This window comes from Rhea americana, unplaced genomic scaffold (assembly GCF_003343005.1).
Source record: "Rhea americana isolate MKP2758 unplaced genomic scaffold, rheAme1 scaffold_229, whole genome shotgun sequence".
Classification (NCBI taxonomy): Eukaryota; Metazoa; Chordata; class Aves; order Rheiformes; family Rheidae; genus Rhea; species Rhea americana.
Genome location: NW_028186345.1, coordinates 68,650 through 212,828, shown reverse-complemented (window position 1 = coordinate 212,828; position 144,179 = coordinate 68,650). Strand labels below are relative to the sequence as shown.

The 144,179-nt window shown below is 37.0% G+C and overlaps 3 protein-coding genes and 1 long non-coding RNA gene across 5 annotated transcripts; 1 reads left to right on the top strand and 3 right to left on the bottom strand.

The window, feature by feature from the left end:
• Window positions 1-407: 407 nt before the first annotated feature.
• KERA (keratocan) lies at window positions 408-10,285 on the bottom strand. Of its 2 annotated transcripts, none has more exons than XM_085305929.1 (3): window positions 10,139-10,285; window positions 7,705-8,597; window positions 408-2,228 (listed from the first exon to the last, which is right to left on the bottom strand). In XM_085305929.1, the coding sequence occupies exons 2-3, from the start codon at window positions 8,591-8,593 to the stop codon at window positions 2,056-2,058; spliced, it is 1,062 nt and encodes a 353-aa protein (XP_085162055.1). In that variant the 5' UTR covers window positions 8,594-8,597; window positions 10,139-10,285; the 3' UTR covers window positions 408-2,055. The 2 variants fall into 2 exon arrangements, with proteins under 2 accessions (XP_085162055.1, XP_085162056.1); XM_085305930.1 differs by lacking the exon at window positions 10,139-10,285 and adding an exon at window positions 9,916-10,126.
• A 12,672-nt stretch (window positions 10,286-22,957) lies between these two features.
• Window positions 22,958-34,104, bottom strand: LUM (lumican). Its single transcript, XM_085305931.1, has 3 exons — window positions 33,785-34,104; window positions 29,789-30,685; window positions 22,958-24,004 (listed from the first exon to the last, which is right to left on the bottom strand). Exons 2-3 carry the CDS (start codon window positions 30,663-30,665, stop codon window positions 23,850-23,852), a joined length of 1,032 nt encoding a protein of 343 aa, XP_085162057.1. The 5' UTR covers window positions 30,666-30,685; window positions 33,785-34,104; the 3' UTR covers window positions 22,958-23,849.
• Window positions 34,105-53,474: 19,370 nt separating this feature from the next.
• DCN (decorin) lies at window positions 53,475-93,275 on the bottom strand. The gene is made up of 8 exons (XM_085305928.1): window positions 93,084-93,275; window positions 88,835-89,067; window positions 71,852-71,964; window positions 61,995-62,208; window positions 61,667-61,780; window positions 60,336-60,429; window positions 56,103-56,241; window positions 53,475-54,988 (listed from the first exon to the last, which is right to left on the bottom strand). Exons 2-8 carry the CDS (start codon window positions 89,037-89,039, stop codon window positions 54,794-54,796), a joined length of 1,074 nt encoding a protein of 357 aa, XP_085162054.1. The 5' UTR covers window positions 89,040-89,067; window positions 93,084-93,275; the 3' UTR covers window positions 53,475-54,793.
• Window positions 91,555-126,367, top strand: LOC146595320 (uncharacterized). The gene is made up of 4 exons (XR_014895958.1): window positions 91,555-91,899; window positions 121,876-122,030; window positions 122,901-123,696; window positions 124,863-126,367. It is a non-coding gene; the product is annotated as an uncharacterized LOC146595320 (long non-coding RNA).
• The last annotated feature ends 17,812 nt before the right edge of the window (window positions 126,368-144,179 follow it).

The window sequence follows — 144,179 nt, the reverse complement described above, 5'->3', positions numbered from 1 at the left end:
TCGATAAGTGTATAGTGCCTATAGAGTCAAAATCTTTGGTTGACACTTCAAGATCCCTTTGCAATATCATAATTTAGAACTATTAATAATTTGTATAGAAGCCTGTGAACATTCACACTGGTATATCGTTCCTTGTGATAAGTAGAATTTGTTTCCAAGTACAAGCAAATAATGATTGTAATAATTTAATTGTTAGTATTGTCAAATAAAATTGATCAAAAAATAAATTACTAATGTTAAAATAAATAACATAGGTAAACATGTATAGATACTTTAGTTTTTTTTTTTTTTAATCTTCTGTATTTGTTCATATAGGGTGACCGCAGAGGTACAGAATACATTTTGCTAGGAGGGCATGTTTCTCAGCAATTACATAAAATGAACTGCATAAATAAATGCTTTAGTAGTAGGATTTCTGAATGTTTTATTTCTGTATTGGGTTTCTATAATAAGTTATTTCCACAAGTGCAGTGGAACAGAATAAGGTCGATTTTTTTTTCTCATAAACAGAGACTCTGAATGTTAGAAATTGCAGTTCTCAGCACTTTTAAAAACCTACTTTTAAAAGAATGCTTCATTTTCAAAGAAAAAAATATACCACATGCAAACACTTGTTACTGAGGCCAGTCTTAAAATGTCGGAAATAGATACAAGCCATTAAAGAGCAGTTATTTGCTTCTATCTACAAATACAAGGAGACTAAAATAATGACTGATGAATAGTCTGTTGACTGTCAGAGATATCAAAAATATCACACTTTCCCAATGAACAGTTAATTCAAATATTCAAGTTGTATAACTTTGTCTCGTTTAAAAAAAAAAAAAGAAGACGAAGAAAACAGATTTTGTAAAAACGATAACTGCTGCTATCTCTGTTATTTCTGAATTATGAATATGGTACATTCTAAATAACTAGACTTCTCTAAAATCCAATTTTACATGCTTGTATATGAGTTAGAAGGTAACTAAATAGTGCACTGAGTAGATACTATGTCAATTCAACTAAATACATCCTATGCACATATTTGGCTATTTTGGTAAATAATTTCTATTTAATGTGGGGAAGGGAGGTGTATTTTTTTAATCTGTCAATTTTTTATTTATGAACGTTATATTAATTAGCCATTCTACTTTCTGAGAAGCGTCTAGTCTGTGAAATAGTTAATCAGTATTATTCTCATTTTTATCTCTATGGTAACCAAAACGTGTTCGTTCAGTGACTCTCCCAAAGCTACAGAAAGAAATGATGTCAAAATTAGAGGTGAAATACTGAAGAACAAATCAGGAGAAAATTGGCAATGACTTTGACAGAACAAAATTTCATCTGATATTCTCTTGTCAATGCATTTGAATTGGATCAGTGTATTTCAATTTTAAAATAATACATTGAATTAATCCATTCAGCAATATATATCCAGTACATTGCTTCAGATCCTGAGTCTCACATACTTCATATCTTAAAAGCATCAATATAAATCTTCCTATTCTCAAAGGGTAACAATGATTCATGAGTTATTTACTTATTAAGTGGCTATTCACTGTTAGGCAATGACCATCTTAAAAAAAATAAAAAAAAAGAAAGTGGCAGTTTTGTTATTTCATGGTCATGTAATACATGATTTTTCTAGCATGTATGTTTAGCCAAGTGCACCTAAATTCCTTATATTAGTTACTGTGTAACAAATATAAAGAAATTTAGTTTGTCCAGAACAATGCTGTTAATGGGGATAGACACTGTAGGATTTGACAAGAAAGRCAGAGCAGGTATGTGCTTGCTTTGGAATATTTGGGATTTTATATCAGATGATTTTCAATATTTGTGTTAGGAATCCTTAAGCAAAGGATTAAGTGTGTTTCAAGTTGGGAGGCCTTTCGCGTCAGAAATCTATTCTAGAAGAAGAACAATCTTTGTAACTGTAAAAAAAAAGATGTAAGGAAAGGAAGAATTAGTCAAAGGAAACCTGTTACTTCTTGATTTATGAGTTAGAACAAGCTTCATTCCAGCAAAACTTGTATCTTAGCACTCTTACAGCACAACAGTGACACAGTGACATCTTTATATGACAACAGCTTGAAGTAGTTGGAAACATATCATGATGTCCAGTGGGATTGGAGGCTGAATTTCATTTCCATCCAGGCGAAGATAGCGGAGGCGGGGGATGTTACCATAAAAACCATAATCTTCTGCTATGGCAATTGAGACAGGGCATATCTGAGTACCATTAACACCTGCAAATATTGATCAAACATATTAGTTAATTTTCAGGGGAAAGGTACATGAAAATAAAATGCATTTTCAAAAGATAACACAGCCTCACACTGATATTTATATGGGAGATATTTGTTGTTTTTAAAGTTGAGAAATGCTGAATTAACAATTAACTACTTTTTTTTCCAAAAAGTATATTAAGATAATGTAATMTTTATCAGTTAATCACATATTTAATGTGCTGAAACTATGACTAAAGAGTCACTAGATGCACATTTTTACTTTGGTCAAAGAGAACACTGGCTTAGATAACTACAAGGGTAAGTTTTCATTGAGACATAGTCCTGACCTCGGAGAGAAGAGAAAAAGTTTAATGCTGAGTGATTTTGAATATCTTACTTCAATGATAATATATTAATTTTAGCCGATAATGTTCTCCAGTGAGGATCTCACGTTCAAAATGAAATAGCTGAATTAGAAGAACTGTTTGTATAATGTAGACTGTCTGCAACTTTTAATAGATATGATTTCCTGTTCTCTCAATTCCTACAGTACAGTTGGTTTTAATTGCATGAATATAACCTRTGGAATATTTTTCCTCTTAATCTGAAAGTCAATAAATATTTAAAACTGTGTATAAATCATTCATATTTTGGTTTAGTTTAGATAAAATTTGAAACTATGGCTTAAATCATTACCGATTTTCTAAGGGTTGAAGATGTTGTCCCTTATAAACTATCTCTGCAGTTTTACTTGGCTAAAATACTTTTCACTTCTTATCTTCAGCTGTTGAATAATAAGCCTGCCCTATTTTAGGCTTAAAATGGCCTTATTCCAGAAATCATTACAGTGGTGTTTATTTATCAAAGATGTCAAATCCTTTGGACTAATTTATAGTATTTAATGATTGCTTGGACTGTTTGAGGATCTTGTTGTCCCTAGACCACCTATAAAAACTGCTTGAAGGGAGAATTGAATAAATGTTCTTTGAGCAGCCCAGACTATCAAAAGAAGAGAGAATTCTGTTCAAAGCTTTCTCACTACAATTTTACCCCCTTTTATTTAGCCATAGAAGTATGTAACATGTCTTTGGATTACAGTCCAAAAATATGATTCAAAGTTATGATGGAAACAAAAAAAAAAATTTATCTTTTTCTTTTCTTTTTCCTCCAAAGAGAAAAATTATTTCTGAATAGCACTGTCTAAAATTTTGTAGCATCTTGGAAGTGGACTTTGTCTTTGCCATGGAAACTAGATAAATACATTTAGTGAGCCAAGGCCTAAACCATCTGTCACAGCCATCATCTTCAAAACCTCTTTGCCTATGTTGTGTAATTTGATGAATGTTTATAAAGCAGTTGATAATTTCAGAAGAAACAAGCTACAACCTATTTTTATGTATGAAGATGTGAGAGGTTTCCTTATGAAAGCAGTTTCATTATGAAAGCAGTTATTAAAAGATGTGATAGTGAATTTACGCTGTCTAGCAGAAAATATTTGTCTTTTCAGGTCACGGTGAATTTCAAAGAGCACTGCTGTCCTTAAAAGATGGTGGTTCCTGTGTTCTCTGGTCTAGAGACTATCCACCGTACTTGTCTTTTCAGAGTTAATTGTTCCAACYTTAATGTGAGGAAACAATTAATTTAACCACGGGCCACCTATGAAGAAATGATTTCCTCATGATATAAATGGTAAGAAGTGGTTTGACTTTTACCACTCTCTTCCCATGAATAGTAAATCCCACTCAAACTATCATAGGAGTAAAAGCATCTCTCTTTCCACTTGCCCTCCTGTTCACGCGTATAATGCCGTTGATTTTTGCCAAGAGATGAGGGAGGTAGAAAGGCATGCCAAAGTGATCCATCTGCCATCTCCCCTTTTGRCAGAGCTCTGAGCTAGAGCTTTCAGCCCCCTCAAAAAACACTACTATGAGAACTGATTTCTTTGGATTACTTGGCCTCCTCAAGCATTAAGAATTCTCAAAGGCAACTAAGAATAGTCCTTCCCTAGTGACAGGAATCACTTTCCCCTAAACCCTCTAAGGGGCAGGCCACCCRCATGGGTACAATTCCTCTCATCCAAACTGATCCATGTAAAGGGTCACTCAAAGTCAGCCTTTTAGACGGTGTTTGTAAACACTGGAGACAGACATCTCCAAAAGGTTTTTCATGGCCCCTGTCTGAGATACCTGTTTTAAGGTGGAATGAATTTCTCTCTGAKGTTGTGTATCTCTTTCTACTGACTTTGTAGGGACTCTATATGACAAACTCAAACTCARTGCTAAAATGGGTTAGTTAAATAAGATGAATCTCACCTACGGTCAACAATATTGGTAAGTGGGGTAATATTTAAATGTGAGGCTCAGGAGCTGTTGTACGGGGAAACTATGGAAGAGGTCCTAAGTAATGACTAATGCTCTGTGTCTGCTGAGCAGCCACAGAAGATCTTGTTTTCTTTCCAGTAAAACTCCCAAGTGATTTCTTAATGCTTAGCAAGTCAGTTGATCTAGAAGATAAATGTATTCTGACAGGATCAGGGAAGACGATGGAGAGAGTATTTTGGCTCTATGCTTGTAACCTCTAGCTGCACCCACCACTAACTATTCTAGTTAGACTCCTTTTCAGGTATTAGTTAACTGCAGCAGCCACAGATCAGCCTGGAAGGACACACCTTTCAGGGCCTTTTCAACAAAGAAARCAGTAGCAGTAATAGCCCAGGCTTCTGGCAATAAGTAGGGATCTACTTGTCACTACTATTCAACCATCTTCTTATTCAGACATTCTACTTATTCAAGCATCTTCTTCCAAATGTCCTATAATGGACTCTGGCAGACCAGCGTTGCTACCAGGCTTCAGGACTGGTTTCACTGAGGCCAATGATGAGGCTCTCACTGACTTTACTGGGCTTCAGGATATTGCTTTATATCTTCCCAAATGGCAGAAAAAGGCCATGGACTTACATGGGGGACTGATGTTATACAGTAACAAACRATAAAAAAGTAGGCAATGTTATTTACAACTAAATATTGATATCTGAGCACTTGCAATGTTAACCCTGTAACTTTGAAGCATAAAGAGAAAATAAAATAGCAACTGATAAGTGTGCAGGGATAGTTGAGGATTAGTGCCATAAAAGTGCATACTGCACATATGTATGCACTTTTATATAAAAGTAAACTTTCAGGCGAACTCTTTTGTGGAGAAACTGGATTCAGGCTTTTTGCAGTCTTTTTTGTTTAAAATTCTTTTACAGTGGTTACCATAAAGTAATGATTAATCATCATCTTCCTAGGTTAAAGAACAAAATAAAATCTGCAAATCAGTACCACATATTATTACTCTTGCCTGACAGAATTACATTATTTGTCTTTGATCTTGAGATATTATCTGTTAAGGTAGTGTCTAGTGAGAATATGTCATTATCTCTTATCTCTTGAACAACAACAAAAAAATGCTCCTGTGATAAAATTTGGTTTACAAAATATCTACATTTGACAGCTTTATATGTAGTTACTAAATATAGCCATTATTTTTAATATTGAATATATTTTTTTAGATTAATTGCAACATTTTGAAGTGCTTAAGTGAGTGAGGCTTGTTCCATTTTGAAAAGTAGTGAAATATTTAAGAACATAATTCTTACAGAAAACTATTATGACAGGCTAATAAGCACTGGTGTGACAGTGGAAAATTGGACTTGAATTTACAGGTACTACACAGGTTGCTTTTCACAGTATTKTAACCTGTTAAACTCATTTAGAAAAGGAGGATAATTTGGCAGCTGCTTAAATACTTGTTTGCTGCTTAGATGAAAAGCACATCTTAACTGGACAGGTTACATTCCACTGATTTCAATTTAGTGTCCATTTAAGGTGACAGCAGATAAAGAGTGCACCTGAGGCCCTTAAGTGAAGAGATTAAAATAAATCCTTTTGTAATCAGTGGACAATAAAATTTGTTTAGTAGAGATGTTTTGAGTCCTAACAGTAATTAACAGTTAGACATCTGGCAGGCCATTTAAATAGCAGCCTGTTGTACATAACTGATTTTTTTATTAGGTGTTATACATTTGATTTGCTAAGTGCAGACTGAATTAACTTGAATTATTAATAGATACTTTCCTTCCATGTGTCTCTTTTCGTGCGGAAGCCAAACTTACTTTTACTGTATTTTACTGTTTTTACTGAACTACAATTGCACTACACAGAAATAGGGAATAAGAAATAAGGTGTATTCAGTTAATTTACTATGACAGGAAGACAAATGTGCTGCACTATTCATTCTAGGTCATGGCATTAAGAATTAATTTGTGGAGACTTGAGTATCTTTTGTGCAGTGGTAATGAGAAAGTGATCACTTTTTGATTTTGACTTTTGACATGAAACCGCTGGCTAGCAAAAGTAAATTGAAAATTGGTAAACTGCAATATCTGAGGTCTGCAGGGCTTGCTGAGCAAGCAGTTGTACTCAGCATCGCTAACCACCACATCCTAGCCATGCCTGAATGAATGCTGGAGGCCATGCTAYGAGCAGAATCATGACATGACAACATGCTTCTGTTGCCTGGGGAACAAAATTTCTTCTCACTTACACAAAGTGGAAAATCATAAAAGACATTTGAGGAGAAAAACCTTAGTAGCATGAAACTTCTGTAACATCAGCAAAAGGATTTTTCATTAAGAAGGACCAAATGCAAATGGCATCATTCTGTGCACAGAAGATAAAAGATGTGGAGGATATTGAAGCCTGAGATAGTCATATTCAAAATAGATTGTGTTGACTACAGTCAATATTTTATATTAAGGGTGTCTCACATTAGTTTCCTACTAGATAATTTACATGGATAGACAGATACTCAGAAAAACTGAGCATAATGCAATTCTGTTAGTTTGGTGAAAACTCCAAGGTGCTCAGCAATTTTGGATATCTAAGACATACAGATGAGGATTGAATATCCTAACTTACTACACTCAATTTTTTTATTGTTGTTTCCACAGAATGGTTACTGGCATGTGTATATGGGAATATGAATTGACAAATTCTTCTAAATCCACTCATATTTCTGATCTGCTTGCTAAGTGTCTTTCCTATATACAAATGCACATTTTTCACGTCTGGTATCACTTCCATGCATATATTTCATAGTCATATTTTATATCTTGCCTTGAAAACTGGCCTGTCAGATGTCCTTTTGCTTATCTCTCTATCATCTCTAGCACATTTTTAACCTTTTTACATTCAAAAAGTATTTTTCTCTCAATTCATTTGACTTTCATTCTAATATATAAGTATATACGGCTTATCCAAAAAATATTCGGGTTTCCTTAGGAAAATAAACGAATGAGTTGACTCAGAGAATTTTCAGCTTTGTTTTGATTTGTTTTTACCATTAGATGTTCTTCTGCATAACCAGCAATGTCTTGTCTTTTCAGTAGTTAAATAAACATTTTAAAAGAATTACGTCTTGGTGGGATCCCACACTGGCAGTACACACTTACTTTTGATTCTGTTGTGGTCAAGGTGAAGGTGCTCAAGTTGAGCATTGATAGGTGGAATTTTAGTGAGCTGGTTGTGAGACAGCTGTAGGTCTAGAATAGATGAAACATTAAACCCATTTGGAGGAATACCATCATCAGATAATTTATTGTAGTTAAGCCTAAGGAAAGTCACTTTGGGTATTGTACTGAAATAGTTCTCTGGTATCACTTCAATGGAGTTGTTGTCCAGAAACAGCTGGAGTGTATTAGCTGGAATGCTTAAAGGCATTTTTTTGAGTGAATTTTTTGCTATGTTGAGTTGCATAAGATTGTTGAGTCCTTGGAAGGTGTCACTTTGAAGAGCGCTGTCCAACAAACTGTTCTGGTGCAGATCTAGCATAGTAAGATTTTCCAAGTTGCTGAAGACTCCTTCTGGGATTCTGGAGATCTTGTTTCTAGCCAGTCTTAGCTGCTCCAAGCTCCCTGGTAATGGGGCAGGCACCTCTTCCAACTCATTATCCTCAAGGAATAAGTAAAGCAACCTTTTCAGCTTGCTCAGCACACCACTTTCAATTCCATTGTTGGTGATCTTATTCTTGTTCAGATTTATCCATCTCAGGTGAGTGGCATTCACAAAAGGCTTCTCTGAAATTGTTTCAATGAGGTTGTTTTGAAGATAGAGGTACCAAATTCTTGCTGGGATTGCAGGTATTTCTTTAAGTCCTTTGTTATCACAGTATAATGCATTTGGGAAACTGGGAGGACAAAAGCACTCTTTTGGACACTCAAAAGTGTAGTGAGACCAGTGCTCTGGATCCAGCTCATCATAAACTTGTCTCACAGTTCGAGTCCACACAGAATTGAACAAGAATAAGAGCAAAAGCTTTGGATAGACTTTTAGAGTCATCATTTTCCTTGGAAAGGGAGAAAAACAATTAGCTGTCTCTCAAAAGAACCCTGTAAAAGCATATTAGAGTAACAAAGCAGTACTACATGCAATATAGTATTTCCTAAAAAAACAACCAAATTCTGTACTCTATGTCATTCCCTATAGCATGTTAAGGAAAAATTGAACAATAATATGAGGCATAAACAATGCAATGCTCGATTTTGAATGACATTTTCACATTTCAATTTAGATTTCACATTGGCTAGCAATTAAACTGGTATTCATGCAGGTGTCATTTCAAAGAACCTAAAAACACTGATAATTTTCTGACTGAAAGTAAATGCTCCTTATAAATCTGTGTTTTCATTAAGTTTTCCTATAACTAGTTTATGCAAAATAGTTTCTTAATGTAATGCATCGTCTTCAATAAGGCTATCAATAWCGTAATAATATTAATTCCATTGTAGTTGATATTCTCCCTTTAAATTAATCGTATGTTATTTTCTGTTTTTCCTATCTCCTAAATTTTTATGGCATCTGGATTGGATTTTCCAGGGTCTTTTCTCATCACAGAAAAGATCAAAGAGTGTTTTAACAGCTGTTTGTTGGGCATGTTCTTATAAAGCTTGGAGGGAAACTGTTTGAGTAATCCTTTCCCCTCCCTCATTCACTCTCTCATATCCAAAGTTATGAATTTTCTTCTCTAAAGCAGAGAGCTAAAAAAAATGCTTAATGTAAATTACATAACGAATAAGTCCTATATCAAGTTATAGCACATACACTCATGTAACTTGTATCTATTTTACATATCTGTTCATTTTATTTAGCCTCTTCCATCATTAAACAGTGAACAACGTCGTCATTTATAATATGTTCCAATAGCCAACATTTGGGTTGCACAGTAACAGCACTTCACAAACTGTTATCTTAGCTGCTTTTTGATAAAGATTAGCAAGCATTTTGCAATGCAGAGACAAGAGACTGACAGCAGAGATTTCTGGTGAAAATTAGCATGTTAGCTTTGGCAAAAATAGAGTTGAAATAAAAAGGTTCTGTCATAGGGTTAATGCACCCGTAAGGTTAACAGCTCAGTTAGTTACTGTTTATGATACAGAATCATTTGATATTTTTCATAATTGTTATTAGCAGCAGCAAATGTAGTATCCCACAGATCTCCCCACCCCAGAAACTGCTAACTATCTGGAAGGATTCCAAAAAAAGGACAAATAAAATATTTATAAAGAATAACACAACTAATTTACACAGTGAAATTACACCTTCTCACTATGTAAATATTCATAATCTTAATAATATTTTTTAAAAAGTAATATAAAGTAATTTACCTTGTTAGTCAGGCTCCTGGAGCTATCTGAAGCCTGTTAGAAATCACTTTAAATAGCAGTTTAAATAGCTTTTGGCTGCTAACCACTGTGTTTGCTTCCTGTCTTCCAAAGAATTAATAGCATATAAAACTTGAAATATAGGCTGGTATTCCCAGATGTATTCCTGTACACACCTTATTAGCTATTGTTTCTAATTTGACATTGCTTCAGAGTTTGGGCTTACCTCAGCTTTCTTGGATCTTCTTCTCTTTCTATTGGTCACTGTTGTTAGACTGTAATAGTTTGAGTCAGGCTACAAGCCGTGTTCTATGAATACAGCCTAATATATACGCATCAGTGGCTACAACTTTTAACCCCTAAAATAACTAAGGCACCTCGGCACCTAGACAAGAAAAGACAGGAAATCCTGACTTTAATATCAAGCAGCCACAGAAGCCATTTGACTATTAGACTTTAACAGATGAGAAGAACTGGTCTAGACGAAACAGGTCAAAGAAAATGTACCTTTATTCAAAATTTTTTATGAAATGACACTTTAAACACAAAGCTTGCATGCCTCATAATTCAGTCTCATAATACCTGTATTGGCCACAAAAAAATTAAAAACAGTGCCATCTGTTCCTGCGGAAATCTCTTATTTGATTTTGATCAAGTGCAGATGCTGCCGTGCCATTTAAAGACATAATTCTTGATTAGGAGAAGAAGATAGCAAAAGTATTTGTTAAGGATTTTTTGAAAACATCTTCCTTTCTTCAAGGATTAAAACATGCCTTTTCTATTCAGAGAGAAATTAGCATATTCTTCTACAAAAATATCATATTCTGCAGTGCCTCCTGCAGTGAGCTCTGTTTTTAATTATTAAAGCACCAATTAATTATCTTATTTTACCATTGTTTTAAAATAAGCTCTTTCCATCCAGATTGCARTCCAAGGCATAGGCACATATTTCCCACATTATGTATTTTCTGGAATTTTATTTTTGTTTTTAGTCCAAACTTAAACTAGTAATTTAATATCAGGAAAACTAGCCAGGTTCAAAGCCAGAGCAATACCATGAGTATTTTGAGGAAAAAGCTAATGTGAAATACTCCAAACATGGAATATATCCTGATATCTTTTATGGCTCGTTATCGTACTTATAGAATATTATTTTAATTCAATCTAATTTGATTTATTTTCATAGTAAAACCTCTAATTACCTATTTCATAATGTTTAACACTTTTCTGCCTAAAATAAGAGTATCCCAAAAAAATTTAGAAATAGAGTAGACAAAAAGATGAGTAACCTAGTCTTCATTTTAATCTTCACTCTTTCATGTTATCCTATAAAAAGGGGAAAGCAACCCTTAATACTTCTGTAGCTTCCACTGACTTCAGCAAGGTTAATGTTAAATATGAAAAAAGTCATTTATAGGTAATGCTTGCATATCTTATTTTCTGTTCAGCAAAAAAAATACATGCTTATTACTTGCTATTTTTACATACCTTAAGTATGTGCTTAAAAATGAAACAAATGCATGAGCGTTTTGCTTCATTTAGGCCTCTAGACTCTTCAACATCACTTAAGTTTATTAGCACTTTTTTATATACTTATAAAAGTCATGTATAAAACTGATCCCTTCATACATACTATGCTGCATATTTTAAAATTTTAACGTCATTCAGAGTAATTTACTTCTAGATCTAAAAATAAAAGTTTTACCTTTAAGCAGATGGACTAATTATAAGCACAGTAATTAAATATACTACTTTAAAATTTTCATTATGAGTATCTCATTAAACACCTAGGCCTTAAAAAGTTTCCTTTGACCTCCAGAAGCAGCCATAGTACTGTGTATTAATGAAGAGAAAGCTTGTCAGCTGAGTCCGCAGAAGAGTGGCAGGGCAAAGCTGAAAACACCATTGTATGAACTTTAAAATACAATTGTGTGTGCAGTTACAGATGATTTAAGAGGCTTCACCGGGAAAAGGGTGTCCATAATTCTTGAAAAAGCCACCCAATACAACATAAATCTGGTCTGCATTTGTGCTAAGTCTTCACAGAGTGCGTGGAGAGGATATGGAGTTATTGATATCTGTTCACCATTAAAGAATGAGCTGGGACATCCACGATCACTCTACTGAAAGGCTTAAAATAGTGAGTACTAGTTGCAGATGTCTGTTGTGATACACTTAACTGCCAGTTGCCAGATGTTGCATATTCAACAAGAAAAGAAAGGTTGACTTGTGTTATGCTTCATGGGGGTCTGAATTTACCCTTTAACCTGGTAAACATTTACAGATGTTCATTATGTTGTTTTCACAAAAGTCACTATTAGAGGGACTTACAAGCTAGCTTGTGACTGKCAGAGGGACTATTTGTATGAATTTCTATTTGCCAGGGGGAGAAGCAGGCCATAATCCATCCTTTGTGGATTTGAGGGGCAGGTATTTGACTGTGATCAAACACAGATGCTGCCATCCTCTTTAAAGACACAGTTCTTCATTAGAAGAAAATAACAAATGCATTTTCTCACATTTTGGCAGTAGTGTATACTTTCACTTCTTTTGATGGAAACAGAGTAGAAAAATGGCAAGAAACATTCCCAAAATCAGGAAGAAAAGGATGTGATGGCTAGAATATGTATTTTCACATGTATCCAAAAATTTTGGAAAGAGCTCTGCAGGAGCAGGTGATCGTTTGGGTGCCCAAGCAGACTTTTTTGCAGAAAGACCTTCTTTCCATGCAACCATAAAGACTGTCTACAAATTCTTCTTCATGTATATGTTTTGTGCACTTCTCCATCATCTGGTGTTACTGTTTATTATTTAAAGGGTGAAATATATGGTGATAAAATTTTACAGACTAATAAAAGCCCATGTCCAAGGTTTTAAAAAATGACTAATAGTTTGGGAGGCTTTTCTTGCTGAGTATCCAACATGAGGCACTTCCAGAATTTTATTTTCAGTAAGCGAGTGCTAAGAATTTTGTGCAAAMTCAGGCTATTTTTAAGTTGCAAAAGCTGAGCAATCAAAGACAAACAATTAGCAAACAGACTGCTCCTGAGTTCATGAATAATCTCTCAAAAGGTAACAATATTCAACATACCTGCATGACTCTAAAAGGATAGGCAAAAACTATTACAGTACAAATCCTGTGGATGCCCATTTCATAGATTTTGAAGATCTTTCAAAAAGCTATTATTGTGAGTATCCTAATTTAAAGACAATGTCTCAAGCTGATACAAGATTTTTGCTCCACGTTTCTCCTGGAGATCCACATTGTTAATCAGTGTAAAATGAGAATCACTAATAATAAAATCAAAAAGTGAGGAAAACTAACGACTGTGGAGGGTAGTAAYCAATCCTTGAGCAAATTGGTGTACACTCAGACTGGAGTGGCCAACATACTTGAGAAAGGCCAGAAGGGCTAAAAAGAGAAAGCCTAGAAAGAACCATTTCCATATGGTATGGACAACTGAGAGTGCTGTAAGAACTGTTGCTCTGTTTTAGTGTTGCAAATTGCTGACAGGGAAAAAATGCATTGCTTGCTTTCAATAATGGCTGCCATATGTCTCAGATTTAGTACAAGGCAAGGTCTGTTAAACATCAAGCATGTGTATAGTTCATTATCAGCAAGCCCAGGAGCATAGTGCAAGCAGACSTAATTCATCAGCCCTGTGAATTGCTCCATTAAATGAAGGCTGAAATCCAGTGTGCCCAATTTGGGCACTGCTTTACTAAAATGTTGCTATCTTGTTCCATAGATCAATCAGTTTGCCTAAAATATGCTTTTAACTTTTCTTCATTAATGGGAAACAAAGACAGTCCTTCAAAATCTGCAGAGAGACTAGGTCCATGCAATTTGGACACCCTTTGTGTCTCTCCATTTGCTCTGTCTGTAGCTCCAGAAAGCTGTACAGCCTGCTTAGGTCAAACGTTTACATTTGCTCATGGTTCAGTATGCCTCTTCCACTTCTGAAGGTGGCATGTACAGTGGTGACAGGCCTCTCTTGTGGGCATCATCATTTGTTGCTTGAAATATAGAGAATAGGAGGCTCTGAATTTCAGGCCCTGCGTGGAAAGACAAAACTTCAGCCTTACTCAATAGATAGCTCAAATAGCTCAAGTAGGCAGCAGAAATGCTCCAGACCCAGCTTCTATTAACTTGTTTTGCTCTACAACATTCTTGGAGAAAAAACAAAACAGACTTAGGAGCAGGGACTGTGACCCTTTCCTTCTCTTTCAGAAAAATTAAGGTCCTGCTTTCCTTGTCTGTAACAGTTGCTTTCCTGGTTGGACAGATGTTCAGCATCACGAGGAGAGATTCTCCATCAGGCTCAACCAACAATGTCTACAGAGAAGGGGTAAGATCRAAGCTCCACAGGCTCAAATAAGGTAGTATAGAGTAGGCTGCCATTGCCTACTCTCAGTGGGGGGAATGGCCTCTCTTATTTAATTAGGCATTTCAGTGCATATGTAGGCAGCTAAAGTACCCAGGGAGCTTTCAGGTTAGATTAGGAGGCATCTGTTAAAGGAGCTCTGGAACAGTTCAACTGCYTTATTTTGTGGAATGTGAATGTCACCTGAGTCCTAATTTATATGGGATTTAGAAAGATCAGATCCGACCCTAAAAGTCCTCACACAAAATTCTGACAGCTTACTTTCTGCCTACCCTCACCACAATGTTAAACCTGAAATGAGAACTAAGTAATTCAGCTTAAAGATATTCTTGCAGAGGAGCAAATTTCAGAACAGAATAACTATGGAAAGAGGGCTCAGCTTTTATAGGAAATATAGACCTTTCCTGAATATGGTTCATTAAAGAATTATTTGGCTGTCTGTTCTCTTACTCTATTTTGAGCTCTTTACTACAGTGACACCAAAAAGATTCCACGACATAATGCCAAGATCTGATATTTATCTTGGCTAGCTAGGCTTAGCTTACCTATTATGTAAATGTGACTGTTAATCTCCTACCTTAATTTGTTCTCATGCTTTTGACAATTTCAATGTTGAAACAAATCTATCCCATAAAAATACCAGGGACCTGATTCTTAAAATGCTGGATACATACATATATATAAATGTATCTTGAATCAAATATCTAACCTCTGCTTTAGTTTTACATACATATTGAGTTCTTGGGCCTGCATGTGGCTATTGATATGATTAATAGACAACTAATGGGTGGTAAATGAAATCATGAATCAAAATGCATAGAACATTGAATGAATATTCTTTATATCTGTAGATTGAAATGCAGGCCATCATGGACTAAGTATTCCAGAGACTATATAGCAAAAAGGCAGAGAAAACAGCCTGCACAGTGTTGGTGTTTGTTTTGTCTGAATTCTTTTTTTCATATTATCTTCTCGAAATAGGGTGATGAATTTCAAAAAGCTTAGACTTATAAGCAGATCTGTCCCCTAAAATGAATGGCAAGGATTATAGAAAAGAATGATCACACAAGTTAATAAAAAACCCCACCTTATAATATAGCTCTTTTATAGTGATTCTGCAAGATAAGAAATTTAAGAAACAGGTCATTTTTGAATATTAACAAAAAATATCCAAATGGCATAAGCTATATGAAAATCCAGTCCTTATTTTCCGTCTAAGTTTTACTACAGATGCTTTGGGGGAAATATAGAAATTACACATTGTAATATGTGAATTTTTTTTCATGTTGATCATAACTTACAAGGTTTGTCGTTTGCCAAAGCACTCAGGTTTTCTTCCAGAGTCCTGACTTGAAGTTCTGAATCTCATTCACTGTGAATACTCCAGCCACTAAGTGTCCTTTCAGAAAGAACATTTTGACACTAAGTCTTTAAGACATCCTCATCACCAAGTACCTTGGTGCCCACTGACACCACCTTTTTCTCTGAAGAAAGAGTTGTAGAGTCCAACTCCAGGAGCAAATCCTTGCTTTCATATTGAGGCCTTCCACAGCAGTCCAGCTTCCCTTGTGGAGGTGGCTTGTGCTCCAGCATTGTCTACAATTTTCCTAGATGATTCCCTACTCATCACTTCAGCTGCTGTGACTCTCGGAGCTAAATGCCTAGATCTGCTTGTGCATTATATAGATAATGCACATCTCATCTCAGGACTCCAAATTTAATAAATGACAACATACCTGTCATCCTTCTGAACGTAGAATAAGATTGAAAATCCTACAGGCGATGACTTTTCTTACCCAAACTTAGAAAATGAATAAAAACATCCTATTCTTATACACGTAATCACAAATTCTTCTTGAAATCARTGTGGCACTGTGCATAATTTTTAGCATTCTTTGGAGAAATTATTAGTCTTTGTGTTTATCTTTTCAACAGTAAAAGAATCCTAGTGTTGAAATTTAAATACAAAGTTCAGGAAACAATTGTTTATCTAGTTTGGAAACCAGTCTGTAGAGTGAGATGGACAGGATGAGATATTAGAAAGTTCAAGAAAACCAGAGGATCTGAAAGATTGCACTTGGCCTTGTTTATCCTTAGGGCAGTTTAATATTAAATTGGTTTATAAAGTGTGAAACTTCTAAAGACTTCTAGAACTTCTGTCTGCAATCTTATGCTTGTTCAATAAAACCGTTATCTTCAATAGAAATATACTTTTATAGATATTATTCAATATATTCCCAAGTCCCTTTCTCATTTTGGGAATATATGTTCTAATCAAGCTGATGAGAAAAAACTGCTGTCTTGCATACTTTACTCCATGCTAGGAGTCATCAGAAATGTTCTTCTGCCCAGTTTAGCTGTCCATTTAGTTAAATATAACAGTACATTATTTGTGCACATCCAAAAGCTATATGTTAACTCAGTCACCTCTGCAACTACACTATAAGCTAACTGAGTAGTACAGGAACAGATTTAATTGCGTTAAGAAAGGTAATAGGGGCGGCAACCTCCATTTTAGTGTCTCCCGGTCTGGAAGTCCTCTGAGTCAGTGATACAGTAGTAGTTTTTTCAGCAATGCTCCTGCATCAACCCCTACAAGGAGACTCTGGGAAACATCCATTGATCTGCTAAGTAAATACATACTCCTGCCTTATAAGAGGTACAACTATGCCCAAATGTGGAGCTAGCAAGTAGTCAGGAATATCAACAAATGAGTGAGTCTTTGCATGTCTGACGAGGGGTCAAAGCCTAATGCTAGCAAATTTTATCTTATTAAGCAGCTGGTTATGTTTTCTGACAGAGAAATATGCTGCAATTCTTATACTGATACCTTTGGTAATCATGAATTGTTTTAAATGCTCTATTTTCTGATCTACAAATAAAAATTTCAAGAGTTCTGAAAAGAAAGATTAAGAAAAAAGGTGTAGATAGGATTACACCCACAAAGAATCAGGCTTCATAGCACAAAAGAGTAGCAGCACATAATTCTTTAGATACACTGATGCCTACAGAAATCCATAGACATCCTTATGTAACTATATCTTCCTATACATTGCATGGAGGAGGCAAACATTGAAAAAAAATAGAATTTTAAGAACAGCGAACTTAAAATTTTCAAACTGAAATCTTCAGAGAAAAAATGTCTTGTGTGTTCCATAACCAGAGCCTTTCAATGATTCAGTCTCACTTCTGAACTTGTTTCACTCAGGCACTTTATGCAGGTCATTTTTGCTCAAAAAAAGAATTGGTTGCATCTTTTCATGGTTAGAGCATGGGGGCATATGGGCACAATTATTTCCTGTCTATGCTATAACTCCTACTTGGAGTATACTTTATCTCTGAAGTTGTGGCATATAGTGTGATTGAAAGTGCTCAGCCTCTTCCTTTAAGGGTATTTTGCTTTGCATAATGAAATGGTAATTCACTCAGGCACTTGAACCTGACATTTGAGGTGAGTGCCCTGAAGTGGAGTACAGATTTAGCATTCCTTTTCTTTCGCTATGCCAACTAATGTTGAATTATTCATACTAAGTAGAAAAGCTTTGAGAGATTCATCCATGAATATAGCCCACTGATTAAGTTATGTTCTTACAAAATGACAGTCTTTTCTTCAGTATCTAAATCTGAAAAAAAGATTTGAACCAAAATGTCCTCCGTGAGCACTCTGCTTATTGAGACGCTAGCTGATAAGACTGCTTCTCTTATTTTGTGAAGGCATTTTACCACATTTGCTGGTGCCATCCCACATGGGAGAGTTAGATGGGATGGATGTTTGATTCCACCCTGGTGTCCTGGCGCTCAGTAATTCAACACTGTCAGAATGGAAGCAGATCTGCACAAACCTGCTGTAGAAATCTAGGCATCAAAGGAAAGTTTGCACAGATTTTGCCTATGTAATCTATGTCCATGTACGATTAAATATTAGCTGAACTATGATTTTCATAAATATCAAGGAAATCTGAATTATGGGCTGGGACCTGAAACATTAGATTTTGCATGTGAATTTAAGGCAAAATTCTTCTTTAATGCAAAAACAGATGTTGAGCTGGTTGTTAAGATTGATTTTTTTTTTTTTGCCCATTGTTTACCGTTATTCATAGAATAGGAAATTGATAGAAAAAAGTAAGTTGGAAAGAATCTCTGGAGGTTGTTTAGTTTAAACCCCTGCTCAAAGTAAGGCTAACTTCAAAGCTAGATCAGGTTCTTCAGAGCATCATCCAGTGAAGTTCTGAAAATCTCCGAGAATGGACAGTCCAGAGCCTTGCTGGGCAGCCTGTGCCAGTGTTTAATGCTCTCGTTGTGAAGAATACTTTTCTTAAGTCCAGCCTGAATTCCTCTTTTGAAACTTGTCCTTTTCCTTCTTGTCCTTTTGTTGTATATGTCTGAGAAGTGTCTGGCTTGTTTTTTCTACAAAGCTCTTTCGGACAGTGGAAGGCTGCAATCATGAGGCCGAAGCTGAGACTGAGGGATGTTCTGACTGTAGCCGTCCACCTTAGTTCAGCTCTCTGCTGAAGTTTGTTTTGCTTTACAGCCTCACAGTATGTACTCTCCTCAGTCTGTCTGTTGTAACTGGAGGAATAACAGTTCTGACTGCCTTTCTTAAAGATTTCTTGCTTCTGTAGAAAGAATTTCCTGTTCCTGGTTTTCAGAAGGATTTGTGTTATGCTAAGCAACAACCTAATTATTCCCTTTCAGAACTGGAGATATGCTAGTAGACCATGTAAAAATGTACACAAAGTTAGATTGACTTGAGAGAATTTGAAGTAGTCCCAGTATTGACAGCTAGCTCGAAAGATTTAATTCCTTCTTACAAATGTACTGGAAGAGGCAGGAATATTTCCTACAAAAATCACTTGTACTGTCAAGCTACAATGCTATTTAGACTAAAGATCTCTAACTGAGAGACTTCTGCTAACATTTGCTTTCTCAACCTGAAAATTGTGCTTTCACTCTACCTCCTTGTGACAAAGACAACTCTCACCTGTGCAGTATTCAGCATGTGAGACAAAATTGTCACCCAGACGTGAAAAAACTTTTGCAGTAGGATGTTTGATTTGTTTGACATGTAACTCTTCCTTTTAGGCTGGCCCTTGGAAAAAAAAAGAAGAAAATTTTAGTGTACTTTTTATGATTTTCTCTCAGTCACTAAACTTGAAAACTTCTTTATAAAATGTTATGTCATAACTATACAATGGTGAAAGTACAAATTTGTAATGGAAACGTTTTCTCGGTCTCATTCACTGTCATTATTGCTTTGTAAATAATGTTACTTTTTTTTTTTTAACATAGCTGTTATCAGTTCTTTCAAATGTAGAAGTTTAGATTGCAGAAGAAGTTCATGCACACTGAGACTGTTAAGCCAATTGTTTTCAGGAGGCATAATAGGCTCTTTTGGGGAATCTTCATATAGAAATGTATGATAACTTGCTCTCTCAGCTTCTTCCTACCAAGAGAGCTAGGGTCTGCACTGGTTTTGATTATATCATTTAAAATCAAATATTTAATTAACAATATTCAGACAGAATTTAGTTTTATGCAGAGATGAATTGCATAGTGCTTGTTTTGTCTTATAAATCTGTTAAAGATGGGAAAGGAAAGGAAACAACTTACTGGTTAACTGTAAACTATTTGCAAAGATGTAAGACAATGCATGTGCTTTAGAAACATATCTCACGTCATACCCCTCCTATGCGGTTGTATGCTAACACTAATTGCCAGGATTCACAAGTCAGTATTAAACCCCTGTTTCTTATTGGAGATCAATTAAGGGCCGGATTGAGCACGTGTAAAATGCAAGTTTATATATATATATATATTTAAATTTCCACATTTTTGTGAAGACTGTTTTAAATTATTCTGCTGTGTTTCCAACTTCATTTTGTCTATGAGATGCAAAACTTGAACATAGCTCAATTCTCACTCTTAGTTCTAGTTTTTCTATCTGTGCAGAAGACTCCAAGTAAATCAATCTCTCTGTGAACAACGTAGGCTCTGTGAACAACACAAAGCTCTGGCCATAATGGTTTCACTTGTCACTTTGAACTGTTCTGCCAAGTTTTTTTTTGTTCAGCCTTTTCATTCATTTCATGTTCAGTGGGTGATTTCTTTGGAGCAGGGGCAACGGCATTGCTCCTGGGCGTGCAAGTGCTGCAGCTGCATTAGCTGCCCTCCACCACAGCGGCTGAGACTCCAGGTTACAAAGGAGGCAGAAAGTGCTGGCAAACGCTGCTGGTAAGGTAGGGAGGGGACCCTGCCGCAGATCTTTGTTACACCCTTAACAAACCATTGCTCACAGACTAACTGTTTTGATCTATGTGACTATGCTGATTGYTCAGGGGAATATTAAATGTTCTCTAAAGCAGTAGAAGCTATGAAGGTTTTGTGCTTCCAGAATATTTCCAGGAATTGATGTGACTCTGCTTGTTTTTTTCTGGGGAGTTTCTATAATTTAGTCTAATAAAAAAAAAAAAAAAAATAAAAAAAAAAAAAAAAGACCCTTAAATCAGACAATGCACTTATATGAAAGGTGAGTCAATCTTTGTGAAAGATTGCATGGAATACATATAGACCAGTTTCAGAATTTTCATCGGTGAACTTTTTGTCTGTTGATTTGGTACATTGTCTCTATAATACTGCTTTTCATGAAATTAGTAGCACATATCCTTCCTTTTTTGTCTACTTTCAAATTCATGTTTTTCTAAACCATCTTGATTTATGTCAGTTCTTGCATGTTTTCACATGAAAATGTCAGGGTAAATATTACCCATTTCAACCTGTGGAAGGAAGGAGGGGCATATATAGTAAGTAAATGATATAACTATTCTGTAGTTAGCATATTATGTAGCCCTAAGCAGAGTTTAGTTCAGAATAATTTACCTACCCCTTTCTTTCCTTACTGTTGAGATTGTGTTATTATCAATGCACGTCTGCCTACTTTGAAGTCACGCATTTGTACCAGTACACAAAAATATTTTATAGAATATATATATATAGATATATAATCAGGTTAAGTGGGAACAGGGACATACATACTGTGCATTGCTGCGTCCAGAATACTGAAGCTTGTATAATCAAGCTCCATCAGCATAGAAAATGAGAACTAGGTTCACAAAGCCAAGGAGGAATAAGTGGTTGCTTTTTTTACCCAGTCCTGGCATAAGTTTCCATGAGATGTTGAGGTCCAAGTTCAACTTGCTGCTCTGTTTAAATAGAATTTGAAACGTCATTTTCCATCGGAAGGACAGTATCCTCACCAACAAGTTTTAAGCTATCCTAAGGGGACTCTTCTCAGTCTCACTGTTCACACTGCTATGTTGCATAAAGACAGCAAAGTCCTTACTGAAGCCAAATGAAAGCATATAAAACTTTCTGTTCTGGTTGCTAGATCATAGCTAGATGATGATGCATTTCAGTATTGGTTTGTGCTCCAAAGGTTAGGGGTTAGTGTATTTGCTTGTGAAGGAAATGACTGTGTTAAAATCTCTTTGGAAAGTRTTGAATACTCTTTCCAATTTCTTTTTCGGTTACAAGATTTTTCTGCACATATTCCTTACTTCTTCTCCTGTGTTACAGTGGCCTAGGCTCTATTTGAAATTAAATTAAATATTTTGAGATGAGATTTCTTAAGTTTTTACTTTAGTGAATAAGAAAGTGAAAACATTATCTTTACCTGAGTTCAAATTAGTTAATATTTACAAACTTTTTTGATGAAAAAAAAATAAACCAAGAAAGTGCATTAAATTCTCAGTTTTCTCATTAATGATCTATCCTTATGCTAGACAGTCACAGTATTAAAACAATACTAGAAAGAAATAAAGAATAAGTATAATCTATTATTAAAATGCTGAGGGCTACCTCAGTAATCAGACATGAATCTTGATGTAAAACTTGTATGAAGAAACTGCTTCACTAATACTAGCCATTCCATAGTGGTTCCCACTTTACTTGATGTTTTCAGAAAGCCCTAGCTTTTAGACTCTATAAGTCCAAAAAGAGAGTCTATAGACTCTAGAAGTTATTTTCTAATCTACTGTATATGCAAAAAATAATGATATTGATGAATTCTAAAAGTAAAAAAATATAAAACAAAAATGAGCAGGGAAATATTTCCATTGTGTCTTTCCTTTTGTTAGAATCTCAAATTTTTTCTGAATTGCATATTAATTCTGAGCATCTGGAGCTGTCGATGTGCYGACTATAGGATTGGGATTTTCTTTTTTTTCCTAGAGGTGATAGTTTCTGGTTTTACTATGAAAACTRGAAGAGTTTCTGTTTGAGTATTTAACAGTCTAGTAGTTGAAGAGAAAACAGTACCCATGGGATGGTCTGTGTCTGCAAGCAAGCCATTTATGGCTCTCATTTACTGGCACATTTATTTTAGTGTGAGTTCCAAGACACAGACAACATTTGGACAACTCATTCCCAGATAGTATGTACTAGTATTTTTCTGTTATGAGTGGTTAGGGCTGCATTCTACTCATTGCCTGTGGCTTCTGAGCAATCGTATCGCTCTTCTGACAATGCTAGCAAATTAATTTGGACAATTKCACAATGTTGTGACTCCCATAATGCAAACTTCATGAGGCACGGACTCAATGGCAAACACAAATGCAATGGAGAACATAAAATCATATGTTTACAAACTTACTGAAACAAGAAAGTAGAGAAAACAGTTTATTTAACCTTACAATAACTCTGCAAAATATAATAGCTTAGATTATTTAACCTGAACTTTTTTTTTTCAATTTATGAAAGACTGAAACATAGTTGACAATGATATGGATACAACAATACTACTCGCTATGTTTTATTTCCTACAGTCTGGTTAAAAGTAGCATGCAAGTAATTGAATAAAAATACTTGTATACATGATTTATTTTGAAATAACAATTCTACCAGTAATGGATAAAAATCTTGCCATGAAAGTTTAAATGAAAGTATGACAAAAAGAAGAGTAAACATTTTTTTTAACCTGAAAAATGTTCTTGTTTCCCTATTATGTTTCACTTGTTCCACTAATTCCTTATTCTCACAGGTTCTTAACATTTCTTTTCATAGATTTTAAATTGCTTTTATGTTGTTAAATCATTTTATTTCCATTTTAAATGATAAAAATGTGAGAAAGGCATGAATAATTAAACATATTTGCTTGCTTGCAGGAGAATCTTGTATTTACATAGGCTAGCCCATCCTGCTCAGCACTCTACTGAAACCCATCTGACTTACATGCAAGTCTGTTCCTGGCTGGCAAGCACTGCATGCACGGACATAGATTTCTACRAGATTGAATGTTTTTCTTCAACTTACTGGCCAGACCAGGGCTTATCTTGTGCTGAATCAAGCCATTCTTGTACTTCCTAAATACAATCATTTGTAAAAATATACACAAAGATATTTCCTTAAGGTTGCCAAGTGCATGCTAAATATTAACAAACAGAATGGATAATATGCAGATTGACACTTTTTTAAGGCATCTCCTAATTTTAAAGAGCTATTGTGTTGCACTTCGTGTAGTTACGACCCCTAGGAGGCGAATGGAAGCTCCGAGGTGCCTCACTCCAGTGAGATCTCAGCTGCTACCCGAAGGCAGTTGTACATCTCCTGAGGCAGGTCAGCGCGAGTGAGATTGTTTCCATCCAGGCGCAAATGTGTGATTTTTGAATAGGTCAATGGTCCAACAACCTTACAGAAGCTTCTCAGTGGAAACTCTGAAACACAAATGGAACAAAAATAAGAGAAAGCAGGAATAATTTGAAGAAATCAGGACAAAATTATTATTTTTCTCTCTTTCTTGTTTTGAAACTGTAGCTGTGATCTTGAATTTATTCTATTATTTTTCAATATTTTGGATGTCTTCTGATGCAACTTCATGAGCTTTCTGGAATTTGAGGGGTTTATGTGGGGAGATGTTCCTWTCATTAATTATGGGATGTTCAGAATTTCAAGACTGGATTTTTCAAGTGCTCCATGCTCCCAGTACCCATCTGATTTCTAAGACTTCAGCTCTTATTCAGAGGTCTAATTTGTCATTTAGAAAAAAAGAAAATAGGAGGAAGCAGTGAAACTGATGCTTCAGAGGGAGGAGGAGACCATGCTGGGTATATTATGGTRTAAGAGGAAAAACAGTGCTACGTAAGAAATTGATGGAGGTGAAATGTCGCTGGAAAATTTGAAAACAGGATAGGGCCTTACCCTTACTAAAAGTCAGTCTGGTGGGTGTCTGTGCCATTTTCTGAATATATAATTTTGATTTTTTAGTTTCCAAATGAAATTTGGTGCTGAGGACAGGGAGGGAGTTGTGCATTTAAAATTGTGTAAGTAAACTTTTCCAGACAGTAGGGTTAGAAGGTAAGTGCAAATGTAAAGAATATTTTTAGAAATATTTATTGTATTTTATATATCATGCTGTATATCCCCTCTATTCAGTTGAAGTACATTTTGCTTTCCATAACATCAGGCAGATCTGGAATGGAAAACTATRTATGTCTTGCATCTTATGAGCTGAAACATTGACTGTCAGCAAGAAATTAAATGGAGAAGCTCTGTGTTTAGTATCTATGAGCAGACATACATATATATCATACACTTCTGGCATCAGAGAAGGCCTGTCTTTGAGAGATAAAGTATGCCAATAAATCTAATATCCCCTGCATACCACATTGTGGGATTCTACAAAGATGGTCTTTCATTCTTACCTCTGTTTCCTTTAATTAAGGCAGTTAGTCTTTTGAAAAGCACCATCAGTGCTAGAGAAGTAGAGCAAGAGTCTCTTCTTCCTAGGCCCATTGATATTGATCAAATTCAAAATATTTCAGAGGGACTCCTGCCAGGGAACCCCTTCACCAGCAGGCTGACAAATTTCTCATCCTCAGTTGCTTTTATGTTGCAGAAGATTGACTGTCTTCTGAGAAATCAAGGCAGTGTTCTCAAAATCGGAAGCACATGCCCTAGTGAATCTCAGAGGTAGCCCCTCCTAAATCCTAATTTATGGGCTTTTGCAAATACCATGCTATATATATTTTCTGTGTGATTGATTAACTCATCTAAGAAAACTTGTCATGAACTACTTTCTGCTGTAATACTAAAGGAAGTAGAGGAATTATCCTTCATATTTGCATTTTAACTTCAGTGGGTTTCTTCCAACATTGAACTAGAATCATCTGATGTCATTGATAAAATATGGCCTGTGTGAACTAAGTACAAATGTACACTCATCTCTATAGGCAGCTCTTTAAAGCATGAAAACTTAGCTAATTTGGTGGAGACAGGGTTATTACGATGAAGAATGGGTAAAGATTTGACTTTCACAAAAAAAGATATTTTGAATGCCAATTAGGGAAAGGTATTCAAATATATTTCAAATGTATTCTCTTCTAACCACTGAAAACAAATTCCCAAGATTTTGAACTCATTTGCTTGGCCTACAGATTATACAATTGATTCTTTAGATCTACTTTTCTGCAAATAGTTTGGGTGTAATTCATCAGCACTCAAACAAACATGAATTCAAATATAGATTTTTCCCCCTTTTTTGTCATTCAGGGAAAAGAATGATCACATTTGCTAAAGGTCATAGTTTCAAAAAAACTCTRTTTCTAGATTTACCTACTTATTTCTCCATATTGTTACCAGTTTGTTATTGTTACTGTTGTTCTATTTGTTACCAACTAGCATTTAGTGGCAAAATAAGATATGCATATACAAATTGGGTAGATGCTTAAGTTTTTAAAGTATGTAAACTTCATGCATATAAATGATACTGTTTATCTATGTTACTAAAATAACAGGTTGTGCAGACTGTTTATGAGATTGGAAACATCACTTTGGAAGCAGAACCTGATCTAGTCTTTTAAAAAATCAAATGAAATCAGCCAAGGACTTCAGTGCCCAAGCTCCAATACTTGGTCCATAGTGTTTGCGTTTGRGTATTAACTTATTATACAGTGCACATAATTGTTAGTTGTTAGAAACATACSAAAAATATTTGTTTTCTAATTGCAATCTCTGCTAGCAGAACATAAGGTAAGTAGGTTTTGTGAACATACTTAGTATACAGCAGAACTTGTATTTTCTGTACAGGAATTGCAATAAATGGGGCTATTGGAGTACTGTTGCATAATATACATCTCTATCTACTTCCTCCTTTATTACAGAGATTAATGTTACGGACGTTTCTCCTAAAATGTCACCATGAAGATTGAGGTTCAGAGATGATTAACCTGGAATTTTGCCACTAATGTGACATTCATATTGTGCCAGTACAGAACTCCTGCAGAATCCARAAACATGGATAGTAACACAGATTGGATAAACATTAGATTTTCATCTTAAACAGTTATATTATCACTAAAAGTGTCTGTCATTATAAGAAATTCTGATATCCTAGCAAAAYGCCAAATATCTGAAAATCTACTGTAATCTGCAAAAAGACAAYCCATGTGGATTTAAAATGATGGCCTAATACTCCATTGAAATTGTAGTCCACACCCCATATTTTCCCAATCTTTCATATGCCCCATGACAGACCATGAACAGGAACACACATCTCTCACAGGGCCATAGAACAGAATGGGAGCACAAAACCCCTTATTTTCTGGACAGAATTAATTTTTGACTATATGTTAGGCAAGACCGTTCCTTGTRCATTAAGAGAGTAAACATCCTTAATCTGAGTGGAAAATTAACCATGCCAAGATTCCTGGTATAGGTATGCCATATACTGGATAATCTGTATGGAATCTACAGTTCCATAGTCATCCTTAGTCTGTGCTCACATCTACCATAGTGATTATAGCTGTGTCAATTCTATATAGATCATGGTAAAAATTCACTTTGGGATTACTGGAGTGAGTCAGATAAAAGGCCATAATACACCCCTACAACTTGCTCCATTTAGTTATTATGCTACAGTTATTGATCCAGCCAGTGGGCTGTAACAGAATATGTGACCCTTAACTGTCCTCTGGAATGTTTTCACCTTCCTTCTTGCTATTTTCCATTCATGTAGTATCTTATTGCTAGGGTTTCATATGAAAACAATAAATCTTTCATTAATCCTTTGAAAGCACAAATGAAATATGAAAAAGTCGGGCTGTGGAGCCTGTTTTCGTATCACTGACCCTCCTGGATTTCTAGACTTTTTTTCCATTATGCGAAGTGTCYTTTGGACTTGGCAAATCTATAATAATATAGATATAGATATAATATAGGTATATAGACATAGATATCTTGGAGAGAGCAAAGATATTTATAAACCTTCCATGGTCCTGTGTTAGCTTGGATATCCAGCTGCTTTTTAGTACAGTTGATAGACTATGCTTTTGAAACCCAGCCACATGTGCGACAATGATTGTGCTTTGATTTATCARCTAGAGATCAGAGGAGTTCTTCTGAACCATCTTCATCTTACATTGCTATCCTCCTTGCCCACTACTCCTCACATCACAATGAAATGAGAGCAGAACACACTGAAATCAAGCTGACCGTATTATGAAAACTCTTGCTGCATATATGCATCATTCCTTGTTCAACAAGCTCAAGGTCACTCAAATAAGAATCTTTCTCAGACAAGTGGTTTTTGAGGTATGGTAATGCATAATGACTGTAGCAAGCCTAGGATGAAATCCATGGACAATAATTTAGAGAAATATTTCCTTTTCTTTCCAGTAATATTGAAAGGGTTGGACTCAGGTGGCTCCTCCTCAGTGAACAGATGGGCTTTGAGATGAATAAAAAGATTCATTGGTAGTCCTAAAGGTATCTGAGAAAAGTGCAAACAACAAAAAATAAAGAACTCTGCAGAAGTATATTTATGTTGGATTTCAGTATAACTGAAAACTTCAAGCTATGTAAGTGTAATCTGAAGGATCAGTATCTTTTTTAGCTGTTGAGTAAGCTATTATTAGCCCTAATACAAATGTTTCTCTCTCGCAGTATATACATAACATGGGTGAAGAAGGCATAGAAGGAAAGCTGGTGTTGTTTATGATCATCCTTAGCCAAATTTCTGAAAACTGAGAATATTTTATTAGGAAAAAAGGTTATTTTTTGAGACTGAAAGGTTAGTGCAGTCAACTCATTTTTTATAAAGATTAAACACTCAGAAGTCAACTACAAACGCTTTGCTCTCCTTGTATCTGGTACCTCCTTGAACTGAAATGCTTATTGTTAACAAAATCCTGTCAATCACTGTTGATTAGCATACTAGAGAACACAAAGAGTTAAGAAAACTTAATATGAAAATCTGCCACATTTTCTGGGTAACCAAAAACAGTAAATCAGAATTCTCTGACATCAGTATAGAAGCAATGATAGTGCAGAAGTAACCAGTGGGCACCTATTCCCCACACCATCACCTACTGCAGCTGACCAGTATTCTGGAATTACAGGTGTAATTGAAAAAATTATTTATTGTCACAGGTGCTCAGATGTCCTCAGAAATATGAATGAAAAGCAAACTTGGTGCCTAGATAGCTTGCAGAAGGCTCAAAACAACCACTGGAAGCACTAATAAAGTGGTAATTCTGATATCAAGCATTCATCTCATAATGTTTGATGTATACTGCCTCTCTCTTCAGGGCCCCAGCTGACTAAGGTATAGCCAGAGTGGCTCAGAAGTGAGGGCAACATCTGTCCAGCTAAATAGCTGGACAGATGCTCCCACATCAGGATTAAAACAGCCTAGAAAAAGCCTTGTCTCACTGGAAACTTTGGTTTCTCACTAGAAACTTCTCTGCCTTGTGGACTTCCATGATCTGATGATATTAACTGACTTCAGAAGCAACTTTTTTCAAATCACGATTGAATGGAGACAAACTTGTCATCTGGTCATGTGATGTGGGAAATGGGAATGAAAAGAGGAAACAGTAGGGGCAGCTATTCAAGATCTCCAGATGGGTTTGGAGGAATTCTGYATGTGAGGAGGAAGGAAAGGAAAGAGAGCAAAGAGAAAAGTGCAGCTACTTTGYGGTGTCTTTTTCACTCTGTCATGTGCCTGGTCCCTTCTGATTTTTTCTCCATTCTCTCTCCTCCTCTCCAGCACTTTCACTACCATCTTTTTGAATGGCTATAGATACTGTAGTTTGATCTGCAGTGGATATCAGTCTCTTTTAGCTGGCTTAAAAATTCTGAACATCTTCAGCATTGATTAAACATTTTTTTTTCCTCAACTGCATAAAACAGCTCATTTGGGTCCTATAGAGTTATTCTAATATACGAGATGAAAATCTGACCAATAGTACCCACAAGTCATCCTGATTATGTATTATAAAAACTAGAATGTTTTTATATCTGTAACGTTAATTTGGGTAACTATCAGAGAAATGCCTGTCTTTAACAATAATTTGAATAATAATCAGAGAAATGCCAATGTGCTAACAGCCTGGCCAGTACCATTTCTTCAAACTGGTTGTACTGCCCTTTTAGATATGTACATCCACCATTAGTGTCATGACTATGATAACTGATAATGAAAATATGCGAATTTAACTCACTGTTTATTTTGTTGACTTGGAGGTAGAAGTTTTCAAGGTTCTCACTGACAGTTGGAATGCTCTTCAGCTGATTAAAGGAAAGATCCAGCTCAACTAATGACGTGATATTGAAGACATTTCCTGGTATTCCAGAATCTGTTAATTTATTGTGGGATAAACGTAAATATTGCAGGGTTTTAAAACCTTGGAAGTACTCRTCAGGAACATTGGAGATCTGGTTATTGTCAAAATACAGCATGAGCAAGGAGTGAGGCAGTCCTGTTGGTAGCTTTGTAAGTTGGTTGAAGCTTAAGTCAAGATACAGAAGTGAATTCAGGCCTTTAAAAGCCCCAGCAATAGATTCTGCTTTCAGCTGGTTGTTCTGGAGGTGAATGACAGTCAGATTCACCAGCCCCTCAAGTGCACTGGGACTGATTTTTGTGATCTTGTTGTGACTTAATTGCAGGTCATCCAGCATTTTGGGGAGTGGTCCAACAGCTTCAGTCAAATTGTTATAGTTAATATGAAGTTTCTTCAGATGTTTTAGTTTAGAGAAAACTTTTCCCTTAATTTTTGAATTTTCCAAATGGTTGTGATCTAGGATAAGCCACTGCAGGTCTGTTACATTATCAAACGTATTCTCTTCAATGCCTTCAATCATGTTGTTTCGGAGATAAAGGTATTTTATTCCACTTGGTACAATTGGAATGGTTTTCAGTTTAAGATTGTCACAATACATTGCTGAAGGATAGCTTAAAGGACAATTACATTCCGGGGCACAGACTGCTGAAGATGGCCCAAAAGGATCATAACCATAATCATCTCCAGGACCATAGTCATACTGGCAAAAAATGCCACTAATCAATACCAGAAAGACAGGTAGAGAGCTTAGAGTCATCTTTGCAATGTGTCTTGTCCCTGTATGGTGGAGGGGAATAAAAAAGTTATAATTTTGAATCTTTCTATTTTTTTGTAATATTTACCATATAAAAATTATGTTTCAATGCTAATTAATTCAGGCTTCCCATTTAAAGTTACTAATTAAGAAACAAGTATTAGTTTGTTAGTACTACATTGTTACTAATGTAAACTTACAGTCCTTATCTTATTTTAATCTGCYTTTGTAATGTGAAATTTTAGATCATTCTGATGTAGTAAGTAACACATTTTTAACATCATTATGCAGCCATTCATCAAGTTACAGGAAGGAAAACAGTCCAAGTTTTTTAAACTTGGCACAGAGGAGTTTTCATTTCTGCTGAAGGTCATGTTCAGAGACAATTTTGCCATTTAAATTCTATCAACTGTTCATTGCTATTTCTAATATACTGAAATGCCTCACATTTAAATAACGTGGTGATTTGGTGTAAGTTCAGAAAAGCCAGGGAAGTTACAAGACACCAGTAGCCTGAAGTGTCTTCTCCTACATCGTGCTTTGGTCATCCACTAAGTTTCTTATCCAGCTAAAGAAGTAACTAATATACAGTGTATTCTCCYGGACTTGTCAAACACCCAGCACTGCGTATGTGTGCATGAGTATACTCTATCTCATATGGATCTACTGTGGATCTGACATGACTGGACTTCAGGTAGTGTGACTGGCCTCACAGATTCTCTTTTTTTCATATCCATATAACAATAAATGTGCTGGTGGCATCATGTGACAATTCTAAATCAAAAGATCCATAAAGCACTTGGTTCACATATTTGGCCTTCTAATTCACATATGGCAAAAAGATGTTCAGTGCCCTTGTGCTGTAGTCAATATATGGGGTCTCTCCTTTTTAAGGGAACTTATTTCATTTATCTGTGAAGATTAGTATCTTGCTGTTATTTCTTACAATGTAGATGGATGCTGTGTTGGACAATATAGCTCTCTCTAGTGTCACTGAACTCAGTGAGCTTACTCTAATTTACACCAGTGAAAGGCAAAGCTCAGTATACTGTAGCTCAGTTCAAAGAGTAAGATAGCTAGGAAAATCCTTATAATTCCCTTGATCTTGAATAATTTCTGAAAGTATCCATGCACAGCTTGTAAACAGACCACCAGATGTTGATCTTAGATCCAGGCAATCCTCCTGCAGAATAAGTTAGTCTTGTTATTGGTTATTATTTGGTRTTATGCAGAGGATATAGCGTTAAAAGGCAGAGCAACAGCTAAAAAGTTTCCCCCACTCTAAATGCCCTTGCTTTTATTGACTTAGTAAAAGACATATCACATTATGGTCAGCGAATAATCTTCCTCTGAAGTGCCTCTAAGCAAGGCCTATTGATCTCGTGTAGTGCAGCACACCGATTTTTAAAAAATGTTCTGCTATCTCCAGCCAGTCATCCACAAAATCCCCCTGCTGCATATTAAACTGCTGACCTTGGACTAAAGAGGACGATTGCATATCTTCCCCATGGTGTTGTTCTGTCATATTTGCCTAATTAGAAGTTATAGGATAGAGGAATCATTGGGAAGTTTTGAAATGTGAATAATCAGTGTGTTTTTCTTTGTCTGATGTTCATTACTGTATGCGAACATACCAAATCAGCCTTCAGTCCCCTGCTGGTATAAGTAAGTACAACTTATTTACTGTGCTTTGAAGTCAAAGAAGCTTCACTGATACAATTCAGTTCAAAATCTGACCCTATTTAGGCACTAAACATTAAGGATGGAGGACGTACTGTTTCTGTACTCCCAGATATAAGACAGAGTGAAGCCAGCCTCTTGGACTTCACTCCCTGGCCTGACAGTGATAATTTTTCACATCTGCATCATTTTACAGTMCTATGGATACAGTAGCTTAAATGTCCCATTTTAGAGTCAAATTACATTGCTTTTACGGTCTCAAATTATATTTGTAGTGCTTGATTTTATTACTGATTTCATAGACTGACAGTTCTTTTAAATTTGCAACATTTAAATACTCTGCAAAACCCTGGAAGTAATTTAATGAGTTAGAATACATTTTTCTGAATAATTTTATYAACACTTTAAAATTTGGATGACTATTCTGTAATGCGTGTGCACATGAGCATGTGTGTGATATAAAAGTACAGTAAAGCGAATGCACAGTGCAGCTGCTTTATTGCTGGGTTTTTTGTGCATGAATCTAACTGTTTCTCTGTCAAAAGTGTAAAGRTAAGTAGCAGACTATGTACTCATGCTTGGATGTGTATCCAAAAGATAACATCAACAACATTCTCACATGCTTGTCTAAACTAATTGCCTATGTTTGTTCTTTTCAGATTTTTTTGTGAAATACGTGTGAAAAGACTTGTGAAGTTACTCAGGCGACATGCCAGAACATACTAAATGGCAAATCCACAAATTTGGGAAAATGCTTGCTGCAATAGAATAGACAAATTATTCAAGCTGTTTTGGAACTAGTCTGTTCTACTCTGATTCTAAAGTTGTCATGAAATATACATATATACACACACACACATATATAAACATATATATACATATATATATAATATATAATTAAAMTAACCTTAAACTAAATATATCCTAATTCTGCAGTGTACAGTGCTCATAAGAGTTATTATTAAAAAGTTTCAATAGTGTATTTAAAACGTGGCTTCAAATGATTAACTAAAAATGTCAAACTACTACTAATTTTCTTTTCACTGTTTGCTGGATCAATTATTTAAATATCTCTACACCTCATCTTTTTGCAAAATGAAGCCCAAGTGATTTAACAAATTAAGAGGATTGGTATGGAGCTGTTACTAATAGATTTGTGAATGGGTAAGTAAAGAATAAGTAGCCTTTTAAAAATTTCTTTGTACAGTACATCCATTTCTTCCTTTGAGGCAGAACAACACAGACTCTAAAAAAGTGCAATGCTGGTGCAMAAAACATGTGAGGGTTGTTTCAAGGAAACCGAGAAGGCAAATGCACTAAACAACTGTTGATTTGTGTTCAATTTTCAAATTGGCAAACTTGTCCTGACATGTTTTCATGTTCTCATTACAGCTACATTCAAATAGCTGAACATTACAGTTAAAACATGCAGCAGCACTTACCTTACCGCGTTGAAGCTGCTTTCCTTAATTCCCAGAGCAGATGCAATAAGGGACTGTATCAACCAATATATGCTGTAAACAGTGTCAGGAGGTAAACGTCTGCCAGATCCTCTGTGTTACAAGAGGGAAAAAAAAAAAAAAAAAAAAGCCCTAGTCACGCTGTGCTCTGAAGCTGCTATGTCATCATGGTGATCTTGTGGTGTGGCATGGACAAAAATGCAGCTCTGTAATGAAGTGCAGGTGGATACCATATTTTGTACAAGGACAACCCATCTCCTATTCCTGTGGGATGAGAAAAATGATCAGTTTTTCACAGACCTGAGAAAGTTCAGACCACTAGCCATAGCCTTACACAAGGAATTTTTGTATTTCGTAGGGAAAATATGTTATATTATAAAGCAAATTACAAACAGACTTTTGTTTCCCAACTTATTTTACACTGCTAGACATGAGCTAACAAATAGCACTCAGACCTCAACGCTGCTGTGCTTTTTAAGCCAAGTGACTCATTCATTCTTTTTCTTTTTTTTTAACTACCTTATGTCCACAATGAAATATCYTTAATAAAAATGTTAGCTTAACAATCATAACCAATGATGCAGGATTATCTCTGAATTATAACCTTTTGCCCAACATAAAATACTGAGTTCAAAGTTTCTTCCACAATGCATAGGAATTTRCTTGGTCTGGAGATTTTCTTTGGTGATTGAATGCATGTATGTTTAATAAAAACACAGTTTTTCAGCGGTTACTATAAGCTCACTTTAAACATTTGTTCATTTTTGCTCTTACAGCTTTCTCTTACTTTTCAGAATCTGGAACTACTCAACTTTACGTTGTGTGTTTCTTTTTCCATGGATGTTGTTCAAGAATGCATCTTACAGCTTGGATGAGAATGCTATTTTAGCTGAGCAAAAACTAATGCACTGAAAGAGTAGCTATTTAAAATGAGTCTTTATGTTTCTCTGAAAACCTTTCCTTATCTCTGGTGGTCGATGCCCTCCTTTTTTTACGGAACACAAGTTCTCTCTTCTAACTTTGGGTGGAGACAAGTGTGAAATATGCATATGGGAAGCATACACAAGACGTTTTAAAGTGTGTATTTAACTTTAATTGTTGTTGGTACAAGGGTGTAAACACTCTTGTATTTTAACTCAGATTGTTTTTGTCTGATATCACTTTATTGGAGYAAATGACTTTATTCATGACTTTTCATTTCCCACTGCTTTGCTAATTCTARTCTTGGCTTAACTTGCATGTCCATGCAGGGAAACTAAATTGTCTGCTTGTATGAAAAGTCGTAGTACAGGAGTGGGCTGGCTGGAGGTAGGAGTGGAGTTGAGCAAGCACCTGCARAAGAGAAGCCTGGATGTAGGCTTCACCCAAAATCTACCAGCCGATGCTTCCAAGCCTACGGGCCAGTGGGGGTCCCTGGGAACAGGGTCATGGCATGGCATGGCATGATTCTGTGAGTCCCTGCCCTTCACCAAGAACAGGAAAGAGGCGGCAGGATTACAGATCTCTATGCCACARTTCCTACATTTCTGCAGTAACACAATCACGCAAACAAATTTGCTGAAGATAGAGCGCCAAGTGCCASGGCAGCCCTAAGGGAGTGATTTTTATTCTTTTGATGTTCTGATATCATGTCGATCACCTTGGTGTGGTAGAACCAGTTACGTATTGGGAAACAGCTGATGACAGRCCATAATTATCGTCTGAATGACGCAAATCAGCTAAATGTTTARGTGAATGTGAAAAAATTTCCTATTTAAAGCAATGAGTTTACCATGGTGAATAAAGATAAGGCAATGCAGAAGTGTGCATGGGATAAGGGTCTACAAATGTGAAAGTGGACAAAGCTGTTGGTGTCCATCATATGGACAAATGGAAACCAGATGGAGTTTCTCATGCTCAATATGATACTAAACTGAAAATTGCATCATCAGTTTCAGCTGAACAAGGAAAACCTAAACTGTAGCCTTAACTGCAAATGGGATAGTGGGCAGGAATATTCAGCAAATGATCCAGCTGCAAAAAAGAAAAGATTTTGAATACTAAAAAGGATCCACCTGAGTGCCCTTTACGAAGTTTGCTGTGGGGAGGAAGGGTGAACAATGGAGTATAATGTTTGTAAAAAGAATTTGAAATTTCACAGGAAAGGCACTAGTTTTATTTTCTCTGAATGAAAGTTGGTCTTGAAGGACAAGATCAATATCCACAATAAATAAACACAGAGTTTGATCTTTCAGTCATAGATATGGGTTTATATCTGCAGTGCAAATAGAACTGCACATTGACTGCAATATAGGATAGTCCAGGCCCAATACATTTTTTTGGCAAAGTTACATTTTTGTATTAACTGTTTATTACACTTATTTCTGTAAGTCCAGCTGACATCCTTTTTCTCATTCCATTTACAGAAATACAGAAATGCATATCTTTCATACCTGGTAGAAAAATCTTATTAAACAAATATGATGATATTTTGCAGTTAACATATGGTAAAAAAAATGGTAATGTAAAGTTCATCTGAGACTTTTTCATTCATATCGTTTCCTTCTTGCCAGCTGTTTTAGATTTGCTAAATAAACTGTACAGTCAAGATGAAGAATTACCTGCCTTCTGTGGGTCAGATATAGCATAGTAGATTTTCTCTTTTTCTTAATAATCTTTTTGTCTTCTCTCTGCTCTTTGTTTTTAAATACTGTCCTTTCAGCACAATTTTGTATGCCTCCCTTATCCTTCTGTTCTGACTCATGAAATATTTGCATTATAAACCTATGTTTGGAGGAGCAGGCAATATAGGAACAGTTTCATCTGCAGAAAAGTCTTCTCTGGCCCTATTTTCCCTGACAATCCTTAAAAGCCATGAAAGGACATGAGAATTGAGTCTAGCTAATTTCACAGAATATATAAAATATTGTGTAAATTCCCCTAGGACATCCAAATTCAGAATCAATTATGAATGTATTTCATACATGATAAAGTCAKGACATCTTTACTTAATATGTTATTATAGAAATTTCACCATTACAGCAACTGTGCTCCTATTTAAGACATCTCGTTTGTTCTTTCTATATAGTTTCATATTTATTATTTTTTCATTAAGGGGAAATTTGATCAAAGGACTATTTCTCTTCTAGTTCTCTTTAGCTTGCGATGTGTGAAATGTTCCTATTTTATTCTTTCAAGGCTCTTTTCCTGTTACATTACATTTTCATTACTGGAGATGGCCAACTGGTTGGACGGGTCTTAGTGAAAGAGTCTGAAAGCAGAGGTCACTACAAGTATATATCACTTCACTCTAAGTGAGAACTAACTTTCAAATATTATGAGTTACAATGCCACTATTGTCTCTGCCCATTCTTCAGTAATACCTCTTCTGCCCYTTTTCTCCTGCAAAAGTATCTTCTATATAACTTCTACAAACTTCCGCATGAGKAGAAACCCCTCCCAATCTGCTTTTAATCCTTTATTTCTCAAAAAATTCAAGTTTCTAAAATTTAACAATCATTACCTAAACCAATTGCTTCCTTTTARCCTTAAATCTGTGAACACATCTGGTACAAAGCAAAGTATACTGTCAATACTTAATTATGACTTTATTTTATAAGCAGTTATTTAGAAGCTAATGTCATTTGCCTAAAAGAGATTTGAGTGCCCCAAATTAACAGTAGGATATCTGGGTCATAGAAGCATACAGCTCTAGAAAAAGGCCGTGTGAAACCTTTCACATTGTCACATAATATGAATTGTGAGTTTTTCCACTGTTCACACATAATTTAAATTAAATAGAACAGGCCAGTTTCTCCTCTCTGTTAGGTGTGTTTAGCTTTTACTACTCTCAAGATGAAACAAAAGCTAGTGATTTTTAACTGGTCTGTTACTTTTACTGCAACAGAAGGTGAAGAAATCTCCACTGAAGGCAAAAGCTATGCCATTGGCACCCTACCAAAGACCTTTTACCTATAAATCRGTAGTGCAGTGTTTATTGTAAATTATTGCAAATGTATGGTGTTTTCCATATCTAAAGTGGATATATATATAGCCTATTAGCGTACATATAGTGAATAAACAAAAACATGATTTTGGCTCGAAACTCCACTAATAATTAGTTAAATGTTTTCATGAAGTCCTGCAGCATTCTGAAAATATTACTTAAGGCTGACTCATACCAAATTAGTTCCACTAAAAACAAGCCAGTTCCAGATTCTGAGTGCTGTAGGTGCTTATTATTTCAACTGAAAACTTCCATGCATCTAAATTGAAATTTTATTTGTTCAGCCTCTACACTGCACTTACATGTTAAATGGAAATTGTTAGAGCACATACTATAAGCATTACAAAATTTGTGGTGATCCAAATCTTTTTTCCTTTCTCCTGAAAAGGAAATAACAGCTTTGGAAATTTACAAAAATGGTAACAGTGGTACGACGTATTAGCAAACCGCAAGGGATATTTTAGTTGAGGATGGATCTTTGTTTTTGAGGTTCTGAAAAATTACTCACTGTTTTGATTCAAACTTGACAGTACTCTTCTTCATTACTTGTCAGATTGTTTTTGTAGTAGATGGCGTTTAAATTGATTCAAATTGCTTAAGAGTCAATGGCAAAATCCCTTTGGAGTTCAGAGCTTGATCAGACCCCTGGTATGTTAAGAACTACCCAGATGAAGGCAAGCTGCTGTTTTTAAACTGTTTCTTTTATGCTTATACTATACTATGTATTGTAATATTTATGTTATGCAGGTCTGTGCATAAAAGAAAGTTAGGCAGCCTTGGATATGAACCTATTTGGAAGATACCTAATGCCCAGAATGGAAGAGGAAGAGGACCTCAAGGTATTGTTGAATTTATGGGAAAGCCATGGTTACAAGTAAAAGTTGTAACAGCAGCTATGTATCTTAAACCACACAGATAATGTGTAGGGAAAGAGATGGACTAGGTAAGCTTACTCGCTGCCAGTGGTTGTATAACCTAGCGCTGCGTATAACAGCAGAGACCTTCCTCKTAAATCATTGGCTACTGAACATCGTCCCATAATCTAAGCATTAGCAATGTATTTTCTTTCAGGTCACTATAGTTTAAGGCCAAAAAAACGTTGTGTCATCTACTCTGATGTGCTGTATATCAAAAACCATTAAACTTCACACTGTTACTGCTCTATTGAGTCCAGCAAAAAGTCTTTGCTTCCGGAAGACATGCAGTTTTGACCTCAGACATTACAAGCTTGGGAATGTGCTTGCAAAGGTCTATCACTTGCAGAAAACTCTGAATGTAAGTGGCAAMTTTTTCCTAATAGATGAAAGAAGCCATTAGGGGTGCCTCCATTAAAATATACTTACACTCTTTGGCTTAGTTACCTCTCAGTCTTCATCATTCATTCATCAAGTAAAATGAAGATAAAATAAAACAGAAGAAAAAAATCAGACTACGCTCTCTAAATCTCCTGCTATCCGCTTAGCCGTCTGATCCATGAAAATTTTTCCTTTTGCTATGGCTATCTGCATCATTTTTTGTATATATAAAATGAAAACACYTTCCATTCCTCATGGTTCTTTGCTACCTAGCCAACATTTGCGCAAGTGTTTTTTGTGACAAGATTGTCTTAGTACCTCATTTCTGAGTCTCTTTCAATTAAGATTTCCTTACTTATTTCAAATCTATTTAATAGGAGTAATCTGCATTTTTTTCCAAATACAAACTTTACATTTAGCTGTATTAAAAATGTGTTTAATCTGAAAAGGTTGCCAAAGAATCCAAGTGTGTCTACTCTGTCCTCAGAATTATCTGCCCGGGGTGGTCTAGGACCATCATTTGCAAGGCTGAGATCCAGGTTCTGGGAACTGTGCAGCTCTTACTCCTTTTTCTCCTTGGGCAAACTTCTGAACTCTATTCTTCCACTCTTCCTTGAAGGCACAAGCTGCTGAGCTGCTTTTGCTTTTGCCTGCCCCAGGGAATCAAGGTGCTGCTCTGTCTCACCCACAGATCCATGCCACTGTCATGGGAGGTGGGAAAGGGGGGCTTCATAGCTGCTGCCACAGTGCTTTTCCCTTGCCTCCCTTCACCTCCCTACCTCCCTTCCCCAGTAGCTGTCCCACCTGCCATCCATGCTGCCACCTTTGCAGGAGCAGCAGCAACAGCCCAAACTGGTTTTATGGGTTGGTAGGTTATGACGAGGCACTCAACACCTTGTCTATAGTCAGTGAGTTGCGTCATGTGATAGCAGCTGACTTTAAAAGCGGCCAGATCAGTGAGGCTTACTTTGCATTGTTTTAATCTTCATATCTTCATGTGTGCGCTTGCAGACAGCCCCCAGACATAGGGGGATGGTTGCACATCTCTTGGGAAGAAGGGCCTGCTTGCTTCATGCAGGCCCAAGGAACTCCCACTCAATGTACTAGTGTTATCCTCTTTCTCCTTGAAGCACAATCCAGGCATCTTTTGGTCAAGCAGCTCAATGGAGTTCCTACTTTGTACAGCTCCTAGTAAGTACTRGGAGGTACTGGGGAACTATCTGCTTCTCTTACTGCAAGCAGCTGGCCCATTGTGGCAGGAAGCAGCTCCTGGGAGAGTTTGTCCTACAAGACCTCAGCAGAAGTGAGACCTGTTCACCCTCTGCAAAGCAGTTGATAGTTTGTTGTACCATGCTTCTCCACGAGATGCTGTCTCCCAGTGAGTTCCTACAATCTGCAACCATTTGCCTAAAATATTATAGCTATAGAGTGCTATACATAGAAAGTAGCTGTCTAGTGTGCTGACACATGTCCCTTGCCGTTGAGCATAGTTTCTAGATGACCAGTGCATAGCATTTGACCTTGTGTCTGTTGATGAGAATTTCAGCTGGAACATGTCCACTTGGTGATATATTATCTTTGCCATGAAATTTTGACGGTTTGGGAGCCACATAACATGAACGTATAACAGTAATTCACAGTATTATTTTTAAAATCTAACACCTTGYAAAAATCTACTTCTATCACAATACACATGATTATACATCAGGTCTACAGTTTCATTAACAAGTAAAGGTTTGCTGGATAATATCTCCTTTCTAAAAAGCTGACTACCCCTATCCTTAGTTGTCACTTAATTCGTTACTAACTGAATGCTGTGTCAGATTTTTATATTATTTTTCCTAGAACTGATGACAAATTACCAGGCTTGTAGCTATAGCATCTAACTACTTCTGGTGCTTGAATACTAACAGTGTGCTGATGTTCTGGTATTCCCAAATTCATGAGAAGGGACTGTAAATAAACCAAAGACTTCTTTGGTGGTTTCTTGAGGACATTTAGGTCCAAATTATTTAACAGCTCAATTGAAAAGTATTTACCGCAATGAATGTTATTTTATTCTTTTCGCTTATAAACAGAAAGAACATCACTATCCTCATCTGATAAAAGCACATCAATCTACTGCTCTCCAAATGCAGATAATGATTGATTTTCTAAAAACATTTTTAATTCTACTCATTGTGTTTTGTCTACTTAGATATGGTCCTATAAAATTTCTAAGATTTATTTTGTTCATAATAAACTTCAGCTTCCTCAGACTATATTCAGCTGCACTGTCTATGGATCTACKTCTTTGATATCTTCAGTGCAATCCAGTCTTATTCTGGTCTCATTGCTAATATGTGTAGAGACACCATTTTCTATGCTGTATATTCTCCCATTCTCCATTTGTCTCATATGTTTTGATATTCTTTTTTATTTCTAATTGTATTTCACATTTCTACTGGAATAAATAAAGTTATGGCTAAAACTGGCCTTTTTCGGTAGCAAAATAAGGGGAGGAAAGGTATTTGAGGGCAATCTAATAAATTCTTTTTAAATATAGGTATTCTTATTTTTCCTCTAATTTTTTCCTCCCAGACAAATTTGCTCATCGTTTTCCTGTTTGGGGATATTCAGTTCTTCTGAAATGCTGGCTGGAAATATGCTTTTGCCGATACTAAATGGTCAGCTTTGGCAACCACTAGATTCCAGTCCAGTGATTAACTTGTCTTTACTCATCATAATGAGGTCCAGAACGGATTTACCTCATGCAGAATGCAATACCTTTTGTGTTAGGAATTGTGTAGTATTGAGAAACTCTACTAGTGCTTTATTATAGGCAGCAAAGCACAGCTAGTAATRTTTCACAGTATAACATTCCCCAAAAGGGTATTTTTTATGATGTTACTATATYTTGCCTCTTTTTAAAACCACTTTCACCTTCCTGTGAGCTGCAGACCATCTTTTTCACATATGGTCTCAAATGCTGCATCTTATTTTCTTGCTTCTGAGGGACAGTAAACACAGATGTCTACATTTATGCTAGGAGTCCAGGTATTCTTTATGGACAATGGAGATCTAATAAACAGAGTTGTGGAACCTAGGGAGTGATTCAACTCACTCCAACCAGGACAGGATTTGTTTACCTTGGGGGTTCATTCAGTTGATCATACAAWGTCATCTACTGCTGTCTGATGTGTCTTAGACTGTCCACATGCGGTACAGTCACATGGGGCTGGGCAGCATGACATAGGACCTCGAGGAGACTTGTCCTGTCCTGAAGCAGGAGCATGATACATCTAAGCAGCCTAGACTGACACTCAACATCTACATTTGGACACCTGAATTGATGTCTTGGATCTCCAGTCTACATGGCAGCCAGTCTCTTAGATTGACTTTTGTGGAAAGTCAGACACCCTAGATCACACTTAGGTACCTAAAAATCTGTGTCCTAATCTGGACTGTATTTCTACCCTACCATTCTTTTTTATGTCCTTTCCTGAACTCTTCAGATCCTATTCTCAATCTGGAGCTACTGAGGATTATTAAATTACAAAAAAAGCAAATAATACTTCTTCCCAAATTCCTTTAAGCTGCTAATGTTTTCCCAGAAGCTGCAGGTAAGTACAGCTGAAGATCTAAGTACTGCGATACTAAGGTATACAAAATCTATTTTTCTGAAGGGTTTCTGAGGACCTGTCATTCATGATGTTTAGACTTTTGATTATTCCTACTCAGATTTTGTAGAGAACAAAGATTTCACATTTGAGTGAGCATATAATGGTGATACTAAAGACTAGTTTAAGTTTCCTTACGGCAYATGGCTGTTAGCAGTGCCCTAGTATGGCCAGTATGTTAGAAGTGTATGTATATAGTCCAGCATGGTCCCCAGCTGTCTCTGTAGAAGCAACTGGATCTCTTTTAATCCTCTGTTACTTGTGCCAGGTCCTTGAGGAGGTCTTAGATACCCAAGGACCTCTCTAATGATGCTAAATGCCTGTGTGTGTGAGCAGCTGAGTTGAATCTTAAGACATTAAAAATAYGTAGCTTGGTTGCCCAGCGCAACTGTCTCTGTTGCGTGCTGATGCGAGATACTATCTGGAACTTCCTAAATTATTTCTTAACATTTCTTTGTTTGAGGTAAGACATATATTAGCCATATTTTGAAAAAAAATTTGATTTTTTTTGGTCATGGATGCTTCAACAAAAATACCAATGGTCTATCATTGTATAGATGTCAAATATCATTATATAGCTATTGAACCTAGCAGTATTGAATCACCTCTTGCCCTGCTCCTGCTGTCATGTATGCATGATCTTTCAGTTATGCATGATAGGCTGCATTTTTCCCAAGCTATTCCACTGAAGTTTTATCTATTGGATATTTACTGGTCAATCATTTGTACCACATTAGCATACTGTGCCAAGTATGTTATATATGTGATTATATATGTATATGTACATATATWTTTACTATTACCCTGTGAAACATTCCATCCCTGACTAGCCAGGTTTTCTAAATGTTTATCTGAGAAATTTGAAAGATAGTACAGATGAGCTTAGATATAGCTGTCGATCAATATGTTACCATTTAGTAGGTCCTGGACTAGTGTACATTCTCATATATTATTTTATTAGTAATAGCAGCTAAAAGAAAATATCTATGATMTATCTTAAATTCTTTAAATGTAAATGAACAAAATGTCACCAAAATACCAGATTTTTACTTTAATACTYGTGAGAAGAATTGGAGAAGAGAGGAAAGGATAAAGTATTATTTTCAAGAAGATTAGAAAATTCACATTAGAATTGAAAAGATTAGTAAGCCCTTCAGTGGACAACATTGTAAATTTAATGAAAATAATAGAAAATGGTCCTAGCTATATGTGATTATATATAATGTTGGTTACAAGAGATTACTCACAATTTGTGGTAGAACAAGAGATGAACCTTTCAAATGCTTTCTTAAAGTCATAACCTGAGACAATAAATGCATAGAGTAATATCCTCACTCTGTGTAAACTCTCTGAGCTGTATTTGTTCCAGCAAATCTCTGCAGACTTATTTTAGCAAAGTATTCAGCCCTATGTCTGCAAAGAAATGTCACAGAGATAGTGCCAAGCAAAATGACATGTACAAGCCTGGAGACAAACAGTCATGATCATACCTCTGAAAGTATTTTCCATTTACTTCTTGTGTCTGAAAAAATATAATAAAAAAGCCAAACCAGGCAATTAAAATTTAGAAGACAGTTTTCTGCTTCCATTATTTSATCACCTGAGTCCTCGTTGGGTAGTTCCCTTTGGTTTTAGTCATGCAAGAATTTTAAATAGATTTCATATATATTTACATAAGTTACAGACATTAGAAAGGATAAAACAACTTAAGAGAGACTCTCARGGTTGGCATCTCAGGCTTTCATGGACTTATTTTTTATTTATACAAGAGTGCTTGAGATCTATTTTGCTCTCCATCCAACCCAAGAAGGGACAGGGACAAACTGCACCAACAGTTCCCTCACCCTGGTGACAGAAGAGAACACATCACTTTCTACGTATTCTTCTTCATCTCCAATAGATTTTAGAGCTCTGTCTTCTGAGTGGGACTCTTTTCTTTACCTCTGTATTTTTTTTGAATCAACAGCTATCCCTTTTACCACCCAATAATCTCTTTCAAGCCTTCGAATTTTCTAATGTTGCTTTTGTACATTACAGAATATATTATAATGTTGCTTTTGTACATTACAGAATATATTATAGGAAAAAAAAATGACATTTTCAAAGACACTGCATCTTTTTGGGATAGCAGCATGCCTGCTGTAGTTAACCCACAGAGAATTTCTTTCCTCTGTTCTTCAAAAGCTGGGTTACAATTTCCCGTGCAATCTATGCATGGAAAGTAATACATGACAACAAATATTGCAGCTTCCCAAACTCTCTGTCAGATCAGAACTCCATATTGTCAGCTGTTGTTCAAACAGAAAAAGATAGACATCAACTTTGCCATGAAGTGCTCAGTCTATAATAACACATTACAACTGTCTGAAGAAAAAAGAAATATTAAAAAATAGGAAAGCATTCAGATTAGCAGGAACTTAGCAACATTGTCAGTATTTTGAAAGATTCACAGTACCAAGTTTAAAATGATTGTATATAAGCAAATGGATGACATGCCTCCCCTTTGGCTCTATTTACACCAGTAAATCATATAGTGACCCAGGCAATGGAACTTGATTGCTGATACCTTTAATTTGCTAGAATGGGTTCTTGCATGACTCTAGCTTAAAATGAACAATTCCTAGATGTAGTTTGGGATTTACCATTTTCACAGACAGTTTAAATGAAGGTTTGGGGGGAGGGAGTGGAATGAGGATGGATAGTTTTATAGTAGAGTTGTGTMCAGGCAATACTAGTTGGTTCAGAGCTGGAAAATGGCACTATTTCWTTTAGTAGTACAGATGCAGCTTTAGAATCTGGAAATTATTTTTAATTTACAGAAGAGAAAAAAATATTCGAAGAATAAGATATGATTCCATGTTTTAGCATAATAATAATTTTTAAATGGAAAAGTTGGTTTCTAATAGAAATGCTGACACAAATTTAGCTACAGCAGCACTAATCAGTAACAGTGTAATTTAGGTTATTTTGATATCCCATAGATAACCATAATAATATCACTAAACCAAAATGGCTCACCAATTGCTGTATAGCAAAATTCACTACTCCTGTACGTATCTCATGAAAGCAGACTGAGACCTTCTTTATTGAACTGAGTCTCATATATTTATAATAGCTTTGCTGGTGAATGAAAGGGTGTTTAAACTGTGTTAGCCGTTAAATCTTTGCATTTAYCATGAAACTTTCAGTGCAAAGAGTAATTGAATTATGAGTTTTTTCTGAGACACACAAATGGTGAAGAATGAACAAAGCTAGTACTGGGCACGTGTAGGCCTGAATCTTCATGTCCCTTACATCCAGACATGTCGGAGAAGATGTACGCTGCCTCAGACTGCTGACTTTTCTAGATTCTTTACTGACCACTGGGGAATAGGTGATGGCCAGTGACATTTTGATTCAGAGCATGCTGGAAGGAAGAAGATGCTTGCCTTACCAATGAGTGCAATACCCTTCTCCTCCTGAAAATCCCCAGTAACAACTTGTCCCACATTCACATCCCAAAATGTTTTCAGAAAAGTATGTTTTCAGAGTCTCAGAAAACAGGATTTAGATTCCTAATTCACTGAGGTGATGCTGGAAATTTTACTGCATGCCTCTAAGCGAAGTGAAGATCATCTTAGCTACGTCTGAACTGCCTATTAAGGTAGGAGCTAAGCTTGTCCTCAGGAAAGCACCTCTTATCCGGGGCGTCCACACATGCAACCTCTCCTCCCCCCTCCTTGGCCCAGCAGCTATATTTAAGCGAGGGATATACCGAGACATGCCTTGATTTGTACATTGCTAGTTCTGGCATTATCTTGTTGATGTGACTTTTGAGCTTGTCCTTGAATCTACCTCTTCCGTGTGGACCTCTCACCAAACTATTGGCCAGCTCTGGCTGCAGTCACCAAAGCTGCCCTGCTTTTCTTGATCAGGTGTTGCAGGATTGTTCACCTTGCTGATGAGGTTGCTGCCCTGCCTTGCATGACTGTCGGCTGCTGGCTCACCTGTGCTTGAACAGCAGCCGAGACTTGCTGCTCCCTGACAACAGCTTGGCAAAGGGCAAAGGTCTGAGCTAGCAGATGGAAGATGTCTAGGTACATGGAGGCCCTGGATGAGGCTGATCAGGGCAGTTAGAGTCTTCTGGTGTACTCAGGGCCCTGATATGAGTATGTTTGTATCCTACCATGTGTGCTTCCTAGGGGACTCCCATACCAGCCCGGGAGCTGTTTGTGAGAGAGTAGAGTGACTAGGGAGCAGGCAAGATGCAGTGTGCTGTGGTTACAGCTACCAAAAGCACTCAGTGTGGTACACAAAGCCCCCTTGTCACACCTTCTTCCCACTTAATCTTTATGTTTCACTTTCAGTAGAAAGGGGTGTGGCTCTTTTAGCCAATAAAGTTCTAGTTATTTTTCTTTCTCTCATCTGAACTGGGAGGGAGAAGAGAAAGCTAAGTAGACATCCTCAACTTCCTCCACTACACTGCAGGTCTTTGGTAAGATGGGACATGTCTTCTCTCTTTTCTATTCATACTCTCTTTTTCTTGTTTTAGCTCTTCAGAGTAATCTAAAGTCATTGTGTAATTGTATTTTTCCATAATGCAATCATAATCCCACTAGTTAAAATATGGGGAACACAACCACTCTGAGTCAGAGTTCTGACAATGAAATTCAAAGGAAATGTTACCATTTAGCTGTATTTTTTTTCCTTTTACAGCAGCAAGCTACCGACTTCTTCCATAACTTAATCCAATTGACTATCACTGTTCGACAGGAATTCACAGAGTCTTGAGTATCTTTCTGTAACCTGTACATGCAGTTACTCCTGCTAGATATTAAAAAAGATTGGCATAACTTTAAAGAGCTTGGTGCTGGAAATGAGCAGTAAGGGAGAGAAGAGGAAAAAATACCAAAAGGTTAATATTTTTTGTTTAATTCTGGTGACGGCATTATGAAATATTAAAATGCCTACGGATTGGGATCTTTAAAATGCTCTCCATTAGTCAAAACTTCAAAGGCCTGCTTTATTTCAAGACTTAGTTGGAACATATTCACTTTCTCCTTACACGTTAGGAAGATGTGCATGGACAGACCTCTGAAGGATTATTCTCAGAARTGAATAATTTAGGTGTCTCTATAGTTCTTAACAGAGCCAAGAAATATGTAGAATGATTCTGTCTTTCATGTCAAGATAGGCTTATTTTATGAATTTTTAAATTACATTTTCTGCACTCTAGAATTTAACTTATAATCTTTTGATTCCTATAAAGATTCAGTACCTTGAAATTAAAAGATTAAAGGATTCATCAGCAGAATACTATATTACTAGCTTAATTGGTTCTGAGTTTTGCAGTTGAAAGGGCTCTTTCTAACATGCATTTAATAGCAGACACATGGCCCCTATTTTCCATGCTTTTATTGATGGAATTTGGACATTTTCAAAATATTGGTATATGGAGAGGCACTAGTCTATTTCGTCTCAATTATTCATTTGGAAGCAATAATCCAACTTGCCCAAACTTGAATTTTGTAAAAACAGTCACAAAATCCTTAATTTCCCTCAAATATAATAAATATTTGATTATATTGATTGAAAATGAATGAAAGGTTAAATATGGCATATAGTAAATGACATACCTTAATGCTGTTGCATCAATAACTCAAAAATATGGAAAAGAGTACTGAAGTTTTCCTTGATTTCATGTTATATATGAAAATGGGAAGTTTACTAAATTTTAAGCATTTATACAGAAAAGAGAAGTACCTTCTACCATCCGTTCTGCCAAATGGTAGGAACAATGCAAATTACCATTTCCAAAGTGTATTTTTGGAACTAAGCAAAATACCATACCTTTTATCACCAGAAATAATAATTTGCCTTTATGCAGGCTTCTCTTCTTCAGGACTTGAGCCAAAGACAGTAACTGAGTCCATGCTTTGGATCAGACTTTTCTGGATGGAGATTTCTTTGTTTGCTTGTTTAAAAGCTGCTTTTCATATTTAAACAGTGGATGGCATCCACTGTTTGTTTTCCCTTCAAATTTAAATGCATATCTGTAGCTTTCAGCTCATCTAACTCAAGTCATTGGAATTATTCATGTGTCTTAATAGCAACAGATTCAAGGCCTACAATGTTTGTTATTTTGATAAAATTTCACCCCTTGCAGTTCTGTGTTGCTTGCTGCAGCCCTGAGTGTGGGGTCAGAGGTCTGAATGTGTTTGCTTTTCATTCACTCACCAGATTCTCAGAGTCTGGGATGAGTTCATTTCTTAAATTTATTCACTTATAATGTATTAAACTCTGAGAAGATGTGTACATAAACATAAAAAGTGGTAAAAGAATGCTACATTTCATCATTTGGACCCATTCTGCTCTTTCTTCAACACAGAGATGTTAATTTAATCCCAGTTTAAGCAGTTGCTGACAAAGCATTAAAATTTGTCTTCTAGATATGCTGAGTTAACACACCAAGATAAAGGTGTTCTCCCAAGCCTTCAAGGACCATGATGCACACAGTGAGGAAGAAGACGGCCTGACAAAAGACAGTTTTAAAGAAACTCATACCACATCTTTACTGTCTCTACATGGAGCTACTGGAGAGAGTCCAGCATAGGGCTACAGGGATGATCAGAGAGGGCTGGAGCACCTGCCCTATGAGGAAGGGCTGCGAGAGCTGGACCTCTTCAGCATGGGGAAGGGAAGACTGAGGGGGGATCTTATCAATGTGTACAAGTACCTGAAGAGAGGGTGTCAAGGGGACGGGGACAAACTCTTTTCCATTGTCCCGTGCCACAGGACAAGAGGCAATGGGCAGAAATTGAAGCACAGGAAGTTCCTGAACGTGAGGGGGAATTTCTTCCCTGTGAGAGTGACGGAGCACTGGACCAGGTTGCCCAGAGAGGATCTCCTTCTCTGGAGATCTTCAAGGCCCGCCTGGATGCAACCCTGTCTAACATGCTCTAGGTGACCCTGCTGAGCAGGGAGGTTGGACTAGATGATCTCCAGAGGTCCCTTCCAACCTCAACCATTCTACGATTCTGTGATCTCACAGAGAGGAAAGTGTGGAATTGAATAGGAGGGGAAGCAGCCCTTGAGGCACTTGCACCCAGCCCAATCCTCCGATCCTCCAGCACTTATGGTAAGCGAAGAGCCCTGAACTACTGGAATCATGGCAGGACAGGCTGGTTTGTGTCACTTTAAATGCATCCATTGATGAGTTGGAGTATGTTTGTGTTGAGTTTAATTCAAATACTAACTCAGTTTTTGCCACTTTTCTGGGGATGCACAAATCTTATTCTGATACAGTTGGAACTGCTGGAGTGAGATTGCTTCAGCGCTATTAGCGTGATACTTTRTGCTCAAATTTATCAGCTATTTTTTGTCTTCACAACTTAATTTTGAAGAGTTGCTATTGGCCATCTCACAGTCCAGGTTTGCTCTTGTGCAAGCTCATCATTAACATGCTCCTTATTTTCTCTTTCTCATTGTTGAATTCCTTCTAAATAGATTAGAGCCAGCAAAAACACTTTGTTCTCATTAAAAAATTGGGAGAAAAAAATCCCTCCTAGGAATAACTTGGTGATGACTGTGGAAAATATGGCCAGAATTTAAGTAAAATGACAGAGATCTCAATAAACTCAGAGAAAATGAGCAAAAAAAATCCATGTGCAATGCAAGAATCTTTGACTATGGATATTCGAAAACATGACTGAGTTCACTCTGATTTAAAAAATCACTCAAATGAAAAAAAGCAAAACATCAACATATCTATTTGAATTTATGTAGCCTTTTTTTTATAAAGCCTCATGAACTTCTATTTTTCTGGCTTCACAATTAATGAACAGTAACTTTGTTACTATGCCTCAGTGACACTAGATGGCACTTCAGTGTAGTGGTGGGATCAGAAAGTCTTTTGTAGTCTTTTCCAGTTTTGTGTGGGATGTTTTAGATGCATGAATTAATGCTATTCTCAAACAGAAACTTGGTTCTTCAGCTTTTTGCTAATTTCTATATACTAATCTGAATTACATAATACTATATATTAAAAAAAAGTAACAAGCATAGATGGAAAGAGATTGTAACATCATGGTTCACCAGTAGGTCAGAAAAGTCAGATTATGGGCCAGAGAGCTTTTGCCAGACGGCATATGGCAGATTTTAGCAGCAGCTTAAGGAGGGAACTGAGGAGGATCTATCGGCTCTCTGGAAATGAGAGTAAAATAGCCTGTGTAGTCTCTGAATTTGACTCTAGTGAACTAAGAGGTGATCTTTTCCTGAGAATCAAACCAGAAGTGATGTTGTTTATGCAATAGCAATCATGTTTTTGATCTCTGTACGTGACCTGGTGCACTGTAAAACCAGCCACCTCCCTTCTGGCCTTAGAAGTCAAGAATATATGAAGGGTCTAATTTATCTGGAGCGTTTGTAGAGAAGTTTTGAAAAATAGCATTCTTCAGGAATATCTGGGTTTGCTAAAAAAAATTCTGTACATACTTTTGGAAAAAACTAAATATGAGAGATGTTATTAATGAAAAAAAAAGTGAGGACACTGCAAAGGCAAAAGAATAAACTTACAGTGTTGTATTCAAACTAAACTAGACATTATAAAGATTAAAAAGCTAATTCAAAACATCTTTTTCCTTTCCAAACTTATTTAGTCATTTCAATGAGAAAATAGAAAGGGACTATTTTCTTTAGTTAAAAACCTCTTACAGAGATTTTAATTGACAATATAACAAAGTTTATGAATGGAGGAATAACAACACATTTAGATATCACAAAATAGCAGAAAATGTTAGCCTTAATTCTGAAAAGCTCTTTATATGGGAGAAAATGAAGTCCAAATTTTTACTTAGGCATATTCCTAAGGAGGGTGATGAATCATAGACATTATTAACTAAAGATGGCAGAAAAGATATTTTTGCCTCTAATTTTATTACTCTGACTTCTTTATCACAAAAAAAGATGTAATTAAAATAATTATTATGAGCAAATCTGTCTTCAAAAGCAAAGGCAAGCAATGATTATTATTTTAGTGAGGATTTTTATGGTAACTTTGTACTCAGTGGAAGAAATAAGAAGCTTCCGTAAGTCAATTAAATTCTTCTGATGTTCTAGCAGCTGAGGATCTGTTGCTATGCCTTTTTCTTCTCATGTCTTTTGTTTCAACCACTTTAAATTTGCAGATTATGTGGATATGCCTCATCGTAGGCTCCCTAAGAATACCAGTTCCCACATTCAGAGTTTTGTAGCTCTCCTTGCCCATAGTGACTCCTCAGCAGCCCAAGGTTGCAAGAAGAGCAGAGATGCCTTAGGCTGCATCAAGGAGACAAGGATTTTATTCTTTTATGAGTTTGATTCAAATCCTACAGGTTATTTTATGGTTGTTTATGCTTTTCATAACTTATGGAGGGATTGGGGATGCACCATTGGGCCTAAAGGCTTCCTACTTTAGCCCTCTTTCTTATCCTTTTCTGCTCAGCTGTTTATAGTTTTTTAGCCTTTGTTCTTTCATTTTTTTTTATTATTATTATTTTTTCAGTGGAAGCACCATCTGTTCAGTATTTATATGAAAAGCAGTTTTAAAAGTACTGGGCTTCCCACTGCTTTGAAGTCTTTGCAGATGCTGTGTCTGAAATACTCTACGTGTGGGTTGAACTCACTTAGGAGACGGTCCAGTCAGTTAGACATTGTGGATACGGCTTCACAATTTATAGAAAACCAAGAGTGTTTTTTCACTTTTGTTATGAGTTTGCTCTGGTCTCATGTTATAGAATTTCTTTATACAATTTTATTGCTCAGGCCTGGGAATCAGGAAAACCCYGTTATGTTTACAGCCCTTATTTGTAACCAGGAATGTATTTTATGAGGAATAGATTGTGTTTTAACACAATGGTCAGACATGTTTAGTATGGGCCATACTGTGGGTATGACATGGACAGAGGAGGACCAGGCTAGGATATTTTCTTCTGGACTTCATATTGATTCTGATTTGAAAGAAAAGCCTTATTCTGCAGAGATTCTAAAGCCATGGAGARTGTGTACATATGTTTATATGGAGTGTTTTGTAATAAGTGATTTGTATTATTTGTTACATAAATCTCTTCTTATATAAATTCTAGTTGTTAATTTGAGCTATGTACATATAAACTGTGGAGTCTTTCTGGCTAAGAAAATGCCTCTGTCCTCTACTGAGTACAGTGCACAGCTTTCTGCACGACCTCTCCCTGTGAATAATATCACGTATCCAACCAAGAATGAAAGAAAAAAAAAGTTCTAACTGCTGATTTTGGTTTGGGGTTTTTTTCTTCCCTCCAGTGACAAATGGATGTTATGTGCTGTTAGTTTTATTTAAAAATAACACCCCCAACATGAGAAAACCAGAAGAAAAATTGGATGTAAATAGGAGGAACTCATTGATGACATATATAAAAAAGATATTAAACAAGGGTACAATAACACTCTTTCTATATGTTATGGCTATAGTGATTTACTATTATTTACAACTATTTACTATCTAAAAAATGACAACTATAAAGAAAATATGTTTCTTTTATTAAAAAATATACCTATGACCATTAAGCATGAAGATACTGTTTTTCTGTTTTGCAAATGAGGAAAACTTTCATACAGGTTGTTCTTATTTTAACCTTTGCTATGCCAAAGATTTTCATTTTTCTGGACTTAATCATAATTAAGTTCTGACACACTATATTATGCTATCAAAACAGGAAATAAAGACAAACACTTTGAAGTTTGCCTGTATTACAGTATTCTTTAATATAAATGACATACAAGTTTTACAAATTAGAGAGATTGACTTTGGAGATTTAAGAGGCTGAAGACTATTTTAGTGTGACATTTGGACTGAGCATACATTTAACTTTGTAGGTTGACAGTAGAAATGTGCAGCCTACCTTTGATGTGCTTACTACCCACTGGTGTGGGTTGAAGAATCCCAATTTGCAGAGGACTTTCAATCATTCTCAGAAGATACTTCTATGAATGATGCCCCAGCAACTTTCAGCCAGGCCTTGTAGTTATTTCACCTCCTATTTCACTATGGCTATGGTTTTGCTTATAATCTAAATCCCAGAAATTCTTCACAGGGGGAACCTGCATAACTCTACTTGGCAATCAGAAACATAGTTTAAATACTGAGAAAGGTAAGGAATGCAGACCAATGTACATCGCAGAGCAAGGAAATGCTGCACTGCTGTTATTTTTGGATTAGATATATACACGGTTTGGTACTGATGGCTAAACCCTAACACCTTACTCTGCAATGTAGTCTCACTGAAATCAGTGAAGCTGCTCTTGTGACTAAGGTGAGACAGATTTGTCCTAGAGAAATTTACTTAGTGAGATCCAGACATAGATTAAATGTTTTGTACTGCAAACTATTCTTTATCTTGTTCATTAGGATTATATTAGCCTAATTCTGAATAGCATTGCTCAAGAAAAATTGCAAACTTAAAAGAAGTATGTGTATGATATGTCTTTATTTTATTTTTCTCAAAATAATGACATTAGCAACAACTTTATTTGCCTCTGCTAAATAGATATATTCAGAATTAGCTTAGTATTATAATGGATATTTTTAAACCTCCAGGGCTTTAAGTAAGTTTAAAGGGGCTAACTCTCTCCAAGAATAAAAAATAGGTTGAGAGTCATCTTTTTTCCTCTGCCATTTTTCTTGTGTGGCTATAAAAATACCCTCAATCGTTATCTTTTTTTTAATATATATATCATAGATTGACAAATATTTACCCCGAATCTCATATACAGTGGAATCTGAGAACCTGTAGCATTCAGCAAACTGATAAATACCACAGAAAGCATGCTGGAAAAGAAGGCTGAAATAAGTCAGATTAAAGCACAGTCGGCAATTCTTTTTGGTGGTACGCTTGATCTTGTACATCTGTAATGATTCATTTCTTTTACATCAATGGATTATCTCCACTTTACAGTGAAGTTTCTGGTATTTGGCTTTACTTGTTAGCAACAATTTTTAAACAGGCCTATTACAWCAGGTACTTTAGCTGAAATGCAACCGAACCCCATCTTTAGAAATCTATTTGTAATTTCCAATCTGTATCGCAGAGCGTTCATGGATACATCGGAAAGCAGAGGGCTGGATTTCCCAGTATTGCACAGGGTTGCTAAAGAGACTCACACCGGAGTAGGTAGCCTTTTTGGTGTTGTAGCCAAGAGGGCAAAAGTCGTTGATACCAACCGAAGCAATTTTGTTGTTATGAAGATAGACGACCTGAAACGTGTAGAAGTACGTAAGTGAGTAATAGTGCTAAAGGGCGTAAAGGACATAAATCATTGGACATCAAATAATTGGTAAGTATTCTACAATACTATGTAGAGTAACAACATGTCAGTTTTCTCAAATGTATGCTTTATTCTGCATATTTTTTGAACTACAGAGATTATATCCAATTTATCCAAATATCCAGTGAAATAATCTATAGAGAAAATTTTATAGAGAAAAGTAGAAATTGTGCAAGGGAATTCAGTAATATTATTGATCATACTATAACTGAAACAAGAGCCATAGATGTGTAAATATTAATATAATGCTGTGATTCAGAAGCATGTGCAATGTGTAATGGATCTATTTGGTGCTAATTGGTTTCTCTCAAACTAATGCTTTCATTTCCATGAGTGCAACTGTATAGGACTCAGAGCCAAAACAATCATACTGATGATTTAAATTAGCTGACGGATATTACTTTGCTCCAGAGTTACCATTTCTGATGAATTTTCCCAAGCTACATGCAAGTGGTGATTTATATTAGGGAGTCTTCATTCTTTGGGAGCTTTCTTTCCAATAAAATCATAGTTCCAGTGAAGTCAGACTGCGATAGATTCTAAGAGGACCATATTTCCAGCTATTCAGTCACATAGACTTTAAAAACACTGCTGGTGTGAAACACGTATTGCCTCTCTTTGCCCCTCTGAATGCATAATTTTGTGGAATACCAAGGGGAAGATTTTTGAAAAAGTTTGAAAAATGACACTGAGTAGAGCTAAAACTATTACAAGTGAAGAAATGTTCACAGAAAGATTTCCTGAGCAGAGAGGGGATAAAAATGCAGAAATAATTTCACATTTGTTGTACACCCACAGGTACACAGAGATACAAATGAACCCCTACAGATCTATACATCTCCACATGCCCTGCCACAAATCAGCACAGAAGAGGAGTCGTCCTCTTACTTTCAACTTTTCAATGTATATTCAGTGCTTTATAAAACTTGCATCAAAGTTGCCTTTTGCACAAATACCTTGTTTTGATCAAAATCGAGTAGCCACAGAAATATCATCCAGAATCTTTCAGCTACCGCCCTGTGAGGCAGTTTGGCAGGCCTTACCTGGATGTATTTGTGCTCACCCAGCCCACCCGGCACTCTGGGAAGTTCATTATTATTCAGATGAAGCTCTCTCAGATGAGGCACGTTGTTAAGAGAGCCATTTTCCACTGAAGAAATACTGTTGAAACTAAGACCCAGTCTGAAAAAAACAGAAAAACAAACAAACAAACAAAAAAAAGTTAAATCAGATAATAATCATTTATAGGGCAATTGCTTCTATACGCTACTGTAGACTTGGCCAATTTGTAGAATTTTTTGTGAGATTCAGAGTTACTGTGGAGAACTAGGTTAGGTCAGTATATTTAGATCAGTTTGACATCTGATGTGAACTATCATAATTACCATGACAACGTTCAGTTTGCGTTCACGGCACTTCTACTTTTCTATTCCAGGGACTAACATCACTGTAAGGCGCTCGGTGTACCTCAGTAGGTACTAGTCTTTCTTTAAAAGCTGAATAAAAGCTTCATGCTGTAACTTTCCTTGTCGAACTACTTGACCCAGGCTCGCCAGAATTGTTCATTTTAAATCTTCCCCGCAGCTTTCTAAAGTATCGATATAGGTATAGCTGTTTCCCAGGCTGGAAGCTAGAACCGAGCCACACACAACGATCTGCGGAACAGCACCCCGGAGCGGGAGCTACGCACACTTCTCCTGGGTTCCAGAGCTTTAACCAGCAAATCTTTCTTCCTGTTTTATGCATGCACATTCTGGGCTTRTTGGAACAATTTATGTGCAACTTGGAAAAATCTGTGCTGATACTACCTAGATTTGCAGTCACCAAACTATTGAATCTTTTCAAGACTAACTCATAATGTAAGTTATAATATGTTGTGGTAAGGAATTCAGTAGTTATACTGCAGGATTTGTCAGCAGAGGTGTTGTCCTTTGAGRAAATATTTCTACAAAGGCCAAACCTACTTCGTCTGTTTTGCTTTATCTTTTTTCCTTAAACGGTCATTTTAATTTCCAGGAAAAAAGAACTGCTCGGAGAGTTATTAATTACTGAATCAAATAAATTCAATCAAATAATCAAAGAATTTAATAAAGATAATCAGAAGCTTGATGATAAGACAACTTGCTATGGATTAATACTTTTAGAGAAAGTGTAATTCACAATGATTTACCACCTGTAATTTTTTTGTGGCTTGTACCAGTTTCAAAAACCATAATCTAGATCCAATAAAAAATCATAGAGCTAAAAACTCCTATTTGGACTTTATGACATAAATGTTTCCATAAAGAATGTCATCCAAGAATGGAAGCATGTTTTATGTATTTTGTTTAAAAAATAAACAATCAAAGAAATACTCTTGATAACTAGTATTATGTAACACAAAGTCATAATCATAATTATTTAAACATTGAAATGTTGTTAAGCTAGTAAAGGACAAGTGAGAGCTTAATGACCTCTCCCACGGACATCAGTAGGTATTTGCTCCGAAATGCAGTTTGCATTATCTCATAACCTTGCTAGAAATTTGGTCATGGAACAATTTTCTTGACTTTCATTTAAAAGTTATTAGAAAAAAATCCTTTTGAGTACAATYCATCAGGATTTAGTAAAGCTTGGGGGATTTGATCCTACATGCACAATTTGGTCTGGAGGAGTATAGAATTTCTACAAAGGACTCGTGTGCTCATAGTGGGTGTTTTTAGAAGAATCGGGAATAAACATTTTGGCAGATGATTGTATAAATTCTTGGTGGACATATATGAGAATGTATTTTCACTAGCTATTCAGGTCTATAAGCATATGAGTCACACCTAAGGAGAGGAGCATGAGAAAAGCAGGTTTGGCTTTGATATTGGTCTGTTGAGACAAAAGTAACCACCTTGCACCTCATAAGGGTGGACAAGATCCAACTCCTGAATCGCTCATACAAGGAAAAAGTCCTGTACRTATATATACATATATATTATATGCCCTTCATAATATGCACCTTAAACAAACTTAATGCAGCTGAATTATTCAGGACTTGATGCAACTTCCACTGTATGTAGCTAGATMTTTTAAGTAAACTTTAATAAACTTTAGTCAATTCTAGACTTCAGTAACATCAGCTGTGTAATATGTATATGCTCCTGGGGAGCTCCTTCCTGCATTAAACCAGAAGAGTCTTTGTTCAGTTTACATTCATGAGATTTTTTTTCTTTTCACTGCAGCACTATGCAAAGACTTTTGAAGGACTTAAGGATAATTTTATGAGGAAAATATACAAACAAAAAAAGAACAAATATTGCTGGTCTACTAGAAGTCAATAATTTGAAAGTGAATAAATAAACTGCAGATCTAGGCTGAGTTCTCACGTGGCGCAGTTTACAGTTCAAAACATCCTAGCACAGACAGTCATTAAGCTGACCCATTCCTCAAAGGCTAACTATGCTTCAGGGCAGCTACTGCACTGTTGGGCAGTGCTGGCACAATCCAGGAGGAGAGTGCTCTGATCCTCTACCAGTGGTCCTGAAGTCTTAGACGAACAAATAAAAACTATTTTCTGGATAATTTGTTTCTGTGGGACTGATGAAGCAGTAAGGAAAAGCATACCGACCCATAAATTTATCCCATGTGTAGTTTTGGAGCGTGACTCTTGTTACTCCTTCCTTTCTTCATTTATCTATTCTGTTACTTCTAATATCCTCTTTTTCTTTTCTTTTCTTTTTTTTTTTTTCAGCAAAGCTGTACTCTGCCTTATTTTTCAGCTTTGCAAAAGAGGATTTCCATCTGTATTTAGGCTGCCTGACTGAGCATGGGCTGTTTACAAGTTGGTGCCCTCTCTGAGCAGCTTTGCACATCCACACCACGATCAACTCTATCTTCCTCAGTTCGGTACCACCACAATGGGAACAGCCCAAGTTTAAATATTTTTTAATAACCCATCAGCACTTGGTRCATGCAACTTTAAGGTTTAAGAAGGAATTCCAATAATGTTGTCCATGTGGTGGTGCCTGTATTTTTTTCCAAGAATTAATGTGAAACAGCAGCAAAATTGGGTTATCCACAGCACAACTGACCTATCCATAGCCCAAGAAATGGTATTCTCTCTCTAAGTAATTAAGATCTCATTTCAGTTTTAGAAGTTTTTTTTTTATCATTTCTGTGAATAATGTTACATTTTATACTAAGCTGCTATTGCTAACAATTACTGCTTCATAGTCTCCTAATCTGTAACTAAAGGTTTTCCTTTTTTTTTTCATGAAAATCCGAGAACAGATTCTTTTTTTGAACATGGATGAATCCATGATCAAATTTGAACATGAAGCATGCATTGAAATGTGAAATGCTTTACTTTATAAGCTGTAGAAAGCTTTTCTAAAGATTATCACTTGGAACTGCCACTTTCCAAATATTAAAACTTTTATAAATTATACATATATCATATGCTTCGTTAAACTAAATTTTAGTACATCCTACTACAAACAGTAGTAAACTTAATTCCTGGTGGCTGATATTCTTTCACTGATTTCTCTTCTCTGCCTTCATTATGACAGTAAGAATGATTAAGATGAAGATCCAGGAATMTGAATAGGAAAGACTTTCAAATCAGTTAAGAGTCCATTTTCATAGAAATATTGTAAAGCATCATAGTATTAAAACACTGTTTATTACAGGTCCATAGTACTGCTTAGCATGTTATTTAATGTGAACTAATTCATGAGTGATGCTATATGTCTATGGCTTCTTTTCAGTAACTCTCACATTTTCCTACAATTAGAGAAGCTTATTCAGCAAAATATTTACAGATTACCAAGGCAAAGTCATCCCCAAGGTGCAGTCACATCTTTGCACATATATTGTGTTTTTTGTTACATTATTGGACTCACTGTACACTTGCCTTCYCTGAGAAATGAAGGAAATACTGTTAAAGGTATTTCTTGTCCCTTAGTGTTTTTTCCCCCATAAGGAATGAAATGTCCCATAAAAACTGCATAAACAACCATGGAAATAAATGAAAAAATATGACACATTTGATCAAATTATATTTTCTCTCTTGAGAGAATATTTGAGAGTAAGTGAGAATATCTTGAAGATAGTTGTAAAGTGTGGTTAGATTAAAAAGATGTGCTTCATTTTGCCAAGTCAGTATGTAAGTCCTCAGAAACTTTTCCTAATAACTTCTACTACTTTAAAGATGATCATTATCATGAAGCCTAGAATATTTTCTAATTGTATATGTAGTAGTTATGATTTCAACTAATATTTGTATGTGATAAGAGGAAACAAATTCTTACTTAGCCAAGTTGGTGAGTCCAGACAGACTGTCAGCATCAATTTTGTTGATTTTGTTGCCATCAAGGTGAAGTTCAGTAAGGGATGGAGGAAGCCCTGAAGTAGAGAACATCATCAAATTACTTTTGGTTAAACTGTATTTTTATTATTTTTTTAGTGGTCTTGACTTGTGTTATACTGAGACTCCTTTACAGTAACAGAAAGATTACCAAGTACAACCAAAATCAATTCCATGAATTACTAAATCACAAATTATCATCAATAAAGAGATAGAAATTTTTTTAATTTGTATGTTGAAAATTATTTAAAAAAAGAATTGTCACAATCAAGGAAATCTGAAAACAACAATTTTTCAAGTAACGGTTTATTTGGAATGAAATACAACCTAGTTTCTAAGTCATCATACAACACTTAATTCTTAAAAAGTAGCTAAATGAAATTCTTCACAGATATTAATTTTAGTCTTCATAAGTACATAAATGGGACATATATGATAGTGTAAGAAAAAGAGCCTTCATTTTATCCAGGTTATCCACATGCATAAATCTACAACATTAAGGTCCTATATAAAAAATAACACTAGAAATTATTGAGGTTATAAAGATGAGGGAAAATAATTTTAACCTTATCTTAGGTAGAGCACCCACTAGTCTGAAAAGTTAGCAGGAAAAAAAATGGAACAAAGTATTTTCATTGTCTGAGGTCCCCCCAAAAAACAGCCAAAACAGGAAATGTAAGGAGAAAGAAATAACAACTAATATTAACTTTCAAAAAGGTAGTGCTATTTCAAAACAATCTGTTGGCTGAAGTATGAATAAATTGACTATAATTTCCTCTAGGTTGGAAACGTTTTGYATTTCTTTCCTTTTGAATATGTTACATTGGAGATGTTTTTATYTTGTAGTAATTTAAAATGAAGTACTTTTAAAAAAGCAAATGTTTTTGTTTTGTGCAGGAATGGTCTTTTGGCTTAAATCCACTATATAGATTTATCTGTATAATATTGTTCAGGTTAGCGAAGGAGGGCTGGAGGGCAAAAAGATTCTTTCACTTTATATTTCAGCTGTGAGACAAAAAAGGTAAAATGACATAAAAAGACTTACCTTTGAAAATGCACCTTTTGTGAAGCTTCTAATAATGGAAAAATTAAAATTTACCAAGCCAATAAAAGCCAACAAAAAAATCTCTCTTTTACTAGCAGTCAAATTATGAATATTTTAGRGTTGGAAGCAAAAGGCTTCAATTACTTCTTTATTTTTAAGTAATTCTAGCTGACTAGAAGTTACTATATTTTACCTGCATAAATCTCTCAAATACTTATTGAAGTTCTTACCTTTGGGGATGCTCGTAATGTTGGTATCTGCGATACGGATATAGGAGAGCCTCTTCATCCCCTGAAAAGCTCCATTTTCAATGCCTGAACTCTTGAGTGGATTGGTGCCTAGTTCTGCCAACAAAACATGTTTGTGAGCTGGGCTGCAGTGTATGCATCTATATCTGTTAAACTTCAGGTGTCTACCAGGTCAAAGCTATTTTGGAGGTATAATTTATTGGAGCAATTCTTGGCTTTTCACATAAAATCACTTTATATGAAGTAAAAAAAAAATCTAGAAAACTCTGAAGTACTTTAGATTGATTTTAATAATTTCTCGTGTGCGTACCTAGAACAATCACTTGATTCAGTCCATTAAAGACCACTTTCCTCAGTTTGGAGATCTCGTTCTCATGAGCACGTATCTCCTGAAGAGACTTTGGCATGTTTTCTGGAAGTTCCTTCAGGTTGTTCTTGGACAGATAAAGTCTTTCCAGCTTTTTCAGAGGAGCAAAAGCTGCTGGGTTTATTTTGCTGATTTTGTTGTTAACAAGGATCAATGCCTGCGGAGTGAAGAAGAAGAAGATCTAAGATGACCACTAGGGAAATTATTATAAAAATGTAGCATTGAAAGAAATAGTGTATCCAGTATATAAAATCTTTTTGATGTCCTGCTGACTGAGCTGAATAAAATGCAACACAATACTAAAATAAATACATTGAGGGCTTCTGAAACAGTGAAAGATAAACAAGATCTGCAAAACATCCGCAGGTGCCATCTTGTTACTGAGGTACATGCAACTTCTGTTAACACCCATGAGAATCCTAATCTGTATCCAAAACGAAGCCTTTCACTTGAAAGCTGTGAAGAACAAGTCATTCACATAAAATTAATGACATTATCACTTTTATTTGCATGTTTGCTTTTTCTTTTTTCTGGGAGGAGGGAGAAGAGGGAAAGTAGTTTTTTCTTTTATTCTGAGGATATTTTTATACATTACCCACCGTCATACAAACATACTATTTGTTTTTTCCTGAGCAGAAAATTCTATGAGTAAAGGTACCACTTATCTTAATAAACATGTATGTATATTATCATCACTATCCTGTTAGTCTTACAAACTGCACTTGTTAGATTTCTGTTTGTTGATATCTTCTTTTGCAGAGGTAAAACCTCTTATTTCTTTTCTTTTTTTTTTTTATAGAAAAGCAAGAAAGTTGCTTACTGTAGCAGCAATTTGAAAATTTAAGCCTCGTACTGTAAGTCCTGCAGTTAGGGATCATGGACCATATTCATTCCGCTTAATATGTAGGAGCCTAATTTAGTTCTGTCAGCTATTATGATACTCAAGGCAGCTCTCCACACCGGCAGGGAAGAAAGGCTTCCATGGCAGCTCCCTTAGATACCTGAAATAAGTGGTCTGCATATGCCTCTAATAGCACTCTGATTTAGMAAATCTGCAGTACTGCTACCTCTCTTATTGTTTAGCCAACTATGACATAAAAAGAGAGAAGAAAATACTGTTAATGTTGAAATAGAAACGTGTCTAATGGAAAAGTTTTCGTATATGGCAAGTATGAATCTTTTCATTGCAGCTGCTTTTTATCAACTTATCTATCAGATTTACAGTGCTGCATGTTTGTGCAATGAATGAAATAGAAGGGGCTGTATAGGTAGCATTACTTATTTATTTTTATTACTAAAGAGATTAATAAATAGTAATAAACAGCTTTGGTGACTAACTTCATCATACTGCTAACAGAAACACAAGAAAGTAGTTGCTGCTATACCACAGGTTTTGATTTTACATGTATTACAGTTAATATTCATTTTATTTTAATAYACTCTTAATATTTTTGTAATTAAACTTTTGTCTGTTTTCTGGAGGAAAAACTGGGCATTTAACACTTTCAGTAACCAGTTAAGCATTAAAAAAGTGTCAAGAAGTTTGTCAGTGTCACTGAAAGCACCTCTCTGTCATGAAAATTGAAAGTGAGGTGGGAAGATAGTTTAAAATTGTATTTGAAGGGTTTTTTTTACCCCCTAAGGGACTCCTTTTGCAGCTCATCCTGAGCAAAGTAACATCATTTTGACTGTAGGTCATTTCACAAGAGTGCACATAAAACTGTGCATATCTGGTTTTAATTTTGCATGCTAGCTAGCAACACCACACTTGTGAGAGGAGGTAGTAAAGGTCACTCACAGTTCAGCAAAATATTTCACCCACATTAAGCCTCTCCCAAAATAAGTGTATTGGCTAGTGGAAGCTATGGCAACAATTCTCTTTTATTTGAATCAGAATTATAAGATGTGCCACGAGGACACATCAGCTGCGGTTTCCTAAGAGTGACTATTGCCAGAATTTGGAAGCTATTTTCCAGCCCTAGTATAATATAGCTACCTCCATAATACTGGGACTGTTATGATAAATGATACAGCTTAAATCATGCAAGTTAGTGTTTTTAATTACTTTTTTGTAAATAAGATAACTGCATGTATTATTGTTAATTACTTTTTTTTAATTTTATTTTATCTTGGATTTTTTTTTCATAGATATCCAAGTCAACATTCCTTCAGGACCTATGGTGTAAATATTCTGTGACTAGCTGACGTTAACAGAATTGCTAAGGCTCCTGTACAGCAGAAGTGCTAGTCTTGACCAGAACCAGAAATTATCTAGGATTAATCTGTTCTGCTTTGCTATGTTTTCTCTTGAGTATGTCTGTGTTATCTCAGGGAAATACATAAAAATGCTGCTTCATTAAAACTTTCAGAAAATCGTTCTCACTTACAAATGATGGTATCTACCAAAGGTATGTTTAAAAATAATGATTTCAGGGTGGCAACGTATATATGGTGGTATAAGGTGGGAATGTACTACAAACCTCTAGTTTTCAACATTTTTTGTACTGGGACATCATTTCCCTGCTGTGTAAGTCCCTACTCTTTCTGCTTTATAAGCTTGCATTATTTTTCACCCTATTGTGCAGCTGTAAAGAAAGAATAAATATATATATATATAAGAAATTTTACTGTATCCCAGAGCAACAGCAAATGATGAGCATAACATAGCAGCATAGCACCTGGCAAGCCATACCCATGTGTTCCTTTTCCACTTCACAATAACTCCATTATATGCAAGACTTTTAGAGAAAGAAATTATTAGGCTTGCAGTACTCTTGTTTACTTTTCTCTTAATGTGTCCCTTATGGTTTGCTTGTAACAAAAGTTAAAATCAAAATAAAATAGACTATAATAAAAAACTCAGGGGAATTTAGAGGTCAGTGAAAACAGGAACTAGAGGAGAAAACCTAGGGAAAACATCTGCCGGCAGTGCTATTGAGGAAGGGAAGTTAGGCAGAAACATGCTACATGGACTAAGTAGCCTGAATAAAGTACCGATAGCATGATACCGGGTGTTATATTCATCTTGTTAAAGGATAGCTGTGTATACAAACTGTGCAGAGCAAGAAATACTAGGAGGGAAAATTTAGGGTCAACATCAAAGTCCTGAAAGTGCTTGAGCCCTGGGCCATGGCCTGCACTTACAGAGCTGCTGGCATAGAGCTATTTGGCAGCCGAAAGAAATGTGACAGCTTAGGGTCGTATTTGAATGGAGCCACAGGAATTGATCCCTCTTTCAAAAATCCACTTTTTCCATATTTCCATTCATTTTTGAGTGGAAAAAAAAAGATACTTCTTTTAAAATAAGTTTACGAAAACAGGGAAAAAAGTTTGAAGTATATCACCAATTCTCAGTAAAAAATTCTGAGCATATCAATACACAGCTTTCAGGATGACTTGCTGTGGGTGCTGAGATCTTTAAAAAGAGGCAAGAAAAGAGGTGAGAGAAAAGAAGAAGAAGAGGATCAAATATATCTGATACCAAAGACACCATATAATCAGGACCAGAGGGTTCATAGCAATTTTCCATGGGTAAGAGAAAAAGTAGCTTCCGTCTTCATTTTCTTAGGATAAAGTCTTTTCCCTTGTCCCTGTGCCTTCACATGTGTCATGAAGTTTCTTCTGTAAACATTGACCCTGCTATGTTTATTATTATATCACGCACTGTGGTAATACCTACAGACCATGCTGTCATGACTACTAGTTTAAGCGGTGCTCAGAGAGGAAAGAAAAAAGCCAAGCTTTGCTCCGAAGATGGCTTAGCTCCTTCTGAAACACCTCTGATATTAGTGTAGCAAGAAAAACAAAAATCACTGTATGACAGGAATAGATGCTGGCTCAGCTGAAGCGAGTGGGAGTCCGGCCATTTACCACCTCTGGCCTGGTTTCTGCCTCAAATATTTATTCCCAGAAACAAAAAGGAGGATTCATAATTCAGGAAGATTTTGGAACACTTGTTGGCCTGCTCTTGTCAAAATATACACTGACAAACTGCACAGGGAGTGTATGGCAATCAGGTAGGAGCTAGTGTAGGGCGCTTTCTTGAGGGTACCAAAGCTTATGATTTTTGATACGACAGGAGGGAATAAAGCCCAGTCTTCTGAAGTAATAMAATTGTGCTGTGGGGTTGCTGTCCTTAAGTCTGTTCTTCTTAGTTTATGAGAACAGTTTGAAGAGAGTCTTGCCAAAGTTAGAAGGAAACTGTAAAATGATCAGCAAAATGTTATTTGTTGTAATACATGTTTTACAAGCTGGAGACGGTGTTCTTACTTAACACTAAATCTCTAATGATGCATGAGTTTACACTGAGTAGTCAGTCTACTGATCTGGTGAAATTTCTTTAATTTCCTAGGTTATTTATTGTATTATGACTTGTTATTTTACAATAGTGCTATTAGGAACAATAATGCCTTAAGAATTGTAAGCTCAAGACCCAGACTTCCAAATAAAAATAATAAGAATAAATGTTGTTCTTTTTGTTTGCCTTATGGTTTTAGTCATTAAATCATAATCATATTCCAAATATATGATCAAGCTTTTCTGTAAAACTGTCAGGACTTGGCGGGGGTGGGGGGGGGTAGGGAACAAAACACAGGACAGAACCTGACTTTCTTGTAATTGTATTACAGAGGGAGAAAGGGCTTTACAAACTAAGCCCTCACTTAAAAATTCATTTTGAAAATCATAAGCATTGGCAAACCTGAAGAAACCAAGAGCCCCTGAATACAAGGAGGTCTCTGAACAGCATTCCAGATGTTATGTGTCCTAAAGGGCTCATGATCTGCAGAGGTAAAGCAGGAAAAGGAAAAAGGTAGGAAAGGCCACGAAAAATATGGTGGTAATGTGGTTCTTTTTTGTTTGCTCCTTAAATTCTTTGGTGAGGTGTAGTGAAGCGGACCTAGCTAAGATGAAGAAAAGGGGATGGCATAAATAGAAAAGGGAAGAATGACAAAACTGTGTGGATGGAGATGGAAAAGCATTGAAACAACTGCCTGCCAGCCTAGAGGAAAGCAGACTGTAGAAAGCAGTCTGATCATATCCTCAGTGCCTTCTTGGATAATCACTCTAAGCCAAAGAGCCTGCTGTGGATCTAGTTTTTACAAAGTCTGAGCTCTCACTGATAAGTATTGTGTAACATGAGTTGCACAGATGACCAGGGAACAGCTGGGTTTTGTGAGAATCCCCAGTCTGTTACATTTTCTTACTCTAATAAAAAATAATCCTAATGCTCTGGCATTCCAAAGAACCTTTCAACCCTGTTCCTGTCTACTGAGGCAAGCACTTTTCCCATCTATTTTATCATAATTTACCTGTGTACTTWATTTTATTGTTGTATTTATAGAATTTCCTTTTTTTTCATCTTTAGTTTAATATTCTGACTCCAAAATTTTGAGGGCCTCTTAGTGTTTTGTTCTACTATTTTCCTCACTCTAAAAGATCTTGTACCTTCTGCACATTAAAAATGTTTTRCTTGCATGTTCCTTGTTGTATATTACTTGTTTCAGTGGAAAATCTCAGTGGTTAAGCACAATGCAAAGGAGGGTCTGAGCCAATAATGTCTCTCTCTAAGGGAGCACTGTACATCGAAAAGATTAACCCTGTTTTTGCTCACAACATCTCTCAGAAACCTAGAGATGCACCAATTAAAAAAAAAAAAAGTATCTCACACCTGCTAAGGCCATTTGCTGTTGATGATAATGGGAGTAGGGTTCAGAGGTAGAAACAGGACAGAGATTTCTGTCTTTGATTTTTTTACGGTAGGCTGGTAGCTACTGAGCCTTCATTTTGTGATTGGCAGAGCAGTATATTTATTCAACTTCTCTGTTGATTCTGCCTGGGAAAAGGGAACTTAAGCTGTAATGAGTCATCAGAAGACTGTGTACTTTCACTCATATTTTTTTGATCTGTTAGGAGTTTTTCTATCTCCCTGGAAAATATTCTTAGACTTGCTGCTCAATTATTGTGAGCTCTTGTCCTTCCATAGGGAGCCTTCTTTTGCTAAAAAAGTGAGGGCATGAAATATTTTTAACTAAATGTATTATTTTTCCCTCTGATACTGCTACAGCTTGTGTTTTCACTGATTTGTTCATACATTTAGTCACACATACATTCCCTTAGCAGGCAAATGGTCATAACTTTAAGTCCCAAGTTTAAATTTTATCTCTTTTGTGCAAGTTTTTTTTTTTTCAGCATAAATATAACTGCTTTTTACACTGATGTATGCAGAACCATGGTTTTCATACCTCTGCCAGCTTAAATTAAGCAATGTTCCATTTGCTTTTAGGCCAATAATGCATTMATCTTCTTTTTCAGTACTAATACTGTGCCACTGAAAAATTCATGTTGGAAAAGGGTGTACTTACTATTCTGTTGTTTGTGCTGTTCTTACAGTGATCTAATACATAGTAGTTTCTTTTACCTCTTTTTCCAAGTGCCAGGCATTATGCTGGTTTGTTTTGGCGTTGCCACAGAGCATGCAACTTCATGTGCTGTTTTTGTAGACACCCACTTCACTCTCCATGAGGCCTTACTCATGTAGTGTTTTGGATTTTTTATAATGTCCATGAGGTCAAAGAACTATGCTCCCCCAAAAGTTTMAGTTTGCCTAGAAGATTCTATTTTTTTCTGTCTTTTCAGTTGCATCTTTTTAATTGTTTTGACACAGATCTAAATCATGACCATGTCTTTTAGATAACATTTCCAGAAACTGTAAAACTCAATCTTTAGCCCTAAAAAAAGGCTGTCCCTTTTTTTTCCCCTATTCTTCTGAGTCCCCTGATAAAAGGTGTAACTGATGTTTCATTTCTAAATGCTGTGAAGTCTCGCTGAGCTTTTACAGTAAAACTGTCATAGTTTAGCCATTTATTCCAGGATTAACTGAAAGCTATTAAAATATCCAGTGCATCAGAATCATTGACTCTAGAATATACAGCTTTCTTGATGTCTTCCTTTTGCAGGTATCTATCGTTTGCTGATACAGATTTTCTCTTTTTTTTCTTTATTTCCTAATTGTGTCATATTTCCACAATGACAAATTTTAACAGGTCTTTTTTTCTCCTCAGGAAAATTTTCTACTTTATACAGAATATCTTTGTAGATATTTATTCCTCTTTTTCTTCTATTTCCATGTGTTGTACACTCAGAGCTTAGGCAGCTACACTTTTATAGAAAGAAAAAAAAGCCAGTGACAAAGGTATAGGTAGACCCATTCTTTTCTCCTTATTTTACATAGCCTTCAGCAGAAATTGAACTTGAAAGTCTGCTCTAAAACTAATAYGCCTGTGGCAGATGATGCTTATAGGAGGGAGGGTTAGATTCAGAAGGAATAAACTGAATTTAATCTAATTTTTTTTCAACACATGTGGAAAATGAGATTTAGGGAATTTTTTTCTGTAGTACTTAGTGGTCACTTCATGCAAGAGGTGGACTTCACGTGTTAAAGATCTTAGACTTTGGAACAATGATAACTATAATTTTTGTAGGTCTTTCTGTTTTAGTAAAGTCTAAGAAGCCTACACCACTCTGCCAAGCTAACCCAAGCCATATTTATCAGGGAATACGATTAAAAGATGTATCTGTATATATATAGTTATTTATTTCATAATAAAAGTGACAATATGACTCTATCAGCAAAAAAGATTTTGAGATATATTTATCTAAAAGAAATATTCCCTTTTCAGTATAACTCTGAATAATATTTATTTGCAAGGGGAATGGCAATCATTCCCAGATATTACATAAGAACGATGCCTGCTGGGAATAGATGTGGTATATAGCTACATAAACGCATTGTGTGAGTAAATTATTGTTTTGAGAAGGTGATAACAAACTTCTTCCTCTCTCTTGAGTAAATCCAGGAAAACTGCATTGTTTTAAAGGTCATTTGTTAATACTTATGTTACAGCTGTCACTCTTCTGCATAATTTCTGCTGGTCCTTAAATGTGTACTGAGTACTTTGAGGATTAAACAATCTCTTCCCTGAAGAGTTACTTGTTTAATGTACTATTAAATTATGTCTACTGTAATAGGAGAAATAAAAATATCTATAGAGATGACATAGTTCACAACTGCGTAAGGCACAGCGTGAGGTATAGCAGAGACCTGCATGGCCTGCCAAGCAAGCAGAAGCCACTGGGGCCCGTGCTTTCTCTCTGCAGTACCATGCTCTGACTCATTTCATGAGGTGTCATGAAGGACTGCTAAAGACTAACTTCACTGACAAGGACTTGCTCTTTTTCGTACTCARAATGCGATCTTCACCAGACAGGTGAAGGTCACCCAGGACTTCTCTTGAAGGTGGAAAGAGCGAAAAGAAGTGAGTAGGAATTAGGGTGTTGAATCTAGGTTTAGTAGCTAAGCAGAGGAATTGAAAAAACATAAGTCACCACATTCTAGTACAAAYTGCTGATTGTAAATGCTATCTAATAACTAGCTCAGGTGTAGACACCTTCTTCAGCTAAAATCAGATACATGAACTCCATTACGATTTAGTCATGCAGCTCCCGCCATTATGCACATATTGACATTGTGCATCCTAGGAATGATTTTAAACTTCTTTTTTTTTTTTTTTTTTAAGATAGAGATTTAAGACGGAATTTGAAAGATATTAAAGAAATAAATGTTTACAGAGTGTTTCTTCCAAGTATGAGGGACAGCATGGGAGCTATCATGCAGTTTGCTGTTTGAAAATGTGCTTGTTTGGATGATGGCATTGGCATCATGTACACGTCAAGAGTGGGAGCTGGCTTCTTGGTGGTGGTGAATGGAAACAACAGAATTCAAATAGGCTGTGAAGTTCCAGGAAAGGGAGGGCAAGTAGTTCATATTTGTTATAATCAAAAATGATTGGATGGAATAATACACAGAATAGATTGAATTGGTGAAAGGCTAGAAAAATAATATTTATGGCAGCATTCTGAAATACATTGTAGTTGGAGTATTACTTTCAAAGGCAGAGAAGTAATACCCCCTCCCTTTTTTTTTTTTTTTTGATCTGGAAAGAAAGCTGTTTCTACAAAAAGGAAGCAAGTCTATGAGGTATGAATTTAATATGTTGATTAAAATATAAAAATAAAGGAGAAGGACCTCAGACAGAGAAACAAAAATTTGGAAGTAGAAGGCAATTCTTTTATGCAAATCAGAAATTAAGGAAAGAACCAGGAAAAAAAAAAGAAAAAAAAAAACAGTTATAGAAACCAGAGAAGGAAAATTCTTATCACAGAGGAAAACAGACAGTAGTGTTGGAAGAGACTACTAGGTAAGGGAGGATGAGGATGGAGTTTTGCTAGGTGGGAGTTGTTGGCAAAAATAGTTTCATCATAGTGCGAAGGACAGACAGTTGGTTTGAAAAGATAAAATTAGTAAGGAAGAACTACTGACAGTTATGGTAAATACAGTGTCTCAATAAGCCTGGTGAGGTGAAAGGGGAAGGGTATAGTAGTGAGTGAGTGATGTGGCAGGGTTGGAAAGGATTTGSTTTTTGGATAGAAATGACCAACTCACTGTGCCAAAGGAAATGAGAACATAAGCAGGCAAATAAGTGAAAGAAATTGCGATGGAGATCAGGAAACAGGGTGGAACCACTGGTGCAAGGGGATGAAAACATATGAGAAACTTCTATGATGCAAGGAAAGGAGAGAGAATTTGCAGGAGAGGAATGGGAAAGGAAATAAACAGGCTGGGCTGGGGGAGGGTGAYCACAGAGTATTTTAGCAGTTTTCCTCAGAAACAATGAGTATCAGGCCAAAGCCACTTTTTCTCCACAATTTYGTAACAAATGCCAGTTCACTTTTACACTTACATGAAGATTCTTCAAGTTCTTGAAATCCCCTTCCTTAATTTCAGTGATTTTGTTATTCTGTAAATCCAGCAGAGTTGTGTCAGGGGGAAGGTCCTTTGGCACTTTATCCAGACCTAGGGGCAGAGAAGAGAATAAAAATTTGGTTTTGAAGAAAACTTTGAATAGGGCTAAGTACTTCTCTTAGCAGCATTTTACTTTTTAGTGAACCACCATTTCTAGAACTCATTTCCTACGAAGCTTATGAAGACTTATCTGAAAATATTTCCGTCTCTAGACAGTCAAAGGGAGTTTTATTGCTATGTCAAAACAAAATTATTCACATTTCCATTCCACCCCTTTCTGGGAATACATCTGAGTTATAGCTTGAAGCAAAGAATCCAGTTTGGCAAAATTATTTTTAATGCATTTAATCCCACTGCACTGTGTGGATAAAAATTGCTTTCAGAAAGAGGTATGGTATTTATTCATTTCATTGTGTATTAGCTTTTGTGAACAGGAAGCCCTTCTTATTCTTTAAAATGTAATAGGCTTTTTATTTATTTATTTATTTATTTATTTTTGAAAGGAGGGTGATGCTTAATTAAAATCTTTTCCAGGAAAGATACTATATATTTGAAAATAACTGAATAACTTGCAGTAAAGTCTACCTTAAAAAAAAACAAATCCCCCACTTTTCTTTCAACTAAAACGATGTCCAAGTTTTCTGGAGAACAAATCTCTTGGTTTCACTACAACTGCCAAAAGAACATCAGACAGTTTAAATTAAAGACTCTCTTTGGGACTATTTTCTGAATAGCTGATATGTAAGTCCGATGAAGTCATGGAAATGAAATTATTTAGTGTTAAATAACACTCGCTTTACCCAGCTTTCCTTTCATACTGTGACTTGGAATAGAGTAAATCTTTTTTAGTCATTGTGATTTACCATAAAATTAAAATGACCCATTTCTTTCCTAACTAGTCTGTCTTTTTCTTCTTTTTCTTTTTTTAATGAAACATAAAACACTAGGTGAATAGGAATAATAATAGATAGGAATAGGTAGGAATAGTTAATAGACACTAATAAAGTCTCTATATGTGCATCTAATAGAAGTGGAGTTATCTCAATATAATAGCCTTTTTACCAGTAAAGTTTTTAGTAAATATTTCTGAAAATATACTTGCTCTTTCTTCAGCAAGATCTTTCTGCCAGGTTGGTTTCTCAGTGTATCCCCAATATGATGATAGACTGCATGATATTGTTCTCAAATGGATGATTTTTTTTTCTCTTTAAACCTTCATATTTTAAATTAAAGGTTGGCATTGCAAATATACTAAAATACATTTAAGAATCACCACAAATCTGAGTGCAGGCTGGAATGTGGGCGTCTCTGAAAAAAATCCAATATTAAGCAAAAAAAAAAGTATATTTAAATCTTCTTTAGAATATATATACATGCATATCTGTAGAAAAAAAATGGTTCTTGGTTGGGTGAATTATGGCAAATCATTAAAGAAAGTTATCTGTTTGGTACCATAATGAACTCAGTTTTGTAATAGTTATTGATGGATGAAGACATTTCAGATTACTAATTGCTTATAATTTAAGTACTACATTTCAAACGTTGATTAATTTGGCACTGTACTGGAATGAAAAACCTGGGAAACTCATGTATCCATCAAGGCGATGTCATTCAGATAGAGTGATAGAGTGTACCTGAGGCCTCCTGCTCTAACTGCTTCCTCTAACCCCGAACGAAGGATGCACAGAGCAGCCACTTGCATCCTAACTCAGGACTCATGCAGTGTTCATGGGATGTGAGTTAAAACCTTACGGAGGAGAAGAGTCACCACTATGGAAAGGAGAGGTGCTGTACAATGCTACCTACGTTCTCTCYCCATACTGTCTTGAAATGTAACTGCAGCTATGAACCAGTGGGATCACTGCATGATGCAATGAGTAAATACTGAATTTCTAAATGGTGACCATTACAGCTGTCTTAATTCATCTTTCCCAAAATCTGAAAATGATGGACATCAAAGTTAATGACTTTTGGGGGCCAACTTTTCCCCTAACCTACATAAAGGACACTATTGTATAGTTGCTATTACAAAATTTTGCCATAAATCCTGGCGAGGCCACAGAGCCATGCACTGGAGTTTTTTACTACWACTAGTGACTCACTGAGAATCCGTTATCAATTTGGCCAGGATTTATCTGCATGCAGACAAGGTATCCAATCTGTATTTAGGAACTCGGTCTGGCAGATCCCACAGGTTTGTGCCACTGCTGTTGGGTGCGTYGCGAACCCTGCTGATATGTTGTGTTAGCGTGTTGGTGCGGGTGCCTCCGGGAAACACGTGCTCACCTTCACCACCGGCTGGACCGGGGGAGTACAGCAGCCTCCCACCCTCAGGCCACCTCCCCCCCTTACAGACTGCATTTTTTTAGTTATCTAAATGACAGTGTAAGAGGCCTAAAATCTTGGAAAGCGTTTGCTTCTTTTAATCTTAGTTGCTAACTGATACTATTACTCTCTACAGAAGAGATTTTGCTGTCCTAGCATTACCAAAATTAAGTTGCCAAATTTGAAAGCATCGAAGCACTCTTTCAAATTTATTTTCTCGCCTGTAAGTTCTCTAATGTTAGTAAAACAAGTGTTAAAATATATAGATCTGATATTTATCAAAACTAAGTATAATGTAGATRTATTTGGCTGATTTTTAATCACACCAACATCTAAAAGTTTTAAACAGAATCATCCTGTCTGGGATGAGTTAAAAATAGTATGTGCTAGATATAGAATGACAAGAGTCAAAGCTTTCCTCTAATTTTATTCTTCTTATGGATATTCTGTGCATTAATACACAGACTAAAGTTATTAATATTACTAAATTAACTACTCATTTAGATGGGGTTTAATTTTTACTGAATGTAATGGGAAAACTCTTATTACTTTCAAAAGTATAAGACCAGAGCATTAGAGTACCAAATATATAAGAATGTGATACCATATAATTTCCATGTTTGTTGTCTTTGGACAGTGTCTATTCTCAGCAGACAGCAATGATGTCAACAATGAAGAATTCCTTCCCCAAAAGCCCTATGTATTTAAAATCATAATTTTGTTATAGGAGGTTTTTGGAGCAACTTTTATAGCCCTTTTCACATATAATACAAAAAAATTGGTTTAATTAGTTGCATTCAAAGTAATATTGTTATGTTCTGGTTGGCAGTACATTTTAAACTAAATATACTGGTATCTGTATTTTAAGTGCTTATGGCAAAAATGGGATACATTAAAGCTATACAGCTGTAATATTATAGAATGTCCTTAGAACATGCTTTGTAAGAATACTTGGATTGCCACTGACAGGATAATTTGATAGACATTGAACTTCAAATCAAATTTTAAATTGTATATTTCAATCTTTGAATGTCAGTTTCTAAATGCTCAAGCTTTATCTGAAAATGAGGTAGAACTGAGAATTTCTCAGCACAATTAAATTAAATTTTCTTAAGTGTTTTATGTTATAAGGATATAAGACATAGATATAATAAATAGATATCCTTTTGTGAAAAAAATGATTTATAAAATCTTAATAAAGCTCAAAAACCAGAAAGCTGTATAATTACATCCTCCTGTTAAAAAAAAGGTTATAGAAATAATATTTGATTTTTTCCTTGACTTGTTTGAGTTTTGAATATGTGGCGAACAAACCATCATGCATAGGTTAGAGGAAAAGACACACTTCTCGTACTAAAGAGAGAGTGTAATTTTCATTAAGGAGTTTAATAAGGGCCATACATCCACCAGCTGAAAGTTAAATCAACTAGGGCTTCTCCATTGGAAGGCAAGTTTGCAAATGGGTGGATCTGGACACCGCCTTGTAAAATCAGCAGCTAAATAATTCAGGACTAAATTGTGTTTGAGGTGTGGACTGGATCCAAGTGTTTCATCACTTGTCACATCTCAGTTGCCTCCAAGAGCTGTGTTCGAGATGCAGGTCCTGGTCTCTACAGCCAGTTGTGTCTAGACCGCACACAGGAGCATGCGTGGTGCTACAAACCTGGTCCCGCACTTGAGTTTCCCTGCCTGGAGCGCAAACCTTTGAATCTTTCCGATCAATGTAGGGCAATACCCAGGCAGTGTAGATGAATGGGGGATTTTTGTGTCTTGACAGCCTAACTGAATATTAACCTAGTCTAGCACATCATAATCCCACTAGAAACTGGTTGACTTCAGGACTAGAATTACCACTACCCATGAGGACTTTCTGACTCCTCTGGCTTGGGTACTGAGGTTTTTAGAGAGGAACTGCAGTAAGTCTTTACTATCCGTTTAATAGAAACTCGGGTGATGACCATATACTTCTGAAGCCATGTGTACATACTGTATGTCCACTTGCAAATGTCTTCCAGTGAAATCTATTTAATAACAACTGAAAGGGAAACTAGTGTGGGAAAATATCAACTAAGTCACTGCTTGACAGTTTTAAGAACAACTTTCACAAATATTCCCACTGTTGGCAATGACATTAGGTATTAAAACTTGCTTCCTAAAAAGCCATATGACAATCCCTTATACTAGTTTAATTTTTCATGTGAATTACCAGTGCTACACAATTTGATATTCAGTTCCCCAGAAATGTTTCAAGCCCCTGGTTCCAAAGGCTAACTCATAACTGACTAAAGGTTGAGATTCTTCTGTCTTTCCCATTGTATGTAGTTTTATTTATTGGGATTGAATAACACTAAGTCAGTTATTACTTAAATTGATAAATATATATTTTTTAAAATCTACATATCCACATGATAAGCAGAAATGGTATGGCYTCATCCTTGCAAAATGCTTGCTTATACTGAAATTAAGAACCTATAGATTCTGGAAATACAAGGGACTTGATAAATCTGTACTTCCATAGCCATAAAGGCTAATGCCATTTATACTAAGACATCTTTTCCGGAAAAATCATGACTTCCTGCTATAAACTAAACTGCCATTAATTCCTGCAGCACAGGTTGAAACAATATTATTCTGTGTAGATTTCTACAAGTAGGAGTTGTCTTAAGTTCTRCATTACCAACCAGTAGCACTCAGCTATTCCCACTAGCATACATGTATATGCGCAAATATGCATGCATATGAGAATACATAAAGAGCAGGTAATATCACAGAACTACAAGAAGAAAAAAGTATGTAGGTAACGTTTAAATACTTCCTCTTGTTAGGATCAATTGTACTTATATTATCCACAATAGAAGTTTTCCTAACATTCTTCTTATACTGTTCATTACACCACGGATTTTGGGAATAATGAAGATAATCAAAGGTAAAAGACAGATGTCCAGCAGAGCTGTAACAGCAGTGGATTTCTTTCACACAGACACCTAGGATCCACTCTTACTTTTGGAGGCACTGTGAAGGGCACGGGGACATTTRCGGTCTCAAGTCATCTCGAACATTTTCTCTGTGGGGAAGCTGGCATGTCCAGGAATCCCTCCTTTGCGGGAGGGTGGAGAAGAAGGTAGGCTTGCAGTTTGTCTTTGTGGGGTCCTATCTACGTGGGATATAGGTTAATCTCATGGTTTCTTAAGAGAATTAGACTTAGGCAATTACATTGTTTGGCTGTTTAGCTGTGATTGCCTTTCCACCTGGAGAGGACAGAAGCCTAATGGGTCTGTARGTTTTATGAGACCAAAATTTAGATAGAAAAGAGCCAAAGTAATGGCACTTTGAGGCAAAGGCTGTTATAACTCAGCCCTTATCCACTGCGTGAGAAAACAGCAGTCATCAACCAGCCAGTTTCTGCATAGCTCTGCACCAGCCCAAATAACACATGCAGCCATTTACCTAGCCAAACAGGTGTAGGAGATGTAGCAAGGAATGGGAATACTGTGAGGACTAAGGCAGATTATGGATTTTGGTATACAAGCCAGGATTCATTACTCTTGTAGCTCAAGGAATAACCTGTTCAGCTTCAGAAGCTGTAAGCAATAGGTGATGGACTAGTTTAACCCACGAAGTGAGAAGCGTGGCTTTTGAGCCCTCCTCAGTATGAAGGGGCTTCAGTTCACAGTTCTTGCTTCTCAGAAGTGAGAGYTTCAAGTTAGTCTGTAGCTTGGCATGGGGCCACTTCCCTGCTGAAGCCATACAACTGTACAGAGAAGGAATGTGAGATTTATGGGGCCAGTGAGAGAGACTAAGCAAATGGGAGTCGGAGTCTGTAGTCCAGAGATGAGGACACTTCCCTGGGAACCGTGTTCTTGCAACACTGAGGCCCCATAGTCAAAATAACAAATATATGAACAGTGCCAATTATAAACAAATTCAACAACGCAGCAGAACATGTGGTTTGTTTGGTTATTTTTCTCCACCTATCCATTTTACAACAAGCGGGGATGGGTATTCAGGAGAATTATCCTTCCCTCCTTCAACTTGAGAGAAGAGGCCAAAAAGCAGAAAGAGATCTGAACGCTGTAGCCCAGACACGTGTATCCTTACACGGCAACACTCACAATTATTATCCCAGGGGCCGGGAAATGGGGCTCTTTTCAAGTCTCCTTCGGTTTCCCCAGACAGCTGCTGCCAGCTGAGGAATTTGGACTGAGCTACGCGCAATTCCCAGCTGCGCTCCGCAGTGACTGCTCTCCTGACAGAGGCGGCCTCTCCGGCAGCTGCTGGCATTTCCTGCGCACGCCGCGGTGTGCTCATCCCCTGCTCGACGCTGACCCGTGTCCCGGTAGAATAGGGTGCGAGGACTGCCTGACTGGAGGGACGGCAGGGAACTGTGACAAAGCGTCGTATGCTCTGGCTGGGCAGAGTCCATGCAAGCCTTCCTGGGCTGTGTACTTCAGTATTTACTGGAAGTTTTTCTCTGTTGTGTGGAATTTGCAAATAGCAGTAATTCCATTATTTGCATCCCACCATCCGTAAAATAAGAAACAATTGCTCTTCTTTCCTGCGAAGTAGCCACAGCCTCCTTCTCTCCCCTATTCTCAAAGCAAAGGTCTGTTCTCTACTTTACCTTTGCTTGCTATGAAATCATTGGTATTAATGTCTCTAAAAGACAAAAAGAAAAAGCCTGAGAAACTTGAGAATTATTTGTCTCAGATGATTTTTCTAAGAGAGGTAAAAAGCTGAAGTGTCCATAGGAATTCGTGAGAGCCTTAACATAAACCTTTTTAGAGGTGATTCTCAGCCATTTTTCAGAGTTTTTTTTTCATGTACTTGTGGTCCATTAAGATCACATTTTGGGGGGGCGGGGTTATTCACAATTTGTCATTTTTATATATCTCTGACCCTTCCCAAGGAAAGAAGGGGAAAATGAACTCCAACCCTGCTGAAATGGACTCTCACAAAGTTAGACCTACTGATACGTTACTACATTGTGTTTGTTCAAACATTTACAACATTGCTTCCCTGAACAGAGTAAGAAACAGAAAAATGGAAACAAAACAGCGTGTTTTCTCAAACATACAGTTCTCTGTTATGATAGCACTAACAGTTATAAAGGCTCTAACAAAGGCTTTAAAATGAGTGCTTTGCTCTAAGTGCTCTCTTCCATTCCCACCCAGTAATGAACATGTATTTCGAAGTGTAACAGATATTGCAAAGTACATACGTTATGAATTATTTTTCAGCATTAGTCACATTGCTGGTACAGATGAGTTCAACCTCCCAGCTCCAAAAGCTAATACAAAAGAATAGTGATATGTTCTTTAAATTAAAAACCAAGCGATGTCTATTTCTGTCTTCCTTCTATCTCAGTTGTAATTTCAAAGCTTTGGAAGATTTATGTCTTATCAAGAAGCACACAGGTATTTTAGAAGGAGAGAAAAATATTCTGAATGTGTTATGAGTCTTTAGGGATTAAGATATTAAGTAAAATTTCAAATATCATGAGATTTCTGATATAACTGCTAGAATTACCAACATATTGCCACTGTCATGGTTACTGGCATATAAAGCATCCCAATAGAGAACAGTAACAGTCCTGGGTGACTCACGCAATCTGCCGGCACCATGCACATCATGGCTTTAATCACCATTAATGCAATGCTGAAGTCRTATCTACAACTACTCATGCATTAAAGTGAAATATTTATTTCTTACAAGTATTTACAGTAGTCAGAAGAGAGCATTTCAACGTCTGGGGGAAGTGAGCATTATCTAACAAATTAAATTTTGAATGATCCTTTTGGGTAATGCAATCTGACGTCTGCCTAGCTTTTAAGCAGCAGGTAATGGATACCAGTCTAAGGATATCATTCTAAATCTTTACTTTGGGATTTAGAAGAATTAGCACTAGCATAGTGGAATAGCCATAAAGACTAGTTTGAAGGGATCTTCTCCACTTCCAATAAACTTCTGATACTGTGGTCTTTGCACTGCCCTAGTTTTATTATCTCGGGGGTGGAGGTATGTTCCTAGTTGTTTGGGGTGTTTCTAAGCAAAAGATAGCCATTTTTCATACAAGTTGGTTTAAGACTGCTCTCAGCCTACTTTCATGCAAGCAAACARCAGAAGAGAGCCACTGTGACTGTGTCTGGATACAGTTAATAACATTTAAATACATGCTGAGAGAGAATTTGCTAACTGAATCAGGGAGTGTGTGGAGATGCTAGTTTGGTTTTTTTACTAGCTGATGCTATATATAACCTTGGGTCTTCCAGATATTATGGCTTTGTTACTTATTTACTTTTAGCTAGTCATTTAGTGATGGACCTTTTGCAGGTCACCTATCACTGTAACAGCCAGCTCCTCAAGTCCACAGGATGTAAGCTCTCTTCTGTAGGGTGAGAGAATAAAAAAGAGAAAATAAATATTATCCTCAAAATTATCTTTAGCTAACACTGAAAACAGTAAGATTTTCTTGTACTTCTCATCTCAAATTCTTTCTTCCTTTTTCTTTTCTATGCCTCTTCTCTTTTTTTCACCATTTGTGTTACAGTTTCCCTTGAAAAAACAAGATTTTCCCCTTTATGTTCATTCCATTCTTTTTTTTTTTTTTTTTTTTTCCTCTTTCACTGCTGTTCTCTTATCTACCTTGCTGCCTTTTGCTGCTTTTCTTAACTCTCTAAACCGTAACATCATCCTTCCTTTCCTATCCTTACTTCCCAGCGGTAAAAAGTAAGTACAATCCTCCTATTCTGAAGATGTAGAAATGAAAGCTGAAAGGTAACTGAAGTTCTGAAAGGAAATGGCATTTCAGTTGAATGGTAGTGTCTTTTTCTTTCCATCCTGTTTGGCTCTCTCACTTATATCTTTGCTCCCACACCTCTTGGGCAGAGATATTCAGCAAAGAATCTGTTCGTTCAGAGAACAGTAATGACACCAACACAAACACTATTCTTCCATGTCACCCTAAAATATGAATTCATTGAGAGACTGTCTAGCTTTTAGGTAAAAGCATGCCCATACCAACCCTGTGCTTGCTACCTGGGATCTATCTGGACTGCTTTGAGTTGCCATAGAGGATGCTTTCAGTTTTCCTTTCAATCTGAAAAATAATGGAATAAACACGAAATATTCTAAAAGCAATCAAAACCAGAAACCTCTTCTGCCCACCTAAATATGTGACAAATTTGGGGATTTCATGACAAAAACAAATATATAGATTATTTACAGAAATGCCACGGCGTTTAAGGCATATGCAGGTAGGATTGGCTTCTGTATCAATCAGGATAGAAATGCATAAGGTCATCCCAAAAAGAGCTTCTGCTGCCTCACCTGCCCTAATATGTGAAAGCCCAGTATGATCTCAGTTTCTGTGTTGAAGTGCCTGATCCTTTTCGTTATGGAAATAATTGCAAACATTTAAGCTAATCACTACCTCCAGAAGTTTGTTTTCCTGCAAGTGTATTTTTTCCCTCTACTGCTCCAGTGCAAGTGCAGAAAAAACGCATGCTGAGTCCTTAAACGCTGTTTTTCTCCTTTTTCATTCTTAAATACCCCCTAAGAAGATTGCAGTAGAGTTGCCTGTACAGCAAATGTAACCCTGCTGACAATAGTCTTAATTTGTACAGACCTGTTAGAAGTAGTCAATCCCATGGGTTAAAAACTACAACTCAAAAAAAAAAAAAAAAAAAAAAAAAAAAAAAAAAAAAAAAAAAAAAAAAAAAAAAAAAAAGTGCAGACACAATCTTTTGTCTAATGTCCTTTTGTGTTCAAGTTCAGTGTTTCCATCTCTTTCCTGGCCGAGAAGCCAATGAGTAAGGTCTACTCCTTATATTTTGCTTTCATAATGTGAAGGACAATAATACTCTGAAAGAAAGAACCCTTAAATTTAGTAAGACCTAGAGTTCCAGTATTTGGTGTGCAAAGCACTGTGAAGAATATATTCTTAAACTTGAACTTTAAAAACAAAAGATAAAAATATATGGAGAAAAATACTCTTTCCCTCCTCCCTCACCCCGCATAACCTGATTGATTATCCTCTTTCTGCCCACTTCCTTTTAATTGTCTGATGGACCCAGGATAAAGCAAAATACAGGCCAGTAAGTCCAAAGTTGATAGGAAGAGGAAAGATGAGTCAGAAATGACACTCTCCAACCTGGGTTAGAGACCTGCTTAAACTAGGATCTTTACTAAATACCAGGGTAACTGGGGACTGTATGAGCAGAATATTCTCGAGTGACTGACGGCTGGCATTGGCAGTTCCTTGCCGCAATGGCTGCAAGCAAGACTTAAATTCCTAGTTSTCATCCCAGTTTGCAGTAGGTTCTCGGTGTACACTGGGAAGGAGTCTTTGGACTCCTTAGCTCTTCCAAAGACTTGGCTGGAGTCATTAGCAGGTGAGCGCCATGAAGTTCAGGTTGAGGAAACAAAAATAGTTTCTAAATAGTTTACAGCTGTTACTAAGTATCACACCCTAAAAAGATGTTAAAAGCATAATACAGATATTATAAATGGTTATGACATTAGTAGATTAATTWATTTTAAATGCTTTAATCACCTGTTATGTACTACAATGATCTATAGCAGCTGGTTCACCTTTTATTAGCTATTAGCCATTTTTTTTTATGCAGTGGGAAATTTTAGAAATGAACCCTTGTTATACTATGAACCAGAAAACTGTCACTTCTTGTGCCACTTAGCAGTCAGGATTTCCATTCTGTCAGTAAACTTTCTTAAATGCCATTCATTTAGCCTGAAACAAAAATCTGAAAAAACAGGAAACACACAGAGAGGTGGTAACCTTATCATACTGTAAGCAGCTAATAAAGTATTTAGAGCGGATTAATGTTTGCTCATAATCATGTCTGTGAGTTGAAACTGGGGTATCAGCAATGCAGGTTGTAAAACTGATCACAATGCAACAAGGCCTGTCTTTTACTGTTACACTGGAGAAGGCTAATGAGAGTTTGTAAATATAAAACAGGATATTTCCAGGCCAGTATTTTTTTTCTTGACAACTTATCAGTGTTTTGATTTTTTTTTTATGATTTAATAAATCTTGGAGGAGCTACTAAGTGTAGGGCTTTAAATCATGCTTTGTTTAGCTTCCAGAACATTCCAAAAATTGTATCTAAGCAGAATACATACTAAAATTTCAACAATCCATGGTAAATTTGCTGCAAAATAATACTGGGAATTTGAGTTGACTTTTTCCTGCCATAACTTTRTCTCACCTAGCTTCAGTCATCTAAAATTTAGTTGTGTAGTCTCAAGTGGTCATTAAGAACTGACCCTGGAGGTGGTTGCCTAACCCTCCCTATGACTGTGGAAGGTGCTGAGATAACTTTTAGACAGATAACGTTAACTGAGATCCATTCTCTTTCTGATACAAATTCCTCATAATTCACCTCCTATTTCTCATAAAGAAATGTTTGAATGGAAACAGGCCATCCAACACGGATGGACCTGTCTGGCAGCTCTCTTAAAGACAGTCATAGACTCACATAGATATTCCAGTGTGATCTCCAAGATATCAAGAGTATTGCAATTCACCCAGTTATCATGTAATAAGGCCAACAACTTGTGTTTGACCAGAGTATAMGTTATACTTGGTTAAAGAATATCATCTAGAAAGGCACTTAGTCTCAATGTGAAGGCCATGATATTATGGCACAAAGGCTACACGGCAACATACTTTCTCAGATTTTATGGTTCCTGTTTCATTGATAATTTATTAAATCTCCCAATTCCTGGAGTCAGGGGACTGCATGACATTCTCAGTTTTTATTAAACAAAATAAGAATAAATCTCTAGTCCTCATTGTTAAAAGGAAAAATGCATAAACCACGCAATAACTTATCCTCCAGGCTCAGCAAGTAGAATGTAAATTAACAAAACTCTTTTAATATTAAGATTGTATTTGATAATGTCTGGTCATATAAGTATCCATGCTTTCTCTTATTACCTGTGTAGAAACCCATCAGGTTTTGAGCAATACATTTAGCTTGAAACATTATGGTTTTGAAAGAAAGATAAATATTCAAACAGAGTGAAAGAGATTTTAAAGCTAAGTAAACAATAGTAAGTAATCCTATCTGTTTTCTTGAACTCATAAATGACTGACATCGGTCACCAATGAGGAACATATTATTTTTCTTTAAAAAGATTTTTTTGTTGACAAGGAAAGTTCAAATCAAGGTATGTCCCGAAGGAACTTAATTTCCTTTATATAGAGAGAGATGAGGTTCCCAGAGTCATGATCAGAAATGTTTTTTCAGATGTTTCTGGAAGGTTTTATGCAAGGAGATAAATTATGTTTCATGAAGAGATGAATTAGCTGTTGCCACTTTACCATGGTTCAAGTGTCGAAGGGCTTCAGTTAATACAGTTTAGGCACCGTATGTTTTCAGATAAAATGTCTTGTGTTACTGGATCCCTGGAATAATGCTTTACACATTTGTGAGCTTTTCACCCACTGATCTCAAAGTGCTTTTCAAACACACACTCTAGCACCCATGCTGAGCTTTAATACAACCTTCTTTATTTTACAGCTGGAGAAACTGCATTTCTGAGCTGTGAGTAAAATTCCAACTTGAGCTATAATATGACTTGAACCTTAATTACTGACATGCATCTCTTGTGCACCTTTTGGAGACCACAAAATCCCCACAGTGTTGAAGGAAGAGGGCTGAAGAGATCCTCATCTTGTCCTGTGCGGTCTCTAAGCACAGGCTTTTTCCCAAAGTCTGCAGATTACAAACACTGCTTGCTTCATAGGGGGCTGACAGACTCATTGAAGAAAAGTGAGGTGATATAAAGCACTAGCCAACACCTCTGAATACACTTATGGAGTATTCTGCATCTGCTGAAAGGCTATATAATCCCACATATGTCCTCCTGCCTACCAGAGACCTCTGGGAGGAACCTCTTCTTGCAGCTCCCTTTGGGAGGCCGAGCCTTCAAGTGGAACAAATAATCCTTCCTCATTCTTTTATGAGGCCCATTTGGCTGGTCAGCTGAGTGGATGTCTTCTCTGTATTTTTTATTTTGATGCATGAAGCCTCTGACCAGTTATATTGGCTACCCCCTGTATCTGTAGCATATGCTAAATAGGAAGATGTTTGTGATCTTCAGGGGAAGGCTGACTATATCATAGTAATGCCACATATCAAGGCGTCTTTAAAAAATGGACGAATGGCTCCCTTTTCACAACAGGAGGCAGATTCATAAAATGCAGCACTTCTATAAAGATACTACAGTGGCCTTTGAAGAGGTCCTTGGGCCTGTTGCACAAAAGTAGTAAATCTTACATGATGTAGGCAGATTGGACCCTGCTCTTGATCTGTCAGTAACCACAGCTCTAAGAGAATTCTTCTTCAGAGTGTGAGAAGACAACCTTCTCCTTCCTGCTAATTCAGCTTTTGGCTTGGAGGCAAAATAAATTGATTCAAAGGCATGTGCTTAGGAAGATGTGACTGAAGCTTAAAAATACAGGAATGCAGAAATTCAGCTGACATGAGTGTAACTGGACCACCAGGCACTTTTTACTGTTTTTATTGAATTTGGACTTAAAAAATAATATTTCCATCCAGTGCTCATGGGATGTGGCAGTTGGACGAAAGAAGGGTAGCAATGAAAAGGGCAAAGCTGATCTCTGAACCCTGAATTTGCTGGTTCTTCTGAGCCCTGTTCACATAACTGAGTTTGATAGTGGGCTTGTTCCTTATGCAGCAATAGCTAACAAACAGTAAATGCCTCTTTGGGTAGCATACAATAAAGGGAGACCTCACCATATGTAACCTATGTTAGGGGTCCTCTTAGCCAAATTCCAGAAGTTCAGGTGGTGAGAGAAACCCTRCGCTGTGCCAGGGACCAGTCAATGGCAAGCCGGTTTAGCACCTCTCTGGAGCTCTGCTGGCTCGGGGTCTCCCAGGTGAATGGAGGTTGTGGATGCCTCACGCCACAGCCTATGCTCCCTACAGCCAGCATATTTTGACCTGCCAGCGGTCCGCTGAGGTGTGTGGCTGCAAAGGGCCCTCCTTCCACCACAGATATTGTTATGGAACCAAGGATCCAGATTTCAACCTTCCTTGTAGGCAGGGATTTAATGCAGTATGTTCCTAATAAATCCATGAGAAGGTTCTGTTATTGCTTGCAAGTGTCTCTTCAATGAGTGCCCACAGGACTAGATGATTTGGGGAGGAGGGAGCTAGCTAGCTTGGTTGGGTAGAAAAYGCCTAGAGGTTCAGGGAAACATGGGCCAAAAGCAATTATTTGAGTGGAGGTAGAATTCTCACCGTGGGGTTTCATGGCTTCTGTGTGCATATCGCATTCCTAATCTCTGTGCCTTGAACTCCCCTTCATCTGACAGCCAAAGAACATGCTGTGTTGTCTTGGTGGGATCTCCACGGTTTGAAACACATTTTGGAGCTCTTAGATCCAGCTCCCAGCTTTCCTCAAGCTATATGATGCTGAATGAGTCTGAGTTATAGAGAATAAATTAGAGGTCAGAGAAACGGGATGCTGAGGGCTGATTCCCCTGTGAGCATGCAGATATCTGCCCAGGCACACACAGCTATCCTGCCTCTGCTCTCTCTCCGGGTGTTGCCATATGCCTTGGGTCCTGATGAGCCTCACATTTGGGTCACACCCCATAAGGGGCTGTAACAGGCACATGTGCAAAGGATGGATTAAATTAATGCTAAGATTGGAGAAATATGAATAATTACTACTTACTTGAGCTCTGCCAGGGAAATATTACTGATTTTTCAGGGCTCTGTGTTTTAACCCTGGGAAGATCTCTCGTCAGTGCCCAGAGGCTGGATGTTATCAGACCAGCCACTTCAAAAGCACAGTCTTCTCATTCCCACATCTGCACTGTGTGGGCTTAAATCAAGCTGAAATTGTATTTCTTTCTTATCACTTCTCTTGAAATTATCTGGGAAACACAGTCCTGAGGCTTTAATCATTTTATTTCTGAGTCTTCTTGACAGTATAGAAATGTATTAACCCCTGAGCAATTATATGTAGTAGATTGTGGTGCAACTCTTTGGAAACCATGTGTATGTGAAGGAAAACTCAATGAATATGGAAGCAAGTATACCAACAAAGGGTCCTTGTGTGAATATCTCTACTTTTTTACTGAGTGAAAGCTTTAACATTCTGCAGAATTGACTGGGAACAGATTCCCAAAATAATTTAAATTCCATGAAGGTTAGCCAGTGTTACAAAAATAAAAGCCAAAGGTCTTCATGGTATGTGTGGCAACTTCCTGGCCAGCCTGTAATTGCTACTATCTGGTATCTAAATGGTAAAAAAAAAAAAAAAAAAAAAAAAAAAAAAAAAAAAAAAAAAAAAAAAAATTATCTTTGAACTGGGCTAGTACTGTGAAAGCTCTATGAATTCATGGGTAGATTAGTCTGTGCTCGTTTTGCAACTTGTCTTGCATTGTTCACTGGGGCTTTGCCAAACATATCTGTTGTGTAATTTTATGGCTTACTTTAATAAGTTCACAGAAGTTTCTAGGGATGTAACTGATGTTTCCKCCTCCTTTCTGTAATTATACAATACCCACCACAATGAGACCCAAGTCCTAATAGGTGAWCTTGAGCCATGATTTGCAGTAATTAAGAAAGGAAACGCTATAACATAGGAACACAGAAACACCCAGCACTATACTGAAACAGCTGAAAGAAGACTTTTTCAAAAAATATACTCCATAAAATTGTAAGAGCAATTCTTTGTCCAGTGAATAAACTGACTAATTTCCTTGTGAGYAAAAAACATCTTTAATTGATTTTCTGCACTGCACTACAGAATTAYGAAGACTGAATAATACTGGCTTAAATCAAGAGCAGTTTCACTGAACTCAGCTTCATTACTTGAGATTCCTGCATGAGAAAGTCAGAATGCAGTAATATGGGCATGGCTTCACATTCTTGGTGTGATCGTATAGACCAGCCATCATACATGAATGTGGAAGGGGAGTTTGGGAGAAGGATTCTCATGGTTTAAGCTCGAACAGTGTCTAAGAAAGATATTTTATAAAGAATTCCAAAAATGTTTTCATTGCTTTGGAATGCTTCCAGACTGCTTCCTCCAAAGAACTAGTCCCAGCATATTTGATTCAGGCTTGGTTATTCCATGCTCATGTAATATTATGAAAATAGGACAATTTCTATGTTGAGGTACCAGTCAGTATGATTTAGGGTGTTGGAATCCAGACCATACAATTTAGAAACTTTTTAAAATGTTTCCAACTCCACATCTAACCTCATTGAACTTATTTAATATGCATTTCAGGGAACAGCCTTGAAAAGTGATCTTTCCTGCAAGAGAAATCTGTAGTCTTTCAAAGGATGAATAAAATATATCTATATAAAATATASATGAAAAAACAAACATTTTGTGGTCACAACAAATGTCCACCTTGTCCGGGCTTTATGGCCTACTTCATATAGTTCATTCTCACTAACTGTAACCTTAACATTTCTTTGACAAGAACCAAGTTACCATATGGCAGTGCTTAGCAGCCCAGCCCTCCTAGCTGTACACCTCAGCTAGAAAGCAAATATATATACTATGAAGGTACTTTGTGGCTTACCTAAGTCAGAGCACTGCACCACGCGAAGGTGACACTGGCAGCGGAAGGGACATACTGGTCCAAATCCAGTTAGCATAGGATCCTCTGTTGGAGGCATATCAGCAGACCCTTCATCTTCCAACATAAAGTCGAACAAGCCCTTTTGGTGGAATGGCTTGGCCAAGCATACCGGCAGCAGTAGGACGAAGAGGAGAGCCAGCCTCATGGCTTAGTTCATTGACTCTGAGCAGGACCTAGGAATCAAAGCAGGAGATTTAAAACAAAAGTAGCAGTTTTTCATAGCTGCACAGTTCCTGCTGAAGGAGGTCCAGCATATCCACCAATTGCATAACTGTTCCTTTCAGTAAATGAAAACTGAATTTTGAAAATAGGACAGTTATGTGATAGGAGTCTGGTAACTGCTTGTCAATAAGCTTTTTTTACAGAGCAGTTTAAAGGCAATTGTAAACACATCTGTTTGCATATTTAGAGTAATATTTATTAGGAACAGGCAGCACTGTCAACTTTGTTATGCAAAACAGTCAACACAATAAGCCACATTTTCCATTTTCTTCCATTCCATGTTTTTTGCCAACATAACAGTCTATTTGATTTCATTAGCATTTGTTTCAAGGCAATGAGTTTGCTCCCTGGAGATGAACCTGAGGTTCCCAAATTCACTGTAACACATTATTTCATGTCTTGAGGAATCTTTTTTAAAGTGCCARCTTGCTATGTGTTTTAAATTATAGCCTAGTAAAACTGATTGGGAAATAGAATAAGATCTGGTGATGGGGTAGAGAGAAAGATCTTTAGCTGTTTAAATGAGCTGCACTTCTTTCTCAGTTTAAACATAACAATAAAATTGAATACAATGTTGTGTTACATTGTATGTTCTTGGCTTTCTTTACAGATTTTTGGGTAAGGTATTTGATGTTAAAACAATGTACCCTGAAAATCCTCTGCTTTGCACTGTATAACCATTTGAACTCATGTTGCAGTACTGTCAGCATACTTTATATTTGCCTCAACTGCAAGTTTTCATGCTCAGATGCAACTTTACACAAGTGTATGTTGCCATTGATACTAACGAGGGAAACTGTTCAAATATGTGTTTTCAGGACTGAGGCCTAAATGCATTTTAATACATTGTACATTGTACTACCTATGTTCTTACCTGCTACAGAGAAACTACACAACAGCTGTTTTCAGGTTTGTATTAAGGCTATATAGATCARCTAATTTTCTGAAAATTATTTTCTTTCAGTATTTGCATTATATGAGGAAGTTTTATTTTTTTACAGCACTTTATGGGACTGAAAAATAGTACCACCACCACTCTCMAAAAAACCTGCCTTCAAATCACCTACTGACAGAAAGATAGACATGTCCTTTGGTTAGGAGATTTTCTTAAAATGGATAGCATAGCATTAAATACAGGTGTTCCTCTTAGTAAAGAAAGCAAAAATACTTGCTTCTTCAGTTCAATAACTGGGTCATTTCTGAAATGCATCATCAGGGTACTAAAGTCGGGATTTTTCTTACATAGCAGAAGTTACTTACAGGTTAAGGATGGTGGTATAACATTTCTCAGCTCCATATTGACCAATGGAGATATAAAACAACCTGGGTGAGAGACTGAGAGTCTCCTTCTCTCCACTAACAGAAGGAATCTACTAGGTGGGACTAGATGCCTTAGACAATTGATCTTCAGTGAGCATGGTACTGGGGCCTCTATTTCTAGAATACCACATCCAGGTATTATAAACGGACTGGTTAGTATAAAATAGCTAAATAAATACAATTCACAGGCCTGAAATTAAATGCAGTCTATATTGTGCCTGAGTTCAATTTCCTTTATAAATTTGTACATATAGATGCCAATAATGCAACCCTGTAAACATCTGAGCCTCACTTTTGAGGAGATAAGGTTACCGTCTAAAATGTGCTGATGGTTTAAAATCATAGCTAACATTTCTGTCTTCCACTTAATAGGAAAACAGATATTTAACCTCTTTAGACATCCTAGTGACTTCAAAGTGAATTCACATGGAGTCAGACATTATTCAAGTTGCCTCCATGAGAAACAGCCTGATTTTCAGCTAGACTTGAGGGAGTTTTCTGTTGCGGGAATGTGTTGTCACATTACCCACAACGTGCGCCRAGGGGCTTTGCAGATCCCGATGGCAACGAGAAGGTAACAGGGTTTTAGCATGTTCCCTACCGTTGGCAGAGCGCGTGTTGTGTAGTGGGGAGAGGGTAGCGTGTCACTGTGTGGGCCATCCTCCTGCACTGCCTCCTGCCCCCAGCCAGCGTCAGGGCTGCGTCCTTCCCCAGCAACACCCCTGCTCCACGCCCAGTGTGCACGCGGGAGAGCGAGGCTGGCGTATCAAAGTGGTGTCAGCACACAGCGGTGAGTTCTTACTCCTGTTCAACCCAACCCATCTTAGCACGATCATTGCTTTGTGTGCACGACTGTAAAATTACAATGCCGTTTATTAACATTTTGAAACAGGAAGAAAGACTTGCCAAATCATCACCATTCATTGCAATAAGTTGCTTTGTGGACAGGATTAATAAAATACTATCAGAGAACAAATCACGTTTCAGAGTGCCCACTAATATCAATAAACACGGGAAACGCTGCACACTACAGCTGGCGTGGTAGTGGCAGGCAGCACTCTTTAAAGGGCTGCTCCAGCTCTTTTCACGTTTTGTTATATTTTTTAAAACCTGCTTGGATTSCTGTTAATGTCACTGCTGAAGCACCGTCCACTCTAAGAATGAGCATTCAGGATCTTTTCCTGGAGCTAAATTACTACCCAGAAAAACTATTCAGAGGCACTTTGGAAAAATCTTCACTTACTTCTTGTTCATACTAATACGAACGACCTCACTTATCTCATTTAAACACTGCAGTAGGCCTTTTCATTCGTTCATTGCTTTGCCAAAACTCTAATAAATTCAGTGAGAGCTGTACATGAGAGAGAACTCCAGGACAGCAAAGGATACCAAGGATCTAATCTGAAGACATAATGGAGAATATAACAGATAAAAACTACATATCAGTCAGAGAATAGGAATAGGTAAGTGTGTGCTTATCTTTATTAATAYACATATTCTTACTTYGTGCTCACACATCTCTCCCTATTGTTTGTATTTGTAAAGGAATGTAAGCAATGAGATAAAAAATATATACAGAACTGAACTAGTAAGAAATGTTTGCATTTCACTTCAAAAAAAAATAGAGAGGGAAAAAATTATCTGAATTTTTAAATGTCTGTGACACAATATTTATGTCTGCAGGACATAACTGTTTAAATTTGCTTTAATTATATGTTTACAATGAGGAAGAGTTTTCCACAAACAGAGGAAACTATACCATAGACTTGGCCACATTTCAGTTCAAAATAGCACTGGAAATATGCTTCATCAGTTCACGTCACCACTATATTGGTGGTCTTCTTGTCAGCTTGCCTTAATATTAAGTTTTAAACATTAGTTCATCCTGTCAGAAATCTCTCATAATGCTACAAAAGGCAAGTTGAACGATATGTACAGTTTCCAAAAATCCCCCACATTATATATTTTACCCATTTTGTGTAATAAAGTCTAGCTGCAGAAACACAGGATCTGGGAGTTTAAAGAGATTAAAACTCTATTGACAGAAGTTTCAACTCCAGAAATTTCCTTTTCTACTATTTAATTTGCAGGCACCTTCTTTAAATGTAAGTCCCTTGTTTGTATACTGTACCATAGCACTTTCTAACATTACAAAGGTATACATTCAGTCTGCTTAACTATCGACTGCACATTTTTCTCTCTAAAATTTCAATTATATTCATAAACAGTTGGAATATAGATGAAGCAGTCTGAGTGAAAAATTTCACAGAGTGTACTTTACAACCAGAAATGTAAGAACTCACACATTTTTTACACTCACTACATCACACACTCTAAACATTGGATTGCAAACAGAGAATATACTGCTGCAGAAGTTTACAGTAAGGAAAAAGAAAGGACTATAGTAGTGCTTATACAAATCAAAACAAAAGACAGAACAGTCAAACAAACAGTAGGAAACGTGCACAGCCCTTGAGAACGCGTTCTCATGTTCTCAAGAAACAAAAATGCTGGATACAACATTTAACATTGCTAAACATTTAGTAGGATTTTACTTGCTTCTCTTAAAGAGAAAGCTCTTGCCGGAGACTTGTCTGAAGTTTTATTAGTCTGCAGCATAGTTCAGGAGAATTACTGAAAACCATACCTTTTAATCCAGGGATTTGCAACAGGAGCTCTCAAAGCTGAGATGTAATTAAACTAAATATTCAACCCAGGCAAAAGGCTTTGCAGGTGTGGAAAGGAGGAGGGGGTAAGTTCAGCTCAGTGACTGTCACTTGGTGGAAAACCCTCCTGCTTCTATTCCATAGCACAGTTAAAAAATAAGGTTTCTCTCAATGAACACAATCCAGGCTGACACCCACATTAGATCATATGGTAATGATATGTCTCCTGTATTGTAGCCAGAAACTTTATCAGCTCTTTTGCTTTCTTTTCCTTTTTTTTTTTTTTTTTTTTTTTTTTTTTTTTTTTTTTTTTTTTTTTTTTTTTTCTGTTTAGGATCCCAATAGATTTGTAGACTATATGACAGATGCTCAGATGTAATTCATCTTGCTTATTTTATTTGTGTCTCTAAAATATTATTTAGTAAAGTTTTCTTGGTCTTAACTATGTTTTTTTCTGACTCATTACCAAGAAAAAAAAGTTTGACTGTTTCTCTTGTTTATAGTATTTGTAATTCAAGAWCATGATATAAAATTAATCTTAGAGTTAGTCAAAGTGGAGATTAACATCAGAAAAAAGGGGTAGCTTTAAGTAAAACTATTTGTACAGATATCAACCTGCCTTGCTTATGCTATAATCATTGTCTAAGCCAAGTAGTGTAACATATAATATACTACTATTATCCTGTATAATAATAAACTTTTTATGTATTTCTTCAAACTATGGTGTGTTTTCAATGTATATATAAATCATGTTTTCATTAGTAGAATGACTCTAGCATTTGTGGTCAGGACTGCTTTATATAAATTTTTGGTTTTTTACTGCATTCTCACCAGGGCAGCAACACAGAGGGGAAATTAGCTTTAACTCATTTTTTTTTCTAGATACAGTGGGGCTTTTATAAAGCATGCATGGAATAACTTATGTGGCTCATTGTTTATATTTATATTTTATTTTGATAATGTCTATTTTGAGGCAAATATCAATAGAAGCTAAAATACAGTTTCTCTATTCCTGCACAATTTTAAAAGTCCAGCAAGCTCAAAGGACACCAAATACAATAATTACTATTTATTTAGTAACCCAAACACAGTGTGAACATGTGTAGCTTCCCTGTGCTGTTGGATGTCCTGTCTAAATACTGGAGGCTTGTGTCTCTGTGTTTTGACTTGTACCCTTTTATTTCTGCCCCTAGGCTAGGACCAGGTGCAAATCTGAAATTAAAGCCTGTAAAATGTGAAAGGTTGTTGAAAAGAAGTCTGAATTTTTAGAAGCATTATAAACTCTTGAAATTGTAGCAATTTTGTTAATTTGATTTTAAGAAAAGACATTATAATTTCTTTTCTTTGGTGGAAGCAAACATGGTAGAATAATTGACTGCTAGTTCTGGTCAGTGTAGCACAGAGATGTAATCAGAGATTTTATATTATAGCTTCTTTATATATCTCACTGTAAAAGTAAGGATCATTTATTCCTCCCTACTTCTTGAGCTAACTTCTTTCCTCTTCCTCTCCACTAGATTCAAGACTGCTAATGATTTTTACTGTGACATTTTTCTACATATGGTTAGTTGTGTTCCAAGCTTTCATGCTTACAACAAAGCCTTATCTTTGTCTAGAAGTGTCGCCATGAGGCTTGCTGAAATCTTGGCTGTGTCTTAGTAATGTCAGTTATTTGAACCTTGGTCACCAGCTGCATTTGCTGTTTAAAAAACATTTCAAAGCAAGATTTTGATGAGGAACAGGTCAGGGTAAGCTTGTTGTCAGTTTGGTTCACAAAATCTATTCATATCCTTTCCCAGTAAAATCCCAATGCATTTGTTCCGATATCTGTTAAGGAGTCTAGAGGTGTTATAATTTAATAGCTGAATCATCTCTTTATCTGAAGACAAGGGAGGGAATGGACAGCTATATCTCCTTCTTTCTGTCTTCAGGATTATGGAGACCCAAAATACCTGCAAAAAATAAATATCAAGGTGGGAACAGGTGGATGATGGATTGAAGGGCTGCAGGTCTTCCTGAAGAGGAACTGGTGCAGGGAGAGGGGGATTTTCCCTCCTTTTTTTTTCTTAAAAATAGCCATCCAAAAGGTCAGAAGGGGAAAGATTTTGCTCCCTTTAAGARAAGACTAACACTGGCCTCCTCTCTCTATCAAAACCCAGAAATGAATAGGTATATACTAGATGTCCAGCATTTCCTGAAATGAAAAATATAATATGTGGAGGATTAAGGAACAGAGGAGAGGAGACCTGGGAGATTGAATAGTGGTGTAGTACCCTACTAAGTGTGTGCGCACACTATTCTTTGGGTAATTTGTATGCTCAAGTGGGAATATGGGATTCTTTGTGGTACTAGTAATTCCTTACCTCTCTTCCTATATAACTTAGAAGATAAACACTTTTACAAAAAAAATAAAAGTCACTATGTCATTTTAATGTCAATGATTATGATTGATGTCCTTTTCAATCTGATCTACTTGAACTACAGCTTATTCAGAACAAAAACATCGTGATTAGAATAGTTGATTTCTGTAAGATTTCATTAGTCTATCTTAAAAAACCTGTAGGGCTACATGCTGCTCCAGTTACTGATTCCCAAAAAGTTACAGGCAACTACATGTTAATATTATTTATATAACAGTATTTTTATTATATTTTGATGGACAGCATCTGCTTCGTTTGCTAATAGCTTACTTTGTGGGCCTTCCAAAGGGCAGTGGCAGGAGAGGAGAGAGGAAGCCTGCRTTCTCGTCTCATGTGGGCTGCTGTGCCCAGGCCCACTGGCAGCTTTTGCAGGAAGGAGAAAAGCAACGGCCTCATAAGGAACAGGATACGCTCAGGGGAACGGTTTCTGGTGTGTGGGGCTGGGAATTGAGAGAGAGGCACAGTCAGCAGGCCCTCAGCACTGCAGGTGTGGGTTGCAAGGTTCCTCGGAAAAATGGGAATCCACTCTCAAGTGGGAATTTTGGGGAGCCTGGGAAAGAAGCGCAGTGTTCATTGTAGTCTGGAGTAACACCATGGCAGCAGGAAAAGGTCTGTCCTGCAAGAACACCATGGCCCAGAAATTCGGATTCATTCCTGTTTAAAGTTTGCCCTCCTTAAAAAGGTCTGTTGTCTTGGGCTACGTTGCTACGTTCTCATGGACCCCAGCTTTGACGAGTGAAGCCCATAGTGCACTTTTTGTGGTGTTTGTGGCAAGGAAGAGAGGCAGGCAGATCTGCCTCAAAGTCCTCATTAATTAGCTAGGTAAGTGCCCCTCTCCAGCAGGAAGGAATGAAAGAAGATCCCATGTTTAGCTGCCTCTCAGGGGTCCTCTGCACTGCCACCATCGCTATATCTGATGCCTGGGCTTTACGAGCTCCTGAGGACAACAACGTTCCCTATATTCTCCAATATATCACTGGCCATTTCTCCTGCTCTTTCTATGTTTAATGATTTTTTCCAAGCACCTGTAGGAARCTGTTCTTTACCATAGCAATGGGGTTCCTATACTAGCAATGTGGGTAAATATTTACCCAAGCTTGGTAAATATTGACCCAGGTAAATATTGACCCAGGCAGAGCCTGACAAGGTAGCTAAAGAGACAGAAATCTAGTTACAGGATATTTTCAGTATCAAAGTTTCGTTCAATGCTCTGTGACCTTAAAAATGATAGTCCTGAACTTCTTGACATTTGTACAGATCAAAAGGACCAATATATCAGATTTTGGATGTGTGCTGTCAAAAGTATTATTTTTCTGCAAGCATAGAAGCATCTTTTCTGTAACAGTTTAAACAGCATCAAACTTCTCTCAAATTAGGTGAGACAGCTCTCTCTTTGGGGGAATAGTCAATCCTACCATTATCTGTCTTCCCTTCTCTCTTTTCCCCATGCCACAAAGCCATGTACTTTGTAGGTCACCCCTTACAGAGTCCTGTCCCTGCCATCTGTGTAAGGTCACCCCTTACACAGTCTGACCCCTGTGGGATGTGCAGGTCACTGTAGGAAATAAATTCAGCCTGTCCTCAACCGCTCAGTTGAAGTATCCCTCATATGATGACATCCTTCACCTTGGGCTCTTTTCTTTGGAAGGGTCAGTTTGTTCCTGTACTCAGCACTGGCATTCATTTCCACTGTCCTTAGCACTCTCTCCTGAATCAATTTGTTTTGTCCAGCTGCATCAAGCAGCTGCAGGAGACAACCACATGTTGATGTAATCTTACTACTCACTATGATTTCGAATGCTCTGAATCTAACTTCCACCCCTGAGGAGGAAATCTGTCCTAACTACTCCTCACACTTTCACAGTGTAGACTATAGAAGCACATTATCAGGATCACTATTATCTGTCTACCTCAAAAATACAGTGAATAGGTGAAGTTAGATCTTTTATGAATCCTCCATAAAAGAGGACTTTTTATGATGATTCCAGTTACCAGACGTCCTAGAAGTACAGAGTGAGAGAATAAATAGAAGTAATCACGGAACCAAAGACCCCAGAACTTAATCTTGACTAAATGATAGTGAAGAAAACATACGCGAAAGTATATATACTTCTATATGCACTGATACACCTTTGTATCCATACTCCGGTACTCCATTTGTTGTGTTTCAGCTGGAATTGCACATTGTTCCTGCCTAACACCTTAGCCATCTCCTACCCTTAGGAAAATTTCTACATATGAAAGAAATAGCATGCTGGCAGATTGCCCGCACTGAAGGGCCTGTAGGAACCCAAGGCTACAAACCCCAATGGAACAGACAGTCTTGAGAACACCTTCCCAGAAAAGAAAGCCACTCTGGCATTGAGGACCAAGAGCAAAAAAAGAAAAAAAAGAGGGATGACTGGAGAATCCAAGAGAGGATTAAGATAAGAGGAGATGAAATTTCAAGTAAGCAGCTGTTTTCATGAAATTTTGACCTCTTTTTTTGTTTTCCAGTATCTTGTGTTTGACTCCAATCATTTTCAAGGTTCAGATGAAAAAATCCAAACTTTAGTTCTCATTTTGATGGCCCTTAGATCATTCTCTGGACAACTCTCACCATCCCAGCTGGATTACACAATGCCCTAGAAAAGGATCACAGTAGTTCATGCAGTTGTTGGAACTATAAACCTTGCATGTCCTCTGTTAGTCAGAGGTTATGAACCTGCATGCAAAATGAGACACATCCTGTGCAGCCTTGTGCCATTCAGGAACCTATTCCCAGATTATGAAAAACATGCGAATGGCCAAGTCGTAGCCTTCATTTCCAATTTAGTCATCACAGAGAGCTAACTTTTTCAGAGGGAAAAAATGACTGCATTACTGAGGAAAGTCCTGAATGAAGAATGCAAGACCAAAAAAAAGGACATTTATAGTATGATTTGTGTCTGTGTGTCTATATTAAAATGCTCATTTTTGTATGTTGGCAGTCTGCTGAGGAAATAAAAAATTTCTAACCTCAGCTCTGCTAAGAAACGTATGATACAGTCACTTTAAATATATAAGTAATGGCATCATAAAAGTTACTGCTTTTGTTTGGGTTGATTGATCTCACTTTAGTGCATAACTGTTGAGAATCTTAAAATAGATACTGATGAGTACATGAGCTCCAGTTCTGTTCAAACAGTGGGTGTCCTGTGGGGTTCAAATAAAAACAATTTAGTAGCTCTTGARCCTTTCAAGTACCTACATGTATCTGAGATAATTTAAAGACATACTAAAGAAAAAGATGATGTGGGAACAGAATCCTGATAGCACTGAGCTTATCTAGCGTTCAGAGGAGAGAGGTGATCATGAGAACATCATACAAGTTATACTAATTGTACCTTGTTTTAAGACATAGAAAGCTAGAACATAAGTCTCTTCAAGAAAGGTGAAATAAAACTAGCATGTCTCAGAATCAAAAAAAAGAAATGTGAAGATTTTTTAAATCTTTTTCTATCAGTGTAGAATCATATTTCTTCCATTTCTAAGATCACTTGTAATTAGGATCACCAAACATAAAATATTTCAAAGTTAAATTCAGAGAATGACAAAGATATAGTCCAGGTACCAGGCTTCAAAATGTCCCTTGCATTTCAGCAAGTATTAGCAGAGACATTCACTTTACCTTGCCATTAACTGATGCCTTGAACACAAGAATGGATAGATGAGACACTTTTTTTTTTGGACTGATTTTCTGTTTTAAATAGTTTCTACTTTTACTGATATATTTTTTCTCATATAAATAAGCCCTTGAAAGGATTGCCCAAATCTAGTAATTGCACTGATATTCCTCAACAGCAATTTTCCATAGTTCACGTGAACAAAGATCGTACTGAGGTAATGGAGAAAGAATTTTTCTAAACAAAGTAGAGTCTAATTCTACCTATAAGAACTTTTAATGTGATTGCACTTCACTGGGTTATTGGATTACAGTGGAAGATTTACCCTACTAATAATCATAAAAGTAGAAGATTATTCTTTTTCTACATTCTTTGTTTTATTTGCTTCTTTAAAACATGCTTTTCAGTTACTCCTCTTTTTCTTACATTCCTCTTTTCTTGGAGCAACCTACTCTCCCAAGATCAGCTACATTTTAATTCAGAGGATGGCATACATACACATTCTGTATCAATTGAAGGAAAATAAAATTTTACTTTGACTATAAATATGCTTGATTTGTATTTATTTGGTTGGTTATTTTTTCTAGATCTGCGTATGTAATAGATTTATGAACATGTTGGGAGACAGCTTCATGGCTTTAAATCACATCGTTGTATTGAAATTGCAGCATCTGGGGATTTCATTTCATTTCAAAATCTGGCCACTGAATCTCTTGACTCATCTTAATCTATCATAATATAACAGGAACAAGCATTCCTTAGAGATCTAAGTCAACAACTGGAAAAGTGACAAACAAACATTTACCCACAATCTCTCTAATATATCTGATTTTTAAAGAGACTTTCAAAGCACAGTTTTTGAATATCAAATATTCCATAAGGCACTGGAAAATGGATACCCCCCAAAACCAGACAGCTAATGTCAAATCACTTTTGATAGTCTCAGTGAACTGAACTTTTTTGAATTTACAAGCTAAATTTAAGGATAAAGTTATTTTCCCTCACATGTAAAAATGAAATAGGATTTTTTTAAATGAATTTACCAACTTTTTAGGGTTTTTTTTTTCTTTTTTTATGAGATGGAAAGTTTGCACCTGAAGAAGCCACATATATGCTTGCAAGCAAAAATCTATTCAAGAACTATTCCTCATTTATAAAACCAAAACCACTTCAAGTTGGATCTTGAGACTTGGAGAGTTTGGAGCAGTCATTTGTCATATTGTTGAAGTTCTTCCACTGTGTTCCTGAACTCTGTCTCTCCTCCAAATTGCTTGAATCATCTCTTTAAGAGGAAGTACTTTTCTTTTGCTCACAATTAGGAAATTCAGCTCTCTGAGAAGCGGTTCACAGCCTGTGAAACAGTTAGAGCCATTTTCATGTCAATTTAAAACAAGAAACATTTGGCAAAAGAGGAGATGGAATTGAATCATGAAAATGAACAATTATTTTTAAAATGATAAGAGAGAAGGAGAAACAAAACAGTCCTTAAAAGTATGCCAAGCAAATTCTAATAATTCAGAAGGTTTTGTAGAATCTTTCAAATCTCACAAAAGCTCCATGTTGTGACTTCATTTTTTTTTTAAGGATTCAGGTATGGCTATGGTTTAGGTTATATTTTATCCTAAAGGATAATTTGAAGTGACTACCTCATATTCATAACCTATTTGTCAAATGCACCTCCAGGATAAAAATCTCTATGGTTTACCAAGGGGTCCATTTTGCTTACTCACCTCTCGTTGAAGGTCCCAGAGATATTGCATTCTCCAACAGAATAAACCTCTGGATGCTGGATCACAGCAGGCATGCAGGGGTAAATTCTCAACTAGGATTAAGATTACTTTAATAAATATTTATTTTCTTCCATGTTCTTGAAGTGTTAAACATTAAAGGTCTGAAGTCACTGGGACTGCTTTATACCCTTAAACCCATGAACATGCCTAAGTGGAGGCTGAATGGGGTCTGTGCCCCATGCATTGTGCCACTGATGTCCCTTTCAGTTCTCTCACATTTTCTGTTCATTGAGTCAGGTTGGTGGTATTTTCAAAAGCAAGCAGCTTCTTCATATAGTTCCATTTTTTAATAGTAAATGGAAAATACTTTATGGTATGTTTTGGATTAAAGGAGAACAAAATTAGTGGCACTAAAGGGCTACAAAATGTATGAAATGTTATTGCCAAATATGCCGGAGAAAGCAAAATGTTTTTGTACTTGTTAAAAATATTCTTTTAAACCTCGAAGGAAAGTTCAACCTGTCTGAGAATACTTTTTTATGGCTTCTCTTATGAGATTATATCTCAGGATATTTTATTTTTAAAAAATGAAACCACAATATGACCTTCTGTTTATAATTAAAGATCAGGGTCTATAAAAGATGAAAATTCACATTCTTATATTTCACGTCTGAACCTTTAAAAAATAATCTTACATATCTTTCATCAAGGAAAAACAGTGTCAAATTACTGTTTTATAATGAAAGTTTATACAATAGTTATTGTAGCTTGAATTTGTTTTCTACATCAATCTGAGAATTGCTTGGCCTCTTCTGAAAAAGCTGTGAATTTTGTCTTTCACTGAAACAAATAYGTAAATACATATTTTTATCTTACTCAGTTAAAAAGTGATGTCAACAAAGGGATTTACCCTTTTGTATTTTAAAAGAAGTAGGAATCACTATCTGATACCGAGGATAAGCCATCTGGWAGCTGCTAAGTAGGACTCTATGAAATATTGTGTTAACCTTATGATTCCTATGACTATAAACTCTTGAGTGAAGGCATTCAGCAATTATACAGCAAATTAGTGTGGAATGTGACTTAATCAAATATGACATTTCTAGAACTCTTGGATACTTTACCCCTCCTTTTTCTAGTTTCACTCTATTTGTGCAAAGCTTGTGAGCACAAGTGGCTGACGTGACATATGTAAGAGCTCTACCTATCGCTGACCTGCAGTGTGCCCTTTGCCCAGATCTCCCACGTCTTTTACGCTAAGAGTAAAAGCTTGATTTTCAAGCAGATCTACTATTTACCAAATTTTTGTGTTTTTTAATTAATTCTTCCAAAATCCAAGAGGTAGTCCAAGATGAATCAACCCATGATTACATAAGGCACAAAAAACTCTGCATGAATTTCTTGATTCTTTCAATCTCTTCAATCTTGGAGAATGGTGTACCTAACATTACCAGTCCATTTAATTGGACACATTGCCTATGAGCAATGGCTTTATATCCACATGTAATTTTTATTTAGAAGCTTTTGTGTTAAATTATTTTATCAGAATATCATTTTGCTTACCTTTATATTCATTCAGATCTTTGACAAATGGAAAAAGTTACCAGACAGGAAATTTGTTCTTCTGAATTGAGCATATGTGTTTATAGAAGARTTTAAGAACTCTTCTATAGTTCTTAAGAAGAAATTGTTTTTGTGAACTATTTCTAAAACAGCCAACAAAATCAAGTGAAAAATTATATTACTGCTATGGAGTTCTATCTATACAAAACTTTTGCTAAAAGAATCTCTATTTATTTTGTTCTTCTGATTTTTGGATTATTTCTATAAAGATATATTTATTTTATTCCCATTTAACTCAATAAGTTTTTTCAATATGTGACTGTAACCTGGTGTCCTACATCTTCTTTGTTTAAATGTACATCACTCATAAACTAGCTGCATATTACAATAAATATGACATAGTGTTTATGGAGCTGCCAAGCATAATGGAGTAATCTCCTTCAGTGTTCATTCAGTGTTCATTAATTTCCAGGGGRAAAAAAAAGGTATGTTATCTAAACAAAGAATTATTTTGACACACAAATGTCAYGGTTTGTTGGTTTGTAAAAGTTGGAGCCACAAGTGTGACAAACACTGTTTTTACACTGATTTGCTTTTGAGTTGATGACCCACGGCATTTTATAGCATATAAACTGCATATTGTATCTACGAAGTAAAGGTCTGGCACCCATTTTAACAGCACTGATATGCCACTGCAGGCTCATGACGACATGCAGCACGTAAGTCACATGAAAAATAGCAATATGGGAGAAGGACCATAAGAGATCATCCAGTCCTCCTTCCTGCTATGGGATCCAGGATCCAGCAAAGCACCTCTGGGAGATGTTTGTTCTCTCTCCGTGGCTGTTGCTCTTCCCTGAACCAAGGCTATCGCAGTAGTGCCCTGCTCCCCAGCAGCTGGGTCCTGTTACTTAACTCTCCTTGGGGTTATTAAAGCTTTCCCAGTGTCTAATCTGAGTCTTTGATTCAAATTAAACCAATTACTTTTGCTTCTGCTTCTAGTGGGACAGTTGATCATTGGCTTCTTCATATCAATCTTTTGCATATTGATTCTGTTATCATGTCCTTCCTCAAGCTTCTCTTTTCTAAAAAAAATACGTCCTCTAAACCATTTCTCATATAATGCTTTTTTTTTCAGTCTTCCTATGATTAATTTATTCTCCCCTAGATTCTCTTGAGTTAATCTTAAAATAGGATATCCAGAACTTTGTGTGAGTTTCACAGGAGGGCAGAATAGTGGATAGAGCATCTTCTATGCCTCATCTAGTACATTACGAAGTCTTATACTTCAACACCAGGTTTTTAATTATGTAGAGGCACTTATTGACAGCAAGGGATTTTCAAAAGTATTCATGCTTGGTCTAATTATCTTTCCCCCAAAAATGATTAAATTTCTTCTTATTTTTAACCTAACAAAATMAAAAGGAAAAATCTCATTTTGGAGATAAAGGATTAACCCTCTTTTGAGTGAGCTTTTCTCAGTGTGWTATGTTCTCTCACATATCTTCAAAATATATGAAAAGCAACAAACCTGCATTTGAGCATCCAATATAAAGGCACTAAATTAGCCGCCATGTAAAAATTGCAGGTTATCTCAGGTGACCTAATCGTATCCTGTTCCTTGGTTTCTCCTTTCTGACGATACTTTCTATGAAAAGTATTCCTGAGATCTACTGMGGATCTATACAGCTTACTGGATTTATAATCACATTTTAAAGAGTTGTGATATGGATTATTTTTGACTTCTGGTCTTCTCTCACAGTCTTTAACTAGTTGACTTACAGTCCTGAAACAAGATCTGGGCCCAGTGAATAATTCTCCTACTTCAGAATCCAACAAAATACTTCACAAATCAAAAGGAAACCTTTCCTTTCTGAAAAGCCTTTCTGAAAATATGCAAAGGTAACTACACTTTCTGAAGTAAGAACGGAGAATGAACAGATCATCTTTTGGTTAAAAGAGTGTAAAAAGCATCTGGGTCGAATTTCTGGCTTTTATATAGACTTCAGGATTACCTTAATCATTAGATTTGAGTTCAGCTGAAGAAAGGCTAATGYGTAAACACCCTCTTCAGATTTGGCAGAGAATATCAGTGCCAAAGCCTTGGAAACTCTGAAAACTAGGGATAGTAATATTTTATTTCAGTTTCTTTTATCTAGTTTGTTGTCTAGAGAGTGAGAGCACATCAGCTTATGCAAAGAGCACCCAGCAAAAAGCAGCCCTGATCAGATGGGAGCCAAACTCCATTGCACTCTAGGGGCAGAGAAAGAGATAAACAGCAAAAATATGTGTATAATCCAAATGTTTATTCCAGGACACTTTCTACATTTAATAGAGAATAAATGAAAATAAACATATACCTCAAATATTTGGAATAACAGATCTTTCTGAGCTACTGCAAAAGGTAGCAGTGCTATACTCAGTARAAATATTGTACCCCTTGAGAAATTACAAACTGAGATTTCTTTGGTTTCTCTGGTGTAAATATTAGTGATTAAAACTTAATATGAGCTATGTTCAATCTAATATAACTGAGTTTACAACAGTCATCTAAATTTGCTTGATTTATTTTTGGCACTCTTGTAGATTGTAAATATTTGATAATTTGAAGTATGTATTATTTCAGAGAAATCCCATGGCTTGTCTTGTTTGATCCAAAATCCTCTTTTCACACGTGTCTGAATTAAGAAATTATGGAGTAAATTTTCAGTGCAGCAGAGCCTGAGCTTTCCTCTTTATTAGTACAATAAAAATGTGGATGCAAATTTTATAGCCACCTATTTCATGTGAACCAGTTATTGAGGGAACATATTAACACTGAAATGCAGAGTGAAATGATTTGTGGGCACAAAAGAATCACCACTTTAAAACTGCAGTTCAGCAGGAGCTATAGGGTTGTAYAGACACACTAGGCTTTTTTCTGGCACTGAAGTTGGCATTTGCAATCCAGATATTTTCTTTTGAAAGCCATTATTGAAGGGTAGGTATGGAAAGGGCAAAGTAGTTAAATTCATTRTTTTCTCTATTAAAGGCTACTAAATGGGAGATATTCTAGTATGCAAAAGTGTGTATTCTTTGGGTACCTAAAGAGTTTATGCTCTAGAACATAATACTATAGATAATGAATGATAGTTGTGAGTGAGCATCTTCTATGGAAAAATATGCCACTTATATATGATTAAATGCAAATAATTACAACCACTAAGTAAATTAAAGGAGAAAAATAAAGAAAGTAAGAAAGAAAAACAAGGCATAAGAGTGCTAGATGGAGAAAGATTAGAATTCAAGCTACATCTTTTGCTTGCCAGACTGCATTGCTTAAAGTTTTATTCTCCTAGCACATATATTTTTCTGACATCTTTTCCCATTATTCACAAACCAGACTTAAGAAATATGTACACTTGAACACTCCCACAGGGCTATACTTCTTTGTATTTTTCTCTCATGCTAAGAAATTTCTTCAGTCTCTCTAGAAAAAGGAATCTATATTGTTGCAAGGAAAATTTTATGTTCAAAGCTTCTTAATTTAAAAAAGGGGGCTCTTTTATTTCCAAGTTATAGGTGGATTGAACACTGGAATGACATAATTCTCAGCAAAACTCCTTTTAAGCTTATATTTTCAAAAAAGGCCATTGAAAGCGTTTCAGCTCTGGCACAAGAAATCTGGCTGCTAAATTGACAGTGCACGACTGGGCTTAAGCTGCATATTTCAGCTGGGCTGCCCTGGTGTATTTCTAAGATTATATGGAGTAGGATAAGGGCAGAAGTGTAAAGATTTTCACAAGGAAGTCAGAAAGTTTGGATAGTGGGCCCAGAAGGAAGCACAAGGCAGAAGAGTACTTATAAATTAGCTGCCAGAGGCAATGAATTAGTGGGCAAATCTGTGAACTACACCTGTTTTATTTTATTTCATTTTGTTTTTTAATAAGGTTTGTTGTTCAAATATTATTGCATTATTTAACAAATTGCTTTACTCAGTAAGTAATGTTGCTCTGTTGGACAAGTCATTCAGTTAAGTGAGGGTTTTTTTCCTAGAAATTCAGCCAGCTTTGCCTATAATTTAAGAGAAAACTCCTTTTTTTTCCCACAGAAAGCGGCAAGTTCTAAATGCTTGTTTAAAAGAGGGCAATGAATGCTTCCCAGTACAATGTAAAAGTAAAACAAATATCACTCGCAGTCCAGGCAGTCACAGTATAAATAGATTATATAATGAGGCCATGAGAAAACTGCCTGAATTAATAGGCTGAGATATGAAAGTAGTTTGAATAACAATATTGTACAATCATAGTTCATTTATTAAAAGGCATTTTCATTATCCTCCAGCTATTACTCTTTTGCTTCATGATAAAATATTGCAAATGCAAATGTTTCTCCTAGWTAGTTTGGAAGGAAAATTCTGCGTATTATTCTGAATAAGAAATATTGTAATATATATATACATATTGTCATTGTTCTTTCTCAACTACTAACAAGTAGAAAAGACTTAGAAACATATTTTCTAGAAAAAGTGTCAATGTTCAGAAAAAAACATTTTCCCCTCAAAGCGAAACTTTTCTACTAAATTCCTTTTGGACATTTTAAAGGTTCTTTAGACAAAATTTTATTTTAGTGGGTGCCTAAAGCCAAAGAATCAAGCAAAGTCCTTCACCTTACTTCACACAAGGGTTTTTTTCCCCCTAATTTCAGTGGATATTAGATTTGACTGTAAGTAAATAGGTCAATTTTGTGTATCAGCTCAGCTGTGCTTGCTCAGTGGGAGATGTGGGAATTCAGCACTTCTGAAATGAGACCACATATCTAGATACAAGTATGTAAGTCAAGACACGGGTTAGAAAATTTAAGCTACTGTGAAATCACACATGCATAAAATGTTACGGGAAAAATAACGAGACAGTTCTCTAATTTCATTCCTGTATTTAATACTTTATCTTTCCTTGGAATAGAATAAGCCTGACATTCTTCATGTAGGGATATTTGAGAAATAGCATGTAATATATTGCTTTGCATTTGTTACTGCCAAGTTTTATTTTACTGCTATACACATGAAGGATATTCAGAGTAGGAAGAGTACCGGGAACTGCTGGTGCCAAATAGAACACACCAGTTTCTTGGCAATGTTCCTCTTTGCTAATAATATCATTTATAGGTTTCTAATGTACTTGGAGTATTTCTAAATATCAAGAAGGGTAGATTTATATGCCAGAAAACATATTTCTGATGTCTGAAACATTGAAACAATAGGACTTTTAAGGTTGTAAAAGCTTTGACTCTTTGACCTGAAGTCTCTATTACAAAGTATTTGTCTACTAACAAGAAAATATGACCTCTTGGTCAGTTCAGGTCTCTAGGTGCTATAACACAAATATTAATATTAAAATGGTATGTATTTAAGCAACTTTTAGAAGATTGATTTTTATGTTCCATCTCAGCGGATCTTTCTGAAATACTTCATTAGTTTGCAATTAGCAGCACTCAAGAAAGTACAGGGATATTGATAAACACAGTGACTACAAAACTACAGAAATCACTGAACTTCAGTGACTTTCTCTTAGCAAACAACTTGTCATTCAAAACTGGACTATTTCTGCTTTTGAATTGTTCATAAACAGTGATTTTAAAACGCACTGATATTTGTTGTAATTTCCTCCAAGCAAAGAGCTAAGAAATTATTGGAGGAAACATTCAAATATTCATTTGAAAGAGCTTTCACATGTACACATATTCATTGAACTTAAATACAGAAATCAAAAGGAATGTGATTTACAACTTGTTTGAATGCTTGAAAATATTTTGCCGTCGTATGCATATGAATGTAGAGATAACTCAGACCTCCTTCCAGTTTAAACTTTTTACTTACAGCCGGTGTGTGAAATTTCTAGCTCACCCCTGTGTTTTCATAAATAGATATCCAGGGGTGAGGGCTGGCTCTTTTCTAGAAACAACCTTACATTTACCAAATTTTCTTACAGCTGTTTGGGATTTTGGATATTATTCATGAAGACAAGCGATCTCCCATATCCTACAGATAAATCATGGCTTGCATTATTCTGGGTTAAAATTATACTTTATAAGATAGTTATAAATATTAATCAACAACAAATCATAAATATTAGCTAACCTACTGGTCATGACATGTACATTCATATTTCTTGATACACCTTGTAGATATATCCAAGATGTACGGATGCAATATGGAATTCAAATTGTTAATAGGAAATGATTTTCTTTTCGAGTAGAAGAAATATCTAAAACATAAAAAATTGTCAAATATATTGTTTGAACTCTAATTCAGAATACCTTTTTTCTCATTAATAAACAATTCCCCAGGACCAAAGTCTTGAAATCTTTTTCTTAAGCTCAATAGCTAACATAGAAGAAGCCAAGAAGTTATGGCACCTGTAGCAAACTCAGAAAACCTTTCTGTTCCTGGCAGCAAAACATATCCCCAAACTCCAAGTTATAGGAAATTTTTCTTTATACTTTATTCTTCGAAGATATTTCTTAAATGAAAAAAAAAATCATCACTTCGTAATCATCCATGCCTTCGATACAACGATTCCTGGATTAAGGCTAACAACCATGGAGACATATAAACATACAGTTAGGAGGGATTGCAGAAGAAGTCCCTTTCAACCTAAAAGTGTCAGGCGAGGTGAGTTGTTGCTGTTGCTTCTGACATGTTTGTCCAGCCAGCTCCCAGAGATGCCCATGAAGGAGGTTCTGCAGTTCTTCCTGTAGCGCTGAGGTGACCTTTCCTCATGTAGGAAAGCAATCTTTCCTACTATCTATCCTGAAACTTTCTTACTCTCTTTCAGCTGCTCACCTCTTGTTATAGCCACCTCTGTAAAGGAGATGAGATGGTTCATTTTGTAATCTCAACAGTTTGTACATCTTTAGCTATGCACTTCTGTCTTTTCTAGCCCCCTTTTCTAGCTTTTCCACTGGCATTCCCTCGCAGACCATGATTTCATGGTCTCTGATCTTCCTCACTATCATCTTCTGACCTCTCTTCTATTTGTCCATATCTTCATTAAAATGAGGTGCCCAAAACTGGACTCTTGTTGATGCTTTTTCAGTGATGACTATATCTGTAGGTTGTAAGAATTCTTTCATATATCTCACAGGCAGTACTCCTTTTATATATCCTAGAATACTTCCCCCCCACCCCTTTTCTGCTATAGCATGACATGGCTATCTATCTCATTCGTTTCTGCAAAATTACTACCTAGCCATTTGCTCCCTATCCTGTGTTTGTGCTGTTGGTTAGCTGGTCTGGGCTACTTCACATATGACTAAGAGTTTGCACAACAACGCAAATCCGTTCGAATCTGATAGGGTATATTCCTGGTCCTTACTGATGATTTCCTAACAGTCGAGTACCTCATTCAATGGACTGTTCCCCTTTATTTTACCTGAAATGAAAAACGGTTCTTCAGACTTTACTACCTGCTTGGCAGGACATGAGGGGAGCGCATCTGTAACCTTGAGGTGGGTTGCCTGGGGTCCATCTGGGAGACAACTGTGGCTGCAGGAGGACGGGCTGCAGCACCCGTGGGGCTCACAAATCCTGTCATGGCCACTTGCAAAAGGGGGCACGATCCCAGATCTGGGTTATGATCCCACTTTCTCTGCAGTCCCTGCATCTGTGCAAGGTGCACCTGAGTGATTAGTAATTAATTTCCATTTTCCAGGCAATTATAAAGTTTCTTTCCCTGTTTATTAGGCGCCAACTATTTTTACAGCAATTTGAAAATTATAGCCAGTTTCCATAGATGAACCAATGAATTAAAATCCAAACAATAAGGAAAGCCACAAATGGAAGGCTGCAAAGCATTCAGATGGATTTTATGAAATATGTTATATGCCTAGAAAAGTTCTGCTGACAAATCTTGCAGATATTATGATGTTTGGGCTTACACCTTTATAACATAGCACTGCTGTCTCTGAAAACTTCCTCTGGAAATGTTTTTCTGTTAATTCTACTGAACCTGAATGAGCAACATTTGAAAGCAGTCACAAAAAGGATGTGTTTGGGTTTACTAGACAGACATAAATCATGTTAGAATTTCTGTATGCTCCTTTAAAACTGTATAGGGAACAGCTAGCTGACAATCTAAGAGTAAAGCTAAAAATTGGAAACTATTAATAGAAGGTAACTGAAAGACAGTTTTACTCCTTTTTTGTACTGAAGGTCATAAAACATGACTAGCACTATGACACTTGCTTAAATATTTAATAAAATAAAACAGTTTTTGTGTGAGAGAGTATAAATATAAAGATAATTGCAGTCAGGAACTTATAGTTCAATTTCTGCAACATAAAGAAACATGAAATTTAAATAAAGACAGAAGTATTGGGATGTGCCCTTGTCCTCTTTTCAGATGAGAGTCATTCTTTTGCACATGCAGATATCAGCTGTATACTTTGGGCTCTCCATGGATGTAGAGGTCTGCCCCATTTTGCCATTTTTAAGATTGATGCCACGGGAAATGAACATAATTTATGCCAAACACCTTTGATATTGATTAGTGAGTCAGAGTTCTGCATCAGTAAACTCAAAATATTATAATTTCACCTTTTCCAGTGCATATGCAGGCAGCTTTTCATTGATCTATCTTGCTATGGGAAATAGAATAAATTTATTTTTCAAATATAGGAAGCAAAACAAAAAATTAAAAATTGAAAAGGTACAAAAATTGTTAGAGGACTGACACTAACTTCTTGAAGTTTGAACTGATTTCAGATGAATATTTTCTCTTTGAGGCCAACATTTTATACTTATGTTATGCAACTGAGAAGCATTAATAGTAGTTAATGTAGTGAAACCATTCTTTGGTTCACGTTATGCTCCAAGTGAGTATAATAGCCAGAGGTTCAATTTCATTCTTACCAAAAAAGAAGCCAAGATAACAGCACTACTCCCCAAACCTGACAGACTGAATTTGCTGCTTAAATGGAGACCAAAGTTGCATTCCTGTGGAAACAAATTTATTAAACATCTTTCTGACAGCAAAAGTGCTTCTTTCAGAATAAGGCTGAGGGCATTTTCTGAGGCTGCAAGAGGAGGGGAATGCCAGCAGCAGTGACAACAGCTCTATAAACCCCCCTACTCTATTCCAGGACAACAGTCTTCAGTTTCCTTTGCAGCTGATGTCAGGCTTCACATGTTGGGTGTTTTTCTTTCTTTTTTTTTTTTGAGTTTTTTTTTAATTATTTTTTTCAGAAAAACAACATACTATTTTGTTTAAAAATATGTGAACTGAGGACAAATTGGCAACCCTAATTGTGAATGTTCTGCCTGCCTATTATTGGTTTAAAATATTTCCTGATGAAGTATGAAGACATTTTGTGCCTCAATAGCATGAGTACAATATTCATTGTTTTGAATGACTTAGATGTAGGAGGATTGTCTGAACAGCTGTAATTTGAAGAGCATATGGAAAAAACATTCTCTAAGGAGTAACATGATAGCTTTGGACACAAAAGTCGTTTCAAATGAAAATTTCAGCTGATTCCTGCATATTCACAGTCAGATCTCAAGCCAGTCAGTAGATTTGTGAAGGCAGAAAGTCCATGAAAGAGAGCAGCAGTGGCACAAGCTTTTTGTAACACCTGCTTTGTCCAATGCCCAACGAAAAATGAACTTTCTTACTCCTTATACAGCATTTTGACTCTTAAAAAGTTAAATAGTACTGTGGTTCAGATGCTGTACTAACATCAGAGACAGCTGGATTTACAGGCCTTTTTATACTGAAGACAAAGAGGGAGGTATCTGTTACTGTTTTTAGGAACTCCCTCTCTTTTACTGTTTGCTTATATTCTGTTACTGGACTGCAAGTTCTCAAATGAAAGGAGGTTTCTGGTGGAGAGCCATTAAGAAATAATGGTAAGGCTAAAGTACAAAAAGAGAGTAAGAAAAAAACTTTTTTTGGGGGGGAGCAGAAACTGAAGAATTCCCATTTGCTTGGTCTCAAACTAGCAAAGTTTATTTTTCTCAGACCTGAATTTGGAAAGTATTAAAGTCTTTGGCCCAAGGAAGAAGGGATGCAGGTGGCACAAGGGAGTAGATCTCTGACACAAAAACAGATTTTGGCCCCCATAGGCCAACCTGGGCAAGAGTTTGTTGCTCTGACCTGGAGCAGAGGAGAAGGCTGCCACTGGCATGTCCAGGGGTGGTGGGACAGCAGCATGTCACTCTTGACATCTTGACATTCTTGACATTCTCGAAAGATATAAAGAAATGCGGTAAGCTCTTAGCGGTGAAGTGTGTACTCTAAAGGGGGTGAAAGTACTCCAGTGCACCATGCTAAGCCTCTGGCCCTCATATTCAAGTACTTTATTGAATGCAGGTAGTTGTTAGATATTTAAAAACAAGAATTTCCAAGGTGCTAAGCATTTATAAGTACTGGCTGCCTTCACAGGATTTGAGGATGCTCAGCCTTGTTGAGTGAGAAGGAGTAATAAGTTGAACAAAAGCATCCAAAGTTAATAACCCTTTTGAAAATGCAGTCCTGTTTACCTCTCTTGCCTCATTTCTCCTGGTGCATAGCAGGAATCACACATACAGACCTCTTTCATACATAGCATTATCAAAATGACTACGAGAGATGGGCTTCAGAAACATTTGTCACATGAAGAATGTTACATTTCATTATCAGAGATCTTTGTTCTGTGTTCAAAATCCCATTAAAACATTTCCAAACAATGATGCTGGAGAGTGTGCAGGAACTGGAAAAAATGGAGAAGGGAAAATGAGGAAAAGATTTATAAGGAGATAGACAATCACACATTCATTACTTATTTACTCCATGCATTTTAATTAATTTAGATCTTATTATACCACCAAGTACAATTTTAGTTCCTGTCAGCTAGAAATTCCACCCTTGCTAAATTGTTGGAAGGAGCAGGATGTTGGTTTGCTGAACAATATTCAGTCTTCTTCCATTTACTAGCATCTTCAGTTCCTCTGTTAACACAGTATACTATTTATCGCTCTGTCTCTCCCTCTCTCTAAATATATATCTATATGCATTTATATATCAGGTAAGGCATTGTCCATGTCAGGAAAGCCAACAGAAAAATGTGAATATATCCTGCCTTCACTTCTCTGCACTCCAAAGCACTCTCTCTTTTATGAAAAGTTGTTTATGATATTTTCAGTGAGCTATTTGACAGTTTTAACACTATGATCAGTTGTAACTACACAGCTGAGGAGAGAGCAAACTCTGTCACTGGACAGGAATTAAAGACCAGTGGTAGTACAAGAGGAGTGGGTACTTCCTATGCTGGTTTTGCGGCTGTGGCCAGCATCTCATGAATTTATGCTCACGTTCCCTCAGTAAACTTTGCCCTTGATGCTATCCATTTCTGTCGAAACTTCTCAAAATGTAGACCCTGTGAAGATTTTTGGCATTGAGTAAATCTCTTTAATGCTCTCTACACCCTGTCACCGCTAATGAAAAATTAATAGAAAGAAACTTAACCCTATTTTCCCCAAAAAAAMCAAGAATTCTTCTGATATTCCAATTTAATAAAAAAAAGCATACATGCCACTCAATTTAGCCTGTGTTCTTTGCATTAATCCACAAACTGGCTGTCATTCAAACCTGGAATTTTGTTTTCATGAATCTCTGGAATTCCCATCTGCCATGTCCACGTGTACAAAAATCAACTTTCTCAGCCATAGCTGCAGGATAATTTTTGGTAGTTGCCTCATTAGTTTTGAGTATTAGGAACCATTCACACTGTAAAAGTGGATGTGTTTCTACAAGGAAAATTTGATTATATCGATTACATTGTCTTAGATTTAAGCAAGCTGGAACAAAAATTTGGCCACAAACACAAACATGGATAAATTGGTCACAGTCTGGCTTTTGGAAGAGAGTAACACGCTAAAGATGATCAATGCATTTGGGAATTTTCAGGAGCCGATGTGAACCCTAGTAGACTCTAAAAAGAACATATGTGGGAAAATTAAGGAACTCAGATTTCATCATTTAAGATGATAGTAACCCTTTAATATAAAGGAATAGTGATTAATAAAACTGATAAAAAAAAAAGACGTAGGCCAGAGCTGCAGATGCAGATAAAGAACTGGGGCAAGACAGTTCTTGTGCTTTCCTTTCTTCCTTCCTTCTTTCCCTCCCTCCTTCCTTCCTTCTTTCTTTCCGTCTTCCCTCTCAAATCTGTGACTTATTTCTCTGTCTTGTCTCTTCTCTTAAACTTTTAAATTCTTTGGAGTAGGAATCATCTTTCGGTGGTGAATTTGCACGGGGACTACATTAATGTGTCATAACCTATGATGAAGGCTCCCAAGTACTACCACAATACAAATAATCAACAAAATAATATTACTGAGTAGTAACATATGATAATTTCATATTGCTGAGTAATACCAAGTATAAGAATTAAAAATAGAGCCATACAAGAGACACTGTCAGACCAAAACAATGGAAACAAGGAAGTACTTCTGAAGAACTGGGCCATCAGCTAAAGAGAAAATACACTTTCCATGCAAGTGAGGAGAGGTAATAAAAGAAGGGGATTAAGAAAGCAGGAATGATTGAGCAGAGGTTCTCTGAGAGAAGGTTGCCAAAGATTTCTGTAAGGAAAGTTTTAGTGGAGCAGAAAAAAGTGAAAAGAAACCCTGTACGAGACCAAAATGCACACCACCTCTGGTTGCCTTCTTGCAGGGCAGAACCACTTTTGGTTGTTGACCTTGCCTAATTGTTAACACCTGCAGATTAATTAATGTCTTGCCATAATTAGACACAATTTTATTGCCTCCACTGCATATGCTGTATTCCTAAAACCTTTTGTGAAGTAAAGTGCTCACACAAAATTATGCAATACATGGTACTTACAGGTACTGTATTGCAGAATTTATATTGCAGAAGCACTGAGCTATAAATAAACATCTCATACTCGTTCCAGAAATTAAACACTTACACCATATTTTGCATCTTTGCATGGTTCTGGATAGCCAGTGTAAAGTGCCAGATGTCCATGGAAAATGCTTGTGGAAAACCACTGTATGAACCATGAGCAGGAATGACTACAGGCACCTACAACAGAGCAGAATTGAGTTCTCATTTCCAAAATGCATAAAAGCACCTCTCTTCCAAGTGTTCTTCAGCTGTACTGAGTTGAAGCTTGGCCTTTATTTGGAGAACAAAAATGTGCTATTTGTTAGGATCTGGTAGAATGCCCCAAACTGTCCATTTTGATAGTTCAGTTCTAGTTCTAATCTTAAATATACTACTGTATTGGACTGTTGTGATAGTATCAAACATATCAGGCACTATAGTAGTAGCCTGTGTTAGCAGTGTGCTAGCACTATACTGATTTCCACATGCAACTTGGCAGCAGAAGCGTTCTGTGAGAGAGGTTTCAGCTAGTGATCCCTATAAATCCCAACAGCATTGCCTAGATCTTTTGGTTAGCATATCCCTTGAAAACAGAGAAGATTGCTAGACTGTCCTGTAGGACTGAAGTCATCACCAAAACTAGGTTTTCATTGTTAATATATATGTACAGTTCAATTGATTATATTCAAATATACCACTTCTTCCAGTTCAGTAGGAGTGTCTGAACTGGATGTTATTTTTTAGGACTAATTTCCCAAAACTGCAACAACATCAACAAATTGTACTAAGAAAAGGGAAACAGTGTAAGGTGAACTTCTACAGTAAGAAATATGATTGGAAAATTACTCTTTCTATTATGTCATCTCCCTCAATTGCATTGGCCATACAATAAGACACCCAACAGAATCCTGAGACTGGAAAAAAGATTGATTTTGTGCTTACTTATGTGTTAGCAATAATAAGGAGAATGATTATGCCTCAGCACCAAAGGAGACAGTCCTGGAAGAATTACTGCTGCAGCTTACTGCAAAGAACTTCTACTTAGATAGGCAAGATAGACTCAAGGATGGGTTTAACATGCAGCAAACATGAACAGTGGAATGGCAGCAGACCTCATGCCAATGTTATGCTCAGGGGGGTACTTTGGTGGGAATATTAAGTAGAAGGAAAAGTAAGAAGAGTGGGAACACTGAAAGGAACAGAGGATGATAAGCCAGGGTAAGAGGAGGAGGTAATAGGAGAGACAGCTGGGGATTAGACTGAGATTAAGAGAGTATCAGGAAAGAAGTCCAGGAAGAAGAGACTGGAGCGAAAGTCAGTGCACAGGAATGAAAAATCCAAATTTGCCCTAGGCAGCAAGTTTTCCAAATGCTCAAAGGACTCTCACTGGTCTGCTACATCTGGAATTCCTCCTGCAGCTGGAGCCTCTGACTCGATCCTCCTTCTAAGCTTCACCCTGGAAGGTGAGGGGGAAGGGAGGAAGCAGTACCTGGATTTTACTTTTCCCAATATAATCTCCAGCATGGTGGATGCCTGGGAGAGTAGCAGTTGCAGCTGGGCCCCATTATACCCCTTCTACTCCAGGACAGCTGCCCATGCTGTCTGGTATAAATGTGGTTTCTACCTCACACAAAATTTCTCTCTCACCACACAATTACTATCAGACCTGTTTATTCCAGTTTTGTAGTTTATTGCCTACATTGCATTTTGCTGTTCCCACCCAGCATTTATTCATAACAGATGACATCTTTGCTGGACTACTGTGATGAAGGTGTATTTGGCCTATGTAAGGGCTCTGAGACATGCAGAAAGTCCATTGAAAGACTCTTTATATCTATTAGCCTAGGTTTATAAAAAAGCTTACTCCCTCTGTCTTTTTATTGTTTCCTTGTGCTTTCTTCCCAAGTAATAAAGTCTACCTAGTCCTAATCCAAATATTTAGTACCTCAAGCTCTCAACACAATCCATCCCTGTTCATTTGCTTTATCGAAAGCAAGGCTGTGATTAGACATGAAATAATAGTAGCTAATAAATCTGTTCTCAAGGACTGAATAATCTTATTACAAGTGGGAAATGACAGTTTATTTGTCAGCATGTGGACTTCTCTAGAAGAGCTGGTATAGCCAAACTGATGTGAAGAGGCAGGGAAAGTCATCTTGAAGAAAGGAAGGAACCTCCTGTGATGTTTTGCATATGTGGTGACTTATGTGGGAAAGAAGAATACTATGCCTCATCAACCCTGGGAAATAGCTCAGGCTAATTTTAAAAGTAAAGACCTTGGCGGCTCAGGACCTGCATAAATGTCTCCCATGAAGGTAATAGGGTTTTTTGAATGTTCTTAACAGAGATGAGAACACACACTATGTGTGGTGGGACAGGGGTATATGTGTCAGCTGGAAGTGTATTTCGTTTCTGCTTGGAAAGGTCAACAGACCTCTTTTCTGGCATTTTAGACCTCGTGGTGAGATGTCAGTGTGGTGTTATTTGAAATGCAAGATTTTACTTCCAAAAAAATGGGATCTTTTTTCAAGCTAATGGTGTTTTGCTGGTTTAATTAYATTTGGGAGAGAAGGAAAGCTCTGCAGTTTTTCAAACAGCAAGACTCAATCTTTCTTCGAAGTTTGTTTATTCCTTTCATGATCCATAGTAGCAATACAATGCCTATAATGACAGCTGATTCCACACAGATACAAGACGGGAATATCAGTCCAGGAAAATTTCTAACTATTGGCACTCAGCACAGCTTCAAGAACCCTCATGTCCAAACTATGATGTCTAATTATCACATTTTTTTCCTTTTATCTGTAAAATGTATGTGTAGTTTTCTAATTCACATAATGAAACCTTCTGAACAAAAATCAGGCCATAACTATTTTTGTGTGCTTTTTTACGTGATTCGTTCGTGGTGATGTTTGACTTTTTCCATTTGAAAGGAAAGCATTATGAACATCTCTCTTGAAGCTAAATTTGTATCAGATTTATACCTGTCTGCTTAATCTACATCTTTCTTACAATAAGCACAAAGTTGTCAGGGGAGCTGCCAGTGAATATATCTGTAAGTCATAAATATGAGAATTATTCCTCATTCTGGCCAGATGGAAGAAGCTGTTGAGCACCTATTGAGAATAAGATAGCTGGCACCCTCTGAGCCAGAGCTCCACACAGGGGCAATGTCTCAGCAGAGGTTGAGTAACATGGGTGGAGTTGTCTCTACAAACTGATGAGAGCACAGAGTGGGACATTCTTTGGTTGAAACTGGCTCCCTTGTCAAAAGCAAAACGAAATTAGAGACAGTAAGAGAAACAAGTGTGGCCCTGAGAAGGTGCTAAAAGAGAGAGATGAAACACTCGGAAACTTTTAGCAGGGAAATAGTCTCATTCTACCTCTTCTTTCCAAGMGAATGGTTCTTGGTATTCATATGTTGTAAATAAACTGGATTGTGTTAACAAAAATTCTGTCTCATGAAATCATGCTCACCTTATTGGAGGAAGAAAAAAATTACCCTAAAACTATGCAAAGCCCTGAATATTGGTTAACTGCTCAGACTTCATGGAATAAAAAAAAAATGTTTTTAGAGAAAACAGTGAAGTAATATAACAGTGGCATCTAAATTGCACATCACATTTATTACACAGCTAGAATGGGGAAATTAATAGAATAGCAAAGGCCAAGCTAAATTTAGAGGATAACCACCAGAGAAGTTCCACTGAGCATCCCAAATTCTAGCAAGAAGAAAGAACAGAAAGCTTTGTGAGGAGGGAAAGAAAATCTTGAGCATGTTTTCACTGAACCACAGAATGGTTAAGGTTGGCAGGGACCTTGAGAGATCATTTAGTTCAACCCCCCCTTGCTCAAAGCAGGATCAGCTACAGCAGACCACTAATGGCTATGTCGAGTTGGGTTTCAACCATCTCAGACAATGAAGACTCCGGAATCATTCTACATTCAAGGATAGCTTCAGAGTTAAACCATGGCAACCATGGGTTTAAAAGTGAAGAGAGTCACTAATGCTATTCCAGAAGGAAGTTCTAACCAAAAATGGTTGAGCTTCTGAGACGACTGAACAGAAAGTTGCCTACCTTTTATGAGGCCATTGCTTTTACGATAACATGAGAAGCTGAGTCTCATAATACTCCTGAAGGGTCCTGTTGTGCCAGCAGCTGAGCAGGGGATGAAAGGAAACAAGTAGCATATTCCAGGTGTCACTCCACCCTCCTTCAAAGGTTCATGCTATTGTTATCTCTCATACATTTGAGAACTGTTGAAAAACTTTCACTACCAACAAGTCCTCTTTTCCTCCTTGTTGCCCATATTGGCAGAGAAGAGAACATTAACTGGACTGACTGGTCTAYTCAATGCCTTGGCAACATAGACAGTAATTATATGAATACAGGAGACAGTGATAAAAGAAGAGTGGAGCCAAGGATCCAGACTAATTGGAAGGTTTTGATAATAAATTAATAACTGCTTGGACTCCAAACCTGCTTCTAAACAGAGGCAAACAAGAAATTAACAGATGAGCCCGTGAACCAATAGATGTTAATAGTGAGAGGAAATCCAACACTGTCAATGYTGAAAGTTTAAAATGTGTCACAATTTTATATGTGAGCATCTAACTAGCATACATATTGCCTATGAGTACCGTAGATGGTGAGATGTCCAAGCCTTAAATGAAAGACTGATGTTTATTCATAATATATGTCGAATTTAATTTGGAAAGTCCAAAAAGTAAACACAGCCATAAATGTCTTGTAGAAACTGCATATTTCATTGTGGTGTGCTACTGATAACATTTGAATTTCTTCTTAAATTTTAACGGATAAAGTATCATTGCTCTTCTCAAGAATATGACTATAAGATGGCTGACACCACACAAGAGCAAAGAAATGGAAATGCAGACTCAAGTTTCAAAGCCCTCATTTTTAAAAACAAACATGAGCTCAAACTCTCTTGCATTTTTCTTATCTTACCACTTTTCTTCCCTACCTGGCAATGCAGGGAATGCAAAGCTCAGCTACAAGATATGCTAGGCTCAAATTCAACACAGGACACTATTTTACATAAATTACTTTTATTTAGGGGTGCAGCAGTAATCCTAGACACTCTTGACAAAGTAAAGAAACTAAGAAATCTCTTACTCCTCCTTAAATCTGAAGCACTGGGTCCTTTTTTATAACTAGAGGTTTCAAAAGTCTGAAGCTAGCCAAAAGTAGTTTGGGACAACAGTGTAACAAGGAGAGCCAGATTCAATCCTTCTGAACACAAGAACAATGTAAACTAAGAAATCATAAATGAAATACTATATGAACAATTTTCACTGATGAAAAAAAATCCTCAGAGGGAGAACAAGGCTTATCCTACCAAAAAAAAAAAATCTTTTACAATTTTTTTTTACAACAGAATAGGAGACAAAACTAGCTCAGAAATTTTGGGAGAAGATTTATTCAGTCATTTCTCAAGAGAATCAGTGCACACTACAGCAGTATATACTGGCAAGCACAATTATAAACTTTCTTGTTTATGAAATAGAAGAAATACTATAAATAAATGGCTGGGAAGTCTTGGTGCTTACCACTTAAATACTTGAGCCAGCCTAGGCAATAAATAAATAAATATTGCTACTCTTTGCCAAGCTGATGGATAAAATGCTCTCACAATATTTCCAGTACTTTATGTCTATGGCTTGGTCATAGACCACAAGCAAAACTTTTCCATGAGGTTTTTGGAATTTCCATTTTTGTGCAAGATTGGGAAATGCAGAGCCACCATCAGCATGGGGAAAAAGGAGTTTCCAGAAACTTATACCAGGACTTCTACACCACAAAAATGTTTGGGTTGAGTCACTTTGTCTTTATCCTGTGCATGTCACCCATACCACCCTGTAACTCATTATCATGACAGCAAAGCACAGCACAGCACTAGCTGTCCTCAAGGGGACCCTGAGGAAACCACCACAGGGGGATCCTGAAGACTTATACTATATCTAGAGCATTTAAGAAAAGAAAATACCTGGGGATTTTCCACAGAGGCCTTGCACAATCTCAGAACATGAACAAATGGTCAAATGATAAAAATGGAGCCTGCTTGGAGCAGAGGGTGGCATGTAAGAAGGAAAGTGCTAACCCAAAACATCTTCACATGTTATGAAAAACTGGGGTACTACTACTGTCCCATTGATGACCGTCTTAGCTCCTTACCTCTGACTGCTTTGGATATCACAATTTCCAAAGCCTCCACCTCTTCAGCTCTCAATCTCATGGCTAAAAGATGCCAACATGGGTAGAATGACAGTTTTAGAGACACTCATCTTGCAACATTGGCAGGTTTCAGGAACCATTCTGGTAACCCAATTTCATGTGCTACATTTGTCTGGGGGACAAGTTTTTAAAAGATTCCCTTGCTCTCACTTGCTTCCTCCTCTCCCACCTTCCCCTCCTCTGTTGGGTTATCAAGGCAGACAGCTTTCTATAGCACCCAGAAAAACTTTCCCTGTAAGCTCTACAAAGAAAACAAAATGTTTCAAAGGCAATTATTTCTTTTCTTAATGCAGAGACATCTCCGAAGTGTGTGGCTGGAAGGAGCCCCAAGAGGTCAGGTATTCATCCCAGCCCCCTGTTCGAGGGGGTATCTGTGCATTTGATAGAATAGACACTGGATGATGAAAGGAATTCCACAGTTTCCCTAAGCAACTGCACCGATGCTCAGGTAATACCTGATCTAAATCTTTCCCTCTTGCTGCAAAATAAGCCAGTTTCTGCATGTCCTGCTCCCAGTAATCCTGGAATCCAATCAGTCACTGTCTTCTGTATAACTGTCTTTGCATACCTGAAAACTGTTATCATTTGCCTTTTCAAAACCCCAATTCCAGACTAAACAAACCCAGTGCTCTCAGCTTTTCCACACTAGTCTTATTTTCCGAATGTCTTTTTAGTAGGAAACCACAGGCCAGCTTACAGGCTTAACCTTGAAATCCAGCACTGAGCTTCTATTATCTGTACGCTACAAATAACAAGGTAATGCCAAATACTGCAAGGTAACTGACAGAAAATTTCAAGAAGGCATTTTGTAGCTTGATATGACCAAAAAAGCTCTTACATGTAAAGGGTGTAGGTGCTCTAGCTAGTCTCTGACTGGCAGACTGGCAGACAGTGACCATACAAACGGAACTCTGGAAATACCATGTTCACTGAAAAATAACCTCGCTTCCCAGATTCCTCTCTCTCTGCAGCACTCCATAAAATTTCAGTTGCACAAAAAAAATGGAAATTTATCTCTGAAAGCAGAAAAAGAGYAAGGTGGAGGATCTCCCAGGCTCCTCTCTCCAATCTGCTCTGATTCCTCACAGGCTACAGAAAGTTACTTGTTCAGTATTTACAAGGGGTCACTCCACACTTCGTGGCACAGTCACCCCTTCTGCTTCAGAGAGGGTGGTGTGAGCTGATGTTGTGGCTGATGTTAGGGATTAGCCGTACTGAAGATGCAGAGCGTTTGTTTTCTCAGAATCCTAATCAAAATGTGTGATTTTTTCCCATCTGAGTTCTCCTTTCTCTGTTTCTTCATTTTGTTCTTGTTCAGAAATCACGTGCAGCAAATGGCATGCGCATCCGTCTTGGCAAGAGCAGCCAGAAGCCCTCATATGGAGCTGCTCACATCTCATACAGCGGGTTGCTCGCAAACGCAATGCTGTTYGCAGCCAAGCCTCTTGTGCGATTTTTGAAGATGACTGCTTGCAGTAAAACTGTYTGTGTCAATCCACAACACAGTGTGCAACGTCTCCAAAATACCATTGTGGGCAGCCTCACTTTTTCAGTGGTTGCTGGAGACCTTCCCGCAGAGCGGAGTGGGGCCTTGCCGTGGGCAGGAGTTGCAGCGTGGAGCCGCGCAGCGAGGCACGGCCAGCTCTCCTGCCATGTCCGGTGCTGCGTCTCGCCGTTGGGCTATCGCTGGGGCGGTGGTGACAGCAACGGTATTGGCCTTTTGGCCCCAGATCAGCCTTGGGCAAGGGGGAAAAAAATCTCCCCTAACTCTGAAAGAAAGTGTGCTTCCAAATCCATCATAAGCTGTGAACACCACAGTAGCATAGAGGTCTTACTGCCATTTGTTAACTACATATGGTCTTGCTCAGAGCTAGACGGAAGTGCATAGGATTACGTGCTAGCAGTATTAAGGGTCTTCCAAGGGAAGGAGGCACGTGATCCAGAAATCTTCATGAATGACCTCAGTAAAGCTTCCATTTTATTGCTCATGAAAAAGAAAGTACGGAGGTCAACGGCACCAGTGGGATGAGTACTCTTCCATTCCAGAGAAAGCAGTAAACTAGAGGGAAAAGCCTTATTCTCACTGAAAGAAAATAACCTGTTTTGCCCAGTGTGTAAGTGCCTTCCTTCACACTTAATTTCCTGTTTCTTCAGAGGTCAGGCTGCTAATCTAATTTTTCTCTTTCTAAGCCACATGGTTGCTATTGGGAGTCCTAGCTGCTCCTACACCTTCTAGTACATTTTTTATCAGGGCATGAATATAAGATCACAGAGAAATGCCTAGGTTTTGTAGTTTCTGAGAAAAATTATACATATAACCTACTTTTCAAAAATACATATATAAAGTATTAGCTATAGCAAATTCTATTATTTGGAAGAAGACTGGTATGTTGGGCTACCACACTCCTTTCCAGGATTTCCTGTACTGAAATATAGGCATTCATGCTCCATGGTACACTCAGAAATCATTGGACCTACTTACTATACACATTTAATGCTATTGTTCTGTGCATAGCAAATCTAATGATTTCAGGACAAACATATTGAGCATGTTCAGTTGACCTTTGTGGTACATACAGATTGGGTCCAGAGTTCCTCAGATCCATGTGGGTATGGTGGATCATGCAATTCCTTAGGGACCTGCCTAAGACTTTGGGATATATAGCAGCCTGATTGGAACTCCAGACCAAGAGCAATACCATCTCATCTATTAGTGCTATCAAATAGCTGCTAGTCTAGGACAAATCTAGAAATCTTCAAGATCTGTCTAAATGTTTCTAGACTGAAAAAAAAAAAAAAACTACATGGTAGGAAGAACATAGGCATATGATGTCTCTCCTTCTTTCCCTTTCCTTCCCTCCCCATAAGTTACCTGTAATTTATCTATTTTTTCAATTCATTCTCTCCGTCACTCTTGTTTAAGCAATTAACTTTGTGGATGCCACCTAGCACACGAACAAGGGCTTGTTCTTTTAAATGCCCTCGGTTATAGAGGATCACTAACAGCCATTTCAAAGTTTTCCTTTATTAGGGAGTTGTCATTCAAGCAGGTCACCTCTAGGATATCACTGAAAAGAATTCTTGCCTCTTTTTCAGTCAGTTTTCTCCTGTGCTTGGTCTATCTAGTCCATGCACCTCTTAACACATCCCACGCCTTCTTCATAGGCTAGCCAGGCCACCAGCACACTTGAGGTAGTCTGTAAATGTATAAACCTTTTAAATAACTCGCTTTTTTAAGGATTAAATCCATATGATCTTTGTCTCTTTGCTTCTTCCCTAGCTGAAACTTCTGACTAAACTGGAGACAGGARAAGGGCCTCATCCACCCATGACCCAGGCTCAGTGACCGAGAACACATCTGGGAAGGAAGAGAAAAATGATCTTTGGCCTCAGCTATTGCTGACATTCCCCAGTCTCCCCAGCCAGCTTTCTGCCTCCTTCCTGTATCTTGAATTTCCAGTTCTTCCTCTGTCCTAAGCTCCATAACTTTTCATTCCATTTATTCCCCTCTGTCTCTCTGCACAGTCTCTCCCTCTTCCCCAAAGCTCCTGCCTCTCTCTCCCCCATCACTTCTCAGGCAGCATGCACATGTTGCACTTTCTTTTCTCTTCACAGCTAGCTTCTGGTTAGCTAGTATATTCTGATTATATTTCTTCCACCTATATACAGTCATTTGGAGATGGATTTTAGTAAAATGCCTGCAGACCTTTCTCAGATATCAGCCAAGAGCAATGTTCAGATTTACATTGCTTGGATGTGACAGGGAATCAGCAACAAAAATGTTTCCTCAAGCAATTAAATTCACATAACCCTACCTCTTGTGTAGATACTAGCTGGGATATTCTGATACTATCTGGGATATTCTACCGACTGATCTGGTGCCTGACAGTTAGGCATATCTCTATGCAGAGACTAATTTCTTTTGCTCTTTCCCTCTCTCTTTCAAGATATCTCATTGGATTTTGTTCCCCGTTTTATTTTGTATTGTAGATTTATTTTGTTTTGTAGATTTGCACTGAATGACTGAGAGTCAGGAGTGAAGCCAGGCTTTGTGACTCTTCCATGGAGATCCACACAGCTGTACACACATGCACACAGCAGTAGATCTCATCTCAGAAACAGTGTTCTGGTCACAAAGCTGTATCTCAAGAACTTCTTGCTCTTTGGACTGGAGGTTTGGGCCCCAAACCCAGACCTGCACTATCAGCAGGCAGATACAATTTGAGGCAATATAAGCAAGGATTTGAGCTTGCAGAATTACAGGGTAAAAAAAATGGCAAACAATTAGGAATTCTCTACCGTAGCTACAGCAAAATTGGTAATCTACTATAATAAAGTGCTTGAGGGCTCTGGCAGTCACAAGGCAGTAACATAAATGCAGTCCTGCATTTCTAACATAAGCACTCTAAAAACAGTTATAATGTAATGGGTAAAAGAGCTTTTAGAAGACAGTGTCTTTGATGAAGAAATCTTGGACCACATCAGAAGAGACAGCGCTATTGTCTCATAACAACCACCTTCAGCAAACTCGCAGCATGGCATGTTTACGCCAAGTGCCACGCTCGAGATGGCCAGCCRCTATCTCTGCCTTTCCCTTGCGATCTGGGACTGGGAAGGCTGGCCTCAGCAGAGGCCTCCCTTCTCTTAACGACTCGCAGATGACTGTGCTGGCATTCCTTGCAGCTCCTCCCAGAAGAAGTTTATGAAGTGTTTAGGGTTCAATTATTGCTGAATCAGTGCATCTTCACACAACAGGAAAAGAGAAATTCTCTTCCACAGCGTCTCGCGCTGAGCTTAATTAAAAGCAGYTCTGCAGCTGTTTGTGGCCTGTTTGCCGGTTGCGGTTTGACAAATGTTCCCAGTGTTGTTTGAAAACAGAGGCTCTGTTSGCTTATCGGGGGGACACAGTGTATCTGGTAAAGGGAGTTCTGCATAGGAAGTTTTTAAAACAAACAATATACATTCTGGAGCCTCACTCCCTCATGTGCTGTAGTCCAGCCAATCATTCACGTCATGGACAGCGTATCCAGGCATCTCTCCCCCATGGATGTGATCTCATTTTTGGAAGAGATAACGAAAATTTTGCTGCAAAAGAACGGGGACTGATACTATGTTTTCATAATTGCGGTGCCTCAGTTTCCTTCAGAAAGCCACTCCAATGTTGTGGAGACAAACTGTACTGTCAAAAGCCTTGTTGTTTGAAGATAGATTTATGTTGTAAGCTCTGCAAGCTCCTTTCTATCTAGCCTTTTGCCTTTAATTCTCTTCTTATAACAATGAAGTCCGTGTTTATCAATAAATGGCAAATTGGGCAAAAAAAAAAACCAAAAAAAACAAACAAAAAAATTGTTCACTGCCCATCTTTTGCAGGGCTACATTGTGAGATATTGTCAGTAACACTGAGTTGCTATGATATCTTTTTTTCTTTTTTTTTTTTCAGATTTCTTGTACAGTGAATAAACCTCTGCCTGTGTATTTCCCCCACTGCCTTCTATCCACCCATGGTTTTACTTTTTCCTTGATTGCAATTGAGTATTTGAAAATTTCTGCTGAATCTCTAATTACAACTTAACTGCACTAGACATAAAAGACTTTTGCAGTTAAATTGTTCGCATAACATTGGTTTTGGTTTTGGTTTTGTTTGTAATATGAAAGCAATAAACATTCCGTAGCCCATTATAAATACCTTGAGGAAAGTTCAGAGAGTACAGAAAGACTCTGATCACCAATGCTATTTATCTCTCTTCAAGTAGCCAATCCGCAGAGCTCTAGCTGCACATAAAGAAAGGAAACAGATATTCCACAGAAATGTTGAAAACAAATGGTTGGTCAGCCMAATGGTCTGGCTCCAGTAATTCACACTGTAGAGTTAAAGGCTCTTTAGGACCCTTAAAGGTTAAAGTTTGTTGTTTCTTCAGAGTGCTAGCTTTATAAAGGCAAGAATGGTGAAAGTTACTGAACATGTAGACTCTTCCTTCAAAGACAGTGATACTGTATTTGGCCAAAGACAGACTGATCAGTCCCTGTTTGAAAGTGAGGAACATCTATCTCCAACCAAGCTTATATGATGGAAGGTACACAGAGCATCCCTTTGGAGAATGACAGAAAAAGATCAAAAGGACACCATTTGGACTTGTCCTTAGTTGAGGCTTGACTTGGAAAGTCTTAACAAAGAACCTCTTTGATCTAGAATCTTTTATTGCTGTAGAATATAAATGCAAGGAACAAAATAATCACCTTAATTATTTTTCCTCTCGCCWGCCCTAGGAAAGTGAACAATTCAGAGCCTGATGTAGGTTTTGGAAATGTAACTGTGTACTGTGTTTAAAAGTTCCTTTTTACCCACATTTTACAACCAGCCACAAACCTAAAGACTCTTAAAAAACTGGACTTGGGTTTATGCTAAAATGAAAGACTGATTTTCTAGTAAGCTCTGAGGCAAAAGAAAATGTGCCAAGTATAATTTTACATCCTTGCTGATTGTCCTTTTTCTCCAATGYAGTCATTCATTTGCTCTGTCACATGTCCCATAATATAAGAACATTATAAACAGAATTTATCAGAAAGTTCCTGGCCCATGACTGTTACTGGCTATGTGGGTTTCCAGGCTTTTTTTCTCTCTATTCCCAGATATATTTCTCTTATTTCTATTTTCAAAGAGAAACTGAAGTGTTACTCCTATAATAGCAGAGATTATCACATTGTTATTCCTCCTTCTTTCTTCATCAGATCATTTGGATTATGGGAGAAAGGTGGCTTAATCAGATAAAGCTGATGCAATCACTTAACAAAAACATAGCTAATAGAGAACTATGGTGGACTTAGCTTTCTTCTGCTTGGTAAAACAYTTAAATATGAGTGGCTAAAACTGGCTACTGAATCTAAATAGGAGCCACCTGATTTTCCAGGGCATTAAGCAACATAAGCTTGCATTCAAGGCTTTGATGGTAATATGGCTAAGCAGATGCTCTGCTCCACCCTCTTTATAGGATAGTACCTTTAATTAGTCATGTTTTCCAGTATTATTTCAACTGCCAATCAGGATTTATCCTATTCTACTTTTAGAAGTCCAAGAAGTTTTGTCYGGATCTTTTAGTCTATATGAAACTGAAAAGAGCCCTAAAAACAGAGTAACAATAGATGCATGATGCTTCCACCAGGACCATTTAAATCATTATGCTTTACATTGCACAAGGGGAAAAACAGTTTTTAAAGTAATGCTAGAAGGATTCTTTTTTTCCAGTATTTAGACCTAACTGAATTCAAAATCCAGGTAGGAACTAAGGATTTTTCAGTTTGAAATTTTTAAAAAAGCACCACTTCTTCTTCAAAATCATGACCTTTTKCAGTCTTGTGCCCAAACTTTACTCCTTATTTCCTCCTCTGCTGATTTTTTATTTGATGGGATGAAAATTGCTGGCCACAAATTCTCATATACTGATTCTTTTTTGGGATGTTCCTTGGCCATCATGTCATCTCATATTTAAATTCAAACRAACTAGCAAATAGGCAAAGCAGCTAAGGCATTTTAGTTTCTTGATGTAACAGTAGAATATGTGGCCTGCAGTTTTTCAGTGCCTAATTTAGTATTTGAATTAGCTACTGCCATTGCAGGAGCACCTCACCAAGGGAGATAACAAGATCCTAAGGGACACTGAGGGGCAGCCAGTCAGAACTGAAGCTCCCTTCTTCAGCAGTCCCTGAAAGGGGGAAATCTTGGCAAATATTTGGTTCAGACTCATCCCATTTTGGTCCAGATATTGGCCAATTGTACTCCAATGAGATCCAGAACTCTAATTTTGTTCTTGTTTGGGTCTTGCAGCCACAGACTGCCTGTATAAATGCCAAACAATAATGGTGATACAACTAATAAAGTCTGAGTCTTCATTCTTTCTGTRCTGTTTATATAGTGGACATTTGAATAAATCCAATTTAAAAGAAAACCCCGTAGATTGATCTTGGCAGTTAATCACAGGCTGTGAGCAGGAAGAGAGCTCCTACTTCTCATTCCTTTAGATTAGTTACTGAATCCTATTTCCTAAAAACCATTCAGTAACTGTTGTCAGTGTTATGAAGCAGATTTCTCTGAAGAAAAATTGCTCTGTGCAAATTTTGGGGAAAAAGATGTGCTTCTTTGTTTTACCATGATTTTGAGAGGTCACTGTACATAAGAGAAAAACTAAAGTCTCTCCTGAGTTGCTGTAAAGAATATATATTTTTCTTCCACAAGCAATATAACATAATATAACATTAACACTTGCAATTCTTGCTACAGGTATTTTCCATGCAGGGCTCTGAATAAAGAGAAGGGAAACATAAGGAGTTTGGAGAAAGTTTTACTCAGTAGGATTTGAGTTTAGGCTTGCAGAATTCTCTGCTTTTCCAAATGCAATTTGATGGCATCACTAACACGTAGCATAACAGGAGAGAGATACCAGCTGTGCTTTGAGAGTCAGTCTCATAAAGTGCTTGCAGAGAAGGTCACATTTAGAGCCCTGAGGGCTTCCAATCTGTTTAGACTTGAAAGGCATGCAAAGGAGGAATTGATTTTAAACCATCCAATTTTAGCAGGCAGTTGGGACCCAGCCCTGTGAATCTCCCATGTGCACAGCAAGACACCAGTACATGAAACATGTTGAGAATCAGGCGTTTTGTTTGGAGWTCTGCATCTTCAGAAGAAAACATATAGTAACAGGAGAGCCACAAAACTTAGTSATTTATTTGATACAGCACCTCCTATGACCTGTAAGATAAAAAAAAAAAATGCATTTCTTCTTAGAAAACAGCCATTGCTTGCAATGTGAGCACTGGGTACAGCATGTGAGACTCTGCTCTGATTCTTTAACTCTCACTCTCCACTACAGTTTCCAAACAAAAAACCCTTAAATCTGCCAGGCAAAAATTCACTTATCCTCCAAATACTTGCCAAACCAAGGGGGAAAGACAAATGATGTGTCTGAACGTAGAGGGTGGGGGGAAGGACAGATTATGGCAGCAGAGAGAAACAGCATCATTTTCTCTTGCCACCTTCAAAACCACAAAAAAGCCTAAGTAAACAAGACATAGAAGGAATACTTGAATTTTTCTAGTTTCACAGGCTTACCTGCTAATGCCCTTTAATGGGCTTGTTTTTGACTCAGTGCTCTGAAAAAGAGTATTCATACCATGTCATTCTGGCCCCAACATCAAGTAAGCGCCTACGCAGGGAAAGGCGGTGTCTGTTACTGAGCTAGTGGAGCTCCTCTAATCAGYTGTTCAGAGCCCCTACATTAAAATCCCACTCAAACTCACTCTAAGCCAGTTCTCTCCCTGATATATATTTAGTTTCCTATAAAAGGAACTACAGARTCTAGTCTTCTAACTTAAGGATTTAATTTAACCAGCTGAAGCTAGGTGATGTGAATACCCTGTCCTCGTCTGGCCCATTTCTTCTTTCCTCTTATCCGCTTTGTCCTGAAGTCTTCTCTGCAACTCAACAGAAGTTTTGCATGCCCAAGGAGACCTGAATTGGAACCAGTGACATATTCACAATAAGTGCCATAGCACCTTGATTTAAAAAATTGCTAAATAAATTTCCAGGATCTCTGTTAAATGCAAATGATATGATTCAGATGATCATAAAATTGCATCAGTAAGTAAATGGCTGAGGAAGATTATATTAGCTTAAATATAAAAGGAAATTAAAGTAGTTGTGAAAATAAAAGTTAATTAGAACTTGACTCTATRCTATAAAGACTAGCTTTCAATCTGACATTTAGTTTTACTTTATTCTTACACAGATATGTAGAATTCCAGAAATATGACACCTAGCCCCCTTTTATTTGCTCACTTTTAAATCCTTTAGAATATTAATAATGGTTGCTTAATAATAGAGAAAAAGCTATCCAGAGAGATCCAGTAAAGGATCCTTTTAAATCTGTGAGGTACGTTTTATTAAGAGTCAGTCCATTTCATATGAGCCAGTGGAAAACTAGTAGTGACACCATTTTTCTGTACCAGTTAAGAGGAGAAACTATTTTACAAGGATTGAGCAAAGTCAGAGCACCATCACAAACCATAGAACACGATCAAGGAACCACCCCAGTGGAAAAGTCCACAGACATAATAAATCTGTATTTCAAACTCAGGCCTTTTGGTGCTGGGCAAGTTTTAATACTTGCACCACAAATTTTCAAGGAGAAAGTAGACAGCCATTTTTTAAACTGAGACTGTAAAAATGCATATGAGAGTAGTTAGTTCTCATGCAAGGGATATTCAGTCTAGGTACTGCATCAATTGAAAAAGAGAGAAACCTCATTTTATGCCACTTTTGAACATTATCGAGGAAACTTAAGATTAAATAACRTCTACATGTTACACATAGATGTAGGTTCTAGGTTACTATAAATTAGAGATGATAACACTGCTCRGCAGATAATCTCTAGGGATTTGATTTGTTTGAGGCTAATATTGTGGTATAATCAATGAGTACAAAATTCATATTGTACAAACTAGAACTTAACAAAAAATAGCCCGTTAGGCTGTTTGGTTTAAGTTAAACTCTTATTGTAGGTTGATTCTTAAATTATAGTTTCCAGCTGGCATCACTCAGGGTTTATAGCCACAAGGATCTTAATGTTTCCACAACATTTCCGGTAGTCTTCACTTTCACCCATTTGCAGAACTTGTCTCTCTCCATATGTCAAAGCTGCATTAGAAAGATGAAATAGCAGATTCTTTTACCTAAAGGGGCTAAAATTAAAAAATAATTAAGAGTCATGATAAACCTGGTGGATTGATTCTCCATCGCCATCTGTGACCTCCTCGGAACAGAACTGGAAACTGCATATGGGAGATTTTGAAACTTTTGACTTATACATCACTGCTTTTTACAGAGACCAAGATACCTCACTCAAATTATACAACAGGAATTAGATGGCTTTTTACAGCAGGAAAGGAAGGGGATTTTCACTTCATCTAACTTTAGACATCTATAAGTGAAACAACCAGTCTAAATCAGTCATGTGTGCCACCCCTTCAGTGAGTGGGGAGAGAGAGGCAGTTATAAGTAGTGATTCATCCCATTAATGATGCAGACCTATACTGAGAAAAATCCACCACTATGGGGACATGCAGTTTCTTTCCACAGATGACAGAAAAACCCTACATGACTAGCTGAGATTGGATATCTCAGCTAGATAAATCACACTCTAAAGTATCGGAAGCCCTTTTTAAAGCCATCCTTTGTGCAATCCTGCAGTCCAAACTAACACTACAGTGTTAAGCTATGAGGAATATTTCTAATTTAAAAATACTATTCTGTGCTACTGTATTACTCTTACATAAGCATGTCTGAGATCAGGAACAGAAATGAGCTGATATCTTCCAGGTTCCCAGGTTCCCCTCCCACCCAGACATGCCGTGCTCTCTATGCTCAGGGTAAGAGTCATTCAGTGATTTATAAAAGAGTTAACCTTTAGTGATTTATAAAAGGGAGGCAGTAAGCATACAACTTGCCTGCTCATGATCTTCATCCATTACAGGACAGCTAGGATAAGAACAGTATCAGATTTGTTTGTTTGCTTGTTTTTGTTTAGGACTTGTATAAAATGCTGCTATTCTAGAAATARTTTCCTGCAAGGTCAGTTTACACAGGTTTGTTGCATGGAAGTGAAAATGCATGGCACATCTCTTCCTGGATCGTTTCTCCAAAACATGAATGTACTCTAGTTAAGTCCCATTTCAAAGTTATGCTTTATGGGAGCCTCCATAACGAAGACAAGAAGCCTCTGACAGACACTGTCCCAGACATCAGAGACCTATTAAAGTATTGGGCTTCCTTCATGATGACCTATTTCACTCATCATCAGAAGTTCCAAAAAAAAAAAAAAAAAAATCCAGCATCTTAAATTTTGTTTTTTATAGTCCATAATGACAAAATATTAACTTTTGATTTTTCCTCTGTTTCTGTGAAAATGGCAAGTTGAAAAATGTTGCTAGTCCAGCAGATCAATTTACTTTTTGGGATTCTGAAATTTGCAAACTCAGAAACAGAAATGAGTGGAACTGAATTTGGTGAGATTTTATGATGATCCTCAGACTGCATAATTTTTCTYCTTATGCCAAAGAACAATAAGAGAAATCACCATCTCCCTTGTAGGAAAGCTGAGGCAGTTACTTCTCATTGGAGAAACTCAAGCTGAAGTATCAGTTAATTCAGATCTGGGATTAGTATGAAACTCTTCCGTTATACGATGCGCCCTAACCACTAGGCAGCTGTGGGTGTGTGGTCTCCCTCTGCTTCTCTCTCTCTGTCCTACTTTATCAGCAATTTTATCATGAATCAGTGACTCAGTGTCAACAGATGTTTTCTAATGAAAAAATATCAAAACAATTAGTTCATCAGAAAGCTTTTCTGACAGCTCTGTTAGGGCAAAGCAACCTAATGCCACTTTCCAATTTCTTTGACTATGCTATTAGGAGTTTTCTCTTGATATCAAATCAGCTCACACCCCAATAGCTTCACTCTTGCCTTCCTTACAAATTTCCTTTTGGGGTGCCTGAAAGCAGGACTTGAAGTAAACATCTCAGATTTCAAGAATTGCCAGCTTTCATTATATTAATCTAAACATACAATACTTTGTGGTCTCTATGAAGCGTCAGTCCTCTGAGTTGAACATCTAAGTTCTCTGAGGTTGCATCTAAGAATTCTGTCCTTTTTCTTAAGTTAATTTTTGGACACTGTTGCTGAGGGAAAAAAGACTTAAATTATGACTCAAGATCACTCTGAAAGCACAGTAATCAGAAGATAAGCATGAACCTAACACTTATAGCTTTAAAATTTTTCTTCTTATTGTGGTCTGTCATGAATTTTGACCACAAAAGCTGAGAATTTCTAGCAAAGGCCTTTGGGTACATTTTGTTCATAACAGAGACCACAGATCATTTCAGATGTTTATGAAATCTAAAGCCAAGTAAATTTGAGGCAGAGCGTGTTCATTTCTCTGGTTACTTTTCTTATTCAGTCAAAAGTCTTTTCATCCTGCCACTTTTTCTATCATAGTTCCTTTGTGTGTTTAATCCTATTTGTATCTAATCCAACAGTGACTGGGAAGCCAACCCCAAGGAGAAGCAGTTATAAATCTCTATATTTAGCCAGATGCAGCGATGACTGACAGTGCACTGTGACCCTTCCCATTCCAGCTCCTATCAGCTCATCTGAGACCCCGTGAAGAGTTTCTGCTGAGGTGGGAATGGAATATATCTCCAGTAGTTCTGGATCTACTTTTGCTAGGGAAATTTCAACTGCATCGCTGTCATTGCTCTATATTGAGTCTGCCTGTATAATGATAATTTGACTTTTCTGTGAGAAGGACTAGATTTCTAACTCCCAAATCCAATGTTATTTTTCCCCTTTTGATCTTCTTTCTCGTCYCTAGCATACCTCTGCTRTTTTCTATTCTCAGGCTCTTGTCTGACATTGTGATAAGCACAGGGACAGTGTTGAAGTAATCAAGGAAATAATTAATTAATTATTTTCCTATAGTCTTAGATAAGAAACTTCACAAGAAGTGTGAGAAGGCTGGACTGTGCAGATGAAAGAGAATCTAAACTTTCTAGTGGAACAACAAACATTGTAATTTGCTGTTGCTTACTCAGTACTAGAAAATACTCTTTACAAACTATGTGACCACTGGGCTTGAGACAGGCACACATGATATCTAACCAATATTTCAGGATTAGCTGACCGTTTTTTTGTTTTGTTTTATTYTGTTTGGTTTTTTTTCCTCCAGTCTACAGAGCTGCTGTAAGAAACCAGAGCTATAGTGTGTACTTGGAGGGTTCATAATGCCCTACTTGGTTTCTTAGGATCAAAAGGTAGAGAAAAGTACTGGGAGAAAATAGGAAGATTACTGACTTCAAATAAGCAGTTAGGGAAAACAAACAGAGGCAAATAACACTTCATTGTCACTGCATTAAGCAGTCCATTGTTTGTCCAGATGCTTTGTGTTGGCTGGTCTTTATCTACTGCTGTCAAACCCTTCTCAAAGCTGCTGTGATTTTTTTTCTTTTAAACTAAAATAGGGATGTCTGATGTCCCTTATCTGTTGAGTTGGACTGGGATCGAATTTCATGGATGGAGACTAATTTCTAGGTACTAAAAGCAGTGGCAGTGAAGTATCACAGAATCATAGAATCACATTAGTAGCTGGGAAAGGGGTGTTAATTTTTAGCACTGAAATCACGTATTTGGAGTTAATTTTCTTGGCACTGGGAATTCTGGTATGTCTAGTAGCAAGCTCCTAAAYTCCAGCATGGTTAAATACCATGCAGAAACCAAAGCATGTTACAGAAYAGTGTATTAAAAACTGTCCTGTGAATATGTGTCAGGTTGTTTTGTACATTTTCATCAGATTTTCAAAGTGGAAGGACAGAAAAAAGTAAATCTATTTTACTTTTTTTTCTTATTTATAAAGTTTTCCTAAGATTATAATTTTTCTTTATTAAAATGTTTTTCATGTTTGTTTTCCCACTTTGTCCTGTATGTCAGGAATTCTTGCCAATTCCTTTACATATTCCACAGGAAGACTGAAGGAAAGAAGCAGCTGTGGGCATGAGGCCCCTTTTTATCTGTTTTCAGGCTTTTCTTATCTCTTGCCAAGATCCTGACTGTGTCATTAGTGAAAATGTAAAGTATTATAATAGAGATCAAATTGTGACATTCCTGCTTTGCCCAAGACTCAGTTAAATTAATGGGAATATGAACCCTAGAAACCCTGACAAAYAAATCTGACTTCTTCCACTATCCATGGGGCACCTGATTGATARAAAAAAATGATAGTCCACCGTTAGCTAGAGGATTCCTTGAACATGTTGCTACAGGTGCTCTGCAGCTGCAGGGAGACAACGCCTAACACACACCCCATCTTCATTGCAGCTTGAGATAGTCCGAGTAGAGGTTTGCAGAAAAAAAGGTGGAACGCTCTGTGCCTATGTGGCGAGACAATGGCACACTGAAGCACACAGCACAGCTTTGGGGCTCACGACATACCACAGCTAGTCACCATCGTGGAGCGTGCTGCAAAAGCAGGAGTTTGCCATTGCTTCTCCTCTCCGCAGGACGTGCAGCTCAGGTCTGAAATCCACGTGGATGAACAGACCGGGCAGAGCAGCTCAGTAACCCCATCACTTCTGAAATTGTGAGCACAGTTTATATAATGATGAGCCATCAGCTCTTTCATTTCAAGTACTGCCTCAATTTACGTGGCATAGTAGCAATCTGGCTTTGATAGAGAGAAATGTGAAGGAATGTGTTCCCTGGGGAATAAGCGCAATAGACAGACAGCGTAAGTAAGAAGAAAGCTGTGCTGGTAAATGATACACATTTCCATCCAGAACATTTTTATTAGTCTTGGAACTAAACTAAAGCTTGTTTCCACTCTCATTTGCTAAAGGTTAATCCAGATTTCTRAGAGATGTGCCCAGATAAAGATATGATCTCTTTAATGAACTGCTCTGCCTATTGCTCTAGCTTTTCTGTTTTCTCTTGTATTGATATTACTACAGATATACGGAAAAGAAACAAAAAGAAAAAATACGTGGAACAGAAAAAAAATTAGACTAGTTCAAAAGATATCTTAGGAATGCTAGTTACAAATTCAGCATAGGACTGGCTAATGTTTATACRCTGTGTGAGAAATGTAAATGGCAGTAAAATATGGCTGTATTACAGAAATATTTTAAATGGTTATATTTCAATCAGTTTTCCTAGTACTCAGTTAAGAATATTTTTGTTGTCTTTCTAAATACTGTCCTTTAGGACCTAAAMAGAATCCTAAATAAAGCAGTTGCTACAATTCAGTTTCCTAGTGTAGCAGTTGATATTGAGGTTATATTGTTATTGCTGTGTCTGAAGCTCAGTAAATMCACTGTTCAGTCTTGTCAAAACTTTCAAGAGTATTTCACTTTTTTTCTCCAGAATTTACTAATTCCTTCCAYCATTCTTCCTTTGCACTTCACCAATCTCCTGTTTAATCCCTTAAAATAGCATATCTCAGGTAATATATCAGCAATATTCTCATGGGTAAAAACAGATGTTAAAAAGTTACCTATCATCTTCATAAAATTGTTCCCCTCCTTAAATGCTTATTCAGATACCTGAGGCTTCAAAACACAGAACAATTCACTTCCAGACTTCCTGATTTTGAGACTGAAATATTTGGGTTTGGAATCTTCAATAACTGTCTTAAACCCTCTTTATTTTCATCTGACATTTTATGTCTCATGGCATATGTTCCATTTCACCGACTTCATCTGGTGGGATTTTCAATTTCAGAAATATTCTTTGACTCACTGAACATTTTCTACTTTCCCATTTTCTGTTATGGATTTGTTGTGATCATTATTATGAATTCTTTTTTGTTATAATACTGAGCAGACCAGCCGCATTTCTGTTCCCTGCACCAGAAGGTGCTGAGAACAGATCCACYGGGGTCACTACAGAGTTTAGGATCTCTGTTGGTAAACAAACATCAACAAGAGAAAAAGAAAGCAGGAAAACACTTATGAGAAGGCTAATCTAACTCTAAAAGAAATTGGACACCAGACCTTTGAGGAATTGGCTATCTGCTTGTTATTTGCATGAACTACCACAAATAATCTGACAAAAATATGACTAGTCCATTTTGGGTTTACAGCCTCAAACCCAGAAAATAAGTATCAGATGAAAAATACTAGGAATGTTATAGTTGCCAGAACAATACTAGATTTCTGCTTCTGGTTAGCTTTTGCAAGACACCAAATCCCGTTAAATCCAGTGTTACTAAAGACGCCACTGAAACTTCGGTTTACCATGCAGGACTTGTCRCAGAATCAGACCACTGAGCATCTGCGGAAGAATCTTCCCACTGAAGTCAATGATAGCTTTGCCATTAACTTTGGGAGACAGAGAATCAGGTCCTGATAGCAGAGAAAGAGATTCTGCCTATCTGTAATTTATGTTCCACCTTTGAGGTGCTTTATATTTTCACAAGGCCTCATATTTCCATTAAGGACAGGGAGGGTATGCCATTCAAATACAGCTGTATAAAAATTAGACATCAAGTCTAAGTTAGTCTTCTAGGCTTTCCCTATAACCAGTAGAGAGAGAAAGACAGAGATTCATCCCACCTATCTTAGTTGTTTATTCTAGARTAAGAAAAATCTGGCTCTGGATATACCTGTGACTTTCCACTGACCYTGAAGAGCCTGGATGCCAAGATGACTATCTTTTAGGTAGCTGAGATTAACCAAAATGATCTCCCCTACCAAGAATGTCTAATTTGGGCACTGCTATTGCTAGAAAACTAAGTGTAAAAAAGTAGTTCAGACTTGGCTACCTGTAAGCTCTATGGAGAAAGAGTCCAGTTGCCTCAGCGGGGCCTCAGAATTTCAGCTGGTGCAAACAAGAATAGCCGTGCTGGCTACTCTAATTTCTGCCAGTTAAAAGCTTGGTCTGAGGGAAGAGCGAGGCTGTACCTCCCTCTGAACGTGTGAGCTCAACTTTYAGGCTTATTTCTGCTGATGATCACTTGGGTCTGGTGTTGTTATTCAAATGTTCCTTTGCTATTTCCAGCTTAAGTTTTTCAGATGTTTTCCTTTTGCTCTCTACGCCTCCATTGCTAGCTTCCACAAGAGGTAATACAAGACAGTTAATGAACTACGGTGCCATTTTTCTGCATCACTACCATCCCAAAAGCATCCCTGGTCACATGACAGATTTTGGTTTCCTTCCCTTCCCTGTGCACATAGCATCTCAACATCTAGGTCCAGGTCCTACAGAGAATCCTCCAAGGCAGACCTGGCTTTAGAGGATGCATYTGCTAAAATGGGCCATGGCCTGTTTGGTGGACCTATGGTCAGCTCGCATGATGTCTGTAAAATATATCTTGGTCATTTGTACAGCTAAGGCCATGCAGCTGAACTCTCTCCAGCGCCTCTGTCCTAGCACTGTAGGTTCACTTACTGTGAACGGGTTTCAGCACATGCTTTGCTGGAGGCTGTGCTCAGGCATTGTTGGAGAAGTGCTATGTAGTCCAGGCTAAATCTTGCTCGAGAAAATGCTAAATGAACATTATGAATGAGCTCCTGCCAGTGGTTTAACTAAGAGCCTGGTCCTCTATTTTACTAGAAGTAGTAGTATAGTAGTATCATAATAGTACAGGTATTGAAAGAGTGTCTAGTATGGCCAATAAGACTTATCAAGCCAAGCTCTGCTATCAAAAAAAGACATAAAGACTGCCTAAATCAATGAGAGTCCTGTCAGTGTAAACAAGAACAGACTTTGCCATTGACATTCTAAACCCAATGGTTAACACTAATACCAAAGAGAGATATAGTTATTTTTAAATCCAAACTTCCACTAAGATGTAGTGTAACAAGCTTCTTGCCTTGTTGCACGTATCTTTTTTTTTCAGTGTGCCATTTTAGATACAGGGAAAACCAAAACTATTCATCCAGAATTTTACCATAAAGATATTGAGTAACTAGATAGAATAACTCTTTTAAAAAATACAGAAAAGCAGAGAGAAGGACCCTTTTCTCAAGAGGAAGACAAAACAGCCCTATCATTCCTGCACTCTGAACAAAATATGTTTACTGTGAAACTTTCCACTTACTTGAAATAAATGTAAGATTGTATTATGACCAACAGTTTCTGTTCCTAATACATCACAATTTCCCTCTTCTAATTTGACAGACCGAATTAAAAAAAGCAAACCTATTTGTCAATATTTCTGGTTTTGTCTCRTCTGTTCTCTTTTTCCCATTTGGATTTCTTCTCTTTCTGGAGTCTGATCAACCTCTGACTCAGAAGTTTCCTCACATTTTCAAATAATTGACCTTAGGGTTTAATCAGGAGTGAAAGCAGAAGCAGGTGGGAAGAATTCTTGTAATTTTGTTTAYAAGAACATACTTCCAGAAACTTTGCCTGAACTCAGTAGAAACATAGATTTAATTTTCCYCCTATAAAGGATGGATAAAGAGAGGTTGCCAGAAAATGATCCACTTCAAATATTTGACTGTATGCTCTTGTAGCCTGTTTAAAGTCTGTTAGGGTTACGACAGTAACATGGCTTTGYATTACAGTTCCTGCATTTGAATTTATATCATGAACATATGGAACTGGTGTCAAAGCTGGGTCATCATCACACCAGGATCCACACCCTGTAGTGGCACCAGTGCCTGGAAAGGGAGGCCGTGTTTGCCATCAGAATAGTCACTATCAAAAAAGAAGTGTAGCTCACATGGAAACAATAATAATTCAAATAACAGTGTCCTTCAAAATGCAGCCTGTGAAGAAATTTTTCGTGAGCTTCAATAAATTTTGGTATAAATACAAGAAAGAAAGCAATGAATGGGTATGTATCACTTTTAAAAGGAAAACTACTAAAGTCTTAGYTAAGTGTTTTTTGTCTTTATTTTTTCCATGATACACACATGCTAAAGAAAATGTCCCATTRACTTCAACAGGGCCAGCAATCACCCCACAAGTTTCTGAAGTTCACAATGATGGATCATTAGGACTTATGGGACAGCTGACTGGATAATCAGAACAAGAAAATTTCTCTTAGAAAAATCTCTTAGAAAATATAGAAGGCCTAACATGTATGTCAAGRATAAGCTTTGGAGAACCAGTAGACTTTTAGATGTTTACCTAATGACTGGACTTTTGAAATTATCCAGATATTCTTCATATCTCTACTTGAAACMCCAAAATCCACAAGATCTAGGAAAATAAAGATAATGTGAATTCACTACAATATCCTCATAAATACGTATTTAAAATACTTTAAATTGTTTTACTGATTTGTTCTATTTTAGTGTGTTAACTACTATGCTATGTCTTCTCTACAAAGCCACTCACCTAGAGCTATTTACAGAATATCAGATTAAAATATCATAAAAATAACTGAAACATCTTCTGAACAGTGGTAGGGATGCCAAAGCAGTATAAAGTTCTTCCAGCACTCTTATACTATGACTACTTGAATACCACTGGCTAGTAGGTAGTGCTGTGAATCATTCCTGTGTAGGTTAGTGGGATTATTTGTTGAAAAATGCATCATTCAGTGAAAAACACATCATAAAGTAGTCAAGGAGTGTTTTGAGCTAACAACAAATATGAGCTGAGAACATAAGAAGTCTCAAATTAAAGCTATTAAAAAATGAAAAAAAAATCTTTTGTAGTGTTGCATGTATTTTTTATTCCTAGGTATAATAAGAGCCTTTACGCTCACAGAACAAAACATTTGGCTTTATAGATGTTTCCCACTTGCCAAAAGAACTGCCAGGGGAACAGATAGTGAAGACCTATTTATCACTTCTTTAGAGCAGCTGGGATCAAAGATTCCCTTTGTGGTTTTCTGAGACAAAAAAATAAAAGAAGTAACTATGAAAACTAACTCCCAACTATTCGTTATTCTTACAGCTGTTTTTTTCTCGTTTTCATTTTGCAAATATACTCTCCTATGTAGGTGATGCAACAAAAGTAATCTTGGTTCTTTCATATTTGGAAAAATATCAGCATTTTCCTGTTTTCAAAGTAATTGCAAAGGTAGAGGAATGTATTGAATATGGGTCTTTTATTATATTTTTACTATTATTACTATTGCTGTTACTGATTATTGGCAGCCAGTCACTGAAGTGAGTCTTATGCTTTTTTTCTTGAAATGAGACCTCAAGACTTACCAGAAGGGCTTTAAAACTCAGAAGATAGGTTTCACTGGAACAGAAAAATTGAACTTTTTGAAAGAGAGAAAACTCAGAAGATAAGAAACAGAAATTAAAAAAAACAAAGACAAAAACAAACAAACAAAAAAAACCACCTCCTCTTTCTCCATCCACTCTGTCTTTTCAGTCCAAGTCCTTTCCTCCAGATCTCAGTGCAGCAACCTCAGGGACCTGGACAAATGCTGCAACATCCCTCTGGGTCCTCAGGAAAACCTGACTTTCTGACGCCTCTGAGCTTCCCCACCTCCCAGGACATTCCCTGTTCCCTGCCTGCCCTGCCGTGCACTCCCCATGCTCTGCGCACCAGGCATGCCCTGTTAAACCCCACAAGCAATTGCTCCTGTCTTTCAGACACTGCCTGGTCCAGAAAAGAAGCCCTGAGAAAACAGAAGCAGATAAGTCTCCTCCTTGCCTCCCAGTCACACCCTTTATAAAGGATCAGAGCTTACAATTATATGCAACAAACAACAAACAAGCCAAAGAATAATTAAGGTTGGAAGGAAGCTCCAGAGTTTGACTTCTCCAATCTCCAGCTTGAAGCTGGGCTAACTTCAAAGTTAGATGAGGTTAATCAGGGCCTTGTTGAGGTGATTTCTGGACATCTCCAAGGACGGGGATTCCACTGAGATTTAGCTTGCTCCTTCATTTCTCTGTTCTTCCACCACACTGAGCAGAAGAGCACTCAGCCCAAGGCAGAAGCTGGGACAGGGTATGCAGCACTGTCTCTGCACCTCCTCAGTAAAGAGGATCACAACTGCTCAGGTAACTTTAGCTGAAAGGCTTCTCCTTTTCTTTCACTGGTTGCTTCCTCTTTCTTGAAGCACTAAAGAATGAGAATGAATGGAAGATATTTATGAATCTACTAGCTTATCCTGGAATAAGATAAAGCAAGATGATCTGTTTTGAAAACACAAATTGCAAGTATGTAAGACTCCTGTATATGTAACTGTTGACAACTCAACTGAGATAGGGTTCATGGAATAATACATGCTCTGTCTGAGTGCAGGACTCACCAGGGTCCTGTCTAATGCTCACAGAAAGGCTGAAACGCTCCCATTTGAAAATTACATTAAAAACTGTTTTTATAATGGAGAAAAAATAATGCAGTGCAGCTTGAGCGGTGGAAGCACTACTGCTGTCTCCTTAATTCATCAGAAAGAGCTGACCAAAGAGTATACAAAGCTTTACATAAACGCTCTCTTATTTTATCTTATCTATGTTTAGATCTGTTTTAGACATAGTCAGCAAAGTTCTTTCTCCTTGTATTAGCCTCCTGGGATCAATAGGGACATTCAAGATATAAATTATTTTAAGGATTCTTATTATTTGCTTCTTATTTTTTTACCTCACACCAGCCACCTTACTGCTAATGCACGCATTATCTTTTGCTTTTTATAAAATGAGTCTTTTTCATAGGTATGGGTACAAACTCATAGAAGAGGTTCTCCAGCCTGCTGTTAGATATATTCACTGTTCATACACATTCTGGCTCAGAGACTTGAATTCTCATTTAGTCTTTAGATATGGTATCAGACTTTTGTTTTACTTTTTAGAGTAGTTTGTCTTTTTAGAGTAGTTTTACCTTATATCAGCTACTAAACATTAAATGGATCGACCAGACAACTAGAGCCAGGTCTGGGTGGTGTAACGAGGTGTATAAAGCCATAGTTTGAGACCTTACTTTGCCTGATTGTGCAAGCCTGTTTTACCACATACCTGCAGAATAACTATAACCCCCTCCACGCTACAACCACAGGCAATTTTAGGATAAGTCTCTCCCTCTCTCTTTCATTCATCTTTTTTTTTTTCTTTTTCCCTCCCCAGAAATTCCACCTAGTTGAATTATATG

Coding starts and splice junctions, on each gene's coding strand:
- KERA (XM_085305929.1), bottom strand. CDS start 8,593: ATGATGACTCTAAAAGTCTATCCAAAGCTTTTGCTCTTATTCTTGTTC. Junction 2,229..7,704: donor TGACCACAACAGAATCAAAA/GTAAGTGTGTAC, acceptor CAATATTTGCAG/GTGTTAATGGTACTCAGATA.
- DCN (XM_085305928.1), bottom strand. CDS start 89,039: ATGAGGCTGGCTCTCCTCTTCGTCCTACTGCTGCCGGTATGCTTGGCC. Junction 61,781..61,994: donor GAATCAAGTGATTGTTCTAG/GTACGCACACGA, acceptor TTTTGTTGGCAG/AACTAGGCACCAATCCACTC. Junction 54,989..56,102: donor GTGAGCACAAATACATCCAG/GTAAGGCCTGCC, acceptor TACACGTTTCAG/GTCGTCTATCTTCATAACAA.